This window comes from Cetorhinus maximus, chromosome 24 (genome assembly GCF_964194155.1).
Source record: "Cetorhinus maximus chromosome 24, sCetMax3.hap1.1, whole genome shotgun sequence".
Taxonomy (NCBI): domain Eukaryota; kingdom Metazoa; phylum Chordata; class Chondrichthyes; order Lamniformes; family Cetorhinidae; genus Cetorhinus; species Cetorhinus maximus.
In genome coordinates this window covers 37,633,424-37,777,602 of record NC_135902.1, presented here as the reverse complement: position 1 = coordinate 37,777,602, position 144,179 = coordinate 37,633,424, and the positions used below count along the sequence as shown (strand labels likewise).

The 144,179-nt window shown below is 43.4% G+C and overlaps 2 protein-coding genes across 3 annotated transcripts; one reads left to right on the top strand and one right to left on the bottom strand.

The window, feature by feature from the left end:
• Window positions 1–48,097: 48,097 nt before the first annotated feature.
• fscn2b (fascin actin-bundling protein 2b, retinal) lies at window positions 48,098–118,979 on the bottom strand. Its single transcript, XM_078571022.1, has 10 exons — window positions 118,755–118,979; window positions 112,821–113,062; window positions 109,589–110,473; window positions 103,034–103,485; window positions 92,365–92,842; window positions 90,499–92,255; window positions 58,013–58,169; window positions 55,973–56,094; window positions 54,684–54,851; window positions 48,098–49,806 (listed from the first exon to the last, which is right to left on the bottom strand). Exons 6-10 carry the CDS (start codon window positions 91,319–91,321, stop codon window positions 49,601–49,603), a joined length of 1,476 nt encoding a protein of 491 aa, XP_078427148.1. The 5' UTR covers window positions 91,322–92,255; window positions 92,365–92,842; window positions 103,034–103,485; window positions 109,589–110,473; window positions 112,821–113,062; window positions 118,755–118,979; the 3' UTR covers window positions 48,098–49,600.
• Window positions 118,980–119,140: 161 nt separating this feature from the next.
• LOC144699791 (actin, cytoplasmic type 5) lies at window positions 119,141–123,366 on the top strand. Of its 2 annotated transcripts, XM_078571026.1 has the most exons (6): window positions 119,141–119,244; window positions 120,573–120,703; window positions 120,890–121,129; window positions 121,441–121,879; window positions 122,147–122,328; window positions 122,713–123,366. In XM_078571026.1, the coding sequence occupies exons 2-6, from the start codon at window positions 120,578–120,580 to the stop codon at window positions 122,854–122,856; spliced, it is 1,131 nt and encodes a 376-aa protein (XP_078427152.1). In that variant the 5' UTR covers window positions 119,141–119,244; window positions 120,573–120,577; the 3' UTR covers window positions 122,857–123,366. The 2 variants fall into 2 exon arrangements, with proteins under 2 accessions (XP_078427152.1, XP_078427153.1); XM_078571027.1 differs by lacking the exons at window positions 119,141–119,244; window positions 120,573–120,703 and adding an exon at window positions 121,237–121,278 and having other exon boundaries at window positions 121,052–121,129.
• Window positions 123,367–144,179: the final 20,813 nt, after the last annotated feature.

Sequence of the window (144,179 nt, the reverse complement as noted above, 5' to 3'; positions counted from 1 at the left end):
CAGGATATCTAACATGGTTTTCCTGTGCACCATTAAAGTGCCTCACTCAAATTCCTGTGTTAAAATTTAAAAAAATTGAAACAAAGGAACTCCCCAAGAACTGGAATGCCTACACCTTAATTGACCACCATACCAACTTACCCGGTGTCTACTTACACGCATTTATATTTTGTAGTTTAGTATAGCCACTTTTACGTTAGCAGGAGAATATTAGTGTAATAAACTTGGTGTACCAGACAGGTTTCTTACTTGAAACAGATAACTTTATTTACAGAGCTCTTGTAGAAGTTATGTGCTTGAACCAGGTCCACGACTAGAAAGCTCCACTCCTAAGATTACCTGCGCTTAGGGCTGATTCGTCTGTACAATCACCTGATCCCTAAAAGCAGTAGGAAAGGTTTTACCTACAAACACTACATTTCTCTCCCCTTTAATTTTTTTTACATTTTTTACTTACAGGTATATCTTAATCCACAACATATACAGATATAGACAGGTCATGCGATTATAGATTAAGTCTCTGAGGTGGCTTTCTAATTCGGTTAAGAGCGACATAGCTCTAAGACTTGAGACTCTCCCACCGGATCGACATGATCAGGAACTGCAGCATCAGGGACATCCTTAGATAGCAACAGTTCAGAATTAGGTAATTCAACAGAGACATCAGGTATGTCGATTTTGCACTTCAGGGATTAAAGGTTTGACATCAAATACAGGTGGAATAGCTGGTTGTTGGAGTGTCTCTCTATTCCTTAGATGATCCACATGTTTTTGAACAATGTAGTCTTCCACTTCCACTTGGTATGACAAAGGTCCAGTTTTAGAGACAATCATCCCAGGAACCCAACTAGGACCATTTCCAAAATTTCGCACAAAAATTGTCTGTCCCACAGTAAATCTTCGTGCTTTGCTATGAATATCATGATTCACTTTCTGACTACCCTGGTTCTTCTCTACCTTCCCCTCTAAGTTTAGAAACACCAAACTTAACCTCGTACGAAGGTGATGTTTCATCAGTAATTTAGGCGTTGTTGAACCCGTAGTTGCATGAGGAGTCATAAGATAATTGAGAAGAAAACATGAAACTCAAGTTTCTAACGTCCCTTCGGATAATTTCTTCATTCCTGTTTTAAAAGTTTGTACTGCTCTTTCTGCTTACCCATTGGATGAGGGATGATATGGTGCTGTTTTAATATGTTTAATTCCATTTGAACTCATGAATCACAGGAATTCTGTGCTAGTGAAGGCCTTACTGTTATCTGAAACAATGACTTCTGGTAGGCCATTTAAAAAAAAAATTCATTCATGGGATGTGGGCGTCACTGGCTAGGCCAGCATTTATTGCCCATCATGAATTGCCCTTGCTCAGGGGACATTTAAGAGTCAACCACATCGCTGTGGGTCTGTAGGCCAGACCAGGTAAGGATGGTAGGCAGATTTCCTTCCCTAAAGATGCATTTTTACAACAATCAACAATGGTTTCATGGTCATCATTAGACTTTCAATTAAATTGAAACTAAATTCAACCATCAGCTGTGGCAGGATTTGAACCCAGGTCCCCAAAGCATTACCCTGGGTCTCTGATTCAGTGACCATACCACTACACCATTGCCCCTCCATGTACACCAGAGCATTGGTACAGCTTTTCAATAGTTGCACACAATGTCGGTGATCTAACTTCATCCCATCCACTTAGAATGCACATTGATGATCATTAAAAACATGGTACCTAAAAATGGACCTACATAGTCTAAATGTAGTCTAACTCAAGGTCGACCAGGCCACTCCCACAGATTCAGTGAAGCTGAAATGGGCGACTTCTGTTGTTGCTGATACTGGAGACAGTGCTTAACCATTTTTTCTGTATCACTGTCTATACCTGGCCACCAGACATAGCTTTGCACAAACATCTTCATCTTCGATATGCCTGGATGTGCACTGTGAAGCTCTGTCAAGAGTGGTTCTCTTCCTTGCGAAGGGACGACTCTTGATACCCACAACAAGATTCCATCTTGGCAACTTAACTCAGTTTTACAGGCATAGGATGGTCTTATCTCTTCATGGTGCATTCGACCATCCTTACAATACCTGGTTTCGGACTTCTGACAGAATTGGATCTGGGTTTATCCAATTCCTTATTTGCTTTGCACAGACTAGCGAAGAGTGCAAGAAATTCAACACAAGTACAACTTCTTGTGGCACTGGAGCATGTACAATGCTGCCTGGTAACAGAAGACAACTGGGTGCATCTACATTTGCAATATTCGCATCTGGATAGTGCAAAAAAGTGCACTCATACGCCGGCAAAATCAAAGCCCACCATTGAATTCTGGCTGAGGCTATCGGCAGAATTGCTTTATCTTCATTAAATAAACCAATAAGTGGCTTGTGATCTGACACTATGGTGAAATGTCGACCATGCAAATATTGATGGAATTTCTTTACTCCAAATATTACAGATAAAGCTTCTTTTTCAAGTTGTGAGTAACCCTCCTCAGCAAAGAGGGCTCTGGAGACATACCTTATTGGCCTTTTGGAACCATCTTCCATCTTTTGCGACAATACCGCTCCCACTCTGTAGGGAGATGTAATAGAGGTTAATATCAATTCGTTTGATGGGTCATAATGTTCTAGTAGATATGATGAGTGTTATAGCTTCTTGACTTTTACGAAGGCTTCTTCTTGCTGCACATTCCATAACCAGCGATGGTTCTTTTTCAATAATAGCTGTAAAGAGGTTAACACTGTTGACAAGTTTATCAAGAAATGGCTGTAATAATTTATCATGCCCAAAAAAGATTTGAGTTCAGTGACACTGGGAGGAGAGGACGCCTTTTTGATTGCCCTGGGCACCCACTCGATGACCCAAATAAGTGACTTCAGTCACTTAAAAAGTACACTTCTCTTTCCTCAATCGTACACCAGCTTCCAAAAATCTCCCTAAAACCTCTTCTAGGTTCGCCAAACGTTCAACTTCCGTTGACCCTGTGATCAGGACGTCACCCAGGTACACTCCAACTCAGGGAAGTCCTTGCAATAGGCTTTCCATGGTTCTTTGGAAAATTGCACATGCAGATGATAGACCAAAGGGTAGGTGTGTATATTGGTACAGGCCTTTGTGTGTGTTGATGGTTACATACCCTCTAGATGTGTTTTCCAGCTCTAGCTGTTGGTATACATGGCTCATGTCCAGTTTGGTGTAGGATTTTCCCCCAGCAAGCTTAGCACACAAATCTTCAATCTTCAGAGTTGGATATTTATCTAATTTAGCAGCCAGGTTCACAGTTAATTTGTAGTCTCTGCAAATGCGAATAGTTTGATCTGGTTTCATCACAGGAATTATGGGCGCTGCCTATTCCAAAAATTGGACTGGCTGGATGATGCTGAGCTTCTCTAAGCAGCATAATTGTGCATCCACCTTCTCCTTTAGGGCATAAGGCACAGGTCTGGCCTTAAAGAAGTGGGGAGCTGCCTCCGAATCTATATATATTTTTGCTTGTAGTCCTTTTATCTTTCCCAGTTTGTCACAAAATATGCTTTCGTACTTCCTTAACAGTTCAGGAATTCCTCCTGTCCTCACTTGAAATATTTCTGAGCTTAATTTCTTTTAACCAATCGTAGCCCAGAAGACTAGGTCCTTCACCTGTTACAATGATCACTGGAAGCTGGGCTGTCTGTTGCCTGTAGGACACAGGTACAGTGACGATGCCTTTTACCTGTATTTCCTCTCCAATGTACATCTTCAGCTGAGCCGTGGTTTGTTCCAGATTCAGTGACTGGTTACCTTCACTTACATATTTAAATGTGTGTTCTCCCACCACTGTGAGCGATGCTCCCGTGTCTACCTCCATGACTAGAGGCTTCCCATTCACTTGAAGGGTGATGGTGATTGGTTCAGTTTTCACTGCCTTGACATTGTATAGGGAATAGATATCAGTATCAACAGCTTCTGGTTCAGTTATATTGTGCACTTCAATCATCTTGGTCTGCTGTCTGATTGGCTGTTTCGATTTCACCCTGCATTGCTTTATAACATGCCCTTTTTTGTGACAGTAGAGGCATTCTGCCTCTTTAAATCTGCAGGTTTTTGGTACATGGTTATCCCAACACATCAAACAAATTAATTTCTGAATCACTGGTGAGATGCTTCCAGTAATCCTTTTTGTTTTTCAAGCAGTAGAGACTGTCTCCCACTTCACAGCTGTCTGTCTGGTTTTTGTGCCACACCTGGCAATAGGTTCCCGCCCCAACTGAAGAACAGCGCCATGTTGCACACTCTGCAAAACCCACGAGTTCCTCTCAGGACTCTCCATTGCTAGCGCTATTTCCATGGCGTGCTTCAAATCAATATTAACCTCTGCAATTAAACGGTGCTGAATGGTGTCATTGTGTACACCACAACCAAACGATCTTGCAACATGTCATTGAGTGTATCTCCGAAGTCTCGGTGCTCAGTCAACTGTTTCAACTACATGATATAAGTTACGATTGACTCACCCGGGGTCCTTACTCTGGAGTTGAACTTAAATATCTGCATAATTACCGATGGCTTTGGCTGAAAATGCATCTTCACAAGGCCTACCAGTTGGTTAAAAGATTTAGAATTGGGTGCGTTCGGGGCCATCAGACTACAGATGAGGTTATATGTCCTGCTCCCGCAGACACTTAAAAGAATTGCTTTCTGCTTCTCATCTGCTGTTATTTCCTTCACCACGAAATAAAAACCTATGCGCTCTATGTACTGGCTCCAGTCTTCCATGGATGAGTCCTAAGGGTCGATTCTGCCGAAGAGTGGCATGACTGATAAGTATACTTTTCTTTTTTTCTTAAGAAGTAATGCACTCATTCACGAGGGCGAGGTGCAACATTGGAGCCATTTATCCTTGTCACCAATTGTAATAAACTTGGTGTACTGGACAGGTTTCTTACTTGAAACAGGTAGCTTTATTTACAGAGCTCTTGTAGAAGTTACATGCTTGAACCAGGACCACGACTAGAAAGCTCGGCCCTTAAGATTACCCGCGTTTAGGGCTGATTCATCTGTTCTGTCACATGACCCCAAAATGCAGTAGGAAAGGTTTTACCTACAATCACTACAATTAGGTTGTGTTTAAAACCTCAGAGACCTCAGAGCACCTTCTGAAGCATTGTGAAAATTGCCACAGGGCATGTTCTCGGAAGAAGTGTGCTATGCTAGTGCAGGTTCCTTTCTATCACAGTTCAAGTTTAGCGTTGAATCCTCTGTATCAAAATATAAACTAACAAAGACAGCCATTTGACACAGGAGCTGGTGTGATGTACCCTCTGAGTATCCTTGCTAATCACACTTAGAAAAGGAAAAAGCCAGGGTTCTGATCTGCAGCCTGAACAGCAACCAACCTCACTCAGTGTTTACTCAACAACAATTTGACTTTGCGATTTAAAGAGATCCCAGCTTCTCCTTGGTAACAGAAAAATACATTCCGTATTTTCTTTACGAGAAAGCATATAATCGATATAATTTATACACCACCACAGGAAAACCCTCATATACTACAACGGTGTCTACTGGGCAATTCCTTTCTGCCACACTTTAAATGTCACATTGAACGTTATATGGGAAAGGATGTGAGTTTATGGAAAAAGTGTATAAAGGAGCAAAGGTAGTCACTTGTACTGTGCAGAGAATCTCTTCAAGAACCGAATATTTCAGAATTCAAACGCAGCCTCATTACTGATCTCACCGATGAGACTTAAAAATAAGGCAAGAGTTTTGGAATACTTTATGGCCCTGTACCAATACTCCCACTAAAGGTGGGGGAACTCAGGTGACTTACTAGCCTGATTGCTTCATAGGATGCCAGTCACTGCAAAATGTTATCAGAAATAAAGTTTGAACTTTTCACTGTCGGCCATACAGATATTGGAATTTGCACAAAATCATAAAGCATGCTGCTGAATTGTCTACGCAGCTCTTAACCTCACCTGTGTTTTGCATTAGATTTAAATGATGAATCCTTTTTAAAAGGCCTCACTAGCTCAGCAGGTTTTGCCACTGAGTAATTGAGCTGCACTGACCAAGAAAGCTCGTAGGTCCGATTCCTCATTTATCCTGAATGAACTGATCTCAGCCAAGCCGGCAGTAAAGACACTGCAATTGGCATCAGCAGCTCCATGTTAAAGGGAAGGAACGTGAACAAGAACCTCACTATAGTGTACTATCCAGTGACACCCCCCACGGAAAGTGCGTGTTTGGGCACTACAGGTGCATCTATGATGCGCACCACCATCAAACAGCCTATTGAGGATCAGGTGTGAGCAATGGTCACTTGGGTGAGGTATTGGAAAGGTGACTGATGCTTGTGGAATTACACCCACTGCAAGTGTGAAAGGAGTGGGAGGAAGAAAATGGATGAAAAAGCTGGCTTTAAAACAATGTCATGAGTGTTGTTTCTTTGACTTGTGAGTAACTGCAGATAAGGAACCTTGCAAAGCTGCCATTCTGCTTTTAATTATTTGTATCTCCTCCTAGTACCTCCAGTATCAAGGACGCTTCTGACACAGCCAGGCAGCAAAAGCTTTTCCATATAAGGGGATGCATGGTTTTCATCCAATCAAGAGCCAGCATTGATTATCGGAGGTTAAGTGAGTCATTAGCCTCCAGAACAGAATCATATGGTAAATGAGGAAGAGGTCAGAGATTAGATATTTTCCTTTGTGTTTTTCAAAAAAATGTGCAGCATATTTGGATCAGGAGGGGAACTGCACAAATTGGCTTAAATCAGTAACTAATATTAACCCTAAGTTCTAAACCCCGTGAGAGATTAAACTGACACAAAATCTGACCAGAAAATTTGATGCTTCCATTGTAAACATAGTTAATGTTTCTCTCATGTTGTTGATAGCTGAGGGCTGCAAATGTGGTTGGGTGGGGGCAGTGTTTAGACAATGAACAGTTAGTTTTATACGGGGCTATAAATACCACCATTTACTGCACCAACTGTGTCGAGTTCTGGTTTATTTAGCATGAGTGACTAACTTGTTTCTAGGGGTTTTTTTTGTTAACCAAGCCTTCCCATTTCAAATGACTAAAATCATTCTACAATTAAAAGAGCCAAAGGCAGCTTCCTTCCGTCACATATGCTTTGATTTCGGAATGTTAAAGCTGAATTACATAGCAGTTTCTTTTTTTTTTTAGCTTGTTATTAAAATGAGGCTGTTTGGGAGTTTGGCTTGACTTGGTGCCAACAGAGGTGGGCTGTGAGGAAGTGAATGTGTATTCCAAGAACATGAGAAACCATGATGGAAAATTGCTACATGGAAATGACTTTGATGCCGTTGGCTAAAATTAGTAAAAACATCAGTGATTTGATGGACAAGCCTCGCTTCTTCCTAAAATTTGGAGAGTGAGTGCAATTGGCTGCCCCAGTGACCTGAACTGGCAGGGGCTTTTGGCTGAGCAGCTGGAAAAGAAAACCTGGCAAGAGAAAGAAGCAACTGGTTAATCTGAACAGGAAAAGCCGAGGATTTTTTTTTAAAGCTTATGAATTGGTTTCTGCAAACGTGGGACCAACTTACCCCTTAAACACATATTGTTGCAACTTGGGCATTTTTCCCAAACCTGTGTTCACAGCAAGGAGATAGTTTAGGTAAGCAAATGGCCTGTCCTTTAAACCAAAAGCTGTATGTCGTGAGGGGGGCTGAGAGTGCCTTGGGTCCAAGGATCACTTTGTCCATGGTTTAATTAAAGACTATGAGCAGACCCATTATGCCTATGCAAAAAGGAGATAAACACGTCACTATTAGATGGTGCTGTTGCAGCTAAAACTAACCAACAAATTATATACTAGTATAATGATCACACAGACATAGAAATATACATCAAAATACTGCTGGTACAAACACTTAGAAAACAACGATTTAAAAGCAGTCCCCAGTGGTTTAATTTCCTTCAGGACGACATTCAGCAAGACCTTTGGAAGAAACAATCTTTCAGACTTTGCAATAGCATGTTTGTTAAGCAGCTCATCCTTGATGAGCACATAAAGTTCCAGAGCCAAAGTAACAGAACTAAACTGAGTGAAGAATAAAATATATTGAAGAAAGACTGCAGCACTGGGACCAAATTCATCTGCATAAAATGTTGCCAATGGAACGAGCTCAAACAAAATGGGTAATCAAACCACAGAAATTTGGTAGCATCGATTTTAATCTCCCCATCATTGGTGGTCATGCCCTGTGTTCTGGAATCCCCTTCCTAAACCTCTCTGCCTCTCTACTTCTCTTTTCCCCTTTATAACCTACCTCATTGAGATAGCTGCTTTAATATCGCTGAACGTGCCTCAGTGTCAAATTTTGCTTTGTAACACTCCTGTGATGCACCACAGTTCCTTGGGATCGAGGATGACTTGCTTCCATTCTGGTTCCATTGGTTCTAAAATGGCTGATGAATCCAATATGTGATCTGTAGGCTCTGCCGCATGTGGAGCCGATGGTGCTTGAAGGGTTGGCCGGAAGGGTTGTTTAGAGGTTTGTGCGATCCCTCCAATATCTCAACTTCGCTTGTACACATCCCCGGCGAAGTCTCGCGATGTGTTCCGTGCCTTCTTGAATGAACCTTCTCCATTTTTGTTGGTCACAAGCCAGGGACTCCTATGAGTTGATGGGGATGTTTGATCTCTTCAGGGATGCTTAGAGGACATTCCTAAACCATTTCTGCTGTTTTCCTGGGAGTCTGTTGCAGCGACCAAGTCCCAAGTAGAGCAGTTGCTTTGGGAATCTGATGTCAGGATACAAAGTATATGTCCTGTCCAGTGGAGCTGATTTTGAGTGTCTCGATGCTGGCCAAGTTGGCTTGAGAGATGACGCTGCCGTGGGACCACTTTTCTTGCCATTGGTCTTGGAGAATCTTGTGAAGGTGCCATTGGGGATACTTCTCCAGTGCTTTGAGATGCTATGTTGTCCAAGTCTCCCAAGCATATAGGAGCGCAAAAATCCACTGCTGCACGGCACACCAGGAAGTCTCTGGTTTCAGACCCTGGTCCTCAAATACTCAACCTCATAGCCCACATCTGGGAAGAAGAATGCATGCCAGGAGAATCTCAGGAACGCTGTGATCCTGATTATATTCAAGAAGGGAGATAAGTCCGATTGTGGTAACTACGGAGGAGTCTCCCTGCTGTCTGCCACAGGGAAGGTTATTGCAAAGATCCTCCTCAACTGCCTCTTCCCAGTGGCCCAACAAGAGGCACCTCAGACATGCGGCAGGTGTTTCTGGCCCTGCCAGTGGCGGGCATCGTGATGGGCAGGACGGGAACATTTGAAGAGCGGTCAAAAGTCGATTGACTTTGGCTGCTCTCCAAATTTTCCCATCCTGCCCATGACAATGGCCGTCACTCTCAGGACCGGAAAATCCCTGTGTGGCAATTCAAGAGAAGTGTAAGTAACAGCACCAACCACCGTAATGGCCTTTTATGGCCTCACAAAAGCTTTTGACTCTGTCAACCGTGAAGGTTTATGGAGTATCCTCCTCAAATTTGGCTGCCCACAGAAATTTGTCATCATCCTGCATCAATTCATCCTCACCAATGGCACAAACTCTATATCAGTGAAGACTGGGGCCAAACAAGGCTGTGTCTTTGCACCATGCCTCTTCCACCATTTTCCTCACTGCAATACTGCACCTCACCTCCAGCAAATTACCCTCAGGCATGGAGATAATCTACAGAACAGATGAGAAACTGTTCAACCTATGCCACCTTCAATCTCAAACCAAAACCACTCCAACCTCGGTCATAGAGCTTCAGAATGCAGATGATGCTTGTGTGTGCACGCACTCAGAAACTGAGCTCCATGTTATTGTCAATTCCTTCTCCAAAGCATGTGAGAAAATGGGCCTTTCACTAAACACTCGGAAAACTAAGGTCCTCTTCCAACCAGCTCCCAAAGCACAATTAACACCTCTCCCCGTTGATTAAAATCAATGGCTAAATCCTGGAAAATGTGGACCATTTTCCGTATCTTTTGAGAGCCTCTTCTCGACGAGGGCAGACATAGATGACTAAGTTTATCATCGCCTCCGGTGTACCAGATCAGCCATTGGCCGTCTGAGGAAAAGAGTTGGTGTTGTACAGAAGCAGGCCTTTTGACTCACCACATCTGTGCAGACTTTGTTATCCACTTCCCTTTCAAAAGCTATTATTGATTTGTCTATGCACATAAAGGATTTGATGAGACCTTTTTGCCTCACTCAGCCTTGCGTAGCTATTAAAGATTTGACCAATGTGTATTTTGATGAGCACCACAAACATCTAACAGATCAAAGGACTTGCCTATGTTTTGCAGCCAATGTCTCCATTTTAGCATTTATTAAAGGAAAGACAGTTTCAGCCTTAACATGATTATTTCAAGAACACACTTACACTGTGTATCTACTGACCAGGTCAACATTTGTCCCTCAGGCTAAGTGCCAAAATAAACGTTAGCTGGTCACTCATCTCATTTACTGTTGGTGCAATCTAGCTCTGCACATATTGACAGCCCGATTTGCCTACATGGCTGTCCAGGTTTTCTCTCAGTGGCGCAGTAACAGCTGACTGTTTCCCACAGGTCTCTTGTGGTCTTGTCAGAGGTCTGTCTTAAAGTTCCATTGAATAGAACTATTTGGTTTTCCTGATAGTGGGTAAAAAAAAAGCCATTGTGGTACTGAATCATGAATACAGAAAGCCCCAGATGCACTCCCTGGTCTATGCTAGTTCTTTACTAGAACTAGGGAATACAGTTTTAAAATAAAGGGTCTCCCAATTAAGATGGAGATGAGAAGAAATGTCTTCTCTCAGAGGGTCATGAATCTTTGGAACTCTCTTCCCAGAGAGCGGTGGAGGCAGGGTCAATGAATATTTTTCAAGACAGAGATTGATAGACTCTTGACAAACTATGGAGTCAAAGATTATCAGGGCCAGGCAGAATGTTGAGTTGAGGCAACAATCAGATCAGCCATGATCTTGTTGAATGGTGAAGCAGGCCCTAGGGGCCGAATGGCCTACTTCTGCTACTGATTCGTATGTCCGTATGTACGGGCAGGAATTGGAGTGCTGCGCTCGGTCTCAGTAGCCGGTGGTTCCTTCTGAAAAGTGTCCACGTGTTTAAGGGAAGGACCAAGTTTGGCAGCGATGTTGTCTCAGGTTGACCAGCAAGCCAATACTTAATGCCCCGGCTCACCCCTCACATCACTTGGATGAGGCATAAGAGGGCTGCTGGATCTTGCGAAGGCAAACCCTGGCTATAGGACTTTGAAAAGGAGAGAGAATTGAAATAAAACAGGAAGCTGCCTCATGTGTGTCCCATATTTGCTTTTTATTGGGTGGCGTGAGGTGCAGAGGAACAACAAATGTTAGGAGGAAAATTCATAATCCTAACCAGATTTCTGCTGGAATGTGTTTTTGCCTTGGATTCCAATACAGGCTACCTCATGTCTCACAGGAATGGAAAAGAAAGTCATTGGTTGCTGTTGTGATCACTGATCTGAAGGATGTGCCAACGGCAGTTTTACTTTCCTGAAGTGAAAGCTTTTTCGGCTCGGGGAACTGAATCTGCCTATTTTTTTTTCCCATTCCATTTTTTCATGTCCTCTGACCCTTGTTTTTAGGCCAATGGTCCCGGTTGTAGTTAAATCTATTAAGGAGTCCGCACAATTTACTCTGTGACAACACACCCAAAGGTAACCACAAAATGATTAGCTTTTATTCAGCTTTTATTGCAGTGTTTTTGAAAGCACATACAGCAAGTGTTTTCGCTCATGGTCCAGGGTCATAACTGAAAAATGGCCTCTTGAAAGTGCTACATTTTAGTGTAATGGTTAGGTCACTGGACTTGTGATTTTGCAGCTTGGAGTAATGATGTGGAGATATGAGTTCAAACTCCACTGTAGTATCTGGGGAAGTTAATTTAAATAAATCTGAATGAAATACTTGTATAAGTAATGGTGACCATGAAACTACTGGATGGTTGTAGAACCCATCTGGTTCAGCAGTGCCCTTTAAGGAAGGCAATATCCCTACCTTTTGCTTTTATCCTTACCTGGTTGGACTTATATGTGATTCCAGACAGACAGCAATATGGTTGACTCTTAACTGTGTTCTGAAATAACCTAGCAAACCACCCAGTTGGTGGCTTGCCACCATGTTCTCAAGGGCAATTAGGGATGGTCAATAAATGCCTGGCCTTGTAGTGACTCCCCCCACATCCTGTGAATGAATAAAATAAACAGCCATGCCTCAGTTGGTGGCATTCCTGCCCCTGAGTGAGAAGGCTGTGGGTTCAAGATCCACTTCAGAATTGAGCACAAAAAATCCAGGCTGACACTCCAGAAGGTGAAAATGTTGCCTTTTGTCTGAGAAATTAAATCAAAGCCCCAACTCCTCTCTCAGGTGGACGTAAAAGATCCCACGACACTATTTTGAGGAAGAGCAGGGGAGTTACCCCTGGTAAAAGCAAAAAAACTGCGGATGCTGGAAATCCAAAACAAAAACAAAAATACCTGGAAAAACTCAGCAGGTCTGGCAGCATCTGCGGAGAGGAACACAGTTAACATTTCGAGTCCGAATGACCCTTCAACAGAGTTACTGGTGTTCTGACCAATATTTATCCCTCAGTTAACATCATTAAAACAGATATCCAGTCACTATTGTATATTGCTTTCGAGCTTGTTGTATATAAATTGGTTGCTGTGTTTTCTACATTGCCACAGTGGCAACAATTCCAAAATGACTGCATATGATGTAAAGCACTTTTGGACATGGTCCGCTATGTAAATGCAACCATTTTTTTTCTTGGGGGAGGCAAAGGAGAATATGTCTCACCACAAATTTTCCCCTTGTGCATGGAGGGCAAATAAAAAGATATGCAAATTAAGCCAAAGTTTAACCTAATCTGAGCAAATGGCTTTTCAGGCTAAATAGAGCATATTTATTTTATTTTTATGAGTCATTTAATTATTAGCCTGATTTTCCCATTAGTGTTTGAAAGAAAACTTCTGATCAATTAGCCTCCTTTGTGCAATTTTTGGTCACTTTACTTGAGAAGCTGTCAGCGTGCTTATCTTGTGGTAAGGGAGACATGAAACTATGGCAGTCAAAAAGCAAATACTTACACTTCCACACATCAACATGTCTGAAAGGAGAAACCAAAAGACTTTTGGAGGGCAACCACACTCCCAGTGGGTGGAGACTGGAGAGCTAGCCCTGAACTCTGGCTTGATATCCAGTGAGATCCTCGCATCTTATGGGTGTGGGCGTCCTTACCTTAGCATATGGGCTGTGGAAACCCAGCACTAACTACCCTATTGGCCGATATAAGGATGGCCATAAAAGGAAAGGTCGTGATGCGGCCTATCAGATGAATCAGCCACTGCTTCACACTAAAGTATGTCAATACGGAAACAATAGCAACCACTTATTAAGCCTGCATATTCTCTTTATTCAGATCCACAAACTTTAATGGCTTACTTCGTGCTGTTAAACTATTGTTGAGGCTATTGTCTACTATTCAAAATATATTAAAGCTGGCAGTGCTAAAGACTTCTGATAAAATGATTTTCTGACAATCATTGTGTTGACAAAAGTAAGCATGAGCAACTGAGAATAAAATAAACCCACATCATACCGAAATGAGAAAGCAGAAGAACAAATGTTCATGACTGAGTTGGTTCGTGAGTCAGTAGTCAGCTTTGTGGGACAGTGACACAGATATTGACTCATATTTCAAACAAGTTCCCATTTGACGGTGGGTTTATTTGTGGAGGGGGACGGTGGTAGAAGTTCAGTCCTTTCAGTGTTGTAATGACTTGCAGTCAGATTGCTGATAACTGAAAAGGAGAGGTATTCCCCCGCCCCCCCCCCACCACCACCGTTCTCAGTTTTTCAATCTCATAAAGCAGAACCATGTGCAGATTGTTCAACCCCAGCCTTTGAACTGTCAAGATCTAGCTGTTGATAACCAGCTGCAGGAGGCAAACAAAGGATGAGTGAAGAGCAGTCAGACTCTCGTTGTGAGTTCCATGGAATAAGCTTTCTGGTCAAAAAGAGAAGTGGGAAAAATGTAGTAATGAGAAGGTATAAATTTAGCCTAAATTGATCTCACAAAGATCTGGGAGAACAATTCCACTTGGACCTAAATGTGCCTTCTGCTAGTTTGAAGCTGTATCCTCTTTTCTAGTTGATAAGAATGTTGACTTGAAGGTGCTGCAGACACTTGTAATGCTTCTCAACACTGCTGTTGCTTTGCAAAGACCAAGGGCAAAACCTGGCATTTCTTAAGACTATATGGCTCAGTTCACATCACATATCTATCCAATGAGCTACCAGCTGTGCCACAGCAGGGATATTTCAGTCTCATGTGGACTTCCTGCCCAATAGCTTGTTGACCAGGTAAAGGAAAGGGCCATGGGTTCATGGGCAGTATGTCCATTACATTAAATAAAGTGTAGTACACATAGATGTTTGTTATGGTGGATTGGCAAGGTGACAGAGAGAGGAATCTCGACCCGAAGGTGAGTCCCTTCACTAACTCAGCACGTCTGACCAGTTTAGGAGGGAAATACTTTCAGTGGCGACTCATACCAGGATTATTCCCACCTCCCTCCTTTTCACATCATTGGGCTTCTAAATGTTATTCATATTTAATTACGTTCAATTTTAGATTGATGTGAGTCAAATGTAGATAGCAACTGCACCTAAATCTTGTACGACATGTACAATTATGCAAGCAGGGAAGAGAAAGCTATGTGTTTATGACATGTCATGGTGGAGAGAGCTAACCGTGTTGCTTTCCCATGTGGTTTTGTGTGCCAACATTTACTGCGGAGACCTGCACCCAATCCCTTTTTTCAGCTGGTTTCTAATCATTGCTTTGCAGTGATGCATATTACTGGGTCTCCAGTGTTCTCTGGAGCCTCTTGTGCTAAAAGGTGTTGCCCAAGCATTGTGCAACGCCAGTTTATACCTGTGGTTTGCAAAGTACACAGTGGAAGCTGAAGAATGGTCTGACGGCTTAACTTTGGAATGCAGTGGCCTTGGCATAACTGATCATGTAATACAGAATCAAGTTCTGCCTTTCCCTACTCTTAAATTATGGCCTCACTCCGATGTGTCAGCATTCCTAAGTCACTATTCAGATTCTAAGGGTGCATTATCATGAGCTGATAACTGCTGATAACTCCATCAGGCCACATTGCTCTGACACAGGAGGGGTGGGAACTGAATTACACTGAGAGCCATCAACATTCTTTCACATGTCATGAAAGGAACAGTGTAATTAAGGTAGAGTATATTTTTTATAGTTTGCCTTAATTACACTGTTCCTCTCATGACACTTGGACTTAAAAATTTTGATGACACTCAGGGTAATTCAGTTCCCAACCCTTCTACGTATCTTTTAATAGTTTATTATAGGATTGTAGGGGTAATGTAATTGACAATTAGGATGTAATTCCCTGTGACAAAGTAATTGAGAAGTTACACCTGAAGTTATGCCCAATTTAGCATCTATTTTGTCAATGCCTATTTACGCCCAAATTTCCTGCCAATTGCATTAACATATGCCTAAGCATAAAAATGAACATAAACAATTAGGGTTCAAGGAAAGCACTGCATAGTCCTTTTTATGCCTGAACATTAAACTTTCAAGGCATTTAATTGTCATCTGTGCACATTAGGTACAGTGGGTGAGTTTCCACTGGTTATTTCAGTGCAATTCATCTGAAATTATCCAATCTAGCGCAAAAGGTCAAGGAATTTGAAACGCAAGTTACATCCAGTGCAAATCAAGTCTCAGTGATCTTTTGCACTGGTTTAAAAAGCATCCTGCTGGAAACAGGTTCTGCCCACCAAACTGTCTATTCCCCCAGATCGAATTCATTATGAGTTTTTAATAATGGCACCATCTGTGGCCTGTTGAAGACACTGTCTAAGTTGTTTTTTTGATGTGCTAATAGACAGGATTTAAAAGTTTTTGACTATGAAAAGATATTTAAGTAACTAAGAAAGTGACTAATACATACCGATGAAACTAATAAATGCTCCTGTATAGTTTTTCTCAATGCCATTTTTGGTTATTTAAAAACAGCTTACTCACAGGAGATTTGCAAGAGACTCTTTAAAAATGCTTATATTTTTGTGATAAGCCCACCCACTTTCTGCTGGATTAATAGAACTTTACCAGGTTACCAATCTTTAACAAATAAATGAACATTTTTCAATGTAAGGGAAGAGAAATAAACTATTACGTTCTAAAACATTGGCCCATTGCTGTGCTAGTTGATGGGAATTTTTATGTGTGATTAAGCAAATAAGTTTGAGGAAAATTCGAACCAATAACTTCACATGGAAAACAGGCGCCATTTTGAGTGCAATTTGTGCCCAGATTGCTGATTGCGCCCCAAGTGGAAAACGAGCATGTTCAACAACCTGCAATCGTGGAAAATTTTCTAATTTTAATGTGACTTATACTGGTGCCATAAAAATGCAATTAAAGAAGCAGAAGTTAGAAAGCAGATCTCAGTGAGGATAAATAGGAAAAAATGCTCAAAATATAAACCGGAAAAACGGTTTCGTTTCCTGCTTCTTGTAAAATTCTGCTCTTAATTTTACGCCTGTTTTGAACCAGGATGCGTGCAGGAAATTTTGGTGTACAGCACTTTAGCCTGGGGACAGATCTTTATTATAAGCCAAGTGTAGAATAGTGAGGAAATTGTGCAGTAGCGTAATTACCTATATTTCCTTGATTTGTATGCTGGGTATTTCCTTACGTTGCACGTGCCTTGGAGCCCAAGTACACAGGAAATTCAAATTCATTATATTTGGTGCTACAAACTGACAATTGTAATCTTTCGTTTTAATAATCTTTCACCGTGTTTTTACTCCAACATTCCTAATTCTCAAGCTTGCCGTCATTTGGACTTACGTCATTTATATTTTTAAGCACGCTGAAATATTTTAAACAATTTTTTTTGGCGAACGAAAGAATAATGGGTGAACAGCACCACAATTAATTGAGGTGAATGGAACCTTGACTCAGCGCGCTGTCACAGTGAACATTCTTTCTTTCACAATGCAACATTCAATGCAGCGGATCAGATGACACAGGGTAAGCCAAGTCATATCAATTGACATGGTATTCGCATGTGCTCCTTACACTGCTGTGCTGTAAGAACCAACAACAAAGTAACAAGCAGCAGGCACTGAATTTAGGCTAGCAATAACCGACAATTAAAGTAGGCCAGGCTGTCACTGTAATCCCTATTAGGTTGTGGAACTTGGTAAACAATTGATTGCTCATTTGCAACCTTGTTGAAACATGTTTGGAGATTACTGCCACCGTAGATGAGCCTAACTGCTTTAAGGACACAACATCCCACATTGTAATCTTCTTTGATCTCTCCAGTGCCCCTGGAAGCAGTACTGTAATGACAGCATGGTATTGTCAGTCTGCCAGCCTGCCCATCTGTCTTGGCACCCCAGCAACTTCACAGTACTTTTGAATGTATCGTGGTGTCATCCAACTGTCTGTGAAAGTGGATCAGAAGTTTATTACGTGTTATGTCCCAGTAATGTGTCTACAGCATTAGCTGGTTGTACCACCACTCCTTATTACATGGCACTGAGTTAGTGCTGTTGGATTTTACTGTGTAGGCCAGCGGTAACCTGAAAGTAAACATACCATGTTCAGCCAGTGCAGAAAGGTGATAGCTGGCCTTAGGGAATGCAGTTAGTTTCGCTTGCAGTTGTTGTTGGCTATTTGAGATCCACATGTTGAGATTTGGCTTCATTAGGTCTTGTGCAGTATCAGCTCAGCTCAGCCCTTCTCAAGGGCAATTCGGAATGGGCATCAAAAGCTGGCCTATATTCCACGAAAGAATAAAAATATATTGGGTTTTCTTTTATAGGATGTGGGCATCACTAGCTGGGCCAGCTTTTATTACCTATCCTTAACTGACCTTGGGAACTGAGTGGCTTGCTAGGCCATTTAAGAGTCAACCACATTGCTGTGGGTCTGGAGTCACATGTAGGCCAGACCAGGTAAGGACAGCAGATTTCCTTCCCTAAAAGGCATTAGTGAACCAGATGGGTTTTTGTAACAATCCTTTCATAGTCAACATTTGATTGCAGATTTTTTATTGAATTCAACTTTCACCATCTGCTGTGGTGGGATTCAAACCCTGGTCCCCAGAGCATTAGCCTGGGTATGTGGAGTACTAGTTCAGTGACAATACCACTACACCACCACCTCCCCCAAATTATTCCGTCAAATTTGATAGTTTCGTCAGACAGGTCCTTCTTTTGATTGTCCCTTGTACACAAGGCTCTCCAGGATGCTTTGGTGCTGCATTTCATCTTTTGGCCATGATTTCTATAAGTGCACCATGCCACTTTTTTTTTAGCTGATGTCAGCTGAGGCTCCAGCTGGGTGCAAGAATCAGCCTTGGTATCTTCGGGCTTTAAGAGGGAAAACTTCCCTGGGACCCTGATGATTGCTCTGTAGAGATACTTGCTGGACAATGTGGGTATGAGGAGTGGTGAAGGCAGTGCCATGCTTGGAGTGATGCTTTCAAGAGCTGAATAGGATACTGGGCCTCACCAACTGAGCTCACACATGAAGAGTGGACACCTGTAAGGTACAGGCAGAACCATATCCTGGTAAGTGTCAGTGCCTTCAGTAGGGAAGGTACCAGAGGCTCTGCTGGTGCCCACACATCAGCATGGGCCTGTTTCTTCAAGGGATGCGTGTAAGAAAGTGGAAAAGGGAGGAGGTTTGCAACCTCAAAAACTGCTACAGAAAACGGAAAAGGCAAGAGTTAAACTATTTACACTGTGCTAAAGCAGTGTGCATGTGCAATCAAATTTAGCTCCGCATCTATCTGCAACTGTTTTCTCAAAGTCTCACTGTAAGAAGCTGAAAATGTTTTAATTTAATGAGGCCATCGTCGCTGAGTAACTTCCTTTTTCTGTGATTTTTTTTAAAAGCGCATGCAGCAGCTGTCCCACATGTCACACTGACATATGTATAATCCTGGGTTGCTAAGAGTGGTTTAAATGCTGACAGATATTTCTTGTGATGGCCGTGTTCAGTGCTGAAGTGTGGTCATCTACACAGCAGTCAGCACGGCTTTGGCATTCCCACTGATTTTATTTGGAAAAAAAGAAGTGTACAACAAATCTGATAACGAGGAATGCCCAAATGCCCAAAGGAACAAACCACATGTTCCAGTAAAGAAAAACTCGAGCAAAATATGAATTAAAAAAAAACGTCTGATTTGTGAGGTGCCCTCAGGCTCAAGCTTATGCACTGCTGCACAGGTTCCCAGACTAACCCTTCGGTTTCTGCTTTCCTTCAGGAAACATATTTAGGAGAGTGAAGGAAAATCGTCCTGCCTGTTGGGTTCACTTGGCTGCTAGCTTCCTATGCAACACAGGAAGGGGCCATTTGGCCCATCGCACCAGCCTGCTCCCTGAAAGAACTTTTCACCTAATCTCATTTCCACGTTCTCTTCACATAACCTTTTAAATTTGAATATTTTGAATATTTCTCCATTTTCTTTGAAGCTGTGGTAGATTCTGATTCCACTGTTGTTTCAGGCCTCTCCCTTTATTCGAATTGGTGATGATTTTAAATTTCATGCTCTCCAAGTACTGACTCACTGACCAGTGGGAATAGATTTTCCCAGATTACATCATCAAAAAATCCTGTCGCTTTGAACACCTCTTTTACATTTCTCAATCTTTGTTGAGAAACGAGCCCCAGTTCCTCTAGTCTCTCCTCAGGACTAAAGCCTGGTATAACCTAAAATAATTCTTTTTTCCACCCTCTCAAAGTTTACACCTGATTCTGAATTACACCTGTTCCATATCACACCAGCTTCTCTATTATATCCAGCTTCTATTACATACCTGGCTTTGTTGTTAAGCTTCCTCCTAATTTGTACCAACTTTTGTAACGCACCTGCCTGTGGCTCTGAAGCTGAGCCAAATGCAGAAACGCCGAGATCTGGCACTAAGAAAGCATAAAAGCCGGAAGCTGTCACTTCTGATTGTTCTCCACTTAGTGTACTGTATTTCTCCAATGGCAAGACATTATTGGAGGTAAGCCAGTAAACAAGTATTGCTGGTGCCGTCTGCATACAGTGTGGCAGCAAGACATTTTTCATAATCTCTTTCCCCGCTCACTTGGTGATGCTTTTAAATTGATGACCCCTCATCACTGACTCCCCAACCAAAGACTGTCAATTCACACTTTAACAAACTTATATATTTTCAAAAAAACCCTCTAGGCTTTCGCTGTTTCATAGGAAATAGCCTCAATATCTCTCTTGTAAACTGTAGGTTCTCAGTACTGTCATCATCCTGGTTAATCTATTTTGTATGCTTTTTTAAATTCATTCGTGGGATGTTTGCATCACTGGCTAGGCCAGCATTTATTGCCCATCCCTCATTGTCCTTGTTCAGAGGGCATTTAAGAGTCAACCACATTGCTGTAGATCTGGAGTCACATGTAGGCCAGACCAGGTAAGGATGGCAGATTTCCTTCCCTAAAGGACATTAGTGAACCAGATGGGTTTTTTTACAACAATCAACAATAGTTTCATGGTCATCATTAGACTTTTAATTCCAGATTTTTATTGAACTCAGATTTCACCATCTGCCATGGTGGGATTCAAACACATGTCCCCAGGATCTCTGGAATATTAGTCCAGTGACAATTCCACTATGCCACCACTTCCCCATATGACTTTAATATCCCTTCTGCATGCAAAAATCTAACATAGTCCAACTATTGCTGCATGGGCACAAATTGATCATCGTTCTTCACTCCTGTACACTATGCATCTATTTGTTAAACCCAATGTGCTACTTAACTTTTTTATGGTTTTTCCTACCTGCACTTGCATTCAAGCAATAAACACCCCAGTTCTCTCCATTTCTCTTTCATTGTCTTTCCGGGCAGTTTAAACTGTTTCTTCTTGTTTTACTTCCCAAGTATATTCCCACAAATCTCTCCACATTAATTTGCATTGGCCGCCTGTTTGCCCACTTCTGCCTGTGCCCATTCTGGAGTCATCTGCAGCCATCCTCATTATGCCTTTTGCAGATTTTATTCTCCACATTCTGCAGCATCCCCCTTGGGATGGTAGCGTGTGGCCTGCTGCCAATTTGTGCCATTGTTGCCATATTAGCAAGTTGGGTGGTGTGGGGTGGTTGTTGAACCCTTAGATTCCTGATATTTTAGTTATTTAATGCCAACCCCTGTACCTGCCCCACCCAGTAGTGAAGCATCCGACCATTTGACCTCTGCCTGACACAGTTTTCCAGAGGGCTGAGTAGAAATGCATAGATTTTGTTCAGGGTATTTCAGAAGCTCTTGGTCCACCACAACACCCATCCTGTTTGTTTCTATTGTAAGTAAGTTAAAGAGGAGTCTCACAATGTGAACATTTGATGCAGAAATGCTACAGTTTGTAATAGCTTTATTAATCTTGGTGACCCTTTAACAGATGTATGACATACGAATTGGATTAGTAATTTCCTATGAATGTACAACCCAATTAACTCACTCTGTGATTGTACAAACTACAGAAGCAGTTTTCCTTATTTGGACTTTGCTTGCAGAAGATTTGTTCCTGTTCAATGAATCCAGTTAATCTGAGGGAAAGTATGCAAACAATGTGCCAAATTCAACAACAAGGGACCACAGAGAATTGTTGCATTGCTACATTTGATGTAAACCAGCCAACAAGTGACAACAAATAGTGAATAAGTAAAAGAAAGGCATCTTATAAAGTTGTTCAACCTCCACAAAACATACCAGAAGTACTGATTTCTGGTAAAGTTACTATGAATTATTTGATGCACTATCTACATTGATTGCTGCTGCAGTTTTGTGAGGATTCTGATCGCAGCCAATTTTGAGAGAGATTCGTCTGTATATCTGGCTGGGCTTCATAGATGGGAGTTGAATAACAAACTCATTGGATATGTGTGTGGATAGTATATTAGCATGGGTAGAGGCTTTACTAACAGATAGAAGACAGAGGGTTGGGATAAAGGGGGCATTTTCAGTATGGCAACCTCTAACTAGTGCAGTGCCATGGGGATCTGTGCTGGGGCCACAATTATTTATTGTATATATTATGACTTGGATGAGGGAAGTGAATGTACTATCACCAAGTTTGCAGATGACACAAAAAGAGATGGGAAGACAAGTGGTGAGGATGACACAAGGAGTCTACAGAGGTATATAGACAGGTTAAGTGTGTGAGCAAAAACTTGACAAATGGAATATAATGTGGGAAAATGTGAGGTTATGCACTTTGGCAGGAAGAATAGAGGAGCTGAGTATTATTTAAATGGACAAAGACTGCAGAAAGCTACAGGACAGAGGGATTTGGGAGTCCTTGTGCATGAATCACAAAAAGCTAACATACAAGTTCAGCAGGTGATAGGTAAGGCAAATGGAATGTTGGCATTTATTTCAAAGGGAATGGAGTATAAAAATAGCGAAGCCTTGCTAAAACTATACAAGGAACTAATTAGACCACACCTAGAATACTGTGAACTGTTTTGATTCCCCTTATCTAAGGAAAGCTATACTGGCATTGGAGGCAGTCCATTGGAAGATAGAAGGTTCACTAGGTTGATCCTGGGTATGGAGGGATTTTCTTATGAGGAGAGGTTGAGTAGGTTGGGCCTGTACTCATTGGAGTTTAGGAGAATGACAGGCGACCTTATTGAAACATATAAGATTTTTAGGGGGTTTGACATGGTAGATGCTGAGAGGCTGTTTCCCTTTCTGTGAGAGTCTAGGACCAGAGGGTATAATCACAGAGTAAGGGGTCACCCATTTAAGACAGAGATGAGGAGGAATTTCTTCTCTCATAGGGTGGTGAATCTGTGGAATTCTTTATCACAGAGGGCTGTGGAGGTTGGGTCGTTAACTATATTCAAAGTTGAGATAGGCAGATTTTTAATCAGTAAGGGAATCAAGGGCTATGAAGAAAAGGCAGGAAAGTGGAGTTGAGGATTATTAGATCAGCCATGATCTCATTGAGTGGTGGAACCGTATGGCCTACTTCTGCTCCTACATCTTATGGTCTTATGGTCTGCCCTTGTCCTTCTAGGTGGTAGAGGTCATGGGTTTGGAAGGTGCTGTTGAAGATCCGTCAGTCCATCACTCAGTGATGCAACACAGGTAGCACTGTGGGCTTTTGAATCACTGAAATCAGTGAGAACTTTAACTTTCCTTCTCCCACATCGCTGTTAGAAATCCCTTAAAAAGTTACACCTTGTCCTATCATGTGTAGGAGGGCTTTTAATGGCAATGTGTTTAATAAAGTTTGGTGACCATGGAACTGATCCTTAAAAAAGTAATTTTATAATGGCGGAGTGCCGTTACATGACTGATTAGTTGATTCTTAAGTTAACTTTTAAAAATAATTTTAAATTAATCATTTTTCAGAATACCTTCTACTTAAACCCCACAAGTATCTCCCAACATTCACTTTGCTCCATGTAAAACTTTTCAAAAATGAGTTTATTTATATGCTTTTAGCTTCCTGTTTGCAGGTGCGGGGTCTGTAAAAATCCTTCAATTTGATTGGCTGCTTGGACTGCCTGATCGCATCGCTCCAGCTCCATGCTGAGAATCCCCAGAGCGCTGCAATGAGTTGCTGTACCACTGTACAGTGCTAAAGCTGAAATGCTTGGCTGAGAGATCCAGATACCCAGGGTAATGCTCTGGGGACCAGGGTTCGAAACCCACCACGGCAGATGATGAAATTTGAATTCAATAAAAAATGTGGAATTAAAAGTATAATGATTACCATGAATCGATTGTCATAAAACCCATCTGGTTCACTAATGTCCTTTAGGGAAGGAAGTCTGCCATCCTTACCTGGTCTGGCCTACATGTGACTCCAGACCCACAGCAATGTGGTTGACTCTTAAATGCCCTCTGAAATGGTCTAGCAAGCCACTCAGTTCTCAAGGGCAATTAGGGACGGGCAATAAACGCTGGCCCAGCCAATGACGCCCACGTACCATGAACAAACAAAAAAAGACTTTGGAAGAGATGATCCATTGGAATCATCTTAAGAAGAAACATCTTAAATATTGATCCAAAAGCCAAAGAGAGACTGAGAGCAAAACTGGCAGCAGAGATCTAAGAGAAAAGTAAAATAAAATGTCAGCGCTACTGCAATAAAATCTCTTAAAGATGCAAACAAGCTTGAAATTGGAAGCGAATACAAAAAATAGTAACTATTCTGAATGATTATTTCCTCCATCTCCCCCAAACAGAGATAACCAAAGTAAAATGAATGCCAGTAAAATAAATGAGATGGAAGTCTTAGACAGGCCTTGCAGGTTCAAAACAAATTAACTGCCGGTGATAGATAGTAACTATTCCAGACTGCTGAAATAAGCTTTGAGAGAACATTGGTGAGGTGTTGAAAATCATTGAGGGAATCACTGAATAGTGGGGAGCTACCAACAGATTGGAAACAGGCAGGAATGTAGTTTCCATCTTTAAAAAAGGAAATGGAGTGAGCCCAGGCAAGTGTTACTGTTCTGCATAAAATAATAGCATCAGATGTAATGAGTAAATATGGTGATTGTCAGCAAAATAATCAAGTAAATATTAATCAATGTGATGAATCACTTCAACCTTGTTGGTCAAGTCTCATTGTTATGAGGAGGGGTGAGATGGCTTCTCCTCTCTCCCGACTTCTCATTTGACTGTAACAGTGTTTTTTTTAAAAAGCATATACTTGCCAGTTCAGTAAGTGTTTAACTGTTTACATGCTGTGCTATAAAATACACAAACAGACAAGTTTGCTTCATTTTTTAAAAGAGGATAGTTTTTATTGTACTTAACCTGGTTTAAGAAAAATAATATAAATGCTCCAACTTTCACACACACCCACACTTGAAGTTCACACACACACACACCAATAAGTTACAGAGTAGGAGAGTAGATTAAGTGATGTTTTGAAGTCCAGTAAACATTAAAGTGATACGGTTCTCATAGGGTGATGACTTGAGTGGATCCAGGCTGAGCTTGGTGGTCCTTCCAATTTCAGTGTCGAGGCAGTTTAAAGATGTATCTGTTCTTTTGGAGACAGCAGCTGCTGGGTTGAGTTCTTTAAGATTTCTGTCTGCGGCACATGAATAGGTAAAAACAGCAAACAGGGTTCGAGCTTGTTGAAATAGGTGGAGAGAGAAACCCACACAAGGATTTTCTGTGCTGTTCATTTCCAGACTGGCTTGTCTCTCCCTGGTTCTTGGCATAAGTGGGATTGGTTATCTGAAGTTGGTTTCACATAAATGAGTTGAAGTTAGAAACCATTGCTACATAATGGCGAATAAATGGTGGCTATTCACACCTACTTATGATGAACTGGTTTCCCTACAGATTTCCTTGTTAAATTTCAAGTTCAGAGACAGTGAGTCTGGAAGTACATAGATTTTGTGTTTTGACAAGTCTGTAGACATTAAAAGTTGTAAGTTCTGCAGATGGTGTCATCTCAGCATGTCCATTCAGGGAGGGCTTAAGAACTTTCCGGCAACTTGAGGCAATTCTGAATCTTAAAAGTCACCTGACTCTCAGCGGCCATCTTAGCAACTTGCTGTTTTAGTGCTTTTAAAACTTATTCAGTGATTTTCTGCCAGTAGATACATAGTAATTTTTTAACAAAGCATGGCGTCGTAACAGTCACCCTGGGTGGAGTATTACTTAGTGCACTTAGACTTTCAGAAGGGTTTTAGTTAAAGCTGTGGCAATTCAGGATATACCATGGGGATAGATACGTAATAGGCTGAAGGGTAGAAAATAACTTATTAGAAGATTTATGTCTGAGTGGAAGAGACCACTGTATGGTATCCCTCAAGGTTTGATGTTTGTATAACTAAAGTTTCTAATTTACTTAGATAAGCTCGAATCAGAAACTCAATGTAAAGTGATCAGATTTGCCAAATGATACAAATTCAGGAGGGAATCAGAGGAGGCATCTCAGTAAATACCAAATGAACTGTCTGTGACAGTGGCAATGTATTATCAATGATATTAAAAATATTGTGTAAAAACAATGTTCTAATCAATCAATTTACATCCTCAAATATGAAATGTTCGCTTCTGCTATTATAGTGTTCTTAGATTGTCCAACAGCAGTCTGAATGCACTGATGTACCAATGATTCTTCAGACTGTAGTCTGAGTTTTCTACATTTCAGATGGAATGTTAGGGGAAATGCCAAATGGATATTCATTATCTTGCCTGTGCAAAAAAAGGTAAATTCCACTTGCAAATTGCCCTCAATGATTGCCATGTCCTTTCAATTTCTTATCCAGTCCCAGGGTTTTTACCCTGCATACCCACAGCTTTCAATTTAATCAGTAGCCTTTCAGGGGAAGTTTTGTCAAAAGCTTTTTGAATGCTAAGGTTCACCACGTCATAGAGCTTCCTACAGTCCACTCGGGTTACCGCTTCCTCTAAGAAGTGGAGGATGTTGGTCAGACAGAATCTTCCCTTTCCATGTTGACTGCAGTTAACAAGGATATAGGATAATCATCAAGTTTATTCCTGATAAAACAATTCTATTATTTTGCATGGAATGTAAGTAAGACCGGTGGGTCTCTAATTGCCTGTTTCCATTTTGTCACCCTTTTTAAGTACGGCCACATTAGCCTATTCCGATCTATTGATACCTTCTCAATGAATAATGCCACCTTCATAATGATTGTTAGTGACTCAAAGGGCAGAATCTTTCGTTCTGGGGACTAAGTCCGGCAGTGGGCAGGAAAGTCGACATGATTCCAGCTGGGTGTTGGGATGGTTGAACACGCGCAATCTTCCGCATTTCAGTTCATTCATAATGCATCAGCAAGGAGTTTGCGAATTTCATGGTGGAGCGGGTAGGAAGTCAGCCGCCCCGCTGTTACCTCATGGGGTCGAAGGTCCTGGCACTATATTTAAACAGCACTCAGGCTGCAGGCCTGGTGCCCCAGGTGAAACAAAAGCAACCTTCCTCCCCACGTTTCAGCAAATCCTCCCCAGAGATTCTCCCCCAGGCCATCCAGGAGAGAGAGGAGGCCCTCTTTCCAAGGGGTGGGAGCAGGAGGCCCTCCCCACCTGACCACACTAGCCTGGGAGGAGGTCACCGGGAGGTTAGCACTCGTCAGGCCCAAAATAGGACCGCCCTGCAGTGCAGGAAATGGATGAATGATCTGCAGTGCTCTGCCAGGGTAAGTGCACTGTCTACTCACTGCAAACTCACACTCTTAAGAGGGCATCAGGCAGTCTAAGGGTTAGAGTCCACAGGGATGTCACACACAACCAGCAGATGGGACATCAGCACTGAATGTGTGCCAGGCATTTTAAGGTCACCATCTAATATTAGCTCCTGGACAAACAGCTTCTTAATCTCTGGGGAGGGAGTAGCAGCTACAATGGGCATACATGCTTCTGTAGTGGTCATTCAGCCATTGGGATCACAGTCAACCCTTCTGTCTTTCTGCAGGACAAGATTGCCCATAACAAGAGAGGGTGTGCCAAGACCGGAGGTGGCACCCTGAAACCCGTACCCTCTCAAGTTTCGAAGGACAGGCCGCAGAGCTGGCAGGAGAGAGATTGCGCCCGCACACAAGGCAAGATCATCCTCCCCCAACAAGCCAGTGAGGATCCATCCAGTGTACATGGACAAGATGCAAGCAATGACCACGAGTGATCTTTAATGTATGAGCCTACTTAGTTGATAACTAATTCCCTCTTTTCTCTAGGTACCAGCAAGAAAAGAGGGAGCACGTTATCCTCCAGGTGCTGCCGCCCCAGTCCCCATGCCACCTCTGAGGAGGGAAGCCCCAATATCCTCAGGGGAGGCACCGTACCTGCGTTCACCTGCACCCTCCACCTGTGCAGGTACACCCGCCTCGGTGGGGCCTAGTTCTAGAGTAGGCTTGGGTTCACAATCTGCTGATCGCCTCATAGACACGGGTCCACACCTGGCGGAGGCAGTGACACTTGGAGGACTGCTGGAGACCAGGCCCCTGCTAAGTTTGAATCTGGTGATGAGTCTCTGGATTTGGCCCTAAGGGACCTCTTGAAGATGCAGAGACAGGCAGGGGAACATCAGGCAGAGTTGTCAGGGGCTGTCCGAAGGCTGGAGGGGTCCCTCTATGTTCTACCTGCAGTCATGTCTCCAGCATGTGAGCACATCAAAGTCTCCATAGGAAGGGTGGTGGTCACCTTGGAGACCCAGGTCCAGCAGTTTCTGCCAGCTTTGCACTCGGACATCTCCGCCCATGCTCTAGCCATGGGTGCATTTCAGCAATGGCCAGGCAAGAAGGGGATAGGACAGCTCGCCGACCTTCCAAGCACCCCTCCTCCTAAAAGAATCAGAGGGGGACTATTGGGCACCCAAAGGGAGGATGTGCCCCAGCCAGGCACCCCAGAGTCATCCACCCAGGACACTCCAAGGGTGCCCTGCCTCTCCAACTCCCCTCTGCCAGTGACCCCATCAGCTCCAGCAGGTGAATCCAAGGATGGTGCACCTGCACCTCCGTTGGAGAACCTGAGCAGGCTGGAGCCCTCCAGGCCTTGGGCCACCAGAGGACACCCGCTAACGTCATCTCAGGTAACAGGACAGAGCAGACAGCAGACTTCCTTCACCTCAGCTGCAGATGTCAGGGCTACACTTAGACGTAGTGGTACGGTTAGGAAGATGATACAGTATTGAATGCACACTAGTGGCATGGGTGTTCACTCATTGGGCAGAATCGTCTCAGATTTACACTAAGTGTGGGCAGAGAAATGATGTTTTACCCACCTGCTGCAATGGCGGCTTCTCACACCCTATCGTCCCAAACCTGCCACATTAATTATGCATTCCCGGGAAACATGCTGTTTTGATGGTGGGCAGGCTCTCATTCGCCCGCCACGCCATCATCTCGCCTCGTCATCATGCCAGGCACCATATTTAAAGTTTAGCTGCGTGCGCACCTCTCAGTACTTCCGGCCCAGGACTGTCACACGGAAGACAGGATGGCCCCAAAAGGCAAAAAGACTGCAGCCCCTTGGTCTAGTGATGCATCCCTCGACCCGGTGGAGGCCCATTGTGATGTCCTCTACCCCTGCTCTGGTCGCAGGAGAAGCAGCGGCATCACCAGGCCCGCTTAGGAGGTGATGGTTAGTGGCAATGCCCTGCAAAAGAGGACAGCCACCGAGTGCAGAGAGAGGATGAACCATCTCCTCTGTTCTGCCAGGGTAAGTCACTCTTCTCATCACTCTCAACTCACACACTCATAAACCCATCACACATGTCATCACCCTGCACAACTCTAGCAGTTATGAGGGCCTCCTGAGTGCACCTGCCTCGTCTGGCCAGTGTGAGGGCCTCATCCCCGTCATCGTTGCCTTCGAGGGCCTCCTCGCCCTCATCACCATTGACATCTCCTCATCGGAGGAGACCTCCGGCTCCTGCATCTCCTCCTCCACCAGCTCCTCTCCCCGTTGCAGCGCCAGGTTGTAAAGGGTGCAGCAGGTGATGACAATGCCTGACACCCTCTGTGGACTGTATTGCAGGGCTCCACCAGACCGGCCCAGGCACCGGAACCTCATTTTCAGCATCCCAATGGTTTGCTCCACCAAGGTGCGAGTTGCAGCACGAGCCTCATTGTACCTTCGCTCTGCTGCAGCCTGAGGCCACCACACACGTGTCATCAGCCATGTCCTCTGCGGGTAGCCCTTGTCCCTGAGGAGCCATCCCTGCAGCCTCTGTGGACCCTGGAAGACGCCAGGGATCTGTGATTGGCTGAGAATGCAGGAATTATGCACAGTCCTTGGAAACAGTGCACACACCTGCACAGTGCGTTTCTGGTGATCGCACACACCGCACGGTGCGTTTCTGGTGGTTGCACACCAGCTGCACATTCAGCGAATGGAAGCCCTTGCGGTTGACCGCTTGTTGCGATGAAGATCTGAGCGCCACATGAGTGCAGTCGATCAGACCTTGCACCTGTGGAAGCCCGAGATCTGGGCAAATCCAAACCCTCTTGCTGTCCTGGTCCCGGGCAAACTGCACCAAGTTGTGTGCCCTCACGAAGGTGGCATCCGTGACCTCATTGATGCATTTGTGGGTGCAGGCTTATGATATCCCATAGAGGTCACCTGTGGAGCCCTGAAAGGAGCCACTTGCGTAAAAATTAGCAGTGCAGTCACTTTAACGGCCACTGACAGTGTTTGCCCTCCATGTCTCCATCCTGCAGTAGCTGGCAGATATGACCAACCAGTTCCCTAGATATTTGCAGCCTTTGGCGACACTGGTTCTCGGTCATCTGCAGGAATGAAAGGCAGCGTCTATGGACCCTGGGTCTAGCTAGGCACTGGCCAGCAACGGCTCACTGTGGCTCTTCAGCGGTGTGAGCAGGAGCCACAGCTGCTCCTTCTTCTTCAGGGTGCTGCTCCTCCCCCTGCGCAGCCAGGAACCTCCATCACTCTCTTCCCCTTCATCTCTGCTCTCTGCACACCACGAGGCATACAGCTAGTACACCATGCTCTATGCTCCTGATGTACTCCTCCTGCAGGATGAAAGAGAGAGACACATGGGTTAGCATGGGTGTACTAAGAACCCCTCTTGGTTAAGTCTGTAGGCCCCTTAACGCATTCTGACTGGCTACCACTTGGATGGCCAGAGTTTAGTGCGCTGCATGGCTGCCCGAAACCCCAACCACCTCCACCCCGCTCCACCTGACCGACTGGCAGCAAGCTTGCCCATTGGACTGCATGCTGTGCTCTCAGCTCAGGCACAGGCATTCTCCTAACCCGCACTGCAAGGCTGCGCTGTTGGCTTGAACCATGGGGGAGACTGGTCCAAACCGGGATGATGATATTGCCAGGGGCTGTGAGCGCCTCCACCGGTGACTGCTCCATGGCCGGCTTTAGCAAGGAGATTGTACAACTCGTCCTGCTGTCCAACTGTTCTGTAGCCCCCCTAAAATGCTCATTAATTTTCAATCTGTGCCCAAGGAGTGAAAAGCTCTGGAGCACTTGGTGGCACTTTCATGCCTCTGTGTTGCTTGAGTGGGTAGGTGAGCTAGAGGCCTGACTCCAAGTATGTCAACGTGGCTGCGCCTGAACTGTCTCAGCTGCAGAAGAATGGTCACTTTATACAAGGTTTCCCTAAAGCGTGGCCGCTTCCCTCACCCACACCCTGCACGTCCTTGTGCACCACCTTCAACCGCAGGGCAGCCCTTGCCCCTCCCACAACGCACCTCAAATTGTGAAGTCCAACAGGTGACCCGGGCGAGTGCTGCGCTATGTTACTGTGCACTCACCTCCGAGTTCCACAGCGTTACTGTGCACTCACCTCCGAGTTCCCCTCAAAGTGCAGCCCGCCAAGTGCATGCCTTATATATGCTGTTGTGAAAGAAGTCGGCAAGCAATCACATCGATGTGGGCGGACGATCCAGAGGGGGGGTGTGTGGGGGGGATGATCCCTGTGGGCTGGCCTTCTATTGATATGCAGATGTATTACAGTGTGGTTCCTGACATCCGATGGTGGGAAACGCAGCCCGCCAGAGCAGACGATCAGAAACTGGTTTTGTGAAACTGATTTCTGGCCTTCTTGCCATATTGTCCCCTCACGCCACCGAGCACGCCCGACGCCAATGGACATAGAAAATTCCGCCCATTGTGTGTAGTTTTCACTTTTGTAACTATATGTTGAATCTATCTATCTCCAAGTTTCATGGATTCCATTTTTTTTTATTTGCTTCAACGTATCACGATCATTGAAGGGTCAGAATGTTGCCCCACCCCCACCCCATCAATGTAGTCTCATCAGGATCTTCAGTTGCGTGAATTCTCACACATTTTCCCCACAGTGTGTATAATTTCACATCCACAGCAACAGGCAGTGCACATCGTTTGTGACGCTGCGGTCTGGCTGACCCAGCTGCCAGCCGGCTTTTGCAAGTAACCATGCTTTGGGCTTGAGAGAAGTGCTCATCGAGGTTATTGATTTTAACTGCTGCTGATGCACTGACGTCTGTTGTTTCTGGATGCCATGAGTAGTTGTTGTGACTTACATTAGATTCGAATGTCCAACGTGTTGTTTAGACTGTTTTTTACTGTGGAAGAACCTGTTTTTGTAAAATGTGCTGTGAACCTTCGAACCCCATCGGCCTCCATGCCTCTCTGAAGTAGCATCCGTGTTTAGGGCTGAATGCCCCTCTTTGGCGATTTCTCATTCTCTGCACACAAGACGCTGAGCTAGGCAAGGAAGGATCCAACAGGTGCCTTAGACTTGACTGCAAGAGGGGTTAGAGTGGGTGTTGTAAGAAGTGTGAGTTCCTCTTGATGAAGCCGTCTCCTGACCTCCCGCGATCTTTATTTGGAACTGTTTGGCTGCTTAGCAAGGCTTTAAATGGTCCTTGGGTAAAGGTACAGTACTCATGTTGATGTGGAATTCATTGCATGACAGGGCTCTCATTGAGTTAGGATTAAGAGACAGGAATGGCCATGTGAGCTATAGCGTCTCGAGAACTGTGACGCTCTCAATGCGATCCAAATCCAACTCTCTTTAGGCCTCAGGAGGGTCCATGAAGGAAAGAATTATTCATTGGCTGTCGTGTTGATAATGACAGCTCAAGGTTTCACCCTCTTGGACAGAGACTTGTCAGGCTTCCGACAATTGTAGGGTCCCAAGTGGTTGCACCTCAGCAAAACATTGTCCTGGTGAGGTACTCTCAGTGAGGACCATGCAAACAAGCCTCGAATCTTCACTGCATGATCTAGATATTAATGGTTACTTCTTCATGATATGCGAATGGCGATTGGGGCCATTAGCAAGATGATGCCTCAACTTTCTGCATTGAAGGGAACTGGAGATGGGACATATGGTCTCTCATGACGCTGCTCCCTGCTGAACTATCCAGCCGGTAATGCCTGAAAGAGTGATATGTGTGGTTGTGATGCCTTACTGTGTAGGTGTCAGGCTGACTTGAGAGCATCCCTGTGTCATTTGGAATTCCAGCTGCTTCTAAGCTGCCACGCACACTGATTTGGTGAAGCCATGTGTGAAAGTGCTATGCTGTGTGGAGTTGCTTAAGGACGTGTGAGAGGCGAGTGCTGTTCAGGCTCCACAGAAGCCATATGTTGCCAAGGTTACTCAGTTAGCAGTGGTTTAAGCCTTTCCAAGGATGATCCCCATCATTAGGACACACAGTGAGTATTGATGTTTCCATAATCATTTTGAGAACATTGGACCTTTGGGGGAATTTCTCGCTGAGATTGAAGATGATGGGGCATTCCGTCCATCAAAGGCTGAAGAAAGTTATGATTGTGAGATTTTCTGATTGATGGGCGTCAGTGACTGCTGCCAGGGAGCTCTCAAGGCCACATGTGTGCAGTCGATGGTGCCCCGCACTTGCAGCAAACCACATATCGCAATGAATCCAACAGCCCTAGCAACCTGGCTTCCGGTATCCATGCAAAACTGGACATACTGGTGAGCTTTATTGAAAAGGACATCTGTCACCTCCCTAAAGCATTTGTGTGTCGCCGATGGGGAGATGCTGCAAAGGTCCCAAATGGAGCTCTGGAAGGAGCCTCTGGCAAAAAAGTTCAGTGCGGCATTCACCTTCAAAGCCGCCAGTGTGGGATGCCCTCCAAGTCCATGCGGCATTAGTTCTACATGGGGAAGGTGGCAAATGTGATCTACCACATCCTTAGACAAGTGAAGGTGCTGATCTCCACATATGAGCAGCGTCTTCTACATACCCTTGGTCGTGCCCCTGGTCTTCATTGATTTTGCCCCTCTTTGGGAGCATCTGAGACTTCTTGGGGCCTTGCTTACTCTTGCTGCTCAGGCTGCTGCTCCTCCTGGACCTGCGCCAATCTACTCCCCATTCGAATTACAGCTATAAACAGGGCAGGGTTGCCTGCAGCCTGCATTCTCCACTCTTCTTTGTAGCTGTGAATGAATAGATGTGAGAATTCATTGCAAATTCCCCTTGACTAGTCTCCCTCCATCTTCAAGCCAGGGAGCCAGTATAAAGCCCTTGCCCTGCCCTCCGTCCAGACATGGCATCCCCACGCCACCCCTTGCAGGTGAAGCACATCCTGGAGGTCCACAGTTGGCTGATCCTCCCCTTCAGACATGACTGCGCACTCACAAAGAGGGTCTTGATCAGGGTGAACACAACCATTTTTGATAACTCTCCATCAGTCTGCTTGCCTCCAAGAGCTAAACACTCACAATAGAGGCACTAGCCTTTCACTAAAGTCTTGACTTTAGGGATTGTGCCTTGTAAGTCATGAAATTAAACTAGGATTGAGGCTTGGAGTGGGCATGCTGCTTCTGTCCAGCAGCCGTGGCCCTTGATTGTTTTATCCTCCATCCCTTTTGCATGCATCTATCAGGAACAGATGGACAATCACGTCAACTTAAATGTAGCCCCAAAATTTGATGGATTCTCACATGAATGCGTACCATTAGTCAAGGAGCAATTCCTCTTCAAAGGGCATTTGTCCTTCGAAACCAGTACTCAGCTGAGCCTTGCTCTCCATGGCTTGAGTGTGACCAATAGGATGCCCCTTCACTCGGCCCAAAAGAGTAGGCCTGAACTCCTCTCATACACATTGAGACCCCTCCCATATGGTTTTTGTCAAGCTTGCTTTTCCAGCTGCATCATTACTAAGTGCTGCTAACATCTGTGAGTGTGACCAACACCTTCTAACTGCCCCCTGTCACCCACCAAATTCCTCCCATTGTCCCCCACAGTCACCGCCTCCTAATCCGATCCCTCCTGTTACCTTCCAACCCCCCCCCGTTACCCTTGACCCATTATTGTTCACATGGGTATTCCTGTTCTCCCCCTTATTCCCTTCAATGTTGAAGACCCCATGCCCTTTGTTTATCTGACCTCTCCCCTTCTCAAGGCCATCTGCACCCTTACTTTCAGAGATCCCCCAACCATGAGACCATCCATTGCCACCTGACTTTAGAATTACTGAGTTGCCAAATCCAGATGCCTCCTCTGAATGTAACTGTGCTTCCTTAACTGACTGACCACATCCTACACACAATTCTGTGTATGACTGTCACTGCCCAGAGAAGCCCTCCCCCTCCCAAGACTGGGACCAAGACATGTGTGGCCTGCAGAGCCCTCTAACATGGCCCAGACGGTGTGGCCTTATTCCCCAGACATTCTCTTAAACATGTCCCCAACAGTGTGGCCTTATTTAACAGACATTCTCTTAAACATGCCCCCAGCAGTGTGGCCTCATTACCTGGAAAACCTGTTCAAGTTATCCCCTAGACAGTCTTTCAGCCTTCCGCAGACAGTCTGTTAAACTTACCCCAGGGGAGCCACCTTTGGGAGGGAGGTGCAGGCACAAGGGGCGCAAGGCCAACAGGAAGTCCAAGGTGGAAGGGGCTGCAGAAGATGCCATTATCCTGCTGCTAGGCTATACAGGCAGCAAAGCAGCTACCTCAATATGTTTGAGGTGCAATGCTGAAGAAGGCTTTGCCTGTCAAGGGAGAAAGTCAACACTATCTGTCAGGTGATTGGGCCAGAGGTCTCAGCTAATTGTGCGGGTGGACACCCCATGCCAGTGGCTCTAAAGGTCACAGCTGCCCTCAACTTCTATGCCTCCTGCACTTTCCAGGGCTCGGTGGGTGATCTTTGCGGTGTGTCCCAATCAGCTGCACACATTTATGACAAGCAGGTGACAGACGCTCTGTTCAGGCATGCATTGACCTTCATCCACTACCGTTGGGACGAGGCCAGCCAGACAGAGCGATCCAGAGGCTTTGCAGCCATTGCTGGCTTCCCCCGTGTCCAGGGTGCAATAGACTGTACACATGAGGCCATCAAGGCGCCAGCAGGTGAGCCCGATGCCTTCATCAACAGGAAGGGCTTCCACTCCATGAACGTGCAGATAGTGTGTGATCACAGGATGCTGATTCTACAAGTCTGTACAAGGCACCCAGACAGCTCCCACGACACCTACATCCTCAGACACTCCCAGGTGCCGGGGCTGTTCAGTGCTCCAGCCCGGCTGGATGGTTGGCTGCTGGGTGACAAGGGCTATCCCCTCAGAAGGTGGCTCATGGCGCCTCTCCGCCATCCAAGAACAGAAGCTGAGTAGCGGTACAATAGGAGCCATGGCTCCACAAGGGCTGTGGTGGAGAGAGCCATCGGTCTTCTCAAAATGCACTTCCGATGCCTGGGCCATTCCCGGGGGCGCACTCCAGTACCCCCCAGATCTTGTATCACTGATAGTGGTTGTATGCTGTGCTCACCACAATCTGACACTGTGGATGATGAAGACGTAAACACATTGGCTGCGGATGCACACGATGAGTCCAGCAGTGAGTCCAAGGATAAGCATGCACAGGGAAATGCTGAAGGGGTAGACGCTTACCCGGGCATACTCCAGGGAAGCAGGGACACCTGGGAGGCTTTAATCCACGAACCTTCAGCTAGCTCAACACATATGGACCTCCAACACAAGCTGGGCTGCAGGCTCCATACTGGAGACATTAGCGCCAAATCTGTCAGGATAGGAGCATTGACGATGGGCCCAGTCAATAAATGTCAATGACACACAAATCACTCATAACATCTCAGGAATCCATCCACCTATCCAAGAAAAGAGGCACCCCCAGCCATATTAGACGATCTTAATTTAACGCTTTCACAAAAGTCTCTTAACATAACACAAATAAAATGGTGTCGCATTGCAAACACAATCAGAAGGAACTCATAGGGGGGCCAACAAAAAACCACCAGTGATGAACCCGGGGTGTGCCTAAGGTGCCTTAATTTTACGTCTCTGGGTGCTACGTCTTTGTGGTGCCTCCTCGCTGGCACTGGCATCTGAGACAGCCTGCTCTCTCTGATGTCCTGTTGGCCTAGATGACCTTGGCAGACGTCCTCTGGCCCGTGGAGCCTGTGCTGGCCCTGCCTGGGAGGGAGCTGCCAGTTCCACAGCTGGCATCTCTCCGGTCGCCGCAGTCTCATTGGATGCTGCGGTCACTGGCAGAGGGGTGGAGGAGCTGCTGCCCTCATCTGGAGCGCCCTGAGAGAAGCCCGCAGAGATGACAGGCAGCTGCTCTGCCAACATGAGGTCCGTTTGGCCCTCCCTGCTCACTGTAGATGGATGGGCAGCGAGGTGGGAGACCTGGTGCCCAAATCACCGCCCACATGGGCACTGACCACATGAGGTCAATGCCCCTGTGAGGGATTGCAGGTCCGAGCGCAACCCCAGGAATCCCTGATCCTGTCCCTGGAGCTGCCTCTCCATGAGCTTGGCGCTTATGCATGAGGCTCAATGCATTGGCTACAGTCCGCGTAGACTCCACCACTGACATCAAGCCAAGCACAGCCTCATGTATCTCCACCAGATGGTCGCGCACACCCGGCTGCATCTCATGAGTTGTCTGCATCGCGGACAACTCCAAAGGCACATCATCAGCCACAGACTGAGCATGTGCCTGGGCCCCTGCAATCCTCCGACTGCTGGCGCCATGGGCACTCTCTGTCTCCGCCAGCTCCTCCAGCGACTGTGAAGTGCCCTCACCACTGTGCCTTGGGACACTAGCCGAAGATCTGATGCCCACCGGGGTGCCAGTAACTGTGCTGGTGCCTGCCTGGCAGAGATGATGTGACGCTGGTGATATTGACACTTCACGGCCCTCAGGTGTCAGAGGGGGCCCTGCTGCTCCGGGTCCCGGCCCTGCGCTGCTGATGCTGAAAGGAAGAGTAAGGAAATTCGATCAGTTAGTGTGAGGAAAATGTCAATGTACATGCCTGTCCCCGGATCATCATGCAGCTATCATTCCACACGCAATGGGCAAGCCACGTTGGTAACATCACTCACTCAACAATCAGCACTGCCATGGCTGTTGGGAGACTAGTGGTGATGTGGGTGCTGGCCACACATACCTGCCCGTGGAACCCCAGCCTCTCTGGCTCCAGTGGACCTGGGCGCATGGCGCCTCTCCAGGTTGAGGGCCTCCTGCTCGAAACAGCTAAGCAGCACTGCCTGGGCTGGCCCACCGCCAGTCCTCACACGCTTGGCAGTGTTGTGAGAATTCTTCTCCTGGAAATGAGAAAAGAGCGTTGGTAAGTGATACTTGTACCGTGAATCTCCTCGCGGCTGGCCAGTTGGCCATTGCAGGGGTCCAGTGCATCCTTACCCTGTTGCTGCTGAACACTCACACAAATATGCCAGATGTGTCCTTCCCCCCACCCCCCTCCCCACCTTGGCCACACGCTGCCTTCATCACACTTGGGAGCATACAGTCTAACCTGCCGTATCAAGGATGCACAATGACGTGGAGCGCAGAGGGCAGCAAATCTATCTGTGCCACGCCACCTTGAAGACCCCCTCCCACCATGTCATCACCCTGACTTCTACGTGTCCTGGAGCGCGAGCAGTGCGCCTGGGTGCAGATCCTCCAGGCTGCCCCCACCACAGTCATGTGGGTCTCAGTCCACCACATGCTGCGGGTGCAGAAACCATCTCATCACCACCCCCTCAGGCTGACCATAGGGAATATCTGCTGGGCTGCCCAGCCAAGGACACATGCCATCAATGACTCATTGCACTCAGGCCACTCAGACATGGGTGGGGCGCCAGCAGGGGTGAGAAGCTTACATGATGGGTGAAGTGAACGATGCCAACATGCCACTCACCCTTCCCGTGCGCAGCAGGTTGTTGAAGCGCTTGCGGCACTGGATCCATGTGTGCTGCACCACGTCGTGGGAGCTCACGACCTCCGCTATCTCCTCCCACGCACGTTTGGTCAAGTCGGGGGGGGGGCCTCCTCCTCCCGTCCTGGGGGACGAGCACCTCTCACAGTGCTGATACCTTCTCGAGGAGGGCAGGAAGGCACTCGTCTGAAAACCGGGCCGCACATTGACCACCCGCCCTACCCTCCTGCATGGCCAGCCTGGCTCTGCGTTGGCCCTGACCTCTGGCCACGTACAGCAGCCTTGGAGTGGCTGCAGCTTGGCCTTTAAACAGGCTGCCGGGTCGCCATTGGACCCGGTGGCAATTACCGATCTGTCACCGTCCGCCCACTCCCGCCGTCCCCGGGAGCTGTGAAACACGCTGGGCGGGCCTTAATTGGCCTGCCTGTGTAAAATGGCGGCGCAGACTCGATCACCAGCGGTGATCAGGTCCACACCTGCCCCCACACCAGCTCCCGCTCTGCCCACCACCCCCCCCTCGCTAGATGGAAAATTCTGCCCCAGGAATATATTATTAAGGAAATCTTAACAATGCACTTAGAAAAAGTCCACCTGGCTTTACAAAAGAGAAATCCTCTTGGACAAATTTAATGGACCTTTTTGAGGATGGAGAACCAGTGAATCTGGTAGACCTGGATTTCTGAAAGGCATTTGATGAGATGCCACATAAAAGATTAATAGGCAAGCTGAGGGCTCATGGAGTTGGGGGTAATATATTAGCATGGATGGGGGATTGGTTACTGGATAGAAAGCAAAGAGTAGGCATAAATGGGGCACTCTCAAGTTGGCAGGCTATGCTTAGTGGAATGCCGCAAGGATCAGTGCTGGAGCCTCAGCTATTTACAACCTATAGTAGTGACTCAGACAAAGAGACAGAGAGTAATGTATCTAAGTTTGCTGATGATACAAATCTAGATGGAAATGTAAGTTGTGAGAAGGACACAAGAAGCTGCAAAAGTATAGACAGGTTAAGTGAATAGACAACAGAGATTATAATGTGTGGAAGTGTGAGACTATTCACTTTGGTTATTAGAGTAGAAAAGCAGAATTAAAAGGTGTGAAAGTCTATGTTTTAGGTTTACAAGTTTATGTTCAGAGAGTCTTAGGTGTACTCGCGCAAGGAATTCGGACAGTTAGCATGCAGGAGCAGCAACCAACTAGGAAGGCAAATGGCATGTTGGCCTTTATTGCAAGAGGATTGGAGCACAGAAATAAAGAAGTCTTGCTACAATTGTACAGGGCTTTGGTGAGACCGCACCTGGAGTACTGTGTGTAGTTCTGGTGTCCATATTTAAGGAAGGATATATTTGCACTGGAGGTGGTACAGTGAAGGTTCACTAGATTGGTCCCTGGGATGAGAGGGTTGTCCTAGGATGAGAGGCTGAGTAAATTGGGCCTATATTCACTGGAGTTTAGTAGAATGAGTGGTGATCTCATTGAAACATACACGGTTCTGAAAGTGCTTGACAGAGGAGACATTGAAAGATTGTTTCCCCAGGTTAGGGAGTCTAGAACGCGGGAATACAGTCTCAGGATAAGGAGTCAATCATTTAGGATTGAGATGAGGAGAAATTTCTTCACTCAAGGAGTTGTAAATCTTTGGAATTCTCTACCCTAGAGGATTGCGTATGCTCCAACATTGACTATATTTCAGGCTGAGATAGACAGATTGTTGATCTGTCAGGGAAACAAGGAAAATGGGGACGAGGGAATGAAGTGAAATTAAAGCCCAAGATCAGCCACGATCAAACTGAATGGCAGAGCAGGCACAATGGGTTGTCTGGTGTTAGGAAATAAAGACAGTTTAAGTAAGTTATATTTGTATTTGTGGGTGTTAGGAATGAGTTTTAGTTTTAAATTTTAAGTTTGATTTATATTTCTGTATTGTGTGTTAAGAAAAGGTCAAGTTGAGTTTTAGCTTCATCTTAAAAGGTGAAACCTGGGATTTAGTTTCATTTTTTAGGGAGACAGCAGGTCTAAAGCTGTTTGTATACCTGCATTTCTAATGAGTTTTACAACTCTTGGGGAGAAGTTAAAACAAGAGTAGAAAAAATGGTGCTGTTGCCTGGCAACAGAGTCCAAAGAGACAGGACCTACCGCCCCCCCCACCCCTTGCACCCCCCCACCACACACACACACATACACACACACACAGGAAAAACAGCAGTTTGAGTGCTGTTAGAAGAAAGTGTCAGAACAGGCAGGACATGAAACGGGGCAGATAGCAAGTCCCAAGCTAAAGAAGAAAGGCCCCAAGGCCAAGGAGTAAGACAGAAATAGGAGAATGTCCCAAGAAGACTTTCTAGTCAAAGGGAAGATGGGAACCTGGAAAAGGTCCTGTTCAGTGAAGTTAAAGAGTGAGGAACAGAGGAAGGCTCCAAGCTTAAAGGAAGAAAAGCTGCAGGAAGCAGATTTAAAGCGAGAGGCCAGAAGGTCCAAAGCGATGGTTGAAGGTCTGTAACTCTTTGCTATGGGCATGTGAAGCAGTGGTGTATCGTTGATGGCTGAGTCGGTGAGAAAGAGTGCATGGAAGAAAGTCTGAATGCATGTGGTGACCTAGGGGAGAGGAACATTGGAAGGAGAGTTTGAAACCCTGGAGGTGGACCCTTGCGGAAAGCATCTGAAAGAAAGCGTTGGTTTGAAACAAGATTCCAAAGGGAGTTCTTGGAGAGTGGAGATTGGAAACCTTCGTGTGAAAGACGGAGTTCAGTGAAACTGGTTGGCTCACGGTGTGACAAGTGCCTGGGGAGTTGATGAGAGATTTGCCTTCTTTTAATTGTTACTTCCGCCTAATATTTCCTTTTACTTCTTACTTCTTCCGGGTGTTATTTGATTTGGCTTGTTCTGGGTGGTTTTCCTTATCATCGGCTCCACACGGTTGTTTGGTTCCAGCTTAATTCTCCTCCAGTGCACCATTAAGCTCTTCTTAACCTCTTTAGCTTTTCTTCTTCTAATCTCCTGCCTGTGCACGTCTTTAAGAAGATACCTCGAGTTACTGCTGCATGTAGCCTCCCTGCTCCCGTTACCCTACCCGCTTGATGAAACCTCATCTTTGGGGAGTCAGGGGCTCTGCCAGCATTGGCCTGAAACAGCAGTTCACTTTGTTGCTGATTTAGATGCCGCCTCTGCTCTTTTTGATTCACTTTTGCTGCTGCTGTCCAAGCTGTCTCTGATGTTTACTGATGCTTTTGAAACTTCACAGGAACCCTCAGAGGAGCTTCAGGCAGAGAACCATCAATCAACTAACTCAGCACAGTCCTCAAAGTGAGCCTTGGGCTGCATGGCTCAGTTACATACTGGCTTCCACCACTACGGTCCCTTTCTGGGTTCCTCTCAGATTCAGTCTGGAAGAATTCCTCCGTGATAAATTACATTCCAGTTATTCTGCAAAAGTATTGGCAATAGTCGTAGACATGCAAGCAAGCCTGTGGGCTACATTGCTCCATCCTATTGTGAGAATGGATGTTATTTTAAAAATATTTTTGGCGGAATATTGTGTAATTCTGTAAAGAAGTCTGGGCGTGCGTGTGTGTGGGTGTCTGTGTGTGATTTATTTAAGCTGGGCAAGAGGTTGATGGGAGTCAGGCTGTCTGGGTGTTTGGAAACACGAAAAGATTAAAGGTGTTAAGTTTGAGGTACAAGTAAATAGGTTAGATCTAACATTTGTATTTTTAGATAAGTTGAAAGGTTATTTGAATTTCAAAAGGGATTCAGAGGTAGAAAGGAAAATGTTTGCATCTTGCAGGAGTCCGTAAGTAAATAGTATCAGGGATATTATATTTTTATTGACCCTAAAGCAAAGACAAGATGGAAACATGAAAGATATTATATTTTCAACTATATAGTTTCAAAAGGGGTGCAAGAACAATGGGACTGAGGTGAAAGGGAAGAAAAGGTATATTAGAGTTACTGTGGGTAGCTGTTGAGGTAGAGAGAGCTATTGAGCTAGATAGCTGTCGAGCCATTAAGCTGCAGATGGCTGGAGGTAGCTGGAGCTGTTTGAGCTGTTGAGAAGTCTTGGGCTGCAGCAAGTAGTTTTATTCTGAAGTGAATTCCATAGCAAAATGGAAGAGGGTACAGGTCGCGTGGTACACCTTTACTGAAGCTACAGCAGTTTGCCTTGTGTGATATTACTGGTTTCCCTATTCAAATAACTATTAGGGAGTGTTGCCTGGAAAGTGTTTACTTGCAGGTTTGACCAAGTAGAGAGTTTTTGGAGGAATGTTTTGTAAGACTAGCCTTAATTGTGTAACTGTATTTTTGTGTGCTTAAGTTTTCTTTCTTTTTGTTAATAAAACTTTTACTTTTATTTTTTTTAAAAACCCAAAAGTGTGACTGGGTCTCTTACTGCTGAGATTGGTACAACTTCTTCTCATTGCTAGAATACAAAAAAAAAGGGTGCTGGCCTGTAAGCCAAGTTTCCCTCTGGAATTTGGTTTGTGCAGCAATTAACGCTGACTGTGGTCATAACCCTATAGTGGGCCAGGGAACATCATTAGAGTAAATGGCTCAGATCTATTTTTTTTACTGACATAGTGAACATACACTTGCATTCATACTCAGTTGTTTTCCTGCACCATTAACAGAGCTGCTTTTGAAAACAAGATTTACGTGGAGAAAGTTGCCAGTAAATACTCTTTCACAAGCTGTGCTTTTTAGTGTGCCTGTGATTATGGATGTCATTTTTCTAAACTGTAATGCAGTTAAAGCAGGATGATAGTGTAGCATGAGCAGATAGTGAGAGCTTTCATCTCTCTTCTGCAGCCTTAGGGATGTGGTGCAGTCCTGTATCCAAAGTATAATTTTCAGCAAATATTTGGACATCACCTGTTATTTTGAGGTGCACAAGTGTACTTTAATAACTCGAGTGAATCAACCATCATCTGTGCATAAAAAGTGAATCTTAGTATTTACAAGTCCAGCAGCATCAATATTCTGCAATTTTCTCCCAAATAACCCAGGTGACATGCATAGAGAGTGTGAAGTAAATTTTTCATGTCGGTTAGAGATCAGGATGGGAAGTTATGTTAAAGGATTCCTCACTTACCAGCGAAGCACGCGGCTGACCCTAATGACCCCCAATGTCCAAAAAGGGGAGAGCAGTGCTCTAACTGCAAGAAGCTGAATCACTTTGGCACGCAGGTGTTTCGCTGGAAAAAAGAAAAGCAAGCCATAAAGATGGTTGCTGCAGAGATGTTGGACAATGAACCTGACAAGTCACTCTACATCCCAGAACAGGTTGGCACCCGCAAATCTCAAGGAAAAAATGCTTTGTGATTATTGGAATGCTGATGACAGAAGGAGAGCATCAAGTTTACTATGAAGGGTCAGTTAGACACTGGTGCAATGTACAATATCATGAGCTTCACAGACCTGTGTGAAGTTACTCAAGATGGTGACCCAAAAATGAAACCATTGAAGGTAAAGTTGAGGCCAAAAGAGGGAACAATTCTCGCCCAAGAGGGCAAACTAAGCTGAGAGCCCAATGCAGAAGATTTGCAGTTCTAAATAATAGACACTAAGCAAAATCCACTCATCACAGCTGAAACAAGTCTGAAGCTTGGACTGGTAATCCTCCATGCACCAGAGGAGATTTGCCATTTTTCACAAGACACCAAGCCATTGACTGCTGAACAAATCCTCAAAAATTACAAAGATGTTTTCGTGGGCCTTGGAAGTCTTCCTGGCGAATATTATCTTGAAGTAGATGAGGGTGTGTGACTATCTCAGCAGCTTCTGAGGAGAATTCCCGCTGCCTTCATGTCCAGTCTGAAAGACAAGGTAGAGGAATTTGAAAAGATGAGAGTAATCAAGAAAGGGATAATTCCTACAGGTTGGATTAGCAGCATGTTAAAAAAAACTGAGAGTGTGCATAGATCCAAAGGACCTCAATAAAGCTTTGAAGAGGTCTCACTATGCCATGCCAACCATTGAAGAAATTTTGCCACAACTTTCCGAGGCAAAGGTCTTTATAATCTTTATATGAGAAGAATGGATACTGGAAAGTGAAGTTGGATGAAAGCAGCAGTTTCCTTACTACGTTCTGGATGCCATTTAGGAGGCACAGATGGTTGTGCAGGCCATTTGGCATTTCTACTGCTCTGGAAGAGTATCAACGCCAACAGCATGAGATAGTCAATAATCTTCCAGGAGCGGAAGCGATCATGAATGATCTGCTGGTCAATTGGTGTGGAGATATGATGGACGAAGCCATTGCAGACCACAATCAGAATCTAGTGAGACTGCTGGAGAGAGTGCACCAGATGAACCTGAAGCTGAATAAGAAGAAACTGCAACTGAAGGTGACTGAAGTCAAGTACATAGGTACTGACAGCAAAAGGAGTTCTCCCTGACCCTGATAAGGTGCAAGCTGTAGCAGAGATGCCGCAACCAACAGATGTGAAGGAGGTGCAACAGTTTGTTGAGTTTGTGAACTACCTAGCAAAGTTCTTGCCCAATTTGTCATCAGGGTGTGAACCTCTATGCAAGCTCACTGCAAATGATGTTCAGTGGTATTGGCACACAGTTTCACTTGCATCAAACAACTATGACTCAATGCCAGTGCTGAGGTTCTAAGGTGTCAACAACAAAATCACCCTGCAGTGCGTGATGCCAGCGAAACAGGACTTGGAGCAACCCTCATGCAGCAAGGACAACCAGTTGCATTTGCATCCAGAGTGTTAACACAAACTGAATGACGCTACGCACAGATTGGGAAAGAGCGCTTGGTTTTTATCTTTGCTTGTGAACATTTTAATCAGTACCTGTTGGGGAATGGAAAGGCTGAGGCAGTGATGGAAATTGCCAAAGGGATAATCAAAAAATCAAGTAAATCCAGCAGAGATGTGCGCAAGGCAATCTTAGGGTGAAGAAACACACCTACAGAAGGCATGAAAATAGTCCAGTCCCATTGACTAATGTCCAAGCTAATCTTCCAACCGCAAAAACACTACTGGAGCCAGAGGTAGTAACAGGAGTGGGTGACAAAATCAAAGGGAAACACCAGAAAACCAAATTTCACTTCAGTAAAACAACCAAATCGTTGCCAGAGCTGAGAGTTGGAGAGGCGGTTGGAGCACAAACATTCAACGCACTCAACAAAAGTCAGCCCACTTGGAAACTTGGGACCTGTGTAGAGAAGTTAGCACCTCGATCATAAACGGTAAAGTGAATGACCAAATATATTGCGGTAACTGCAAATATATATATATACAGCTGGAGAAGCTGCTCCCTTATGGCAGACAGCTGATGAGGAAGATGTCAGTTCACCAATTGAACAAGGAACGAAACAACCATCCATTCCAGAGGTCAACCATTCCCCAACAAAGGCAACAAGATCAACAGAAACAATTACCACAGCAGCAAACACTCAACTCGGCACTGAAATTCCCTGGAGAGGCAGCATCACCCCGGGACCAAGCAGACACCAGACAAACAGCCAATAATAACCCTCACACGTACCATCAGAAGACCTGAACATTTTAAGGATTATGTGTGCAATGTGTGCATAGGGACAGATGAAAGTGAGTCAGACTAGAATCACCAGTTTTCTGTACATGCATGGTGATTTTCTTTGTAGACAACGAATGTGCCTTACTTGCAGCTGCAAATGATAGTATCTGCAGATTGGTATTTTTTATGTAAAGGGAGATGTTTGAAGAAGTGCCTTTGTGCAATGTGGCCTTAGGCTTGCCATAATCATGTGACCTCTGATGCCATCCTTGGTGTAAAAAGAAGTCCATGTCCAAATGCAGCAAGGCTTGGACAATATCCAGGCTTGAGCTGACAAGTGTCAGGCAATGACCATCTCCAACAAGAGAGAATCCAACAATCGCCCCTTGACATTCAATTTAAAATCACTGAATCCCCAATGATCAACATCTTCGGGGTTACCATTGACCAGAAAATGAACTGGACTAGCCACATAAATACTGTGGCTACAAGAGCAGGTCAGAGGCTAGGAATCCTGTGGCGAGTAACTCACATCCTGACTCACCAAAGCCTGTCCACCATCTACAAAGCACAGGTCAGGAATGTGATGGAATACTCTCCACTTGCCTGGATGAGTGCAGCTCCAACAACACTCAAGAAGCTTGACGCCATCCAGGATAAAGCAGACCTCTTGACTGGCACCCCATCCCCAAACATTCACTCCCTCCACCACCGACACACAGTGCCAGCACTGTAGGAACTCAGCAAGGCTCCTTCGACAGAACATCCCAAACCTACAACCACTACCATCTAGAAGGACAAGGGCAGCAGACACGTGGGAACATCACCACCTGGAAGTTCCCCTCCAAGCCACACACCCTCCTGACTTGGGAATATATCATTGTTCCTTCACTGTTGCTAGGTCAAAATCCAGGGGACCTGTAACAGCACTCTGGGTGTACCTACACCACGGGGACTGCAGCAGTTCAAGAAGGCAGCTCACCACCACCTTTTCAAAGGCAGTTAGGAATGGGCAATCAATGCTGGCCTAGCCAGCGACACCCACAGCTCATAAATGAATAAAAAAAAAGGCTTGAGAGCAGAAGCCATTTCATCCACCACTTGGAACAATTATGGATAGGCATTTAGGAGGACTTCCCAGGCTTTCAGATGCAGGGGTGGAGGTGCCAATTCATGAGGCGGAGGATAGAAAGTTGTTCCATTTGTCATTTGAGGTTATCCAAGCCCAAAGGGAAGCTGCCAATGTTGGCACAGATTATGGATCTAATATGCTCCCTCAAATGTCAGGAATACAAGAACGCTGCCTTTAAGGTACTAAAACATCCTGAGGTTTCACCTGTTCTATCATAGATGCATTGCGTTTGCTGTATCTGGTTTTCAGCTGGATGACATTAAGCTGCTGCCAGTCTGCATTTCCTAGGGGCCATCCCAGGCACAGGATTGCCTTAAAATAAACTTGACCTGCATAATGAGGTGCAGTTAGGCGCTGTCCACTGGATATTGATGAGTGCAATGTTGTAGTTCATAAAGGCCGTTCCATTATATCTGGAGGTCTAAATGATTACATGGCCATTCATTTTGCCTCAGACTTTGGGGAACCTGCAAGATGCAAGAATTGCCACGTCCTTAAATTCTACTGTTGCATTTCTCAAGAGAAAGGGACCCAGGTGCTTTTCTTAGTGAACAAACCATCAATGACCTTCTTGGTGCATCTATGCACTGCTGATTTCCTGATTTCAAAGATGTCCAGGCAGCCTGGGAGGAGTTGCAGACGTGTGATAGCCTGGGACGACACAAATCACACCAAACCTACCTTTAGGTTTATGTTGTAAATGCGTTAAAATGATCCAGACAGCCCCTTTATTAAAACTTCAGTCACCACATTTGTAACTATTTTATTATAAATATGGTTATAAATTCATCTTTTTTTATGATTTGATTTTTGTGTTCCAAATTACTCCAAAAACTGAAGCAACTCCAAAGTAATAATGGAACATTCCACAGGATGACAGGATGACATTGTACTCATTCACTATTAAGCAGGATAGTGCCTGGATTTCAACAATAGTATGCACTAACTTACATTAAAATTCAGCAGGAAAAAGCTGTTAACCAGATAATACAGATTCAAATTACAATGTTATTTGTAACACAAAGCAAATCAAACTAGGTTCACTATGTGAACAATTCATATATCCAATTACAGATGAAAATATACAAAATCTTCTGTGCACAGATATGTGTATGCGAAGAGCTAAACAGACAAACCTGCTTAGTATAATCAAAGGTTGCTCTGAGCTGTCACAACACTGAGTAATGTCCCCTGGCATTGCTCATTACACTGAGTAATCTCCTGTGGCATTGCTCCTAGTGATTAGAGGATAAGTTATTTCCTAATAATAGGATGTTATCAACTTAATGCAACCAAGTCAGTGTTGTAGGAAGTAAGCAAGAGACAAGCAAGAAATGTGTGCTAGATGCAAGGTATTTCATCAGTTTCTGATTAGATTTTGGTTCATCCCAAGAGATTCTTTATTCACCTCCTGCTAGTTTTCTCCCATTTTGGTCACTGCTTCTCTAATTCTTAACGTGGTATGGTTCTATTTACACTGGCGATCCTCCAGTACCTGACTGAAGTGAGCATTTTAGCCTGTGTGAATATGAGAGATGGACGACTGTGGGCCTGAGATCCACACACATGCAGTCTCCAGCACTCAAGATCAGTATTGGGAATCCTGACTGAATCCCTTGTTGCAAACCTATTCTGCCTCCATAGCTGAATGCAGTAAATGCATGTTGACATGAAAATCACACCTTTGAAATAATTCAGCTCCTATTTGTCTTGGACTTGATCTATTTATATTTATTATTAAATAAAACTGTCTTCTCTGTTGATCACAGTGTATTACCTGTATAGAACCTGTAGTATTCATCACAATATTCCCAGCTTCTGTACAACATTGGTGCAACAACGTAATATCTATTCAGGGGTCAAATAAAAGTATCTCAAATCCTTCTGATAACTACAAAACATCAATTGGCACCTAACTGGTGCTTATCCTGTGTTAAAAAATCAGAAAATAAAGCCCACAAGACATTAAAAATCGTATATACGTTGTTGAATGAGACAGTGGTGTCAAGCATGTAAGCAAATCAATATCTAATCAACAGTCCAAACATTGATATCATAAGGTTTAAAGGGGCACCATATTTCAGATTATGAGTTGAAATGCTGGATTCTTATCACAGGGCATGAATTAACATTTTAATTTTAACCTCTGCAGATAGTCCTCCAATTTTGCTCTATATGTCCTTCAGATTTTTGATAAGGGATACAGCTGAAGTTCATATCATCTCCTGAGGCTCCTTTAATATTCCCATAGTGTTGAACTGTCCACTTCATCTGCATCTGCCCTAAGTGTGCCTGCTTGGTTTCCTCGTAAATACTTTTTGTTCTTCCCTTTGATAGCCAGTCGACCATGATCTCGGAATTCTAGGTAAAAACCTTCAGGGATGACACTGTCAGTACAGATTGTCCCGGTGCTGGATATGTACCAGAACTTTCCATCAGAGCCTATGAAGAAAGAACGTATGCACTCAGGAATATGAGAGTATAAAGCTAGTGTCCATTAATCAAAAATTTAAAAACAACCACACACAGTCATCCCTTAAGTTTGTGACCAGGCTTAATTTCCTAGTTCATTGGACAACATTACTCTTCATCATGATTTCTTTCCTTAGCAAATTTACTGGTATAGGGATAGTGGCCTCCATTTGTAGCTTAACATTTCTCCAGATTTATTTCCTTTAACTCTTCCTTTTTAACAGCTATCATTCATGCAACTGCTTAGTACCACAGATGCCTACAGTTCTCCAGTCCTTTGCCAGCCAAGCCAGTAGAACCCTTAGCTGATTTTAAAAAAATTAACAATTCTCGGGGTATGGGCATTGTTGACAATTAGGACATCTAGTTGTCTTGAGAATGTGATGGCGGCTCATCACCTTCAATTGTTGCTATGGATGATATATACACGGGACTGGGTAAGGACAGCAGGTTTCCTTCTCTGAAGGCATTACTGAGCCACTTGGAGTTTTGATGATGATCCAACAACTTCATGGTCATTTCTTACTGGTATCAGCTATATTCTTTAAACAAAATTCAAATTCTCAAACTGCCATGATGGGATTTGAACTCACGTTTTCTAGACTATACTGGGTCCAGACAGGCCTCTTGAAGTACTAAGGCTTGCTGTAGCACTCCTAACTGGAACTGCAAATTCTTTATTCTTCTGTCAAACTATCTGCCTCAGATTAAAATTGGAATTTTAATCTATATTAAATATATGTCCTGGCCAAACAGGAATGAAAGTATATATATATATATATATATCTACATCATCCTGGCTACTTTATTAACTTACTACTTTTTTAAAAATGGACCAATGCCTGGACTGATAAAATGGCCACGGGCTGACCACATGCTCATAGTTCTGGAAGATTCTAAGCTGTTCCAATGGTCCAAGGCTACCTCATCATCCTCCTGGAACATGACTTGTATTGTCTAAACATTCCAGCCAAGCCAACACAAAGGATTCATAGATGATAGGTTTGCATCAGCCAACTATGGACAAAGGTAGAGCTATTTTTGACTCCTAATCTCCAATATTGTGCTAATGGCCCCACTGTTACTTGCTCCAAAACACAATGGGCTTCAACCAGGGGCTCGTTAGCTGAATAGCTCAACCTGAAACCACCTGTCACATGACTGAGACTTGAGCTGCCTGAATTCCTTTAAGTCTATAACTTTTGAATTTTATCTTCAGTTGTGGGTTTAACCTCCAAAAGGAACCGGACTCCAGGCTGGCAGCATGCCTTTGACCTCAATCTCTCTCCAAGTCTGATTTCCAGAAAGAAACCTGTATTTCACCCACAAAGTGAACTTAAACCCAGGACACAAGAATACTTTGCTGCACCTTCAATGGACTCAACCTGCAACCAAGTTCCTAGGGCCAAGACCAGGAATTCTGCCAGACAAAGCTACCTAAAAGAACGTTCCTTGATTCTGGACTCTGGACTCATGTGAAACCATAACTCTTATTTTTATCATGGCCTTTGCCCTGAACCTCTTTCTTTCCCTTATTCCTCTTTTATTGTATGAATGTAAAAGAGGTGGATGTTGCAAAACCCCTTCCCGTGGTTTGTGAGCGTGTGTGTGAAATAAACTACCCCTCTTATTTCACCTGATCTCAAGTTTGCTGTGGGGTTATTAATAGAGGATTGGATCACTCCAGAACAGAAGGGTTGAGGAAAACACGCAAACATTTTCAAGGGGGAAGTCAGAAATCAAAGACACCTTTCTGTTTACGGATGGATAGTGATTGGAGAAACCAGGGCTGTTTAAATAAATCCTACTCCTTTCCATAACATATATATATATATTTATATATGTAAATCTATATCTCTATTTTAATTTGGTCTATACAGTTCACATTGGGAAGTGAATATATCCATGAGCCATCAATTACATTAACGATTTCACTGCCATAATTAGGCCATATATTGCTGGATAATATTTTGTAGTACTCGTGGCCAGTGACTTTATTAATTGTTTTATGTTCATTTTTTAAAATATTGTGACCTTTCAGGATTTTGAAAGTTATACAGCCATTCTGAATCACAAAGTAACATGAATGATCTCTGTGCACCCTTGTGTTTAGTAAAGGCAGTGCCCTAATTAATCAAGGGTAGAACAATTCATAAATTGGACAATATGTAATGTGGTTTTATATCATTTGCAGCAACTTATTTCAGTTTCTCATCATCCTCCCAGGATTGGGTTTATAACATCTCTTTTGGATGGGAGGCTGGACTAGGCATGAATTCCCCATGGCTTTGCCAGTGTCATTGTGTATTTAAAATGAATGTGCAAAGCTAAATGATGGCAGAAAGCTTTTCAAATTCTGACAAGGAAGGATTCACATTCATATAGAACCTTATCATGTCCTCAAGATGTTTTGAAGTAATTCCTATACAATTAATTTCTTTTTTGTTCCAAAGTGTAGCCGTAATTATTCTGCAGGTAGAAGTGACAGCCAATTTGTACACAGCAAAGTTTGGCAAACCCAATGAGATATGTGAATAATTGGTCTAAGGATTGCGGGTTGACCAGCACACCAGGAAAACTCCTTGTAATTCATTAAATAGTGCAATTGGATTGTTTATGTCCACGTGAAATGATGAACAGATGGGCATTGATTTTAACCCAACTTGCACAGTGGAAACCAGGTGAGTGGGCAGTTAAAACAGGGCGATTTACCTACCCTCTCATGATGCAATTCTTTTGAATTGTAACCTACAAATGGAGGCCTCATGAAATAATGCAAAAACACCCTGATTACAGTTTAAGTGGAGCCTGAGCAGGAAAGCTGCCACATTGAGTGCTCCTCCAGGCCCCACAAGGAAAGTCATGACCTTCTCTGCCCTAGACTCCCCTCTCTCCCTCCCACGAGACTTGCCAAAACCCCCTCCCTGCCACTTTCCCGGAAGTTGGAAGGTGTTCCTGGGCTTGCTCAATATTTTTCTGCTGGCTGTTGCTCTGCACATCTCCCTGTCCGACATTTGAATGAAGCCTTCCAGTTTGAATTGCCCTGTTCTCTGCAATAGGCCGGTGAGAAACCAACTTGCTCCAAGTTAAAATTCACATCAGGGACTCTGCTTAATGTCTGCTCTAAACCAGCATTTTGGACAGTGCAGCACCCCATCAGTATTGCACTGTTGGCCAGATAATGTACTCAAGTCCTGGACAGGGGTTGGAACCATCAACTTTCTGACTCATGGGTGGAAGTGTGATTTTATCTTGTATGGTAAATATGCACCTCTCCTTTTCCAATGACTCATAATTAGTGGCTCAATCCTCCCTGAGTACATAAGAGGAACCTATCCTTGGTGACAGCACTTCACTGAAGTGACTGTCATCTAGCTATGCCACCTCATAGAGGTCAACCTGCAGACATGAAGATCAGCATTAGAAGTTTACACCACTCAATCCTTTCAATCCATTACTAGTATGGTAACAAATCAGTCAGTTAGCTGTCCACAGATGTAGCAAGTAAGTGATGGAGGTTTACAAGGGTTAAGACATTCATCACTTTCCCTGTGGAAAAGAGAGAAGGCTGGAAAAAAGAAAGGCTTGCATTTATTTAGTTTATTTAGCTCTTTTCACAACTATGGGACAACTCAAAGTGCTTTACAGCCAATGAGGCACTTTTAAATTGTAGTCACTGTTATGATATAGGAGACGCAGCAGCCAATTTGTACACAGCAAACTCCCACAAACAGCAACGTGATAATGACCAGATAATCTGTTTTTTTGATGTTGATTGAGGGATAAATATTGGCTAGGACACTGGGGATAACTCCCCTGCTCTTCTTCAAAATAATGCCAAGGGGTCTTTTCCATCCACCCGAGCAGGCAGATGGGGCCTTGATATAACGTCACATCCAAAAGTCGGGAGAATATTAGAAATGTATTTTGAACCTTTTAAATATACATACATGCAAAATCACCTTAACTTAAAAAGTGCTACATCCCTTTAAATTTGAGGTGTTGGACAGATATTCTGCAATAATTAAGTTCGCTGTTGGTGCAAGACCAAAATGGTGGTGGGTGTTTATGCTAGCTATTTAAATTACCTGTACCCATAAAATAACACACAGTCAGCTCATTGCACTTTTGCTTGCACTGACATCCAGCCAATTCTGGCACAGATTTTTGTCAGAATTGCAATATTATGACTCAAACGTAAAAATGGGAAAGCGCTGTAGTAGTAGGGTTTGGTACCTATAGGGTTAATGTGGGACGGGTACAGTACCGCCTGCACAGTCATGTATGAAGGCACATGACCCAGATCCAGGGATTAATCTAGAGATGGACAGAGATGTGTAAAGACCTAGGATGGATTCAGCTCCACACCTGTACCCTCCATTCTATGCATGTATATAGTTATTAGTTGTTAATACAGACTTGTTGTTAATATACTCAAGACTACAAAGCTTACTTCATGGTGTCTGAAGCAGGATTCTTCAAGCACCATTGGGAAGTCGTATTGAAGCAAATCTCTGTATCTTGACTGCACCAAGCCGTAATGCCAAAGGTTCCTTAAGATTCGCAGTAACAGCTTACATAGTGAAATACCAGTAAAATGCCAGTTTATCTTTGTTTAGGTGAGATGCTGCGAGGCAATGGATGTCATACCCAACAACTTACCTGAGGGCTGATGAAATTCCTCCTAACTATGTTAGCACATTGAAGTATACCATAACTATTGCTCTTGAAGCCAGACCAAAGGGTTGAGAGGCTCCTAGAAAAATGAGTTATCTCAATGCTTTAATACTGAAAAATCTGTAAATGTGACGATCTGTGCAAGTGTTACTTAGAGTCCAGGCTCTCACCTTTAATATGATAGGCTCCATTTTCAAAAATGAGTTGAAAGACATCATAAACTGACCGATTGGCATCGAGAGTGCTTGAGCTTTTGTGGTAACTGACGAAACCATGGTCTCCTCGTAGTACCAGGATAGGCCTATTAATGAGCCTCAATGTAAACTCTTCACCTTCACCTGAAGCAACATCAAGATAGAAACTTTACCTTGATTTTGACCACAGCTTCTGCTGCAATGACATACAATCAATCATTCTGGGAGAAATTATCTTACCCTTTGTCTTTTCATCATACACCAATTTCAGAACCTTAGTAGGAATATAAAGGGTGCCAATTTGTGCTGTTTATTATTAACAGTTGTTTGAAATTCTTCAGTTTAGTATTGCAGCAAAGGTGTTAAAATGATCTCATGTCTTTATTAAAATACCAGGCAAGAAATTCAGATGAAAGCACAAACGTATTTATTACTAACATCGCACAGTACAATTTGAAGCCAAAAGTGTCCAAGCACAAGATTTAGAAAGGACCTTTAATAATCAAAATCTCCCTGAATATATTTTTTTAGTTCCCTTGCAGTGTTTATATTGTATACATTTAATGTGAGTAACTTGTATATCAATGTATTGTACAAAGAACCCAGTTACATTTCTTGCTCCTTTGCTTCTGCATGAACAATTCTAGAGTAAAATGGGATGTGATCAAGTATAAGTCACTTCCTAAAACATTTAGGTTAATGGGATTCTTGTCTTCGTTGTCTTGAATAAGAAATTTAAGGTGATGATTTTGAAACTTAATTAATAGTAAACAGTAACTCACACAAATTTGCTAATTGTGACTGTTAGATGAATAGTTAACAAGTATATGTAGGTTGGATGTGGTCAGTGTACCTTGCTCACAAACCAGGAACCTATTTCTTCCAGATTCCAAGATTGTGAATGGTATGCAGCTTTTTGTTCTTATAACAAGGGATGAGTTCGTGAGTTTGAATTTGATTTGTAATCCTTATTGAAACTCCTCATTAAATCTTGTGCTTTTTATCCCCCTTGAAATTGCAATTATCCAAGTGTGTATTTGCATATTCATGATTTCTTGCCTGTCATTTGAATGATGAAATTAACCTGTTACATGTCATAACCTTTCTAACACTGAAAACAATATCCCTGTTAATGTGAATGGTATAATTCCAGTAGGCGAGGCGGGGAGTTGGAATTGATAGATAGTAGTTATTGAAAATAACACGATTAAACCCATCCCTATAACCCATCTTTTTAAAGCTTCTTTCACTCTGGGTTAACTCACCTGCTGAATCACTCACGGATGCAAGCTGCCCATTTTTCTTTGTACAAATGTATTTGCCATTGTTAGCCTTGATTGCTATTCTTTGTTCACGCCATTCGATTTCAAACATACAGTTGGCATCTCTGGATTAGAAAGAGGAAAAATCGGTTCAGAAAACTGGTTATTTTCCCAACTGTCATCTCTCACCAGTTCCCATCCAGGCAATTGCCTTAAACCTGGACACTGAAGCTGCAATATGCTCCACTTCTGTGTACAAACAGATACTTGGTAGTACTGATCTTTAATATTGCTGAGAAGAGAGACATGTCGCCGAATCTGTTCATCTTGCACTCATCAGGACAACTGCAAGATTTCCAAATTTCAAACAATCAGAACAATTTATACTGTAGGAGAGAAGGGTACTGATTGGTTGGCAGTTGACACCGTTTGGCCGAGGCTTTGCCATAGAGAAAACAACCGGGAGCTATAGGCTCCTCAAGCTTCCAGGTAATTCAAAAAAAGGTGCACGGCTTGAACATGTTCCTTTTGTTTACTGAGAACGGGTCCTTATGTGTGTGATGTATGTTACTTCTGTCTATTCGATTTGTGTGTGTGTTGATAGTGTTCAGTACCATTAGATGAGGTATAGGTTACATATTTCACTTTGTTACCAGTTCAGTTTACAGTTGTACATAAGGTTACACATGTCATAAACGTAACACAATCAAAATCGAGTGACATGATCCTGGTGAAGTAATGGGAATGGTAATAGCATGATATTGATGAGCTGTCAGGATTGATTTCTCCAACTCTCTCCATACCAGCCTTGCTTCCTGTGCCCTTCATAAACCAAAGCTACGCCAGGATTCCATGGCCCACATCCTCTACTGTGCAGACTCCTGCATATTATGTGCCCATTTTTTGCTGAGCTCTATCTATATTCCAGTAAAGGCACCTCTAAATCCCCATCCTGACTCCACTGGATCAGAGTTAAGCTTCTTCAGCTATGTGACTCCGCTTGCACTCCCCTCCTGTAACTCTAGATGATTGCTTGTTCCCCTCTTTATCTGCTCCGTCTGTGGAGGTTGATCATTTAATCACTACAGTCCTGCCCTCTTGAAACATCTCCCTCAGCCATTTGGACTTTTGTCCTGATTTCAAACACCTCCTAAAAATGAAGTTCATTGATCATATGGCAGATTAATACAAGCTGTGGTAACAGTAGGGGCAATTTTAATGTTGGTGAGTGCTTGGGATTGGGTGTGAGTGTGGGTGGGGGTGGGGGTGCAGTTTAAATAAAAAGTTCCGAGTGTGTCAGAAAGCCCACTCCAACCTGTTGACTTCCAGGTTTTAGCAAAGTGGGACAAGGGACAGGCAACCTGCTACTAGGAGGTGAGTTGGTATTTTAAATATGTTAATGAAGCAAGGCAAGGGAGGCTTTGCGGAGGAGGTATGTTGGAGCACTGCTTGTGAACCAGGAGGAGCGGGAGTGCCCCCTCCCAGGGTAGACCCCCAGGGTAGGGTTAGCTCTTTCGCCTCAATTGGACCCCTCCCCCAGAGCAGATCACCCAGTGGGAACCTGTCAGGGCCAAAAGTCTCCCAAAAAGGGGTTATTTTAAATATATGGCTGAGGTGACATGTGTTGGCTGTTTTTAGGATGGAAGGTATTTGTTAGGTGTTCAGCATGCTGCATACAGTTTCAGTGTTCTGAAATTTCAATTATTACTAATCGGTCTCTGGTGGCAGTGCTCACTGGGATCAGTTAAAGCTCCAGTGACGACACCGAGTGTTGAAATTCCACAACATGCAAGGGAATTCAGGCTTCCCAGTTACAGAACCGGTTCCAGTAAATATCCCGGCCAGTGTTTCTGAGCAGAAAACTACTGACTTGGCTTTGAGAGTCTGTATTTGGGCTGATAAGTGAATGGCTGGTATGTATGTCGGGACAGATACCATCAACGGGCTTTGTTAGCTAACTTAGCAGTAAAATGGTGACCAGTCCAGCTTTATAATCATTTCCACTATGGAAAAGCTGTGTTTTGAATGATTAGGGTAACTTGCATTTCAGAAGCAGTAGATTGGATCCCCCCATGAGTCACCAATGTCCAGAAGTTCCCTGTATGTGTCCGTAAGATGCATTTCTTAGTTTCTTTGTCAATTTCCATTTGAAATGTTTCCTGATCTGTTTCTTCATCCTGATTGGCTGAGATATTCATACCTGACCAAAAAAAAGAGAACAATGGGATTAAAATAATGATCGGGTCAGAAACTTGCAAAATTTACTTCTGAAAAAATGTCTAACTTTTCTCTGGGCATCAATGCGGTCCCAGCTATTCAGTGTTGTGTGATCATATCTAACAAGAGGCAATTAGTATAGATACATTTAAGGAGAAACTAGGTAGATACATGAGGGAGGAAGGTGTAAAAGAGTATGTTGAAAGGGCAAGTTAAAGTAAGGTGGGAGGAGGCTCATTTGGAGCATAAACACTGGCAAAAGCCTGTAGCTTCAAATAATTTGTTCCTGTGCTATAAAGTTCTACGTAAAAGATCCAATAATTGATTCTCAAAACATTTTTATTTGCATTCTTCGAAGTGACAGTAGCAGTGACAGGCTTGAAAATACAAACCCTAGCTCATGAATTACAAATATATGCTTTCTCTCCTTTTTGTATCCTCCCTTGGTAAGCCGCACCCTCCTTAGCTCTCAGATATCTTCAAACAGCCAGGTGGAAGGGTCAGCCTAGAGGCCAATTTTCACACTAATGGCCGTCAGTGCCATTCAGTGATTGTTCATTGTAGTAATAAAGGGTTAACAGATGGGATGTGCTCATGTATGACGTATATGATGATGTTTGGCTGACATGAGTCATTCATGTGTTGCACTCGAGAGAGAGGGAGGTTGGAACACCTTGCTCAGGAGCAACATGCCTACTCTGTAACCTGTTTAATTTTGCTGAAAATAGAGACATGTTGAAGCTTTTCATCTTGTACTCATCAGGCCAATTCACAAAGATACCAATATAAGGGGACAACAACAATTTATACTGTACGAGAAAAGAGTGCTGATTGGTTGCCAAGCGGAGTCAGATTGATAGAGGCATTGCCATGAAGAATGCACCAGTGATGGTGACAGACAGTTAACTGACAAGCATTATTTGAAATTTAAACATGATAGCTTGACCCTGATTGGTCAAGGCATTGCCCTGAGGAATGACTCAGTGAATGGCTGTCACTTATTTTGTTTAGCTGAAACAGGTGCTATGTGTATACATGTTCTTTCTGTCTGCAAAGAACAGCGCCCTATGTATTAATATCAGTCACTATCACTGGTGCATTCGCCATGGCAATGCCTTTACCAATCAGAGTCCACTTGCCAACCAATCAGCACTCTCTTCTCATCCAGTATAAATTGTTGTTTTCTTCTTACATTGGTATTCTTGTGAAGTGTCCTGATGGGTGCAAGATGAAAAGCTTCGACATGTCCCTTTTTTCAGCAATACTCAAGTTCTGTATTACCAAATGACTATTTGTAACCTGTTTAGATGTAGTACTGTTAAACAAGTGTTAGGCAAGTACCAGAGTATAACTGCAGTCTGTCCAGTAATCAAATACCATCCCTACAGTCCACAGATAAGAAGGGCCATTTCAGAACATTCATTACTAGAAAATAGGCTTCTGAGAGAACTGGGTTCTGACTGTTTCCCTTTGTATCAGATTAACATTAGGAATTCCATGGCATTGTTACAACAAAAGGCCAGGTAAGGAAGACAAATCTGTATCTGAATTCTGAGATTGAGAAATAGTGTGGCACTAACTCCCTTCATCGCCACCCCCCACTGCCCCTGCCACACACATACACAAAAGGGGTTCATTTTAAATCTATGGCTGAGGTGACATTTGTAGGTTGTTTTTATGATGCGAGTTATTTGTTTCAACATGCTGAATGCAGTTTCAGTTTTCCGAAAGAAAAAACAAAAGATTTTCAAATATTAATAATCGATCTCCCTTGACAGTGCTCACTGGGGTCAGGATTCAGAGCAGTTTACAGGGACTGGATTTCATGGGGGAGGGGTGGGCTGTATTGCTCGCCATTGCAAGTAGTGCTAGCAACCGATGCATCTAAGAATGCCCGTCCAAAAGCCATAATGCGCTGCTGGGTGGGCTATGGCAAAGGGTTGGACTTCTGTCCCTCAGTGGGAGGAAGACCCGCCCTTGAGAGCTGCTGGACAATCTGATTGGCCGGCAGCTCTAGCAGTCCCAGTAGTACTGCAACAGAGTAGTAGCCACCGCTGGGACTGCAAGCAGGCCCACGTAGAACTTCCATGGATCCCGGGACAAGGTAAGTTCCATGCTTTTAGGGCTGGGAGGGATCAGACAGTCTAGGGAGATGTTTTTGACGGTGGGGGGGGTGGCAGGTTCAGGGGCCAGGCAGAGAGGAACAAAATGGGGGGTTAATATCTTGGGAGGGATAACCCCAACGCGCACAGGGCACCCCACCTCCCCCCGCTGATGTTCCTCCTCCTTCCTTCACAACTTTTTAACCACGCGTTTTAAAAAACGACCTGCCCAATCTCGCCCGCCTGCCCACGTCAACCATATTATGATGGGTCAGTGAAATATTCGGGCCAATTGGCTTCATAACAAGCTCGATTGACTATTAATTATTTATTTAAAAATGGTGGGTGGGCTGCCAATATCAGCCCCTGCCCAACTACCATATTATGGGGGTACAGCTTGGGGCTGGGCAGAAGGTTTGTCCTTCCAGATGGTAGCGCTTGTGAGTTTCGGAGGTACTGTCGAAGGAGCTTTGGTGAGTTCCTGCAGTGCATTTTGTAGATGGTACACACTGCTGCTACTGTGCGTCGGTGATGGAGGGGGTGAATGTTTGTGGATGGGGTGCCAATCAAGCGATCTGCTTTGACCTGGATGGTGTCAAGTTTCTTGAGTGTTGCTGGAGTTGCACTCATCCAGGCAAGTGGAGAGTATTCCATCACACTCCTGATCTGTTTTGTAGATGGTGGACAGGTTTTGGGGAGTTAGGAGGTGAGTTACTTGCTGCAGGATTCCTAGCCTCTGACCTGTTCTTGTAGCCACAGTATTTATATGGCTGGTCCAGTTCAGTTTCTGTGCCTTATTGAGTGGTTTTGAAGCTGAGGGTCTGGAGACACTTTCCAAGGAGTCCACAAAATAATGTAAATGAGCCCAGATGCTACAATGGTGCAAGTTGGATGCACGCTATTGGCCATTATTTTGATTTCCTTTATCTGTTAACATAGCACAGCTGAGAGTTCACATGTTGGGAAGTTTGGTATCAGCCCTAGGGGCCTGGTGCACTCGTACAGTGAGACACGGGAACAAGGCATCCCTGGGAAAGGACAAGTAACCGGATTAGCAGGGCCTCAAACTAACTAAGAATCCTGAGAGAGATATCGAGAGGCACCCGGGACACCAGGAATGGATTCACAGTGCTGGGGCTGGGTAAGGATAGAAAGGAACCACCATTACAGTTTTGTTCAGGGGTCTGGAGTGGTGATCAGGCCAAGATTCATTCACTGGATACGCTTTTGGGAAAACTTCTGGCCTGCTCCCTCATGACTACATTTTCTGACTCTCCTTCCAATGAAACCCTAGTGATTGTTGATGTTGTCAGCTGTTACATAGTATTGTCCTTGTCCCCACCAAACTGTGCATAGTCTATTGCCCCAACTGTTCCCCCAAGGCACACCCACCTTTGCAGCCCCAAGTCAGAATGTTGTAGATGCAAACCCACCTTGCCATCCAGTGCCGAATATAACCTGATCATCCCAAGCAATATCAATATCTACAATTAAACTTTCCCACTGTTCCACTATCATCCTGGAGGGCAAAGACAATCCCAAACTCCCTTTTTTCAGTGGAAAACTGTCTTCTCCAACTCCTTTCCCTCAATGCCTCCGCTTTCAGCTCCAACATGAAAAATGAGAAACCCTACAGACATTTTCATTTAAAGAATTGAGATTATCAGCATAGCTGAGTTAACCATCCCCTCCCGTCCTCATGTATCCAGCACATCTCTAGCATGGGCATTTCTTCCCACCCTTGTATAGTCACATCTGAAGAATCATTATGGTCCCATTCCTGGGGCCTATGTCATGGATGAGGCAACGCATACACTGATTGAGCATTGGATGACTGAATTCATCGCTTCCGGCCATCACGAAGAACTCTGTCCTTTTAGCAATGATTCTTTCTGCCTCCCCAACTGGTCAATGAGGCTGTACCAGAGAGTGTGTAACTCCATCTTGGTATCTTGCTGGACCAGAGCTCAGCTTCAAATCAACATCTTAGCGTCCCACCAAGAGTGTTTACTTCTACCTCCGTAACAATAACGGTAGAAAATCATAGAGGAGGTATGGCAGGAATTTCTTGATTTCACTCTTGATGGCTGAAGGTCCATGCCAGGAATACATGTCAGGAATATCAAAATTGTTAATATTTATTTTGATACAGAAATATCAACACACGCATCAAAGATTAAATAATGAAATGATTTTTGTTGTACCCTTTGTCACAACAAACTTATCTATTTCTACCTGAAGGTCTGGGTTACAGGCTCAAGAGCAGAGCAATTTGGCCCAACAATGGTTGAGTAGAATACACTTTGGATGAGGTTTCAATCGGTGATATATTGTGACTCCTTCAACCTGTTCAACGTACATTGGGAAAAGTGTTAACCGCAACTCATCTGCTTTTGAAGCTGTGATTTGTTGTACTGCCTGCGCTCATCAGTTCAACACATTACTGAAGGCATCGGGCTGGATTTTCAGCTCAGCGAGCGGGTGCGCGCCCGACACACACAAAGCGTGAAATAGTGTGCGATGACATCAGGCGACCATCCTGACGTCATCACGCACTCGCCCGATATTTCGGTCGGCAGGTGCGCACGGGAGTAGGCAGCGTGCCCACCAACAATTAAGAGGGCTACTAAGCCCATTAATCAATTATTAAAGAGAATTTTTCCCTGCCCGTCCAACCTTATGGTTGGCGGGCGGGCAAAGAGGCCAAGTAGCCTTTGGATTTTTGAGGAAACCTCTTCCATGGGCAGGATGAGGTTTCCAATGTTAATTAAAAATAAAATAAAAATGCTTAAAACTCATTTTGACCATGTCCCTGCTCATGGGGCAGAGTCACATGAGGGGATATGTTTACCTTAATTTTAAAATTTTTACTTTTAATGTTAGAAATCTTCAGCTCCCTGAGGCAGCTCTGTGCCTTCAGGGAGCTTTCACTGCTTGCTTCCCCCGTGCCTGAGCTGACTTCTGCGATCGCCCTCCTCCCACACCCCCCTCCCAAGGCAGCGCTGAGCGTTTCAGCGTGTGATTCACGCTGGCCGGCCATTAATTGGGGCCGTCAGGGCCTGATCGCGGACAGCGGACCTTGGCGCAGCCCTCCCGGGCCTGCCCGACGAGGGGAAAATCCTCCTCATTATCTTAGATTGCGATAACTGGGAGCAAAGAAAATCGTCAAATCTGATGATTTCGGATGTACCGAAAGAGATTGTTAATTCGCGGGAACTGGGTGAAACTTTTTGCAGAGAAATATTTATTTTAAAAAGAAACACAGAGGAGTAGAAAATCACCTTGGATTTTAGCATAAAACAAACAGTATCAGATTGGCCACCCATTATACTGTGCACCAGGGATTTAAATGCATCAACTTCACTGGAACTGAATATTGACCGAAGAGTGTGAGTGGGTGATGTGATACTGCTCCTCTACACCAGCGCTGGCTCAGTTGTAGCACTGTTATCTCTGAGTCAGAAGGTTGTAGGTACAAGTCCTACTCCGCAGACTTCTGTATCAGCAGAATCCAGTTGAGGGGTCGGGGACCTTGGCTGCTGGCTGGAGAGCCGGTGAGAGACCTGTGCTGCCTCTTTTCAGGAAGGCCCGCTTAACCACAAGCCAGTCAGGCAGTGGCGAGGCCAACTGTGGGCCTTCCCCTGGAAACAAGACCTCCAGGGCGGAAGTCTCGCCTACCAAGAGCTGCTGGCCAATCAGAGGCTAGCAGCTCTTGTGCTCATCAGCGCACAGGGGAGGTAGTGGCTGCTGCAGGAAAGACACCTACTCGAGTCCAAGGATCGCGGTGCGACTCCAGGCCACAGGTAAGTAATGTTTTGGCGTGGCGGAGTTGGTTTCATAGGGTGGGGGTTGCTGAGAGTGGGGTATATTTTGGGTCGGCAGAAAGGGCAGGAGCATGCCTCTCAACTGCCCCCAACCCCACCCACCCTACCACTTCCCAATGTTGAGTCCCAATGCTGGGTGCCTTTGATCGAGGGACTCCCCCCACCTCCCCTTGGAGGTGACAGTTTTACCCGTTGTGCACGCCGCATGGTGGCAGGCCCATCTGCAGCTGGCTTAATACCAGCAGTGGTGGAATGTGGCTCTCAAATGGTCATTAATCGGCCACATAAGGGCCTCAATAAGTGGTGGGGCGGGAAAGTTGACCATGTGTCTTCCCACCCAGCACTTAATTCTGGTGGAGGCGGGGAGGAAGCAGGGTTCTGGTACACCACCGTCCCACCAGTACATGCCCTTCCTGCCTCCAAGCTCGCCACCAGCGAGAGCACAAAATTCCACTCATATTCTAGACTGACACAGCAGCACTGAAGGAGTGCCAGCATTGTTGGCGGTGCTGTCTTTGAGATACTGTGCAATGTTAAACCGGAGCCCTCCCATGCGGATATAAAACTTCCCGTTTGAAGAAGAGGCAGTTTCCTGGTCAACATCACGAAAATAGATTCTCTGCTCATTATTTCATTGCTGCCTGTGGAACTTTCCGTTGTACAAATTGACTGGCACATTCCTCTACATCCCAACAGTGGCTACACTTCAAAAGTCCTTCATTAACTGTGAAGTGCTTTGGAAAGTCATGAGGACATGAAAGTATGGTTGCCAGCTGTGACTAAATGTATTCCTGGGGGTTTTATCACATGACTTGACCCCACAATCCAGCCATTCATTGATCAACACATCCAAAGAAGAGTCATACGGACTCGAAATGCTAACTTTGTTTCTCTCTCCGGAGATGCTGCTGTATGTGCTGAGTTTTTCCAGCATTTTCTGTTTTTACATTCTTCCTTCTGATACACTGCCTTCCCACTCCAATTGGAAAGCCAAAAAGACTCATTACCCAATTGGATGATGCTTGACTGTCAGCCAAACAGCCTTTTGTTCTCTATTTTCAATATTTTTATATCTGATAAAGAGAAATGTTCAAAGAAAAACAATCTTTTTCAATGTCCTGATGATTTTTCTCCAAAGGTTGCACATGGCAGTGTCCCGGAGTTTGAGCTTCAATTCCTGGAGAATCTAGGCCAATCTTGGAGGGTTGGCAACCCTACATGAAAGGCACATGATTCCCAATTTATCCCGTGACCTCTGCTGGAAGTAAGTGTGGGTGTTTGTGTGTTTGTGTCTGAGTGTGTGTGTGTGTGTGTGTTTGTGTCTGGGTGTACATGTAGAAGACCACAGCCATTTTCCCTTGTGGTTGAATGCTTTGCATGAGTACTTGCCACCCGGGTGAGGTACTAGATGTCAAGAACTGTCTATGGAGCTGTAACCTGACAGTGAGTCAACACCTTCAGGACTCCAGGGCTGGAATTTTATGGACCCGTCGCGGCAGGGACCGAGCCGTAAAATGCGACTTTGGCAGGACCGTCAAATCCGGCTGGCATAAAATTCCGCCGCGGGTAGGAACGGAAGAGAGTTTGGGGGAGGAAATCAAAGATTGTTTTTAAAACAATGAACGAACTCGGGGCAGACGGCAATCCGGCCAACTCCCACTGCACACATTGTAAATTTCCCTCCAAGGCCTTAACACTATGTCTGCCTAGTTTGGAAAACTCTCTTTTTGCACCCTGCCTTGAACCTTCTTCCTAACCAATCCCAAAAGAACACTTATTGTCGGTGCAGGTATCTGCGGCCCCTTCACTGTACCATCCCAACTCAGTATAACGTGCAAGGGCGAAAACAAGTGATTTGTTGTGTATTTAAGAAGAACGGTGGCAAAAGGAAATGGAGCCCAGTGTAAAAAAGGAGCGCCACATTCTGATTTTGGTTCTAATCTATCTCAGTGGAGATTAAATTCAGAGTTCCAGCAATTTACAATTCAAAATCATTTAAGAAAATATATATCATTGTGCATTGTATCATTATATTTTTAGTAAACTGGTACCTTAAAGCACAATAAAGTATTGTGAAAATGGCAGGCCAGTGCTAATAATAATTACTAATGGTTTCCTTGCTCTTTCCTCAAATGTAGTTTGTTGGAAATTGAATCATGGAAAACAATGAAAGGAACCAGTCTGATAAACAGTTGTTCCGGGGGAAGATTAATTGTTGTTGCTCCGATCGTTCCTTTACGTAATTCATAAAGCAGTGAAACAACTGACTGAATAGAGCTGGGCCATAACTAACTGAAAATATCAGCTTTCAGCTGGTTGTCGAGTTCATGATAAGGAAACTTTGTGGTGATAATTTTATGAGATTGCATTGCCTCTGGGAGGTTTTGCTTGGTGGTAGTGCTAACTCAAGATTGGTGCATGATTATTCAATTTACTGTTTGCAGTGCATGCTTGAATTGCCCGCCTATGACAGCAGTGCAGACTTGTAAAATTGCCCCCTAGATTTGATTGCGATGCACATACAAAACCGTATGAAATTTGTTGTTCCGTGCCATTTCCCTGAGATTTATTTTAATCAGAGGACTTGTGCACTCTTTAATGTTAGCTATTCTGTCCCCACCCCACCACAGTGATTGTCCTACTGCAGTATCATTGCAATTTTCTTCTGTTCAGTGACAGCCTCCCTCTGCTGAGCATGGATGCTGCTGGAACCCACCTTGCCTTTTTACTAAGGCCTGACCCAGTAAAATTGGTCAGAATCGGGATCTGGGCGGTGGAGAAATCACGCATTGATCTTCTCCCAGAGGGGGACTGGACTGGAGAAAAATCCAACCTACCTTCTCTTTAATTCAGCTGTGGCTCAGTTGGTATCACACATACCTTATGAATCAGAAGGTTGTGGGTTCAAGTCCCATTACTTGAGCATAGCAAACTAGGCTGACGCTCCAGTGCAGTATTGAAGGGAGTGCTGCACTGTCAGAAGTGTTGTCATTTGGATGAAATGTCAAAGCAAGGCCCTGTCTGCTCTTGCAAGTGGTTGTAAAAAATTCCACAGCACTACCTTGAAGAAGAGCAGGAGCATTATCCCCGGTGTCCTGGCCAACGTTTATCACTCAGTCAACATCACAAAAACAGATTATCTGGTCATTATCACGTTGCTGTTTGTGGGAGTTTACTGCATGCAAATTGGCTGTCACTTTTCCAGCATTGACATTTCAAAATCACTTCACTGACTCTAAAGCACTTTGGGTTGGCTAGAGGTTGTGAAAGGCATTATATAAGTGCAAATCTTTTCTCAATTTGGGACCTGACAGAATTGTAAGCAAACCCATTTTTTAATTTTGCTTGGTAGATTCCAAGCACTTCTCACCATTAAATATCTGCTTCAAATTCACTGCTCAGTACTTTCCATTTAAATTCTCTGGTGTCTTATTTTAGAGTAATAACCTGAATTTATTTTATTCACACAAGTCTTTGAGTATAGTACAATAATGACGGTTGGTTCTGATAGATTCAGCGGTCATTTTTCTTTTGCCAATCTTTTAAGGGTTAAGCAGAGATGGGGTGAATAGTTTATGAGGTAAAGAGTTGTTAATCCTTGCATTAATACTATTAGCAGGGAGTCGTCTCATTCTTTTAACATATGCGTGCTAATGTTTATAAGCCCATTACCTTCAGACAGAATCTGATGTGCAATGCAAAAATTATAATCATCTTCGTCATGGGAATAGATTATCCACTTTCTTAAAGGAGGCACAATGGAAATAGTTGGCCTATAAATCAGTGTATCGCTGGAAAGCCTTTTAGGCTGGAAATCTCACAAATAATCACAGACTAGCTAATCTGAAAGCTAATTTCCTCATCTGCCACACACCGGGAAAACCCACTGCACACTTGCGATGAGAATAGAACATAGGCACTGCACAGCCAAAACTGCAGAGGATGCAGGAATAGAAAGAATGGTTGCAGGGAAAATAAACTTGATAATCTACAGGTGAACAGGTACAAGGTGCAGGTCATGAAGCAATTATTTTTGGAGGAGGGGAGAGGGAAGACATGCTGATTGCGCGGAAGATTGAGAACAGTGGGATGCTAAGTGCGTCCTAATGGGGGAGTAACAAATGATTTACTGTAAAACCCACAGCGAGCTTGCTTGTTGCTTTGAAGCAAGGGGGAGAATGTAAACTGTTACTCAAGATACTCTGATTCAGAAAGACATTGAGCAATTAGGGCTGGACAAGCTACTGCAGCGATTAACTTGATCTGCTCCCCATGTTCTCCTCCCATCCTTAACTAAATCCTGGCTTTATCCCTGGTTGAGTGTCGACAGAACTCACCATGTGTGTGGTTGGCCGCTTTGCCTGTAGTCAAACTTACAAATTCAGCAATTTGCAAATACAGTTCTAAGCCCCTTAAACAGCAGAAGCAATCGGCCTTGACTATGCAACAACACCTCTCTGTTTCTGTTTCAAGAATCATAACAGTTACTTTTGTAACTATTGTGGTTAAGGATAAGAACTAAACTGAATGAAAAGAGAAAAGCAGTCTTTCACCCAAACCGATGCATTGTGAAGCTGAAGTAATATGCAGCTTTGGGTCAACGATTTGTAATTTGGTCAGCCGGCAAGAATGCTCCTCTGTGTTATCAGCTATCAAGAGACGTTCTTTTTTCTGATTCCGCAAAAAAGTTTTCTTTTAACATTTTGCTTTAAAAAGCTTATTTTTTTGTTGGCGGCAGCTGCTAGTTCCACAGCGGTTGCTGAAGAATTCTGAGCAGGTTAGGCCAGATGCCTGCGCTGCTCATCACAATCCAACTCCTGTGTGGAGACCTAAAACAGACATTAGGGCCCTCATTTACATATGAAAGGAACTTAACATCAGCTTTAGGTGGCTGCCAGGAACATCTGGAAATTAGCCCAATTTATCTTCGGGTGGTATGTTTTTCAATTGCCCTTGAGGTGTAGGATGTTGGCCCCTGAAATTGGGCCTCATCACATTGGTTTTACCCCCCTTGAATTCGGCACAGTGAACTCCATCTTCCCCCACTGGTTGTGATCTACCTGGACTTCTAGAAGGCATTTGCTAAAGTTCTGCGTAAGAGATTATTAGCAAAAATGAAAACTCATGGAATCAGAGCTAACCTTGTGATACGGATTGCTAGTTAATTTGGAGGTAGGAGACAGATAGTGGAGATAAAGGAACGAGATACGGGGAGTGGTGTTCCACAAGATCTGTACTGGTACCTCAGCTTTTCACCGTATATGTTAGTGATAGTCGTTTGGCAGTACAGAACTTGAGTATTGCTGAAAAAAGGATTTTTTTGTTGAAGCTTTTCGTCTTGCACTCATCAAGATAATTCGCAAGAATACCAAATGTTAAGGGAGCAACAATTTATACAGTATAAGAAGAGAGTGCTGATTGGTTGGCAACTGAACTCTATTGGTAGAAGCGTTGCCATGGAGAATGCACCACATAATGGTAACTGACAGTTAACTGCCAAGCATTATTTGAAACTTAAACCCATTGCGAACATTGGAAGGCACTCGCAAAACTCGCAACAGGCAAGGTACAGACCATACCAAACCAGCTCGTGCTTGCCAAACTCAAAATACAGTGTCCAACGTTAGGTGTGTTTCTGTGATTGGACAACATTTGCTAAACAATCCTCAGTTTGCGAAGAATTACGCTGACAACCAATTTAAGATTGTCAGTCAGGCTTGCAATGTATAATGTACAGGACTGACAGTTAATTGCCAAGCATTGTTTGAAATTTAAACCAGGCAACTTGCCTTTGATTGGTCAAGGCATTGCCCTGAGGAATGAGTCAGCGGATGGCTGTCATTTATTTTGTTTAGCTGAAACTGGCGCAATATATGTGCATGTTCTTTCTGTTTGCAAAGAATAGCGCCCTGTGTATTAATAAATGTAGCTTCCAGTACATGCAAAAGCACAACATTGCGAACCTGACTGACAATCTTAAATTGGTTGTCAGTGTAATTCAGCATAATTACAGTGTGGAACTATAAGAATCCCAAAGCATATATTGACCAGTGAAGGTAGGCTTGTGGCAGACCGTGGTAGAGAATCCCCTGGTAGATTTCTCAACCAACATGTCAAAGAAAGGGAGTTATTTTGACTGCTCCATTTCAAAGGTGAATTTGAGCGCAGGTTGGAGCCCATTAAGACATGTGAGGAAATTGTTACATGCAGCTGCAGATTTAAATATAGCAATGTAGTATACGAATTTCAGTGCCAGTGTGATGCTAGGTATGTAGACCGTATGTCCCAAAGGCTGGCGCATCGTAACAAACAGCAAGTCCCTTCCACTGTTCGCAACGGGCAAAGTACAGATCGTACCCAACCAACCCGTGCTTGTAAAACTCAAAACACAGTGTCCAACATTAGATATGATTCTCCGATTGGACAAATGTTGCTAAGTAATCCTCAGTGTGCTAAGGATTACACTGACAACCAATTTAAGATTGTCATTCGGGCTCACAGTGTGGTGCTTTTGTGTGTACTGGAAGCTACATATACTAATACACAGGGCGCTGTGCTTTATAGACAGAAATACCATGTACACACATTGCGCCTGTTTCAGCTAAACAAAGTAATTGACAGGCATTCGCTGGTTCATTGTTCAGGGCAATGCCTTGACCAATCAGATTGATTTAAATTTCAGACAATGCTTGGCAGTTAACTGTCAGTCACCATCAACATGGCGACACCTCTACCAATTAGAGTCCACTTGCCAACCAATCAGTACTCTCTTCTCATACAGTATAAATTGTTGTTCCCTTTGCATTTGGTATTCTTATGAATTGTCCTGATGAGTGCAAGATGAAAAGCTTTGACAAAAATTGTCTCTTCTTTCAGCAATATATTAATGACTTGGATGAAGGATTAGAGGATTGTTTATACGAGTTGGCAGATGATACTAAATGAGGAGGCAAGCTGTATAGGTGGGAGCCGTAGGTTACAAAGAGACATGCCTTAATTAGCATAAATCATAAGCGAATGGATGCAACTATGACAGTTGGAGTTCTGTGTGAGATCACCCACTTTGGATGTGAGAAAGACAAATTGAAATATTTTCTAACTGGTGAGGGACTAGGGGCAAAGGAATTTGGGTGTCTACATGTACATATGAACACAGGTTCACAAAGTTATCAAAAATGTGAAACAAATGTTGGTCTTTGTTTCAAGGAAGTGATGCTTCAATTGTACAGAACTTTGGGCAGGCTCCATCTAGAATACTTTGTTCAGTTTCGGGCATTGAACCTCTGGAAATATACATTAGCACTGGAGGCGGCAGAGTATAGTCAACAGAGTTATACCAGGATTTAAAAGGTTAAATTAAGAGGAAAGATTGCATCAGCTTAGTTTATATTGAATTTAAATGGTTGAGGGGTGATATAATCAAGACTTTTTAAATTATAAAGGGATTTGACAGGATAAATGCAGAGCAATTATTTCTTCTTATGGGGTAGTCAAAAAGAAAGATTTTGATCCTAAAATTAGAGCTAGACAATTTAAGGAGCAAAATCAGGCCACACATTGTCACACAATAGGCAATGGAAATATGGAATTTTATCCTTAAAAAGCTGTGGATGCTAGATCATTGTAATGTTGGTAGAGTTTTGTAAGGAAAAGATAAAAAAGGATGTGGTGCAAAGGCAGATAAATGGAGATCAGCCAAGATCTAATTGAATAGTAGAACAGATTAAGGGGCTGAGTGGCCTACTCCTGTTCCTGTGTTGCACAGCCAATTCTCTATGGGTATAAGAGAGAGAGCTTTGGGAATGTGAACAGTTTTCATCAAGTAGTTATACTGCTAAATTATTCAATGTAAGGTGACGCAGAGGATTTTGATGCGTTTTATAAAGGATTGCTCTTGCTCAGAAGCTCTTCCAGCTTACTTTACAATGCTTTCTCAGAGTAACTGTTTCCGGACTCTTATAGGGAGGGATTTTTATCACGTTAAAGTGAAAGTGGTTTGTTTTTGTCATGCTTCACTGCCTTACAGACAATCTTGCAATGTTTAAAGGAAAATTGAAACCACATTCTAACATATTAGGGTAGAGATTAATATGAGGTGCTCTATATTTATATTACAGACTTTTACTGGACTGTAAACCAAATTTCTGTCCCTGGTATTTGAACAGGGGCATTAGCAGGTTAAAATACTGGAGCGAGGAAGCTCGAGTGAGCACATTAAACATTTGTACAATGAACATCACTGACAGCAATTTGTACTTGATTATCTTCCTTCTTCAATAAGTAAAGGCAATGGAATTTTAAACTTATTTTTTATTATCTGTGGAGATTAGACAGAGTTATTGCCATCCTGTGGTGAAGAAGCAGGTGAAGAAGCTCTGCAACTATCACACAGTAGTACATGTGGGTATTGCTGTCTTTTTAAAAACTGTTTCTCTGTGCATCAGATCAAGGCTCGGCCATTAGCCAGAAGCATCGTGATGAATTACAGTGTGTGACATGAGTAGGAGGATGCTGTAAAGTCTAGTGGTGATTTCTAAAGAAGCAAAAAGAAACCACTCTATAAATTTCTAAAAAGGCAATGCTTTTTTAATCATCAGTTTTTGTGATTTAATCAGCATAGCCCTAAAAGCTATCAGGCAGAATATGGAAGATCAGCAACACGGAGTGCCATTTACTTAAAAAGCACTCAGCGACACTGGACTGCAGAATCCATGTTCTCGAAAGGCAGTAGATGATCACAAAATGGCTCCGTGCTCATCGTAACTTACCTGCTGTGGCTCAGTGCGCAGTGCTCTCATCTCTGAGGCATAAAGTTATGGGATCAAGTCCCACCCCAGAGGTCTTGAACACAAAAGTCAAGGCTGATACTCCAGTGCAGTATGGAAGGAGTGTTGTACTTTTGGAGATGTTAAACTCTCAGGTTCCCTTTTGCTTTACATCTCAGGTGGATGTAAAAAATCCATGATGTTATTTCGAAGGAGAGCAGGGGAACTATCCCAGTGTCCTGGCCAATATTTACCTCTCAATCAACATCACAAAAAAACAGGTTATGTGGTCATTATCATATTGCCATTTGTGGGAGCTTGCTGTGCCAACTGGCTGCTGCATTTCCTACATTACAACAGTGACTGCACTTCAAAATAGTACTTTAGTGGCTGCAAAGCACACTTTAACATCCACTAGTCACGGAAGTGCTATATATATATTGCAAGCATTTATTTTATCCTTTATCTTCCATGAGCCAACAGTGCACATTTTAGTAAACCATTAATTTGTTCTACCAGCGTCCATTGGGACAAATTAAAGTCTTCTGGCCCTGCCACTTGGGTGGACGACTGCTGTTACCATGGAATCCAATGGTTAGTCCCTATTCTCTGGCATAATTCACAAAACATGGCTTTAAAAGTAAAATTTGAAAGTCCCTTGGAGACAGCTATAACCCAAATTAGGTTGGAACAACTCTGCAAGTACAGACTAATAATAACTTTGTATTTTTCACACTAAAACAGAAAAATATATTAGAAATCTAGAGCCATTAATGGGACTGATTGAATGTTGCATAAGATGCAAATGGATTTCTAATCTTTCAAGGTCATGTGAATTTTCACTCTTCAAATCTGTTTTTAGGCAAATTACACAGTATAATGAAGGACTCTGTTTTTGTGCTAACATGCATGAAATGGAATAATTTTAAATATTAGTTAAGCAACACACTTTTGTATACGTTGACAATAACACTCTTGTTGGATTTTATTTTTTACATTTCTCAGTATAATGTAAGGTCTCCATTGGGGAATCCAGAAACATTAATTGCTCGGAATCTTTTTGAACAGACCCAAGCAACTCTCAGCGTCATTTTCGTACAGTACTTTAGGAGTGGAAACATGGACAATGGAGTATTTGGAGAACTAAAACAATTTTTATTACTACTTTATAATGTTTTACCAAAAGGTCTTGTAGCGCTGTGGTAGCGTCCCTGCCTCTGAGCCAGAAACTCTGGGTTCGAGTCCCAATCCAGGATCAACATCTTGGGTGCTACCATTGACCAGAAACTGAACTGGTCCAGCCATATAAATATTGTGGCTACAAGAGTGGGTCAGAGGCTAGGAATCCTGTCGTGAGTAACTCACCTCCTGACTCCCCAGAGCCTGTCCACCATCTACAAGTCTGGAGTGTGATGGTCTAGGACAAGGCAGCCTGCTTGATTGGCACCCCATCCACAAACATTCACTCCCTCTACCACTGATGCACAGTGGCAGCAGTATGTACCATCTACAAGATGCACTGCAGAAACTCACCAAGCCTCCTTAGATAGCACCTTCCAAACCCATGACCACTACCATCTAGAAGGACAAGGGCAGCAGACATACAGGAACACCACACTGAGGAGCTCCCCTCCAAGCCACTCACCATCCTGACTTGGAAATATATCACTGTTGCTGGGTCAAAAGTCTGGAACTCCCTCCCTTACACCACATGGACTGTAGTGGTTCAAGAAGGCAGTTCACCACAGCCTTCTGAAGGACAATTAGGGATGGGCAATAAATGTTGGCCTAGCCAGTGACACCCACATCACATGAATTAATAAAAAAAAACATGATGGCCAAGGAAGGTGAATTCATTAATGTGGCCAGATAGCTTGATTATCAATTTGTAAATCCTTCCAATACTGTCATGCCCAGTAGAGGCATATCTTCTTCATAACTTTAAACACAAACATGGTGGCATGGTCACTGAACTAGTAATCCAGGAACATAGACTAATGCTTGGGGACATGGGTTCAAATCTGACCATGGCAGCTGGCAGAATTTAAATTTAATCAATAAATCTGGAATATAAAGCTAGTCTCAGTGATGGTGACCATGACAACTATCTTCGATTGTTGTAAAAAAGGCCATTTGGTTCATTAATGTCCTTTAGGGAAGGAAATCTGCCATCCTTACCTAGTCTGACCTACATGTGACCCCAGGCCCACAGCAATGTGGCTGACTCTTAACTACCCAATTGCTTAGCAAGCTACTCAATTCAAGTGCAATTAGGGATGGGCAACAAATGCTGGCCTTGCTTATGCTGCCCACATCCAATGAAAGAATAAAGAAAAAATAATTGTGTATAATTTTCTGGAGCTGTGTTTTATGTAAAAATGGACATTAACAGGTGGCTAAGGTGCCTGCGAAAAAGTCAGGTGACTTTTGCCATCTCTGCCTCAAGTTTCTGGAAAGTTCCTGATTGAATAACCATGGATGGGACCTCCCCTTTGAATGGACATAACAAGACAAAACTCATCTGTGAGATTTCACCTGCTATTGTTTGTGGTTTACCTAAAACTCAAAATAAAAGACTCCTAGATTCACTGTCTCCAAGCTTGATATTTAACAAAGGAGAGCTGCAGAAAACAGTTAATCACAAGTGTGAATGGCTATTATCTATCGCCCATTGTGTAGCAATGGCTTCGGACTTCCAAACTGTCCTTCGTGGGCAATAGCAGTTAATCATGTGACTGAAACTGACTTCAGATCACATATTTTTTTAATCCCAAGAACTAGAGAGAAACTGGTCAGTCTACACAGAACACCAACTGTAGAACATCAGCAGCAGAAAAAGGCAGTAGACCCAAGCCTTTTTTATACCCGGAGACTGCTACATCTTAAAAGTCTCCCAGCCTGGTTCCTATTCCAAGTCTATCGGTACAGAAATTTAACCCCAGTAACCAATTTCAAGACCTTCTGGAAAAGTCCATCTCCTTAAGGGAATCCTACAATAATTCTGATGTGCAATTCCAGCTATTGAAATTACCTAGACTACCCTACAGGAGTAGAAACATCTTCTTCAATGGGCCTGCAACAAATGCTTTCCCTACATGAAACAAACATGTGAACTATGAACTATTCTTTTGTTTACAACTTGTAAATGTGCACTATCATCTTGAAACATATCTTTCTCAAGTGTGTGTGTGAGTGACTGATGTAGCATTTAGACTTTTGGGTTGAATGCGTGAATAAATAATCCTCTTTATTTAAACCCACAAAAGCTCGCTGATAATTATTGAAAAATTGACCATCCACTCCGGGGTTGAAAAACATACACACCTTCCTTTCCAAACTACACACTGATTATAGACGGTAAGGGAAAAGGTCCAAGGGTTTCAGTTCTCTCCTGACCCTGTCCATAACAAATACACCTGTGGCAGGTGGAAAGAGTGGGAGAGTCTCCTGGTTGGCCATGCTTGATGTGGAATGGCGCCATTTAGGCTATAGCCTCTGCTGACAGGCTAGTTACCTGTTCCAGGAAAAACTAGCTGTGGAAATGGATGTAAGCATATGCTTTGTCTGCATCATGCAACACTAGGTGTGGGAAGAAGAAGAATGTTTTATCAATATTTTATGCCTCAGGTAAATACTTATACTAATGGTGTTTTCCTGTTCACCCACTTGTGGTTAGGCATTCTAACGTCGGTCTATAATCCAGAAAATTCCAAAACCCAGAAGTGACTTGATCCCAAGCATTCCGGACTGGAGAGGTTACAGCTGGTATAAAGATGGTTACAGCACTGATAGGAATGTTTCTCACATGGCCTGGCAGACTGTTAATCAGCCTGTAAACCTTTCCATTGCCTCACTCTATTCCCCAAGGAAACAGTGTGAAGACACAAAAGCAAGAACCAACAGGAATAATCCCTGTGTCATGCCTTCACATGAATCTTTCAAAACAAAATGGCAAAAAGATGCAGAAGTCCATAAAAATATACACAAACCTAAACCACACTCACAAGGATTGGGAGACAGGGTTATAACACTGTAGGACTGATTCTCTGATACAGGACCCCTATCAAATGAACTCCACGCTGGGAGTGAAGGATTAGGGAACCACATCTAATATTCTGACTTCAGTCCCCAAATGCCATTAGCTTTCCCAGTTAAACAATTGGAATATGAAGAATAGAGGCATCGTAGGGAAAGTTGGTAAGAGGAAGTGAGGAAATAGAAGGGACCTGTTGAGAATTACAAACGGTATTTGATAAATCCTTTCCAGATTTTTGTACAAACATGCATCACAGCAGGGTGAATAGTTAGACTTACTTTGTACTGTATATTAAATATGTACAGTTTTATAGTTTGCACAGTTTAAAAGCATTATAATGACAAGGCAGTTGTGACCCCATGCTGTACAAATCTTGCCGGATGTGTGAGTTCCTGGATCATGTTGGCATTCGCTGCATTCGCTCAAGCTTAAAGTGACTGTATATTAGGAGCAGTGGGAGGCACACACAAGGGAGGTGGACAGCTTTCCAGGAGGTGGTCTTCCCACTTATTACATATTTCCTGTCATTTGCACCTCAGTAACATTGGGTAGAATAAATGCCAATGCATTTGGTGTCAAGCATTGCTGTGAATCCTAATGGGGGAGGGTTCATAAGATCATAAGAAATAGAGCAGGTGTAGACCATTCGGCCCATCGAGCCTGCTCCATCATTCACTAAGATCATGGCTGATCTGATTGTGGCCTTAACTCCACTTTCTTGCCTGCCCCTTATAAGCCTCGACTTCCTTATAGATCAAAAACCTGTTACCTTTTAAAAGGATGCTTTGCATGACACAATGGGCGGAATTGTTCCAGATTTGTACTAAGTGCAGTAGCGGGTGGGAAAAAGGATGGTTTACGTGTCGGCCGCAATGGCTGCTTTTTGCGCCGTACTGTCCCATTCCCGGCACATCCTGCCTCATCAATAGTGCACGCCCGGGAAACACACTGGGTCACTGGCGGGGAGGCCTCTGACTGGCCCACCCCACCATCATCTCAAGCCTTCAGTAATCGGGGTACCATAGCTAAAGGGTGCCCCTGCACAGAGCTAGCTTTTTCTAAGGCATTGGAAGCTGCTGAAAAGTCATGGCTGCCAAGGGAAGGAAACGTGCTGCCCCCACATTTGGCGACGCCTCCCTCAAGCACGTCCTGGACGCAATGGAGGCCCACCGCAATGTCCTCCAACCTCGGTCTGGGCGAAGACCAGCAAGCAAGGTCACCAAGCCAGAATGGGAGGCGGTGGCAGCGGTGGTCAGCACCAACGCCCTGCAAAAGAGGACAGACACCCAGTGCTGAAAGAGGATGAATGATCTCTGTTCCGCCAGGGTAAGTCATTCTTCTCATCACTCTCAACTCAAACACTCAATAACCCATCACACATCCACAGGGATCTCACTCACTGCCCGTTCAAGCGACATCACCATTCACTCTCTCACACACACCTTCATCTGACCTGTGGATTATGTCCTCATCCCGTCCATGGCACCAGTCACCACTCACACGTGCCAGGCTTACTTACCATCTGGCCTGGCAGGTGTCCTGCTTACACTCTCTCCATCTGTATTCATGCAGGACAAGCTGGCTCACAACAACAGGGAAAGGTCGCAGACTGGTGGAGAATGCCCAACATCAAGGTCCTCACAGACTTTGGAAACAGCCATCCAGCAGGCCGGTGACAATCTGGACCGTTCCTGTGCTGACGGTGAGGTCAGCGGTGCTCAACCAAGTGAGGATCCAGCAGTGCAACACCCATCAGACCACCATGCTGCGAGTGAGTTCCCCTGTTCCGCAGTCCCCGGCCATGCACTAATTATCTCTCCTTGCTTTTGCAGGCAAATCTGGGAAGCAGCCGAGAGGGTCAATAAGACAGGTTCTCAACTCAAGTCCCGAAAACACCTCGGAAGAAGAATCTGATGACACCCTCATTGAAGACCCGTCACAGTGTTCACCCACACCCTCCACCAGCCCAGAGACATACACTTCGGTGGGACCTAGCTCTAGAGTAGCCTCAGGGTCACAATCTGGTGAGCACATCGCACTGTCTGATTCACAGCAGGCGGCAGCAGGAACTTCCCAGGTTTCCGGCACTCGGAGGGCTGCTGGAGACCTGAAATCTGCTGAGTCCCAGTTGGATGACAAGACTCTGGACTTGGTCATATTTCAGTTGCTGGAGCTGCAAAGGCAAGCTCGGGAACATCAGGAAGGGATGTCCGCTGCACTCCTCAGATTGCAAGGCACAATGGAAGAGTCCATCTGCCCTCAGTCTGAGGTGATGGCACCAGCATGCCAACACACCAAGGTCAACACTGGTAGGATGGCAGTTGCCATGGAGACCTTGGTCTAGGACATTGGTCCTGCACTGTTGCGCAGGCTCAACTCCATCACTGACGCAATAGTTGGCTTCCAACAGTGTGTATGCGAGAGGGGTGCAGGGCAGCTTGATCTCACTCCAGCTTCCCCATCTCCTCAAGGAGTCAGCCAGGGGCCCTTCAACACCCATAGGGAAGAGGATCAGCAGGTGCACACCCCAGAGCCGTCCACCCAGGTGACTCCGAGAGTGTCTGGGCCAGGCAAATCCCCTCTTCCTGTGACATTAGCAGCTCCAGCGCCACAGGCCGAGGAGGGTGCCACTGCTGTACAGCAGGACTCCTAAAGCAGGCTGTGGCCCTCTATGTCTTGGCCCTGCAGAGGACGTCCACCAAGGTCACCACGGACAGGGCGTAGCAGTCAGCAGGATGCCTCCACCTCTGCTGTGGATGTCGGGGGAGCACCAAGATGTAACAGCAGGGTTTAAGAAGGTTAAGAAAATGTAGCTTCACCGTGTAGGCATTAGTCACTTGTACGTAATGTTGACTGTTATCAATAAACTCCCAACAATGTCACCCTGTCTATGGCTCCTTGTTATGATGAGCAATGTTTGTGTAGGTATGAAGTGGAAGCTTGGTTTCTGCACAAGATAAAGGCAGGTGTCTCAGTCCAGGACCTTCTCCCTGTGCTTTGTGCATCTTTCCCAGCACACTGATGGTGCACCTGCACAGTCACCGGACACATCAGTCATGCCTGCACCTCGATGGGGCTTTTCATTACTACCAGAATGTCCTGGGCGGCACAGAGCTCTGTCATTTCCTCTGTGTGCTTTCAGCATCTTTGAGTTGCTGCTGGGCCTTCATCTCATCAGCGTCTGTGTCCGGTGACAGTGTGGCCCTGAAGGGTTCAGCTCATGAAGGATGCCCTAGGATCAGGAGAAGTTAAAGTTTCCCCACTGCATCTCCAAGATATGACTTTGTTCACAGAGCACAAACAATCTGTCATCAGCCAGACAGGAGTCAGACACTCACATGAGCTATTTGAGGGTCCATGGAGTGTCCCCACTGTATGTCGTCATCATCCTCCTGGAATGTAGGGACTGTGGGCACCTGCTGTGTCTCCGTGACAGGAGCCTTATCACAGAGGGTGTGTGTGCTGCCATCAGCCAGACACATGCAATATGAAGATCTATGGAGTCCCCTCAATGCATGTCATCATCATCATCCTCCAAGAATCTAGCTACTATGAGGGCCTCTTGAGCACGCCTGCCTCGTCTGGACAATGTAATGGCCTCATCACTGTCATCCTCACCTTCGAGGACCTCATCACCTTCATCCCCGTCGATGCCATCCTCATCGGAGGAGATGTGCACTTCCTCCATCTCTTCCTCAGCCAGCTCCTCCCCGTGTTGCAACACCAGGTTGTAAAGGGTGCAGCAGGTGATGACAATGTGTGACACCCTCTATGGACTGTATTGCACGGTTCTACCAGACGGGTCCAGGTACTGGATACTCATTTTCAACATCCCAACGGTTTGCTCCACCAAGGTGCGAGTTGCAGCACGAGCCTCATTGTACCTTCACTCTGCTGCAGTCTGAGTCATCAGCCACGTGCTCTGTGGATAGTCCTTGTCCCAGAGGAGTCAACCCTGCATCCACTGTGGACCCCGGAAGATGTCAGGGATCTGAAACCTACTGAGAATGTAGGAGTCACGGACGCTCCCTGGGAATCAGGCGCAGACCTGTAGGATGTGTTTGTGGTGGTCACAGACCAGCTGAACATTCAGTGAGTGGAAGCCCTTGAAGTTGGCATAGTTGGACTGCTTGCTGCCAAGGAACTCTAAGCACGATGTGAGTGCAGTCGATGGCACTCTGCACCTGTGGGAAACCTGAGATCTGGGAAAAGCCCAGCACTCTTGCTTCCTGGCTTTCCTGATCCCGGGCGAAATGTACAAAATTGTGTGCCTTCGCGAAGATGGTGTCCATGACCTCCTGGATGCACTTGTGTGTGGAGACTTGCAAGATCCCGCAGAGGTCACCTGTGGAGCCCTGGAAGGGGCCACTGGCATAAAAAATTGAGCGCCATGGTCTATTTCACAGCCACTGACAGCGGATGCCCTCCAAGTCCTCGTGGCGCCAAATCCTGCAGCAGGTGACATATGTGACCGTCCAGTTCTCTGAACATGAGCACAGTCTTCAGCGACACTGGTTGTCAGTTGTCTGCAGGAACGACAGGCACCATCTGAAGACCCTGAGTCTAGCCAGGCGCCGACCCATGATGGTTCGCTGTGGCTCTTCAGCGGTGTGCGTGGGAGCCCCAGTCGCCCCTTCTTCTTGAAGTTGCTGCTCCTCCCTCTGCCCATCTATGTGCCTCTGTCGCCCTCTTCTCCTTTGTCTCCACTCTGCGTAAGCCACGAGGCACACAACTAGGTCACCAGGCTCCATGCTCCTGATGTACTCCTCCTGCAGGATGAAAGAGAGAGACACGTGAGTTAGCATTGGTCTCCTAGGGACCTCTCGTGGTTACGTGTGCGGCTTCAGCTCTGTCTCAAGGCACCTTATCGCATGCCAACGAGTGCTGGCCACCACTTAGATGGCCAGAGTTTAGTGCACTGCATGGCTGCCCAAAACCTCACCCACCTCCGCCCCATTCCGCTGACTGATTGGCAGCTTTGCCCACTGGACTGCAGCTCAGGCGCAGGCATTCTCCTAAACGCACTGCAAGGCTGCGCAGTCAGCTTGAACCATGGGGGAAACGGGTCCAAACCTGAATAAAGAATTTGCAAGGGGCTGTGAGCGCCTCCACCAGTGACTGCTCCATGACCAGCTTTGGCAAGGAGATTGTACAAAATGCCCAGTCGTCCAATTGTTGTGCAGCCCCCTAAAATGCTCATTAATTTGCAGTCTGTGGCCGAGGGGTGAAAGCTCAGGAATGTTTGGTGGCACTTTCATGCCTCTGCATCGCTTCAGTCGGCAGATAAGCCTGACTCCAAGTGTGTCAATGTAGCTGCACCTGAACTGTATCAGCTGTGGAAGAATGCTCATTTTATACAAAGTTTCCCCAATGATTGGCTGCTTTCCTTCCCCGCCCCCGGTGTGTGCTTGTGCACTACCATCAGACTGTGCTGCCTTGCCCCCCCTCCCATCCCCACCTCGCGCCAACTGCAGTGCAGCCCTTGCATCAGTACCGCACTGTCAGCCAGCCGGGAAAAAGCCACTTGCCTGTGCCTCGCCCGAATGCGCAGCGCCTCTTCCTTGAAGCCGAACGAGTGACCCTCCCGAAGCTGCGCTATGTACGTGTGCACTCACCTCCGAGCTTGCCTCAGAGTTCAGCTCACCAGGTGCACGCCTTTTAATTGCTGTTGTGAATCACATCGTTCTGAAGTCACGCTGACATGGGAGGTAAATTCGACGTGGGGGGATGATTCTGGCGGGCAGGCAGGATGATGAAATGCAAATACATCGAAATTAGGCTCCCGATGTTGGACAGCGGGAAAGGCGGCCCACCAATAACGGGCGGAGCGGGCGACCGCAAACTAGTTTCACCACGGCATAAAACCCATTTTTGGTCTTCTTGTCATATTGTCCGCTCACACCCGACGCCAACAGGGGCGGAAAATTCCGGCCAATCAATTGCACAAAGCAGAAAGAATTTTTTTTAAAAATGTATCAAATTATTATTCGGCAGACACACAGGCCATGATATTCTGCAAATTTCCCTCTGCATAGCAAGTTCAAATGATCTGCCCCTTCTTCCTCTTCTTAAAGCCCCGGTAACTGACACAGGTAGGCACATGGCAGAGACAAATTAGTCCCATTATCATGAGAGTGGAAGGATTCAGATAGAAAAGGAATCCATACAAAATCCCTTTAGAATGAGCTGAGGAACTGCAGAGGCTTGGGTACATTGCTGAGAGTACGTCACAGATTGTCAAAGGCTGGAATGGGAATCAAGGACAAGATTTGTGGGACTCATTGAAAGCAGTGTATTGACGATAAGTCATTAATTGCAGAAAATTTTAATCATACAAAATTTGCTTGGAGGAATTGTTTGTGACGAAAAGGAAGATTTTTGTTGCATTGTTCAGAAATGTTTTCTCAGTCAGAGGGGCAAATTTTAATCTCAATACCATCATCTTTATGTCTGTAAGCAGGGTAGTAGCATGATGAATATCGACAGTAGTGTGTGTATGTGTGTGGGGAGGGGGGAAGAGGGGGGTTCGTGGCAATTTACCACTAGGGGGTTGCCTCCATTTTCAGAAAGATCGATTTAGATAGCCAGTGCTCTCACCAGAAGCAGGTGGTGGCCTAATTAATTCTTTAATTAGAATATTAAAATAGGAGTCAACTTCATGTTGTTAGGACTTACAATGCAATTTGTATGTCAATTAATGCTGCCACTGCTATTTACTCAAACCATCACGGACTATAAGGGTACAGGTTGGGAGGTAACCATTTACACCTCTATTTAAAAGGAACATTAGTCATAGTAAGGAAAAACTGGAAGTACCATTCATCTACTCGCCTCCACGGAGCCCCGACCCCGCCAATATTTCCTGCCCCACCCTGCTGCTGGCCCATGATCAGCATCTGTCCAGTTGATTTCTGGCCTACCTACTGTGTATGTAACATATTGTCTTCATGTTACAATTGAAAGTAAGGAAGTCAATTGACCTGAAACAAAAATGAAAGTGCTGGAAATAAACCACAGTGCGGTCAGCATCTGTTAGGAGAGAAGACATCTGAATGTTTTGGATGTAAGACTCTTGCTCTGTTCTTGCCTGCCTTTTCTTTTTACAGATGCTTTCTTAACTACTCGGTATTCCAGCATTTTCTGGTTTTGGTTCAGATTTCCGTTTTTCTTCATTTGTACTTATTTTGGTGGATCTTTTCAAAAAAATATCATTTGTCAAGATAATTGTGTCAGAACTTTAAGCAAAGACCCATTCCTTTATGTGCTAGTTATTCCTAACGTTAGTTATAACTAGTTGCTAACAGTAGTTAGTGACATAATATATTACAGATAGATCTGTCATAGCTCAATGCCTGTTCCATATTTTTACAAAATTGGATTACTGGTCAACCATTTTAAAAGATGTTAATAGAGGGCCATAGGTGTGGCTAGATATAGTTATGAGTAATGAAACAGATTAGGTAGATGAGCTGAACGTGGGTGAGCACCTCAAGAGTAGTGATCTTAATTTTACACGGCTTAAGACTTAACCTAAAAAGGGAAAAGGTCAGTGCAACAGCTGGAACATCAGATCGGATTAGGGCAGATTTTAACAAGATGACAGGCGGTATTTTCTGCACCTGCCTGCCACCAGGTCTGGAAAATCCCGGCTGAAGAGTGAGCTAGCCACAGTAAAGTTAGAGAGCTGAGCACACAGATCTGTACAGCAACAATGGGAATTTTTATGAGTTAGGATGAGCCATTAAAAGTTATGGAAACCACTAATAGTTTTAATATGCCATGGATAAATAAATAGGTTAGAAACCTTTTAAAACTGAAGAGCATCTATGAGGTCTACATGAATAGTAGTAACAAAAAAAATTAAAGGGGAAACTGAGAAAAGTAAAAAAAAAAATAGATTAACAGTAGGATCCTTAAGGAAGGTTGTAAGAGAATGAGAATTATTTTTCAAAAGACATCAAAAGAAACAGTAAGGCATCTTTTAGGTAAAAAGAGAATTTTTAAAAAGTAAAATGGACCCCCTGAGAGAAGAGGATTGCGTATTTAATAACTACTTTGGGCTTTGCAAAAGAGTATTAGAGAGGAAGTCACTCCTGAGGTGGTTGAAATGGGATGGCAGATATTGTGGTAAATAGAAGGAAAATTTTAGATGAGATAGTTGAGCTGGTAGAAGACAAGTTCTAGGACCTTGCAGGAAACATCTTAGGATTCTGAGAGGGATGAAGGAGTAAATTGGTGAGACCTAGAAATTATTTCAGGGCTCTATTGAGCACAGATATTTATAGAAGGACTGGACAGCAGTCAAGTTTTTAGAAATGTTAAGAAAAGATAGAGCTAATTACAGGCCACTTAGCTTAACATCTGTGGTAGAGAAACTTTTAGTCTTTAATTAAAGATGAAATTTTCGTGTATCTAGATAAAGAGAAACTAATTAAATATAGTCAGCCTGCATTTCAAAAGAGATGATTGTGCTTGACAAACCTGAATTCTTTGAGGAGGAACATTTATAGCAGATGAGGGAAATGAGGTAGATATAGTATATATGGACTTTAATAAAGTCCTTGAAAAGGTAGCACTTGGAAAATTATTAGAGAAGATTAAGGAAAACTAGGGAAGAAGAGCAAACTGGATTAAAAAATAATTACAAGCGAGAAACAGAGTAGCAATTACCTTGATTTTAACACCAGGCCAATTTTTGAGTTAGAAACTCACCTGCTGCTGCAAAGGTGAGTCCCAGGCACTGCAACTTTTGGGCCTCATTTAAATCTCCTTGGCCAACTTCCCAGTTGCTCTGAGTGGGAGGCACTGGAAAATCACATGGCCCTGGCTCAGAGTCTGTCTGAAGAAACCAGGTAAAAGGCGGGATCATTTGCCAGAGCCATCCCATGGGGTCTCTCAGTTGGTCAGTGAGTGGGGTGCAGAGAAGTCCATGGAAGAGGTGTCCTAATCTTTCCTTGTGGGGCCCCAGAGGAGCATTTGTGAAACAGCAGCCTGACGCCATTTCCCTGTCTTTTGAAGCAATCAGCTCATTCCTCTTTAAACATATTGTTCATTCATAGAGAAGGTTTTTTGATCTCCCTAAGTGTGGAATCATCAACTAACATTAAATTAAAAGTGTCAATTTGTGCAGATTGTAGCATATGCAGCTCTAACTAGAAGGTGGTGGGTTCAAGCTTCACTTGTAGAATGACACACCATTTGGCCCATCATACCTATACCAGGACTTTAGCATCATAATATAGGCAGACACCTCAGCGCAGTGCTGAAGGAGTGTTGCATTGTTGGAGGTGCCATCTTTCGGCCGAGATGGTAAACCCCCATGAGATTACTTGAGGAAGAAGAACAGTGGGCCTTTCTGATAGCTAAGTCAACATTCTTTCCTGAAGTGACGCTATGAAAAACAGATTAATGGGTCTTTCATCTTATTGCTGCTCATGGCGACTTTCTGTCCATAAAATGGCTACTGGGTCCCAAGTACTAGTGGTGCTGGAAAATAATTAATCATATGTAAAGCAATTTGGGATGTGTCAGAGCTTTGGCGAGATTCTATATAAGTACAGTCTCTTTCTAAAGCTAACAACAATAATAAAATTGCAAAACAGAAAGGTGAGATGTGACAATGAATGGGTAAATGTGATAATGAAAGGATAGATTTTGCTTGCAGGCAAGATCTAATCTTTCCCAACTGTTGGCTGACACTTCTAACTGCTGCAAAAGCTGTATCTCTTGAAAGAAAAGGACAGAATGTCTGATCTACGAGGAAGTCAAATTTTACGTATTTGCAAGTGTTGATGAGATGTGGCAATGGATTCTTGTAACAACTTCATTGTGAGCTTGACATATTTTCCAAAGTCAGAAGTCAACCAAGAATAGGTGCACTCATTGCTTGAGCTCCGATTTATTTGCCAATGATGAAAAATCACGGAAAATCTTAATAAGTAACATTGCCACATCGAAAGGTACAGAGGCAAATGAATCAAAGCTGACTTTATATTAAAAATGGTTTCTAAAAAAAATTCTGGCTTCTTCACTCTCTCATTACAGAATGCCAATCCTACTTTTCAATAAACAAAAAGCAGGCTTGGAAAAGTAAAGTTAAAACAGCGCAGAAGCAGTAAGTAGCTTGTGTTCAATATAAATCTTTTTTTCCCAATTTAACTTTAGCTTAAGTTTTCAAATTTCTAGCAGAATTATTTTGCTAATCTTTTTCACTGAAGGCTGTGCACCACAAATCTGATTCGCAGGGACAGTGGGTTAACCCATGACCCTGTTCTGAACACCAGCTTACTGAGTGGAGAGTTTATTATTAATACCTTTTGTTGCTCTCATCTCCACAAATCTGCTCTCTGGTACAATCCACCAATGCTACATTGTAGACAACTACCTCCTCCTTGCCCCTACACTTTACTGATGGATACACACAAAAAGCAGGTTTACTATGCAGAGTGGCTCCATTAGGATGGCAGTACGAATGCTACACTTGGCCTTCCTCTCTTGTGATTCCTACTGTAAATGGCTATGAACTTGGGCAGCAGTGGGTTTGACTGTGATTATGCTCTCAGGACAGCTTGCAACTTGAAATGCAAATGGTTAGCAAAATTAGTCCACCAATATGTTTAATTCACTTTCCACATGCAAAACAATTAGATAAACATGCCCATGAAGTTGAGGGGTGTCATTGTTTGGAACATACAACCTTTTTATTATGAGCAACTAGTGCCAACATCAAGCAATCCCAGGTTAAGTGCAATATGGTTTGATCCCTAGTAAAGCTCTCCTTTCTTCTCTGAACAATCTGCTTCAACTCCAAACTCAGCAGAGAACTTTCTACTGCAACAGAGTGGGAACCCTGACAGAATTTCCCCTTTCTTGTGCAGAATCACTGGAATCAATTGTAGAATCCCCATTCCTATCCTGGCTGAGATCATCGTGTTCAACCATTACAGTTGCCTTGGACACGCTGGGGGAAATTTTAATCTGCAAGATGGGAGTGGGTGTGGTGCCTGTAGGGGATTTAAAAAAGGGAAAAATGTCAAGATGTATGGAACTCGACATGAACCCGCTGACTTCCGCATTTAACTGGTGCGTGATTCATGGTGCGTGGGAAACCCCTATGCAATGGGTCAATAATTTAAATATACAGCCTCCTCATTATACTGAACGTCTGGAATTTGCATCCTAGATTATTCCTGTTATGCCTTTCTCTTGGCTGTAACTTTAATCTGAAAGCTGCTCCTTCATGTAACAACCTTGAAAATGTCCAAAACAATGGGGCTATCAAAAAATACCTTTGCAATTGTAAAAGCGTTTCATATTTCAGGCATTAAAAATTTCAGCAATAATGATTGAAAAATAACTGGAGAAGATATCACTAAGCATTTTTAGGAAATGTTTTCAGCATCTCATTCTAACTTAACAGAAAATTTATTTGTGCGTGCACACCTTCCAGGACTGTATCAGATGATCTGGGCAGCCTCTGTCAACAAATTTACTCATGAAGGCCTACAGCACTGCACTGTCCCTAATGTAGCACTGATTGACAGTGTCACTTGGAAGATATGTCACTACTAGTGCTGTAGGGATGCTCTTCTAAGTTGGAACTGAAGCACATTGTTGAGCCAAAGTAGAAGGAGCTTCATTTTGTATTTAGTTGTGTTATGCCTAGTATGCAAAGTGTTAAACCTGTAAGTGTGCAGTCCTCCTATAGCCCAAAGTCAAAACTACGCAGGTCAAAGGTGGAATATCATGCTTACACTGAAAAGTCACTAGAATACACCCAGTTGGAGCTCAAAGGCATGGGAATAGAAAAGGATCAGAATTTCTACCAATGTGACAACAGTATGGGTGATAAATACCACAAGGTTCATTCCAGAGATGAATCCACATTATTTCCACTGCCTAAAGAGGACAGAAATCTGTAGCCCTGCCAGTCAGGAATGTGCAGGGAGGACTGGAAATTAGGCTGACACCCAGATAAGGAGAGCTGTAGCTCTGCATAGCCATTTCCAGGGTATTGTGGAAGAAGTGGAGACTCTGTGGCCAACATACAAGGCCATTAGCATAATAGAAGATTAGGCACAACCTATGTCAGGAATCGTCACATTCCCATCTCAGAACAATTCAGCTTAGGGTTGATGGAGATGCACTTGGTGAGACCATCATCCGAATGGCAGAAATGGAGTTCATCTAGGGGACCAAGTAGGATTGTGGCCTGAAGGAAAGGCTGGGATTTTTTCAAATGGTTAGCATAATGAGGTTTTTCAGAGGTCCCCAGCAACCCTTGTCCGGTCACTCCTCCATTGTGCTTTCTGGTCTCTCTTCTATGGTGAAGGTTCTAGGTGGGTTCCTAATGGTATTGGTGCCTGCCATTGCTGTAATAATGAAGAGGCCTCCCCCTGAGCCCAGGAAATTTGGCAGGATCAAGGACAGAGCTCCCAGTCAGTCACATTTCAGCACTTATGCTGATCTTATATATTTTCAGCCTAAAATTTTGTCATGTTAAAGTTGGTTCAGAAGAGTAACCTGCAGCTAGGGCTCAGAGAAAAGCTATCCAAACTGCTGAGCTTTGACTTTCAATGACTATTTTCATTGCAGAAGTCTTTATTAAATTATGGACAATGTTAATTTCCTTAAACAAATGGTACAATCAGATGTCTATGAAGGTGTTGATGCTGTGGTATATCTCCCCCACACCCGCCACCGAAACCTTGCCTCAGTCGCTATTTCTTGTGAATATTAGAAAGGGGGATATATGCTGGTGGCTGCACATCTTCCCCACTTCATTGGAGGACTGGGCATTCACCGCCCATGATTCTCCAGGATGCAGGCATCCTAGCTATCCCATCATGCACTTGTTACAACACCACAGTATCTAATGTATTTTAATGAATGGATCAAGATCTACAAAATCGGTAAAATAAAGAAATAATCTCATGCTGGAAAACACGCAAAGTAAGTGTTCCAATCATTTCTATGCTGTCACAATGCAGTGTTCTCTTAAAACTTCGCTGTCATTGGAATATTCTCTTCAATAAAACCAGTTGCAATATACAAAAACTGTTCACGATGGTACAGATAAGAACAATTCCCGAGACCACTTACTGGTCTACCTCAGGACAGATTGCGCAGACATTCCTTGAAGTTCCTAAGCAAGTAAGTTCTAGCAAATTGAGAAGAAAAGTGAGATGAACAGTCCTGCTACAAAAGCAAAATAGCAATTTTTAAGCAATATAAAAGTATTGGTTTCTATGAACAAAAGTTTATTCCAAAATTGTTGATTTTTTTGTTTGCTTGCATTTAATGTAGCAAAGTATGTTGCATCATTTTAAAAAAATATTTAATTGAAATTGAATGACTCCACCTTCTTGAGGTGTTAGCAGAAGCTTTTTTGTTGCCTCCCAGAAGGAGGAATTTATTACTTTTCTCCTCTTACACTGCAATGAGTACTTAGTAAGCCCTAACTTTCACAGTAAAAGTCTCAATATATTCATAACAAGAACAATGTGCCCTTTTAAAGGTGCAATCTAAATTTTAGTGATTGTAGTTTTTAACAATAGTTTAAGTAAACCTGCATAAAGTACCTCACCTTGTCTGATGGACACCAGGCGGCCATTAGAAGCCCTTAAAACCACTTGAGGATGACTCTGCTCCAAATCAAAGAGGTCATCTTTGCCAGGCTTGGAGTTTCGTCCAGATCTTAGAGTACCGGTTGGCCCCATTGCACTCAGGTATTTTCCCTCATGATCTTTGAAAGCGATCTTCCCAGCTTTAAATTCCAAAGTGTAGCCAGTGCCCTGATCACGCTTCTGAATCAGTTTTCCATCATTTCTGAGAAACCTGTTGTCACAAGTCTGGATGCTGTACTTCTTATCTTGATAAATCAAGGTGATGAGGGCATCCACGCCCCAGGGAATGTTGCTGTCAGCCGACAGCTCACCTTCTTGGACTGAGAGATGGGCGTATCTTTTTCGACTGACGCTTAGAAGATTGGCTTGAGGGTGGCTGGCCAGGTGGATGGACCAAAGTTCTGACTCGGTAATGGTCTGTGCAAAACATGAGAGTCGGTCTTCAGATCCGCCAAAGTACCGCTTGTGGGGTTCAGACTGTAAAGTCCATCTGCCATCGGCATGTGCAATGACCATGAACCTGCAGTCAACGTCAGGTTTCTCTGCCTCACATGACACATTGCCATCGTTACTAGCCGACAGGTAGCGCCCAAGGTGGCTCTTGAAAAAGACAACAGAGTTGTTGCCTTCATCTTGTTCCAGCACCCAGATTTGTTTCTTCTTCAGGCTGACACCAGATGCATTGACTTTAAAACCGAATGCCTCTGCTGTTAGGTACTTATTGCTACAATTGATTAAGCCAAATTGGATCTTTAAAGCTTGATGGGTTCCGTTAGTGGGCATTTCTTTCCTTTCAGGTTGGTTTCCTTCTTGCTGTGGAATTTTCAAATGGCTTTTTTTGTGAGAGCTCAGAGCCAGAAGCAATACAGGCACTTTTTGATTTGCTCCTGAGAGATTTAAAGTGCACCAAATAGCTAAAACACCTAAATCCTAGAGAAGCAGTCAATGACGTCAGCTTAAATGCCCAGTTCCCTAACCTCTTTGCTCATTTACAATGCTTTATAAAGCCCTTAATTGAAATTATCCGAAGGGTACCTCAGAAAATGATTTTCACGTTATGAAGACTTCGTACTTCAGATTGGCTTTCGTACACGACAACTTTTTGCGAAAAAAAATAAGTGCTTGTCTCGGATGCTGCAGTCTGCTCTAATTGTTCATGCCGAGGATTATAGGCTCACAGATTTTAATAAACTGCCAGTGCTTTGTAATTAATAGCAGAGCTTGGCGCAACAAAGGGTGTTTTATGTGAAACAGTGGTCCTTTTGTGTGTTTCCTTCCTTCGCGTTCCAGTGGATACGTTTCTTCAGACTTACTTTGTTGGCTGTAAAGTCCTTTCTTCTTTTTTCAGTTCACCTTTGTACACCAGCGTGCCCAGCCTCTCAAATACATCCCTCTGCTTTGCTCACCAGCTACCTGTCCCTCTGAATTCTTGAACGGTATTTCAGGTGAAAAACCAGGTGACATATGATAGCCTTCCCTGCAGTTGGGTTGTCGAGGTGTCCTCTTTCTTTTTACAGAAGTGTAGAGTTACTCTGTTCTCTGATTCCTTCTCCCCCGGTCACCTACAGCCTTCTCCAGTTTTACTGTTTAATCCTCTTTGCCATTATCCCCGGGTCTCTGTTTCTCGGTTTTAATCCTTTGATCCTGTCTTATTCCAAAATACCTTCCTCCATCTGCACTATCTCTACCTTCAGTTGTGCATTTCCCTGGTGAAAGACTCATTACAAAAAAAAAGCACAAGATTAACTCATAAAGAGATACATGATAGATATTCAATTAAAGAATTTGGCAGAATTTGCTCTGTGTTTCTGCATTTTACTACATACCCTGCTAAATTATGAAATTTTCATTTCCATGCACATCAAAGCAAGCTGAAGGCCATCAAAATTCTGCATACCTTCAAAGGATGACAAACACCAAACAATTTTTTGTGCAAAACCAATTGCATATTTATAGCAAGTTGTGAATGTTATATAGACACCAACTCTGCCTGTTCTCTGCTTTCAGCTCCAAACTATTAATAAACTTTGAAGAGGATTTGAACTCTAAAAAAATCTTGCTATGTTTTGTTCCAAGAATAGTAGGAATCAAGAGTGGATATTTTATACATTCATAAAATTCAATGTTAGTGGAGAAGTCATTTTTGTTCAGGCTTATGGTAGTAAGTATGGTGATATTTTGAGTTGCAAAGGATACTCTATATATTTCGTTTTCTTTCAGCTTGATTGCAATTGAGTCATTCTACTGTCATTCTTAGATCATCAACATGCACCATTGAACAGCCTTGTGAGATCACCTATTGATCTGAAAACAAAGGGAAAGACGGACTTTTTAAAGAGAGCCACAAACGATAGACAGTAATGGAGAAATACAAGTCCACTCTCCAGATTAGAAAGAGGGAGGAAGACTATTTATTGCATTAGTCACAGACAAACGGCCCATCACACACTGAATATCACTGTTCTCCATCAATCCACAGATTTTCAATTTACTTGTCTTCTGATCTTGTGACATAAATAGTAAAAATGCTCATTTTCCATCTCTGTAGTTCCAGGTTCTAACCTCTATCATAACTAATGCTTTAGTCTGCCAGGTTGAATAAAGATGGATTTTATCAGTCCTGGCTTGTGATTGGGATGCTGCATGATAATGGAGTATTCCATTTCTGAAGGGGAGGGGCGGGGGGAATATAAAGTGGTGTTCTATTCCAAGGAGAGGATTGAACTGTTACTGCTGCTTAGGAATGCTGGCGATTTCATTTTGAGTTGAACATTCCCTTTCCTTCAGTGAGCCGTCTTAAAATTTCCTAAAGCTCAATTTTTTTAAAACACATCCTTTATTTTTCCATTACAGTTACTTCTGTGTCTTATGATGTGGAAGTTTAAGTGCCGTGGACTCTGGATCTATATGCTGTACCTGTATTTTGATTCTCATCTAAAATGGCATTCCCATCATGCATGCACATTTCTGGTGCGGGCTGTGCCAGGCTCCATTTTGGGTTGGTCAGTAGTGCCAGCACCAGGAGTCTGTGATGGACATATGCAGAGTTAGCTGATCGTGATGCCAGTCAGCATATAGTGCTGATTTGACTATAGCAGTGTCAGTTTCAAACTCAATGTTTCAGCTAATACCCTCTTTTAACTGTACGCATCTGAACATGCATTCAACAGCAGGAAGACAACAATGTAGTCATTAAAGAGTACTTAGGCCAGTTTTAAACTGTGACATGTTTAGGATCATGAAAGATGTTATATAAATGCAAGTTCTATCAGCTAATTCAGCACAGTCCATGGGTTAAAGGAGGGACCTTCAGTAACTGTGGAATATATCAAGTTAAAATTCATATTACCAACATTGGCAAATGACAAGATCATTAATGAAGATAAGATTTAAGCCTACTCACTCATCCCGTGACAAGGGCACTAAGGGGATCATTTTCAACTTCATTGCCTGGGTGGTAATCTGGAGGAGCGGATCACCCACATATTGCAGAACCTGCCTAATTTTCAACCCATTGATTCATCCCAATTTTTTTTTTTGCATCACTCTTTTAAGTTGTGCTAAATATGTTTGCTGTACAGCCAGAAGTGTTTTTCCTCTTGTACAACTGTACATGATCCAACTGAGTAATGATTTACCAGAATTATTTCAGAAAAGCATAGGATGCCTTTTGGTTCATTTGAATAAACACTCAAATCCAAAATGAATAAGAATATGAAAGCTTCCTCTGGGACCTTGAGTTGAACCACGTATGCTGTTCATTGTTTTTATTTTCAAACTTCTTTCTCTTCTCTACCCTCCGCTTCCCTGGTCATGGTGCTGACACATACTGGGCCACAGTAACAAAAGTGCCGCAGCCTGGTGCTGAGGAAGAGCTACCTCGTGCTAATAGAGAGGTAATGAATGGCTTTAGATTGGGTCTATGTGCTGTATATTTGTTATCGCTAATACACAAAATGATTTGCAACCATTTATTCTCAAGGTTATTTCAAATATTTAATCAGTCATTTGTCGGATGTTTGCAGGATAAAGAACCATTAGAGTTGAGTGCTGATGTACAAGAATAGTCTCTTAATGGAATAGCTGTAGTAAAATCAGCTATGACATACATACACTAATCCATAAATACATTACAGTAATGAACATGAACACACATTAAATTCCAGACAGCAGAGCCAGGATAAAATTCTAAAAGCTACACTGAAAATTTATCTGATTATCATTAAAGATCACTTGCAGTGAACCTAAACAATTCAAGTTGATAAACAAGAATAATGGAAACTTGGAACGCTGTCCCTCAAAAAGCTATTGAGGCTAGATGAATGCAAAATTTCAAATCTGATATCGATAGATTTTTGTTACCCCAGGATATTAAGGGATAGTGAATGAGTGTCCAACCCACATCCTCCTCGTCACCAAGACAGCCTATTTCCACTTCCATAACATCAGTTATCTCGGCCTCTGCCTCAGCTTAGTCGTTGCAAAAATCCTCATTCATGCCATTGTTACCTCTAGATTCAACTGTTCTGACACTCTTCTGGCTGGCCTTCTCATCTTGTATCCTCCGTAAGCTTGAGTTCATGCAGAATTCTGATGCCCATATTCTAACCTGCACTAAGACCCGTTGACCATTCACCCCTGCACTCGGTGACCTACACTGGCTCCTGAGCAAGTTTTAAAATTCTCACCCTTGTTTTCAAGTCCCTCCGTGACCTCCCTATTTCTGCAATCTCTTCCAGCCCCAAACCCACCCAGATATCTGCAGTCTACCAATTCTGGCATCTTGAGCATCCCAGATTTTAATTTTTTTTATGATTCGTTCATGGGGTGTGGGCATTGCTGGCTATGCCAGCATTTATTGCCCATCCCGAATTGCCTTTGAGAAGGTGGTGCCTCACTATTGGTGGCCATACTTCAGCTGCATAGGGCCTTAGCTCTGGAATTCCCTCCCTAAAGGTGCAGTAATCCCTGTTTAAGTTTCCTATTTTAAGTTGTTCTGCTTTAATATCTGTCAGCTAATAGGGCTGGTATTAGTGTTCCGGTCGGGAGTTTCATTTTAATGTTGTTTTGTATTAGGCCTGATGTAGGGTTGCGTGACCTAAGCAGTGTCATTTTGGAGCAGCCTTTCCTGCTCAATGGCCCTGCTGGTCTCTGCTGACTTTCCCTCGCCAACCCGCCTGATTGTTGCCAACCCTCCCTCTCACCGACCCTCCTGGTCGCTCCCGATCCTCCCTCTCACCGACCCTCCTGGTCATTGCCAATCCTTCCTCTCACCGACCCTCCTGGTCGCTGCCGATCCTCCCTCTCACCGACCCTCCTGGTCATTGCTGATCCTCCCTCTCACCGACCCTCCTGGTCGCTGCCGATCCTCCCTCTCACCGACCCTCCTGGTCATTGCTGATCCTCCCTCTCACCGACCCTCCTGGTCGCTGCCGATCCTCCCTCTCACCGACCCTCCTGGTCATTGCTGATCCTCCCTCTCACTGACCCTCCAGGTCATTGCTGATCCTCCCTCTCACTGACCCTCCTGGTCGTTGCCGATCCTCCCTCTCACCGACCCTCCTGGTCATTGCCGATCCTCCCTCTCACTGACCCTCCTGGTCATTGCCGATCCTCCCTCTCACCGACCCTCTTGGTCATTGCCGATCCTCCCTCTCACTGACCTTCCTGGTCATTGCCGATCCTCCCTCTCACTGACCCTCCTGGTCGCTGCTGATCCTCCCTCTCACCGACCCTCCTGGTCATTGCCGATCCTCCCTCTCACCGACCCTCCTGGTCATTGCCGATCCTCCCTCTCACTGACCCTCCTGGTCATTGCCGATCCTCCCTCTCACTGACCCTCCTGGTCATTGCTGATCCTCCCTCTCACTGACCCTCCTGGTCGCTGCCGATCCTCCCTCTCACCAACCCTCCTGGTCGCTGCCGATCCTCCCCCTCACCGACCCTCCTGGTCACTGCTGATCGTCCCCCTTACCGACCCTCCTGGTCATTGCCAATCCTCCCCCTCACCGACCATCCTGGTCATTGCCAATCCTCCCTCTCACCGACCCTCTTGGTCATTGCCAACCCTCCCTCTCACCGACCCTCCTGGTCATTGCCGATCCTCCCTCTCACTGACCCTCCTGGTCATTGCCAATCCTCCCTCTCACTGACCCTCCTGGTCGCTGCCGATCGTCCCCCTCACCGACCCTCCTGGTCATTGCTAATCCTCCCTCTCACCAACCCTCCTGGTCATTGCCAATTCTCCCTCTCACCGACCCTCCTGGTCATTGCCGATCCTCCCTCTCACCAACCCTCCTGGTCATTGCTGATCCTCCCCCTCACCAACCCTCCTGGTCATTGCCGATCGTCCCCCTCACCGACCCTCCTGGTCATTGCTGATCCTCCCTCTCACTGACCCTCCTGGTCATTGCTGATCCTCCCTCTCACCGACCCTCCTGGTCATTGCCAATCCTCCCTCTCACCGACCCTCCCGGTCGCTGCCGATCCTCCCTCTCACCGACCCTCCTGGTCATTGCCAATCCTCCCTCTCACCGACCCTCTTGGTCATTGCCAACCCTCCCTCTCACCGACCCTCCTGGTCATTGCCAATCCTCCCCCTTACCGACCCTCCTGGTCATTTCCAATCCTCCCCCTCACCGACCCTCCTGGTCATTGCCAATCCTCCCTCTCACCGACCCTCCTGGTCGCTGCCGATCCTCCCTCTCACCGAGCCTCCTGGTCGCTGCTGATCCTCCCTCTCACCGACCCTCCTGGTCACTGCCAATCCTCCCTCTCACCATCCCTCCTGGTCATTGCCGATCCTCCCTCTCACTGACCCTCCTGGTCGCTGCTGATCCTCCCTCTCACCAAGCCTCCTGGTCATTGCCAATCCACCCTCTCACCGAGCCTCCTGGTTGTTGCCAATCCTCCCTCTCACCAACCCTCCTGGTCGCTGCTGATCCTCCCTCTCACTGACTCTCCAGCTTACAGCTTACCTCTGCAACTCCGCAAGTCAAAGCCACTCTTCCTGCCTTTTGCCACCCATTTCACAAGCCCACGCTCACAGTGAGGGTTGGGAGGTGTAATTGGTGAGTGGGTGGTTTGGCCTGAGGGTTGGCGAGAGAGAGGGTCAGCAAGAGGGAGAGTTGATGATCACGATTGATGGTGACCAGGAAGGTCGGTGAGTGGGAGAGACGGTGAGCCGGAGGGTCAAAGAGTCGGAGAGACAGTGAGCCGGAGAGCAGGAAAGGGAGCAGGCCAGAAAGTAGGAGAGGCAGTGAGCTGGAGAGCAGGAGAGGCAGCTAGCCGGAGGGTTGGACAGTGGGAGAGGCAGTGAGGTGGAGGGTAGGGGAGGGGGAGTGAGCCAGAGGGTAGGGGAGGGGGAGTGAGCCAGAGGGTAGGGGAGGGGGAGAGGCAGTGAGCCGGAGGGTAGGGGAGGGGGAGTGAGCCAGAGGGTAGGGGAGGGGGAGAGGCAGTGAGCTGGAGGGTCAGAGAGTGGGAGAGGCAGTGAGCCAGAGGGTAGGGGAGGGGGAGAGGCAGTGAGCCGGAGGGTCAGAGAGTGGGAGAGGCGGCGAGCGGGAGAGTGGGAGAGGCGGCGAGCTGGAGAGTGGGAGAGGCGGCGAGCTGGAGAGTGGGTGGGGCGGCAAGCTGGAGAGTGGGAGAGGCAATGAGCTGGAGAGTGGGAGAGGCAGTGAGCTGGAGGGTCAGAGAGTGGGAAGAGGTAGTGAGCTGGAGGGTAGGGGAGGGGGAGTGAGCTGGAGGGTAGGGGAGGGGGAGAGGCAGTGAGCCGGAGGGGAGTAGAGCAGGAGAGCAGCAAATCTGAGGTAAGGAGAGTAAGCTTTTATATTTCTTTTATACTTAAAAATTTATTTCATTTTAAAAATTATTCCATTAACAGATATAGGAATTTAACAATGTGAAATATTTTAACTTACAGGGTATAATGTTTTAACATCTTTTCTCTGATGAGGAAGGTCCTACAGAACATAACTACAGCTTTTACATTGGTTTGAATGAGAAAATGTGATTCATTTAAGGTAATTTCACTTAAAGTTGCACTTTTCTGGAATGCAACTACCACGTTAAGCAAGTACTTACTGTATCAGCCTCTCTACCTCTCTTTCCTCCTTTAAGATGTTCCTTAAAATCTACCTTTATGACCAAGCTTTTGGCCATCTGCCCTAATATCACCTTATATGGCCTGGTGCCAAATTTTGATGAATAATACTACTGTAAAGTGCCTTTGGATAGTTTATTATATTCAATATGCTAATGTTATTACCAGTTGTTGCTGTTTTGTATAGCAAGAATTTCTATTTGCTAGAGTGAATGATCTGGAATGAGAGAGAGTAGGGAGATTACTACAATCAACGAATGTGTAAATAAACAACTTACAACATAATTACATGAGAATTTTCAACATCAATGCTATTTGAAGGATTGATCAACTTTTGTACATACCACCTCCGTGTATCAGAAAAGTGGCACAAAAATGTTAAAATATCAGTAAGCACAATGGATATCAAAAGGATTGGAATGAGATAACCAAAAATAAATGTAGAGATGGCAACTTTTACAAAGTGCCGATGTTTAGCATGCATACATATAGACTCTGTGGTGAGAAATGCTGATCATGAAAAAACATATAGAATCAGATGGAAGGCATAGTAAACAGATAGACATTATCTCTGGGAGAATAAAGAGTCAAAGAGCTAACTAGAAAGAGAAGACAATTTGTGCCATTACTACAGATTTAGCTAAGATAAGGCAAAGTACTGAGAAATCTAAGAAGCTTGCAGTCAATTTTAAGCATGTTTTCCACAACAATGGTGACTACACATCAAAAGTACTTCACAGGCTGTTGAGCACTTTGGGATGTCTTGAGGTTGTGAAAGGCACTATATAAATGTGGCTTTCTTTCAGCTTCAACTACAATGAATATAAACATATTCTGATAGTTGTGTTACCATCCCTGCAGAAATCAATAACTTTAAATAAGAGATTTGAATTCCCAGTGACTAACTTAAAGGAATTGCATGATAAGATTTCAAGTTTTAAGACTTCTACTGTAACAAATGAACCAAAATCAACATTGTCTAAACACTATTTAGTAGGCAACTAATACTGTACACTAAACTACAGAAAAGATAATCCCACCACCTTTAACTTCAGCATGACCAAAACTCCATGCCACGGTTATGCTTCACAGCCTGCTCTCTGCCAAACTGAAAGTTTACAGGAACCAGTCCAATATCATTCCCAGCTTCAAATGGGTTCACTGCTCCCTGTTGTGTTGGGTCTTAATGTCTAGTGACCATCAAAAGGCGCTTTTCTCAATTTCCAGAGAAGTCACGAACTGAATACCAGCAGCAAGGCCAACTCCAGCAATTATTCCCACCTTCCCCTGCCCTCCCCCCGCCCCCACACCGCCCACCCCCCCACCCACCACCACCCCCCCCAAAACCCACCCACCTGGCCGTGCTAGGATCAATCTTCCAGGTTCATTAGAATGCCACAGGATGCATCTCCTCGACCAGAGGCTCTCTTCCCTCCCACATTCTGCCTGGTTGTCCACAGGAAGGCCACACTCTCCTTTCTACTGACCACATTAGCTGCAGTCCTCTATGAGATCTCCACCTCTCTCTCTCTCTCTCTCTCACTTTCTGTCCCGGAGACAGAAAGTCTGCCTATAGTCTGCTCAAGCTGCTCTTGCCTTTGTTTCAGCTGTGAACATTTTGTGCCTTGCTCTTAAATCACTCTTGACCTGGGCATCCCTGTCCCTATGATAACCAAACCAACCAAGCCATGCAGGCTTGTTGTCGGGCTAAATTCGGAGCAGATCACATGACTCTCTTCACCACTCTATTTTACCTTGAATTCAAGAGACAGTCCCAACACACTCACGTTTATAACAGTTGTTTGTCAATTTTTAGATCATGTACTTCCTAAATTTTAATAAATGTATGGAAATTCAGGCATTGCAATTTTCTAGCCAGTATTCCCTAAATTGGTTTAATAATCCATAAGAGTTAAGTTTCCACCACATTATAAGAAAACTTTCCAATATAATAGTTATTTTGTAATTTTCCATTGCATATTAAAATTATTGGTGGTAATATTTTAAAAATTGATTAGATTGACTTTAATAAGATCCAAAATGCAGACATGAGAGTCTTGCACTCAGCTCTGAGTTTAATTATTCACCACATGTATGAGTTAGGCAGGTTTTAAAAGCTCAGTGCAGCTTGTCCACAGCTAGAGGGGCTGGTATTTTGAGCCATGAACACTTGGGATAGTTTGGTCAGTTATACATAAAATGTACTTCCCTCTGTATATGACATTTCCTTATTTTATAATTCAGTGTCTGTGCTAAAATCTTATGTTGTCAATAACGAACAATGAACTCAGGCACAGTGCATGCAGAGATGCAATTGTTTCTTACTTCCAATTTTCATCTTCTATACACTTCAATGGAATAAATCCAACAGGGTTTTACAAAACTCAAAGCAGATACAGACCACTTGTACATCAAAAAGTATTTAGGGTTTGTAATTGTTTTGTAATGTTTATATATTTCTAAAAGAGAATCAAATCATAAGATAAAAAGTAATGTCAATCCATGTTACATTATAAAGTGCATAGAATTCCCAGTGGCAGAAATTGATTGCCGTTGCATCAAATGGAAAATGGGAGAACCAATTATCAATTTCGCAGGTCCATGCCTTAAGGATGCCTGAAATACGCCTGATGCCATATTGGCATTGAATGACTTAAGGCATTTGGGGCGGCCACTTTCAACAGGCATTAGGCCCCTTGTATATGCTAATGAGCAGCCTTACATCTATTTAAGGACCTCTTAGCAACATTGGTTAGCATCGCGTGGTAGGCTTTTCAGTCTGCTCGGCTCATGTTTTGGTGAGATTGCTGTAGCCTAAGGAGCATCTGCCACCAAAAAGGGAGATTTTTTTAAGCTAACCTTATTACCGAACTGGGAGGAGCCCGGGTGCCCATCCCAGGCACAAAGCACTACTGAAGGCTAATGTCAGCATGCAATTGCCCTTCTCCTATTTTCCTTCTCCATAGAACTTAACAGAAGGGCTGCTGTCAGCAATGCAAATGCCATCACTGACTTAGGAGACCTGCATTTGGAGGGGTGACAATTGCTGGTAGCTGAAATATTACTGAAATGAGGCCTGAGGCCAAGTATCGTGCATGCCTCGGGCTGCCAGCTTCTGGCATGCACTTGCAATGTGTTGTCCATTATAGGCCCAGAAACAGGCCAAAACCAATTTCACCTGCCAAACTTCTGGACTTTTACTTCCAATTCACCCATTTTTATCATGAGCGTTATTTTGAGATTTCTTTTATGGCAGAAATATGTTGTTGCAAATAAAAGTTATGTTAATTGCAGTGGCAGCAATGTTTTTCTGTGTGTTTCAGGTTTTTCTATTGACTACCTTCATGGGAGAAAAATGCCATTGAACTGCTGTGGAGAAAGTGCTGGCAACTAGTGAAGGAATTTAAGCCAGATGGTTCTGCTTTTGAAAACAGCCACAGGATCCTTTTACAAGAGCTGTTAAATCAGGGGTTTGGGGGTCGGGAAGAGGTTGTAATACAATTAATTTAACTAAAATTAAGCAACATTATCCAATTAAAATGATTAAAAACACTCTTGGGTACTATCTCTTTAGGAAAGAGAAACTGTTTCAATTGTACCGCGGGTAAGATATTAGCTAACTGCATGGGTTAGGGTATAGCTCTTATCTTTAAAGTTTCTACCCCCTCATGAGGGAGTCAGATTCCATCTGTTAGCTTCCACCTTAGTCACTGCCTAAGGCTGATTTGCATGATGCAATTCAGTCAATGGACAAGTGTGTTGTCTAAATATATTCAAACATCTGGTATCCAATAGAAGGAAAAACTCTGAAGGACTGAACTGTAGCCCAGTTCAGAAAGGGAGGGTTTCCGATTGATTCCAGTTTATCCTCTGACCTAGAGTTCTGTCAGGTTCTGCACTCAACTACAAGGAACGTTGAAATAACATTCTCAAACGTCTCAGATTCACTGCTGAATCTGCATGCATATTGTGTCAGTACTCTACATGATGGATGAAGATGCATACTTTTCAACAAAGTTGGTTAGTCATTTGGTAGTACAAAACTTGGGTATTGCTGAAAAAAAGACATTTTGTTGAAGCTATTCGTCTTACACTCATTCTTCCATGGTATTCTTGCGATTGCCCTGATGAGCGCAGGTCAAAAATCTTCGACAAAATGTCTTTTTTTTTAGTAATACTAAAGTTGATTAGAGCAGTGCTTACCAAATCTTCTTCCAATATGAGCCCATTTTAACACTTGAAAATTAACATGACCCCATGCGCCAATAAAAACAAAACAGCAATAAAGCAGCACAGTATATAATTATTAAGGTTTATATATTATAGATCATCATATAAATATGAAAATTGGTGTTTTTAAAATACTTTGTAAAAACATTCTTATTTTATGCACTCACCAGTCCATTACTTCATCTGAGGCACTCCAGCTCATGGACCTTCTCCAGGAAGCAGCAGAAGCACAGGTTGAGGGTCTTGAGGTGGCTGATGTTGAATCGTTCCACAGCACCAGGGTGAAGGCGTTGGGCTTAACAGGCTGCAGTTCAGCAGTGGAAGCATCGCCATCAAGTTCAGGGTCGGGCTTGAAGACTCAGGCAGGTGCCCATGGCCTGGAGAGAGAGACTGAGAGATGAAGAGGGCAAGGGCAGGGCCAGACACTGCCAGGGTCTTGATGTCAATGTGGGGCAGGGTCTCAGAGGAAGGGTGCTTGTGATGCCATTCGCTGTTTTTGTGACCTCCAATTGGGGTCGCAGCCCACAATTTGGGAACCACTGGCTTAAAAACTGTTAGCCAAAGGAGAGTTGCCAGTGTAATAGTTGATCTTGTAAAATATTGAAAACGGTGACAGAATCTGCAGAGAACGGGGAATTTGGGTTCATATACATAAATTCAATTCAATTAGTTCATGATCTTAGTTGTATCACTGTGTGGATGAAATTATTCTCGTCAATAATTTTACTAAATAAATTGGCATTAATACACAACTTTCTTTCTGCTGAAATTATTCAATAGGTGGAATTTCATTTCTTGCTTCACTAAAAAGAGATCCCTAAGTTTTTTCACTTAGAGAGAGGGAGTAGGAAAATTGAGAGTAAATCACCATGGACCCTCCCTAACTCGTCACCAATCAGCTGACAGAAACTTCTAAATGGGGTATTTCCTGTCCTTGACTGAATAAAACCTGGAAAAAAATACCAAAAACCTGTAAATGTCTTACTTCCATTGTTTTAAAATAAAACTCATTTTTAATGGCATCATAGTTCTGATTCAAGTCTTTCTTCAGTTAAGACATGGTATAATTTTAATGGAACTCCTATGGCCCAATGAGCATTATGTCTGCTTAAGGATCTGTGAATTTTATGCGTTTAATCCATTTAAAGCAGCAGTGATCAGGCTCTGATTTCCAAGTAGCATTCCTATTTTCCTAACAGCCCAGATTAAGTTTCAACTATGCTGGAATGAATGCTATAGTGCTCAGCCTTGGTAGATTGGTTTCTAATGATTATTTCATACCTAGTCTCATGTCATTAGTTTTGCTTACACACTGCGCTCTTCTTTACTTGGTTTTCCTACTACAGTCAGGCATCTATTACCTAATCAATTCGAGAGATAGTTCATTCAAAAACGTACTGGACATGAAAACAAATCTTAGCAACATAAACGATCTTGTCTTTCGATATCCTGGTAATTAGAAACTCTTTTAACTCTCTGACAGAAGCATCTACAATCAGAAGGACAAGTAATTGTTTTCCCTTCTCTCCTGAAGGCACTGGCTTATCTTGGAGAAGGGCACCAAACACCCTCTCGAAAGAATGGGAGGAATTGAGAAAGGCAATCTGGCAGTCCTATTTAGATTATAGGAGTGAAACGTCATAGGAGTACTAATTCCTTCCCTGAAGCACAGCACTTCTGCCTCTTTTGGACTTAATAGTGTTCTGCATTAAGATCCTTAATTCTTCCCTAGGTTCCTCAAAAAACCTAAGTCGATGGCCAGCTTCCATTGAAAAAGTCCATCGTGATTCATAGGAACATAGGAATAGGGGTAGGCCATTCAGCCCCTCAAGTCTGCTCCACCATGCAACTAGATCATGACTGGTCATTTACCTTTACGCCACTTTACCACGCTATCCCCATATCCTTATGTGCGTTAGTATTTAAAAATCTATCGATTTCTGTCTTGAACATACTCAGTGACTGAGCTTCCATAGCCCTTTGGGGCAAAGAATTCCGAAGATTCACTACTCTTTGAGTGAAGAAATTCCTCCTCATCTCAGTACTAAATGGCTTGCCCCTTATTCTGAGACTGCTCCCTGGTTCTATAACCCCCAGCCAGGGAAAACATCCTATCTACATCTACCATGTCACGCCCTGTAAGAATTTTGCAAGTTTCAATAGACCACCTCTCATTCTCCTAAACTCTAGACAGTATAGGCTCAGTCTCCTCAATCTCTCCTCTTAGGGCAGTCTCACCATCCCAGGAGTTAGTCTGGTGAACCTCCGTTGCATTTCCTCTGTGGCATTCATTAGTTACAACTCTACCTCCAGGGATTCATTTCAATTGATTAGCTTTTATATGAAATTAAGCAAAATGCCCAATTCATAATTCAACCATCCTATGTTAGTTACAATTTAAATCAATTGTTTGATAATAGTAGCACTAAACAATCTGCTACCGTTAACCTACAATCTGCATGCTGTACTCAAAAATATTTCCATCTGCATTATTTAAAATCACATGATTCAGGCCTATATAAATCATTATTTGAACTTTAAATGAAGATTACTTCTCTTGAATATTACCGAATATGATGCTTCCAAGATTCCAATCCTTTATTTTTCTCAGTGTCACGTTTTGCTTTTTTGTCCTTTGGTCAGTTTTTAGAGCATGAGGGGGACATGTTCATAATTTACATAATAACTTTTTAAAACCCTACATGAAACCTCATCCTGCCGGTGGATGAGGTTTCATGTTTTATCTATTTGCCGCTGGGGCTCCTGGCTTGCCCACCAACCTTAAGGTCCTTTAATTGTATAATTGATCCTGTCAATGGCCTCAATTGGCCATTGACAGGTCGGCGGGCACGCAGCTGATTTTCCTGCGGGCCCGCCTTCCTGAAAATTTAAATGGGGTGGGATGACATCAGAGGTTCCGCCCAACGTCATCCTGCGTCATTTTACACGTTGGCGAGAGGGCCCCGCCCCCTGCTCGCCGATGGCAAAATTCTGCCCTATGTTTCTTTACTGCTGTGTTTCTTTTTACTAAAGTTAAAGTTTGCAAAAAGAATGTGCATTCACTTGATTTCATGTGTCTCCTGTTAATTGAATTAAGGCAGATTTATTTTTCTCCAAAAACTGGCAAGATCTGAAATCCAGCATAGACTTGGTCTGGAGGTTGCTGGTTTTGAGACAGTGTGCCTGTACAGTAATTGAAGCTGTAAAGTTTTGATTGGGCCCACACAGAACCAAAGCTGTGTGTCAGATAACCGTCTGCATTTGTAAAACATACTAGCCACTGCTGCAAAACAATTCATTGGGGCAGATTATCAGTTCTGCTAATGGGTGAGAACATGGTAATAGCGCTCCAGAAAATGTGACACTGAATCACTGTCCCATTTCTGCTCCTGATATGCCAACTGTCACTTCCAGCTGGTTCTGGAAATGAGTGACAGACCACCAACCTGTTTCAGGTAGGGAGCCTCATTAAGGCATGCTTAGCGGAGCCAATGACATCCTTAGGACCCATAATGCAACTTTTAAATTTGAACGTTATCAAGCAAGATTTGACACAGAGACACGTAAGGCAACAGTAGGATTGGTGACCAAATGCTTGGTTAAAGAGGCAGGCTTTAGGAAGTATCTTAAAGAAGGAGTCAGATGTAGATAGATGGCCTGGTTTAGGGATGGAATTTCAGAACTTAGGCCTTGACAAGCGAAGGTATAGCTGCCAGTGGTGGAGTGAATAAATTGGGGAGGTGCATGAGGTCAGAATTGGAGGAGTGTCGAGATCATGGAGGGTTGTAACTGGAAGAGATTACAGAGGTAGGGAGGGGCGTGGTCATGGAGTGACTTGAAAACAAGGATACGTATTTTAAAATCATGTTTGAGTGGGAGTCAATGTAGGTCAGCGAGCACAGATGAGCTGGCTGAACAGGACCTGGTGCAAGTTAGGAAACAGGCAGAACCATTTTAGATGAGCTCAAGTTTATGGAGGGTGGAAGATGAGAGGTCATCCAGGGGAGCATTGGAATAGTCAGTCAAGTTTAGAGGTAACAAAGGCATGGATGAGGAGTGTTTTACTTCAATGTATGAAGTACATTCAATGCAAATGCATACTGCAAAGAAGTAAAGACTGCCAACTTATATGGTCTTGTGTCAAGATATCCTAATAGTACGAATAATACAATCCCATTTTTCAAATGTGTATAGAGCCTTTCCCTATTTTTCAGGATGATTCACAGCCCTGCAAGGGGAAGCGGAGGCATAGTGCTATTGTTACTGGACCGGTAATCTGGAAACCTAGGGGTAATGCTCTGGGGACTGGGGTTCGAATCCCAACATGGCAGATGATGGAATTTGAATCCAATAAAAAAAAATCTGGAATTAAAAAACTAATGATGACAATGAAACCATTGCCGATTGTCATTAAAAATCCATCTGGTTCACTAATGCCCATTAGGGAAGGAAATCTGCCGTCCTTACCTGGCCTGGCCTACATGTGACTCCAGACCCACAGCAATGTGGGTGACTCTTAAATACCTTCTGAACAAGGGCAATTGGGGATGGGTAATAAATGCTGGTCAAGCCAGCGATGCCCACATCCCATGAATGAATTTAAAAAAAACAATTTGCACAAATGACATCCCAAACAACTGGCTGATCTACCATTTTAAGATGATATTTAAACGTTCATGTGAAAAGATTGAGCTTGATGGTGTATTTATCATATTTACATAGCATGTTACTCCATCACTTATATTAATCATGTCACAATAATTGCCATAATACAAATACATTTTGACAATTCATCAACTTGACTTATTTCTTCATTTATTTCAACCATCCCATATTTGAGTTATTTTACACGTTGTTTATGCCCCACTATACACTCCTTCCTTGACTCTCTCCCCCTCTGTAAAACGGGGATTATGGGTTCAAACATGACAATGTTCTGAAACCAATGATCTGTAGTTCTGTACTAGGCTGCCTCATAAAATATATGCTTTAAGACAACATTTTACATATTATTCAAATTCAATCAACCATACCGAAAATATTTGAAATACTGCAGTATTTGTATCAGTGTGAATAACTCCAATGTAAATAATCCTTTTAATAGAATGTTGTACTAAATAAAAAGAACTTGCTTCAATGCTGCACCTTATCATAAACATTGCAAAGCAAGTACATACAATGAATTAATTTGAAGTGTAGGCACTGTTGTTCGAATATGAAAGCCATTTTGCACACAGCAGAGTCCAACTGACAACAATGAGATAAATAACCAGTTACTCTGCTGTTGGACACAGAGAGCTGACCATTAACATATCATTTTTTAAGATCTGTTAAAACAAGACTTTTGTCTCTTTGGAGAATGAGCTAACATTTTAAGTCAACTGGCAAAAGTTAGAAATGCTGCCTGATTTGCTGAATATTTAGGCATTCTCTGTTTTAATTTCAGACGTTCGGCATCTGCAGTATTTTGCTTTTGATTTGTGTCTTCGTTAAGCTGAATATTTAAACTAGACTACTGCTTTGTTTCACAGATTCTAAACATGGCTCATGCTGCCTGCTCATTGAAATAGTAGTAACATGCAGCCCAGTGCTAAACTAGATGTTATCACGGATAACCAGGCTGGGAAGGGGTTGTGTTGGTTGCCTTCTCCCTCCCTCTTGATCCTCATCTTCCTCCAACTCCGGAGCTGCTCGCCATGTTTTTGGTGGCGAGGGCTGTGCCCTCAAGATTCACGAGAATGGTTTCCAGGTTTAGAGGCTTCAATTATGTGGATAGATTGGTAAAGCTGGAACTTTTCTCTTTAGTGAAGGGAAAGTTGAGAGGAAATTTGATAGAGGTGTTCAGAATTATGAGGGGCCTGGACAGAATAACTGTTCCTATTCGAGGAAGGGTCGAAAATTAGATGGCACTAATAAAAGAACAAGAGGCGACATGAGGTAAAACTTTTGTTTTACGCAGTAAGTAATTAGGATCTGGAATGCACTGTGACTGGAATGCACTGAGAGTGGTGGAGGTAGATTCAATCGTGGCTTTCAAAATGGAATTGGATAATTATCGGAAGAGAAAATATTTGCAGTGCTACGGGAAAAAGGCAGGAGAGTGGGATTAGCTGAGCTCTTGTAGAGGCCCGGTCAGGCTGAATACCTTCTTCTGTGCCGTAATCATTCTATGATTCAGTGGCTGATGCACTTCGTGGCTCTGCTGGGACTGAAGAGCTCCTGGTCCCTTTAATTGGCCACTTAAGGGCATCAATTGGCCCCTGGGCAGGAAGGTCGTCCTTGACTCTCCCTGTTCCGACATAATTGGCTGGAGTCAGGAAGGTGATGCTAGGCTCCACCTAGCACCTTTCCGCCCAATTATACGTCCCCCCATGCCTCCAAGCCCACTCCTAGGATAATTAAATTGCACTCTTCAGGTGCACACCCCTAACGAATTACCTCCCTAAAATGGCATCTGAGGCAGGTCATGCCAGAAGTGCGCACACATGGTACAGAGGCCAGATTGGAACCAAAGGGGCACCTGTAGAATTAAACTACAGCAGTACAGAGCCTAATTTTACAGCCCTTAATCTTAAGAAAGAATTCCATTGCCTCCTAAAGCTGCCCTGTGGTAGCACCAAGATAAGGTAATGTGTTCAAAGATTATCCTGATAGAGAGCTAATTTCTCAGTGCTGTCTAGTGGTTGCTTATTGGAACTGCAGTATCCTGTCTTCAAACTTACCTGCTCATCTCAAGAAACAGCTCCATCCTATCCAAACAGGTTTTCATTTCCAGGACAATTTAGTGGCACACTTTGGTTGGTGGTTGTCTCAATCTTTCCCTTCATCTCATGTCACCTCGATTTAAATACTGTGACTCAAAATTTTGCCCTGTAACCATTTATCTCATAGTACAAATACCAAAACTGCAGCACATGAAGAATATGCGCCTAGAAATTATCGTTGTCAATATTAGCATCCAATTTCTAGGCCAATGTTCCTTGAAAAAACACAGAAAGATTGAATATATTTTAAACAATTTTAAATGACAATAGAATGCAATTTTGTAAAAATGTAATTCATATTTTATTAGGAGTTAACAAAACTGCAGTTATTTGACTAAGAGGCAAATATTTGGATTCTAATTCCTTCAGGCAGCCTCTGATTATCCTAGTCCACCTGATGGATTTTCTCATCGCTTCGATGCATGGAGATCAATTGTTCACTTTCTAGGTTGGTGTTGTCTCATGTGTGATTTTTAGCAAAATCTTGATTTGCTGATCTGATTGCAATTATTATATATGAAGTCACTTTTGAAGTGGTGGGTGAAGGCACTGGTTTTGCAGCACACTCGCTTGTCTTGTAGGGACCTAACTCTGTTCTCCTCAAATATTGAGATTGCTTAATGACAAACTCTTTTCCATTTGGATCTGTCCAGGGTTGATGTAGTCAGGTCCAACTTACAGGCTCTGAGGTTGACTTTCAGAATGTCTTTGTATCTATTCCACCAACGCAGCACTAATCCATTATCAGCATGTGGGCACAATCTCCACCCAGAGAAAATGCCAGGCCATCAGGTTTCACGCCAAATTGCTACTTGTCTAATCCTTTGTGCTTCAGTCACAAAACTGTAATTTTAATAAAAAGAAACAGAAGTGAGCAAACAAAGTATGGGAAGATTGTGTGCAGTGTGACCTCTTCCTCCTTGGCGAAACCACCAGGGAAAGCCCACATTTTAGTAATTAGAAATAATAAAGAGGGGTTTCCAGTTTGGGTATTTAGGTTAGGTTTTCCCTCTCATGGGACTTCTTAGTTTTTGTTCCACATGTTTACAATCTTCCACTGCATCACAGGGATTCTACTTTCTGCTCCAGTCTGTTGTTGACTTGAAAAAAGATATATTATACATGTGGAAGGGTGATGTTTATAAATTCATAGGTGAGGTAACATCTAACGTTTGACAAGGACCCATGCAACATTGTAAAATTAACCTGAAGAATTCTTGATTCCTCCAGGGCATCTTGACAGATCCATGGAATTGTGTAAAACTATCGTAGGACTACATAACAGTCTCTGTATTTCATGGTGCAGAGTACTGAGACACATTTTGACAACGTGTCAAGGCTCTACATATAGTTCTTAACAGACAGAAACCATTACTCCATTCTTTCTCACTTTCCTGTTTTTCAGCATCTCCAGAATTAGTAGTATATATGACAAATCCATTGGAAACCCATTTAGTGCCAGCAATATCATTCAGGAGCAGGATGCTGTTTTTCCCCTCCATAATTCAGAAAAACTGAAGCCCACCACCTCTATCATTAGTGTCAAAAACAAAAACAGAATTACCTGGAAAAACTCAGCAGGTCTGGCAGCATCGGCGGAGAAGAAAAGAGTCGACGTTTTGAGTCCTCATGACCCTTCAACAGAACTGAGTATAATTAGGAGAGGGGTGAAATATAAGCTGGTTTAAGGTGGGGGGCGGGGGGGGTGGTGTAGAGAAGTTGAGGGTGGGGTGGTTGTAAGGACAAGCAAGCAGTGATAGGAGCAGTTAATCAAAAGATGTCACAGACAAAAGGATCAAAGAGGTGTTGAAGGTGGTGATATTATCTAAGAAAATGTGCTAATTAAGAATGGGGCAGGACACTCAAGGTACAGCTCTAGTGGGGGTGGGGTGGAAAGACTGACAAGGTATTAGTTGTAGATTTTAAAATAATGGAAATAGGTGGGAAAAGAAAAATCTATATAAATTATTGAAAAAAACAAAAGGGAGGGGGAAGAAACGGGGTGGGGATGGGGGGAGGGAGTTTAAGATCTAAAGTTGTTGAATTCAATATTCAGCCCGGAAGGCTGTAAAGTGTCTAGTCGGAAGATGAGGTGCTGTTCCTCCAGTTTGCGTTGGGCTTCACTGGAACAATGTAGCAAGCCAAGGACAGACATGTGGGCAAGAGAGCAGGGTGGAGTGTTAAAATGGCAAGCGACAGGGAGGTTTGGGTCTTTCTTGTGGACAGACCGCAGGTGTTCTGCAAAGCGGTCGCCCAGTTTGCGTTTGGTCTCTCCAATGTAGAGGAGACCGCATTGGGAGCAACGAATGCAGTAGACTAAGTTAGGGGAAATGCAAGTGAAATGCTGCTTCACTTGAAAGGAGTGTTTGGGCCCTTGGACGGTGAGGAGAGAGGAAGTGAAGGGGCAGGTGTTGCATCTTCTGCGTGGGCATGGGGAGGTGCCATAGGTGGGGGTTGAGGAGTAGGGGGTGATGGAGTCATTAGTGTTCCTGCTGGGATGAGCTAAAAGGAAAGGGAAGGAGGCAAGGTTGAGTGACTGAGCACCAGATTAAGTGGTTGATTTATTCACTCAGTCAATGATTGAGTTGTGTTTTAAGAATTTATTAATGTTGCCCTACACAAGGTATAGGTAAAGTACTAGACAGCACAGATTTTAAATTGTGGATGCATGACGGTTGCCTTTAATGCTCTTGGACTAGACAGGAAGGAAAATTAGTCCGCGTGCCAGTTACTAATTGCTAACTACTGACCTATGTAGGAAGTGCTTATGAATGAGGACAGGACAATGTTCATCTCATGATCAAATCCCCCACTGTAACTCAATGCCAAAAAGAATAGCCACTCTGACAAGGTACTGGGGAGCTGCTGGTATCCATGTAGGCAAACACCAGCAAAAAAATCAGGAGAGGTAAAAAAAAATTAATCTATGCAATATGGTGGCCTTCTGACGCAAATTGACGTTAGACCCGACTGATCTTGCCAGCAACTCTCCTTGGTGGACCCCACCAAAGTGTAATGGTGTTCCCCTGCTTTCCAAGATTGGTGATTTTTTTTTGTTGCTGTCCTGAATCACAGATAAAGTGTGAAATGAAAACAGAAAAAGCTGGAAGCGCACAACCGGTCAGATCTGATGAAAGGTCTTTGACCTGAAACACTCACACTCTTTCTCTCTTCACAGATGCTGTCTGACCTGCTGAGGATTTCCAACAGTTTAATTTGAGGTTTTGCGCATCCCTTGTGAGGTTTATAACTCTGATAGTACATCACAGCTGAATGGAAGAAGAGGTTTTTTTTCACAAGCAGAAGGATGGTAAATAATTTTCCACTGTTTAAATATGAACTTCAACCAGACCTCCTGGCAAGTTTTTTTCCCTTCATTAATAAGTTCTGCTTTCATGCCATTTTTATAATCATCAAACCTGAGGTACATTCCTATATAAAAAAAAATAATGCCTTTAGATTCAGCAATGGTAGGTTCGGTATCTCAACCGGATATTTTACACCATAATTGAAATTCAAAGAAATCTTGTAGAAATATAAGGTAGAAATCGGGGAGAAGGCAGGGGTGTGGCGCTAGATGAATTGCTCCTTCAGAGACCTAGCACAGAAATGATGGGCCGAATGGCCTCCTGTGCTGTAACCATGCTGAGATTCTGTAAGTGCAGAGGCAAGCAATGGAGATTATTATAGCTATCAGGAATTTAAATTACACAGAAAAGGTTAAGGGAGCTGGATATCAAGATTGGTCCTGAATCCTGGAAATCAAGTACTGATCAAGTGAGAAATAAAATCAATCAAAATGGAGTGATTGGTGGTGTCCACAAATGTTAGGAAGTACTGAAGGTTGGAGATTGGGCAAAGGAAGTCATCTTGTGTGCCACCCTAGTACACGTTTTATGGCACTTTAGGCACAAATATGGGCATGTTCTGTCTTTCTCAGTTTAAAGACACTCCTGAAAAAGGAATGTAGAATGATTTTTATTTTCTTTCTTCACGCCCTCAAGTAGCTGACTCTGGCAAGAGCTCATGGGCTCCAGCAGGCCTCTGGTATTTTCCTTAAATTGCAACCTACATTTGCTTAACCCAGTCAGTGAGAGCTGGAAGATGTTGCAAATGTATGGATTTACTTGAGGCAGCTTAAAGTACAGTTCACATGCTATCCTCTAGTTTTTAACTGCCAACAGCCACCTAAGTGTGAAGAACAGATTGCTTCTGTACGTTGAAAGAAGTAATGATTTATCCTTTATGTTTGTCTGCTGACGCGCGGCTGATATTCTATTTAAGCCCCTGCAAGATTCTGGCCCTGAGAATCTGTGGCTGTTCCAGCACACTTTCACTGTAACTTCACCCGGAACCTGATACCCTGGATTACAGCCTTGTATCAAAATTTCCTCAACAGCCTGCTGAGGGCAGTGCATTTGTTTTACAAAAACAGTCATCAGGATTGGGAGTGGCGGGGGAGAGAGAAAAGAGTCGGGGAGAACGCAGTTGTCTCTGAATGTCTGAGTTCCCACATCCCAAGCTGTATGGTCAGCAGAGGTTGAGTCTGGTAGGCCAGGCAAACTTTACCAACAGGAACAGATGTGGGACGAGGACTGGAGTAGGAATAGACTGAGATTAAGGCCTGCAGCCCCCAGAAGGACGATTTTTTAAAAGGAAACGTTTAAATTGGGTGGTCACCACTGATGCATCCACAATGGTACAGTCGCCTTCTTCGATATTCATACAAAATAGGAAACCACACCCTTAATCCTGGAAAGTCTGCCATGCTCAGCAAGGGGTTCTGGGTGGCACTTGTGCTGGGATATGTTCATGCCCAGTGAATTTTCAGGCCCATTGTGTCTAACTGAATGCTGCTGGAACTACAATATTAAGCAATGTCTGTTATTTCAAGACCTGCTTACAAAATTCCAATGGCAATCCCATATTTGCAAATAAGCCAATACTTACCTTTGTGGGAAGATTTTCTGATCTCCAACAAGTTTAACTCCGCAAAGGGCTCCATTTCAGAAATTCATTTCTGAGTTCAGAGAGAGAACTCTGTAATGTGAGCTTGTATTACATACATGGAGAATCTATTCCCGCTGATGTCATCAGTCCAGGAAATGTGGTTTATGGGGGCATTGAAGCAGGAAGCCTGGCAAGGAAAGAATCAAAAAACTTCAGCTTTGAAGTGCAAAAGGTGAGGATTAGGGTTTTCACGGCAATGGGGCAAGAGGGGGCAGAGGAAGTCATGGTGATAGATTGGAAGTGCAGAAGAAAGGAGAGTTTAAGAACAAAGCAGGACATAATAAGTCACAGTCCTGAGCTTGGCCCAATATGGAAGTCAGGGTTGGTTAATAGAGTTGAGCTTGAAAGTATGTCGGTGTTATAAGAGTTGAAGAGGATGTCTTTGATTTTGCCTACATTTATCAGAAGGAAATTTTGGCTCATCCAAGTCTTAATGTTTCAAAGGCAGTGGAGTGTTTGCAGGGGATGATAAAGGACAGTGGGTTGTCATCATAGTTCCACAGCTTGCCGTGGTAGCTTTAACCAGTGCCAGCTCTTTGCTGTGAGTAGCGATTGAAAGCTGACTAGAGGGCTATAAACAGGGAGACGTGGGAGTGTAAATGCAAGGCAATTACTTTGTTCCAGGACCTCAGGTAGAAATGAAGGTTGGAGATGGCTTAGAATTTGGACAGAATGAAGTGGTTGAAAGTGGGGGCCATGTCAGAGGATAGAGACAGATTGATGAATTTGATAAGCATAGACTGAGAAGGAAAACTGGTTAATCAGGATCTGTGAGAGGAGAGGGTTGAGGGAGAACATGGTGGGTTTTATGAGATAAATTTACTGGGGGAGGCAGGTGGAGGAAAAACAAATAGGAAGAGGTGGGGGCTTTGATTGACAGAGCAGGGAAAACAGGAGGGTCCAGCGAAGATGGAGTCAGAACATCAGGTCCCAATGGTTTTGTACACAAGATAAGGATGGAGAGTGCAGCTAAGGGTGTTGATCGAGAGTAGGCAGAATTGGCAGAGACTGACATGTGAGAGGGCATGATCGAGGAAGTTAGGGAATAGTTTTATCTGACGCAGTAAGAGATAGTGCTTAGATCTGGGGCATGTATAAAGGAAAGAAGTAGTGGAGGTAATTGCAGAGACCTTGTTTGGGATTGAGACATTAGAGATCATGGAATTACATGGTCAAACAGGGTTGTCCATGAATAGGTGGCTGGCAAAGTCAGTTTGGACAGTGGTGCTGAGGAAGGCAGTTGTGCTGGAAGTTACTGAGTAGATGGAGGTTGAAATCACCAAAGAAAAGAATTCTTTCAATTCAGAGTTTGAGGGCTGATAGCCGGATGATGAATTCAGTGACAAGGCAGTGGCTCAGCGAGGGGGGAGGTGAAGATTCTGAGGTGTTCAGAATATGGCGAAGAAACAAGGGAAATCAGGATGGTACTGCAGTCTTATTCCTTATAGTTACGAAAAGTTGAAAATCATGTACAATAAAACAATAAATGTTAAAATAAAATCCCACACTATGAATCACAGATAAGTAATATCTTATTTTATCAGTCTGGGTTTCACTGTTGACCCTTCGATTTATTCTGGCCAGGCTGAATGCGGTAGTACAGCTGACGGAAATTTGTAACAAGAAGTCACGTATGTGAACAAATGGACTAGAATGACACAGGGCGAGCTTTTGATCTTTCATCTCTGAAACAAAAGGGATGCTGCTGTGGTGACACTTATCTCAACACAACCAAATGGCACAGCCTCTTAATTAGCTGGATTAACAGTTCGTTGGAGCAGTGGTGTGAACACTATGGGCATGGTAAGCACTCTGGATCTCACCTCCACATAACCTGAAAAAAGACTAAAGAATGGGGTGTAAAAACAGTGCTAGCCGGCCTTCTATAGAATGAGCAATTTCTTTTAAAATTATATTTAGATATTTTTACATTTTTTCTGCCCTCTGCCCCTCCTCATCTTCTGAAAGACAGTCTCTTCTGGATTATAATTGCACAGGTTCTGGTAACTGGCTGGCAACTCAGTTATACTGAACGTAAGAATGTTGACAAGCTATTTGGTTATGGATAACATAAGAGTAAAGCTCAATCCTAGGCAGCAATCATAACCATACAAAATTAGTGAATTCAGCTCAAACCTGGAATTAAGCATGGGCCTTCTATGGTTTACTGCTGATTGTAATACTATCATTATCCACTTGGCTATGGGGAAAGTTAATATTTATATTGTACCAATGGGTAGTTTGTTTGGTTCTAGTCTCTTTAATTGTGTATATTGGTGATGAAATAGTAAGTCAAAGTGATAGGATGTGAGGGTAATGACTGTGAGCAAGGTATTGAGGCAGGAAAGGGGGAAAATTATAGCAGAAATTGAGAAAGACATAAAGAACCAAGAGCGTAAAGTAACAGATAACAGGAAGGAGGGCAGATGTAAGCAAAAAGAGGCACCAAATAGGTAATGGTGCACAAGAGGAGCTAAGAAAGTCTGCATGCATCAAAAGCATGTGAGCAAATGTGAATGTCAAAATGAAAATAAATTGTGAAAAATATTCTGGGGTCTTATGTCTGGAATACAAAATTCTTGTGGACACCCATTAAACATCAGTTTTTCATATTGTTTTCATTGTGTTCACATTTGTCCTCATGCAAATCTATTTTAGACCAGCACGACTAAACAAATTCAGTTGCTGTAAACACATTTAGGAAGATATGAATCCCACAGGACAGTACATTGTTACAGAGTGAGACCTGGATTGGTGAAATGCAGGCAGTGTAATAGCAGTGTAATGCATGTGTGCATGGCTGATGGCTGGGGTGTAATGCTAGCAGTCTTATTAAAGAAAATGGGAGTTTAGAGAGTGGGATCTAGTTGTATGCATATTTTAAAAAATACAGTATTAGTTGAGCCTTGGGATCAGGGTCCAGGGTGTAGATTATACTGCTGAATACTCATTGCTGGTTCCTATAACCCAAGTGTGCCTGGAGACTGGTCTCGTCCAGGATTCACTTGAAAACGCCATGCAGTATATTACCCAAAACTCCAGCAAAGATTTATTTTACGAGGCAAAAATTCTCTTATATATGGACTTCCTTTTCTTTCTTTTGATTTTATTGCATCACACCAATCCCTGTCTACAAGGGCATATAAGTGATTTGTCTCCATGCCTTTATTAATTAGTCATGGTATTCCATGTTTGGACTTCCCTACATCTTTGTGGGGTTGTCCTGAAGCTCTAAGCAATGGGTGACATGTGTAACCTATATCCTACCGTGCTGTGACCAAAGCACATCTGAACATGAACACAATGTGCCATTGTGCTTTGTCCCAGTTTTCCGCATTCAAGTTTGATGTGTTATTTTAAAAAAGACTCAGCCTTCAATGTAGCTCAGAGTTACAATTAGGTGAGATAATACTGTGTGTACACAGGAGACAGAGGTCAGTTTTCAATTTGATTGTAATTATTGGATGTTTTTCAAAACACATTTTGTTTTCTGCTTTTACTGTGTGCTGCATTTAACATCTACACTCAACATTATCAATGTTCATCCGAGGCTATTAAATTATATGATATACATCTTAGATAAGTTTCAATGGCATGCCCTGGCTGTTTTAAAGGTTAGGTGTGTGTATTGGGCTGAAATTCATTTTGTTGACACTCCCATCTGATAGTCTGGAAAAGTCCAAATATGGTCACAAAAGCTGCTGCTCAGCCTCACCACACTATGGATATTTTCACTCATTTTTCAGGCAAGTATATGTGTGTGCATTGTCCCTGCGATGGTAAATTACTGCTCCTCACTTGCCACAATATGCCAAAGGGATAAAAGCAGATTGTGACCGCTCTCCCTTCTTCTGCTGTTATCTACCCGGCCAATACAGGGAGTCAGAACCATCTTACTAATTGAACCAGGGCACAATAATTGGCATCGTCTGATTCCTGCTCTTAAAGATTTTCCAATATTTCATTTTTCTAGGATTTATATCTTTTGAAAAAGCAATGCTATGAAACATTCTCACTTTAGGAGCCACAAAAAAAATGCCAGGATCCCCAGAGGCTGCATACCACATAACATAACGTTAACAAACGTATTACAATTATTTCATAATCAGATTACCGGGCCGAGTCCAATTGCGGAGCCCCGGACCGTGTTTATGAAAGCACGTTCAGCGTTGGCGTTTGGCGGACTGTGTGGCATATTCAGGTGCCGGGGCGGGGCCGGCAGCTCGCTGGTTTCGACCGTTAAAAATCCTACCACCCGTTCTCTGGGTATTCGCACTGCAGGGCCTGAACGTCGTGTGACGCACGCGCCAGCGCCGCCGACTGACCAATGAGGGGCGGCGAGCGGCTGAGTGATGAAGCCGGCGGGGCGCGACGGCACTCTGCTGGCAGGGCGCGTGCATCGGCGTCTCGGCCAATGGCAGCACGAGCTGGTGAAAGATACCCAAATATGGGTATGTCTGTGCAATGTGCGCGCGGCCGTGGGGGCGGGGGCGGGGTCTCGTTCCATTAGAGAGTGGGGCGAGGGTGAGGACGGTCACAGTCACTCCGGCAGCTCCAGGGAGAGGACGTGTTTAGCAGTGGTCGACCTGAGAACAACCTAACAGGTAAAAAGGAATGCTGTAAGCTATTAAGAAGGGGAAACTGAAACGCTAAATAAGTTATTTATGCAGAGTGGGAGGGTTTTCTCTTAAATATTTGAGTCTTATTTGAATAATTTGGCTTTTTTCTTTAGATATTTTAAAATTTTGAATTCTACACCTATCTAATTGTATCTAGTGTGATTTGATGTTTAATTTAAAATATGTAAGTTTAAGTTGTTGCAAGTAGCCTGGGAAATTAATTTAATGATGAATGAATAAATTTTTTTTCCAAATTTTGCATGTTGTGACTTTTTTTTAAAAAGAAAGGTAGCTGGTGTTGTAAGAGGATCTTTTTAAAATGGGAATTTGGGAAGGGGGAGAGAATTTAAAATGGTGGCTGTGTGAGAAACTAGGCTAAAATGGTGAAGATCAGTGGAAGGAGCTATTGTCATGGGAGAATAGTGCTTAAAATTTATAACTGGAGGCTGAATTTTTAATATTGAAATGGTAATGTTCTTGGGCTATGGATCCTGCAGCCAGATTCCCTTTGTGGTAACTTGTGAGCATCTCTCTTTAGAATTCTGCTCCTGAATTAAAATCTATTAGCTGCCAAATATGTGCATGTTAGGTTGTTCCCTTTGTGTGTGCTCATGTACTGAGCCTATTGATTGCAAATGTTGAAAAAGCCTCTCCAAAAAGATGGATAATTTGATTTTTTTTTTAGCTGGGGTGAAATTCTTCATGTTTTAACCAGTGGTGTGGTGGCTTGGGTGGGGCTGGTACTTGGGCTTTATTCTTGAAAATGGAAAGTGGCAATGAGAGTGGGAAGGTGTGGCATATAAGCAAGAAGAAAAGGACACTTGCCCATGCACAGCAATTATTTGAATCTAGTCTGAAAGTGCTGCAGTGGAACAAAGAACAGGTACTGGGATCTCTTCAGTGAATGGGAGGGGTTTGGAATTGGGATGTGTTAACTGACACTTAGTAAAGTTGAGGCTGCTTGAGGGGGTGGGGTCAATCCTTACTAGACTCAAACCATATCCTTTTATGGAAGTGTTCAGTCTGATTAGCTGAGCCATGTATGACATTGTTCTCTATCTAGCAGACCATGGCACAGAATTGGATGAGGAAAATTTGTCCACTAATGAGCTTTGCAGAAATTAATTGTGCTGTACTCAGGATAAAAGTAAATTTTAAGCAACTATTTTAGTCTTTTTTGCACACTTTTTTTCCCCTCAAGACCTCTTAGTGAGTTGAACTTGTGGGAAGAGGTCTGTAGAATCCAGTTTGCCTGCTGTACATATTCCATCTCAGTGAGACTAAACACAATTATTTTTCTCTTTTTATTATAGTCAAAATGGCAGATGATGAGATTGCAGCACTTGTCATAGACAATGGCTCTGGTATGTGCAAGGCTGGGTTTGCTGGTGATGATGCTCCCCGTGCTGTGTTCCCCTCCATTGTTGGACGCCCAAGACATCAGGTAGGCTTTACAAAGGCACATTCGATGCATTAAATGCACTGATATAGAAATGTGCAAACTAGATTCTGCTTTTAACTTGCATGTCCTACTATTTAGGCTGAATTGCCTTCAGCAATTAAATAGTCTGGCTATGCAGCTCCTAGATTTGATATTCTCTTGCTGATAACTGGTTGTTCCTGCTTCTAGGGTGTCATGGTTGGCATGGGGCAGAAAGACAGCTATGTAGGTGATGAGGCTCAGAGCAAGAGAGGTATCCTTACCTTGAAATACCCCATTGAACATGGTATTGTCACCAACTGGGATGACATGGAGAAGATTTGGCATCACACATTCTACAATGAACTCCGTGTTGCTCCAGAAGAACACCCTGTCCTGCTCACAGAAGCTCCCCTGAACCCCAAAGCCAACAGAGAAAAGATGACACAGGTAATTTAAATAATAAACCCTTGTGTATATATTTCATAAACCTTTCCATGTATTTTTTCTTTCTTTTTAAATTCTCCTGAACCTAATAATTGTTTCAATATTTCCAGGATGCTCCTCTGCTTCTGGAATTTCTCCCCTGAAGTCTCCAGGTTTCTTTTCTGCTTCATCTTTGTGTTTGGTTTCTGTCTGCCACCTTCTAAGTTGCATTTTTTCCATTCTTATTCTGCATGTTGGCATGCTAACAAATTCAGAGTGTGCAAGAGTTGATTACTTTTTATATCAATGAAATTCACTTTTTCTCTTTTTTTTAGATCATGTTTGAGACCTTCAACACCCCAGCCATGTATGTTGCCATTCAGGCTGTGCTGTCCCTGTATGCCTCTGGTCGTACCACAGGTATTGTTATGGACTCTGGTGATGGTGTCACCCACACTGTGCCCATTTATGAGGGGTATGCACTTCCCCATGCTATTCTGCGTCTGGATCTGGCTGGTCGTGACCTGACAGACTACCTCATGAAGATTCTGACAGAGCGAGGGTACTCTTTCACCACCACAGCAGAAAGGGAAATTGTCCGTGACATCAAAGAAAAACTGTGCTATGTAGCCCTGGACTTCGAACAAGAAATGGCCACTGCTGCTTCCTCCTCTTCCCTGGAGAAGAGCTACGAGCTGCCTGATGGTCAGGTCATCACCATTGGCAACGAGAGATTCAGATGTCCTGAGGCCCTGTTCCAGCCATCCTTCTTGGGTAGGTATTAAAAGGCCAAACTTAATGTTCTGAAAAAATTGGGTAATGTAACCACTTAGCTATCAGAACCCAGGCCTCTGGACTACCATTTAACCCTAGTGAGGTGCCATCTATGGGGACTTGTTACACTCCTGACATGTTGTAATAAATTAGCAAGCTGACATGAGTTTAATTGAATTTTGATATAACATTGTATAAGCAGAATCCCTGAGTCAGATCCCAACTCTTACATGATTTCAACTAGAATTTATTTTTCTTGCCTTCCAGGTATGGAATCTTGTGGCATCCATGAAACTACTTTCAACTCCATCATGAAGTGTGACGTTGATATCCGTAAAGACCTGTATGCTAACACAGTATTGTCTGGTGGTACCACCATGTACCCTGGCATTGCTGACAGAATGCAGAAAGAAATCACAGCCCTTGCACCCAGCACCATGAAAATCAAGGTGGGTTTTCTACATGTTCCTCTTAGCAGTTAGTGTTACTAACTTAGAACTGCAGTCCCAAACAATGGCTTGTTTTTAAGGGTCATTCATCATCATTAAATATACTACACCAGTGCAAATGTCTGAAGGTTTTTCTGCCTGCTGTGTTCAACCAATTTTATCTTTTGCTTTGGATGGGAGAGGAAGCGATGAACAGTATACCTCTGATTGCAATTCCATGCAAATTTAGGATGTGCAAACCATTCCGGAGACATGGAGAGCAAATTAAAAGCTTACTTCTCCCATTTAATTCATGCAATTTTATATGGTTGGGGTAGGGATCTGTGCACCTAATACTTGGGAGTTTTCACTTACTTGATCTTCAATTGTTTCCTTTTTTATTAGATCATTGCTCCACCCGAACGTAAATACTCTGTCTGGATTGGAGGTTCCATCTTGGCTTCCCTGTCCACCTTCCAGCAGATGTGGATCAGCAAGCAGGAATACGATGAGTCCGGCCCATCCATTGTGCACCGCAAATGCTTCTAAATGGACTGCAAGCAGATGCATAGCGTTTGCTGCATAACTCTGAAAAGGAAGAATAATTTTTTTTTTTTTTTGCCCAGGCAATTACACCTCATGCTAGCCTCAGAAACTGGAAGAAAGAGCCTACTTGTAAAGAAATTACCACCCCTTCAGAAAGCTAGTGTGAAGTGTTTTGAAAGGAGCACTGTTGGATTGTCGAATAATCACTTTGTCTTGCTGCCATTCTTGCAGGGTTTGAAACATATTGCATTTCAGGCCTTACGACCCTGCTGTTCTATTGTTTCTCAGCAGTTCATGAGGCTGAAACTTGAGTTGCAAAAAAAAGTTGCATTTACACCTGTAAATTTATGCATCTGAGTTAATTTATGTAAAATTTCTTTTTGTACGTTGCCTTAATGTTCATTTCCACATAGTTGAAAACCAAAATTTGTAAGTCATCTGGATGTTGACAATTGTAATGCCCAACTGACATTTCATTTGAGGGAAAACGAAGTAAAGTACTATAGAAACCTACTTAGTGTCTTGTCTTTCTTGTTGCCTGTATACATTCTTCAACCAAACAACTGCTAGTTAACATAACGGAGTAGGCTATTCAGTTTTACAATTGTAGATAGGTAATTCCTACATGGGGTATTTTACAAGTAATGGCTGGAAGTGGACAAAGAATAGTGGCTAATGCAAAATTAATTTTCTAAAGTTATAAGATTGGTAACCTATTGCTTGTTAGTCAAAACACTCAAGGTGCTTCATAAATGTAATCAGAATCAACATTTGAGCCAATTAAATGGGATGACTAACACTTTGGTAAAACTGGGTTTTAAGACTGCCCTTTTAAAGAAGGGGTGGTGGGGAAGTAGGTTGCTAAAGATAATGATTTGAAAGGCATGGCTGTCAAGGGTAGAGTAAGGAGAGTGAGATGAGGCCAAAGTTTGGGGAGCAGGAGTAAGCTGAAGGAAAGTTTAGACACAGGAAGAGGAATCTAATCTGCTGAGTGCAGAATTTGTGCCAGGGAAGAAAATAACCAATGTTTTGAATGGCGGGTAAGGAGGCAGAGCCCAGGCACTGGTGGGAAGTAACAGAGTGGGGCCATCCACCTGTCTGTGATTCTTAGCATAATTACATCCTCTGCTGTGGAGCAACTGCAAGAGACCCTTGCTAGGATGCTGTGGGTATGATTGGATAGGTAAGCATAGAACCAGTGCACTCCATTGCATAATTGAGAATGACAAAGATTGCAACCAAGTCAAAAAGGATATGCTTCAGTTGTAGGTTGATACTGGGGGGCAGTTTCAGTGATGGGGCAAAAGCACAATTAGGATTTTAACCTGGATTTTTGGAAAAGATGGCTGTAAGTTCGGTTAGAAACAGGAAAAGGGAGGTTGGAGATGGGGTGGAATAAGGCCAAGGTGGGTTTTTTCCCCTAAAGGTATAATGGTGGTCGTCATAGATATAATCCCACACTCATAAGACCAGGAACCATTTGGGTTGGCTTGTAAAGTCTGGAAAGGAAAGTTTAGTGGGAATTGGGTTAACAGGCCAAGAGACTAATAAATAGGATGTGAACTCATGGCATAAGGGATAATAACCAAGCTCGTGAAAAGGCTAGGCTAGGGGGAGTGATACAACCTCTTAAGTGGCATGAATCTTGGTGACAAGTTGGAAAGTTTTTTGCCCTTGAGGGCTGGGCTTTGAGAAGGATATTGGCAGTAGAGGAAAGTCCCCAAAAATTCTATTTGTTTCCCAGAATGATCCTGGAGTAGTGAATGGTTTTAGTACAGGGTGCTTAATGTGGTCTAGCCACTTGAAAGACAAACCAGTTGTGCTCTAAATGTATTCAAGTATGTGCCATTTGGACTTATAGCTGGGGGGCCATACTAACAGCAAAGACAAGCGCAAGGAAGGCTTCTTTTGGAGGTAACTCAAAAGGCAGAAGTGACAATGGTTTGACAGCAGTAAAATTATGCTGAACGGCAGGGCCAAAGGCTAAACAGCTGAAAGCACTAAGATAAAAGCAAAAAACTGCGGATGCTGGAAATCCAAAACAAAACTAAAAATACCTGGAAAAACTCAGCAGGTCTGGCAGCATCTGCGGAGAGGAGCACAGTTAACGTTTCGAGTACGTTTGACCGTTCTGTTGAAGAGTCGTATGGACTCGAAACGTTAAATGTGTTCCTCTCCGCAGATGCTGCCAGACCTGCTGAGTTTTTTCAGGTTATTTTTATTTTAGTTTGAAAGGACTGTTGTGTCAACTTTTTAAGGAGTGACAGCAGGAAATGGACTTGGAGCATTGGGAGGATGAGTGGTGAGAGATTAAACCTTAGTGATCAGAAATGGCTTTGAGGTATTCATAGTAGAGCCAAGTGAGATGGCAAGAGCATGGGGCGATTGTAAATCTGATTCTGATTTACAGACTCAAGTGTTTGATGTTGGAAGCTTGAAGTTGTCTAATTTTTTGGATCCACGGTAATCTAAATGTGACTGCCTTGTTGCTGTTAACTAAATGGCATTTTTGTTTAATCTCTCTGCCAAAGCCCCATACTTTCTCAGAGGTAAATTATATTTAGAATCATCACTAGCTAGGCTACTCCTTCATTAAAACAAATTGCATTTCCTGATTTGATTAGATTTATAGTGACTCATTGATTATATGATTTTCACAGATGTTTTACAAATAATTAAATAATTTTGTCCAGCTTCACAGTGGAGCTTCTTGATAATTAAATCTGGTTTCATCATTGCCCTCCTCTAATCTCTGATTTGCTTTTCCTCTTAAAGGTAGCAAAGAGACTTACCAAATGAATTTCTGTGGAGGGATACTTTACAATTTTCCCTTTTTGTGCTCTTGACAGTGCTTCCTGGGATGTTAATAATTGCTCTCAATTTTCGTATATGCTGCAGCTGACAAATGCTGAGATACAGGGCTTTTGTAGGACCCTTCATTTTCCAGTTAGATGTGCACTCGTATTTTACGCAATGTGTTTTTAACAGCAATAATTGGGTGCTACATTAACAGGATTGCTTGAGGAGGCCGATTTTAACTGCAGGTAGAGGGCAAGGGGCAAGTGCTGTCGAAAATTTCAAACCCTGGTTGTTTTTCTCCCAAGCCTCATTTAAATCAGACACTTGGTTTTCGCGTCCAATTTGAGACCGAATGGAAAACCTGTCCACTTTTTAAGCACAATTTGCAGCAGACCATCTGGGGCCTACATAAAGGGAGGTTGCAATCCCTTCTAGCAACATAGGAGCACGAGTAAGCCATTTGACCCCTCGAGCCTGTTCCGTCATTTACCTAGATGATGGCTGATCTACCTCAACACCATCTTCCTGCACTATCCCTGTATGTCATTGGTATCTAGAAATCTATCGACCTCTTCTTTGGACATTCTGGATGGCTGAACCTGCACAGCCTTCTGGGTTAGAGAAGTCCAAAGGTTTATCACCCGCTGACTGAAGAAATTCTGTCTGGAAACTGGAAGGAGTGGAAATAGGTTCTCAGAGAGGCTGTTGGAAAACGTGGGGGCGAGGAGGGAAGTCCTACACCCTAAAAGAAGGACTGTTCACAATCGTGATGTGCATCAGGAGTGTAACCCAGGACCCAAATCGACTGCTAGAAGCACAGCAATGACTCCCGCCACCTCCCCCACCCCCCCCAAAATGACAAGGGTGAGTAAAGCTCTTCAGTTCTCCATCTTTCTCAGTGACATTTGCAAAGTCCTTCACCACCCTGGCCCAGCATGCTGATCTATTCCCTCCCCTCCATTACTTCAATATCCATTATAGGACTTCCCATTTCAAATATAGTCACCTCTTCCTTGCTCCCTTCACAGCAACAGCTAACAACATTCTGGTTGCATTTGCACAACTTCTGTGAATACGCTTCCCTCACTTCACACTCCCAACTACTTATTTTCCATTCAACATCTCCCCAATACAAGCAGAAGCCCCACACATGCCTTTTGTAGGAGACACTTATTCTGGCTCTCACGTTTTGTAGGAGGAAACTGTCAATGACATCAGCAAGAGGAGGAGGACCAGCCAATCTTTTACTGGAGTAACAAGCTATTGAAATAAGTGGCATTGAAAGACCTATGTTTTCTGGGCATTTTAAAGCCAGCGGCCTATTTGAACAGGATTTCTGACTATTACTTGTACCTCTTGATGAAGCACAAAAAAAATCATATTCAGCCAGCTTAATCATAACTATTTGCAATCTCAGAGAGCTGAATTTTCAACCTCAAATGCGCTCATTCACCAAGACCATCTAATTGCATCTCTGTAATATTACCTGATTTTGCCTGTGCATTAGTCTGTCTGCTGCCGAAACCCTCATCCATGCTCTTCTTATCTCCATAGTCCACGATTCCTCTTCTGGTTGGCCTCCCATCTTCCACTCTAATTTTGAGCACATCTGAAACTCCGTTGCCCCTATATCCTAAATTGCACCAAGTTCCATTCACCCATCACCCCTGTGCTCACTGCAACAACATGGACTCACCATCCAGGAACACCTCGATTTTAAAATTGTCACCTTTGTGTTCAAATTACTTCCCAGCTTTGCCCCCTCCCCTATCTCTGAATCGTTCTCCAGCTATAGAACCCTCCAAGAAATCTCTGAAAGCTTGCTCTTTCATGCGTCCCCGATTTCCTTCACCCTATCACTGGCAACTGTGCCTTCAACTGTATTGACACTAAGCTCTGGAACTCAAGATCTCTCCCTCTCCGCCTTGCCTCTTTTAAGATGCTTCTATGCTTCTTAAAACCTACCTCTTTCAACAAGCGTTTGGTCACCTGCCTTAATGTCTCCTTACATGGCTCAGTGTCAAATATTGCCTGATAAAACTCCTGATAACAGACCTGACAAGGAGTTTCAGTACAATGGCTGGACACAGGGATGAGTGATTTCTGCCTTTTGGTGTAAACTGTAGATGGACATTATCGGGTTCAATGTTGATGCTCTTTCAGTTCAATAAACTTCTGATAATATCATAACACATATAAAGAATGGACCTGTGGGAGAGGAATGGGATTGTGGAGCTTTATTCCAGCAGAATTAGCACGTTCAGGTGTGAAGACAGAATAAATGCCAAATGCTAGAAGTTATAAAGTAAAAAGCTAATAAACTTTTTATTTTATTATTATAGTGTGACACCACTTTCCCTAATTCTAGACAGACTAAAAAAGGAAACGTAGTCTATTTTAGCCTATTGTGACATCACCAGTTAAGCAGCAAATTTCACTGCATTGGAATGAAACCAACTTCTTTTAAATTATTTGTCTGTCAAACAAAGGGGTGTATGTTCATCGGCTAATTCTAAAAAGGGAAGACTGTGTTTTTCAGAGTCAGGTTTTGGACCGCATTAAATGCCATCTTTGACTGCACATACCTGAAAATAAGCTGGCTGCTAAACTATATCCCCTTTGCCATTTCCATCACCCAACTATTAGTCAGAATATAACCTGATGACTGTACCTGTGTAGAGATGTAATTGGTTGGATGTTGACATTTAGCATACATTTCTGAAGCATTGAGCTGTTAATTCCTGAAACATCCCCCACCCCCACACCTGAATTCATCAGTATGTAAGATCAGGCACAAAGCGTCAGGAAACAATGCCTCCTCTCATTCGTCATTTGCAAGTCAAAGAACCTTGTATTTCTGCTACATTCTGTTTTACAAATGCTAGTATGAACTCCTTGGACCTCTAGTTGTCTGCTGTTTGCTATGGATCTCTAATAAATCTGGTCACCTTGAAACTGGTAATTTTCCCAAACTGATTTGCAGCTTGATTGGAACAAAAATCACCGGCAAAGAAACCCCTGATTTCTCTTTCATAATGGATATAATTGAGGAACTATACCCATATGTGTCAAAGAGTGGTTTGCAACAAATAAGCAAAAAGATTTTTTTGGAGTATCAAAACAACTCTTGGGTCACCAAGGTACAACCAATTTCACCTTAAATCACATGGGATTGGAATACATAAACAATATTAGGCCATTCAGCCCCACAAACCTGTTATGTAATTTGTTCAGATCATGGCTCATCCGTATCTCAACACCAATTACCTGCCATTGATCCATATCCCTTAATACACTGAACTAACAAATATCTATCAATCTCAGTCCTGAAAATTTCAATTGACTCAGAGCCTTTTGTTAGAGTGAGTTCGAGATTTCCACCTTGCTTTGTGTGAAAAAGTCCTTCCTGATTTCATTTCCAAATGGTCTAGCTCTAATTTTAAGATGGTGCTCCCAGTTCTGGATTCCCATGCCAGAGGGAATTGTTTCTCTGTATCTATTATATCAAGTACCTTTATTTTAAACACCTCAATTAGATGATCTCTTAATCTTCTCAACTCAAGGGAATACAAGCCAAGTTTATGCAATCTGGTTTCATAATTAAATCCTTTTAAGGCCCAATATCCTGTCCAGGTCTAATATAGCCTTCCACAGGTGCAGTGCCTAAAGTTGAAGGGAGTGATCCAGATGTGCATCTGACTGAGGATCGAAACAATTGAAGCATCATTTCCTCCACTTTGTATTCCAGCTGCCCAGACTTCACACGGACTTTATTAAGCTTGTCTGGACAGATGGCCAACATTGCATTAGCCTTTTTGTACCTGTTAGTGATAGCTTCTAGTGATTTGTGTACATGGACATCCAATCCTTTAATTCCTCCACAATCTCTTGCCAGATAGAAAATGTTCCTGCATCCAAAGTAAATGACCTCAAAGGAACTCTCATCTACCACTCACTTGATCTGTCTATATTCTTTCACAACTTCCTGCACCCAACTGCACAATTTACTGTGCCTCATAGCATAGTGCTATCTTCAAACTTGGATGAACATATCTTCATTCTTTCATTCAAGCAATTGATATATTTAGTGAAAACCTGAGGTCCCAGACTCCCAGTTCAGATTCCTGGAGGACACCACTTGTCATATCTTGCTAATTAGGGAACATTCCCTTTATTGCTTCCTACCTCCAAACAAATCAGAAGCCCATGTCACAAGTTTAGCTGCAATTCTGTGCGCTTTATTTTTGCTAATAATCCCTTGACGGACCCTTACCAAATGCCTTCTGGAAGTCCAGATAGGAAACATCCATAAACCTCCACTTTCATTATGTTAGTGACCTGCTCCTCAGATATTCATGTTCATCCACTCTGTTCTTTATGATAGATTCCAGTAACATCCTCCAGAGTATCTTATACTGACAGGTCTGTAGTTTCCTGGTTTCTCCCTCCCTCCCTTCTTAACAACAATGAAACAACATTTGTCATTTTCCAATCATGAAGCACATTTCCTGACTCTACAGAGCTTAGGGAACTTCTGACTACCACATCTGCAATTTATTCACCTATATCGTTTAATACATTGGTGCAAACCATCAGGTCCTGGAAATTCATCTGTGTTAAGTCCCATAATTTTCTTCAATGCAACTTCAAAAAAATTATACCTGTTAAGTCCTCCCCCTTGACATAATATTCGGTTCCCTTACTTTTTCCTCCCACCTACTGGGAAAACAGATATAAACTATTCATTTCCCAAGTCTGCAATTCTCTTATTGTCCTTTACACTTTCACCATACCTGTCTTCAATTTCCCTGTTACTATACATTCTCATCATCTGTATAAAAACTTCTCCTTTTTGCTGTGATATTGCACGCAAGCTTCTTTTCATACTCCATTTTTTGCACGTCTCATTACTTTCTTTTATAGCTCTTTATATCAACTGGATGTCCATTCTACTTGCATTTGTGAAAACCCTTTCTCTTGGCTGGTTACTGTCTCTTACCTCATTTGTTGACCATGGTGCACAAATTGATTTTTTGTCTTTCAGGGTACTGGTACTAGTTTTGCATTGTGCCAAATGTTTCATTGAATACTTCCCAGTGTTTGTCTGCTGGTTTACCCATTACCAGTTCAGCCATATTTAATTTATTTCTCACACCCTCGAAGCATGCCTTACTTCTCAAACGGAGTCTTTCTAATGTAGAGCATCCTGCATAGCTGTCCATCAGGTGCAGACCATTTCCCTTTACACCCTTTCATATTGTTGCTATGTGGCAACACTGCTGCACCTCCGTTTTTGTTTCCCAGACTCCGCAAGAACGTTATTAAGCTTGTCAGGACTACCCTATTGCTATTGATGCCTTGCAATCAGCATCGGTAAACACCAAGTATCTTTCACCATATTCTTTCCCTCCTAGACGGTCATTCAACTTTAAGAGTCACATTGGCTGCGGTTCCTACGTCAGAGCAGTGAGTAAATTCAAAAGTACTTCATTGGCAGTAAAGCACTTCAAGATGTCCATTAGTTGTGAAAGGCGTTGTTTAAATGCAAGTCTTTCTCTCCTTTGTTGTTCACAACCAGAATGCCAGACAATGATGGCCAAGTACCGGGGACCACAAACATCCCGAGGGGTTTATCAATTACCAATGTAATCTAACAAATTGTATCTAAAATAAAAGTAAGATGCCGTGGATGCTGAAAATCTGAACTCTTTTCAAATAGGCTTCCTCTGTAGAAGAGTCAGACGGACTCGAAACGTTGACTTATCTTTCTCCTCAGGTGCTGTGAGGCCTGCTGAGTTTTTCCAGCATTTTCTGTTTTTATTTATAACAAATTGCATATTATTTTCATTCGTTGGAGAATGACTAGGTTGTTAACAGTGCTTTTTAAAACTTGTTTGATTACACTTTGCTCCAAAAAATCCAATTCTAAAAATCTTTAAATTACATTTGAATATAACTCCTCTCCCAAACCTTCCCGATGAATAACTCCTTAACTATGTCCTGAAGGCACGCATCATAAAATGAATTACTTTGAAATGCACTGATTGGTCATGTCAGCAATGAAATTAACAACCAGTTAATTGTGTTTGGTTGAGGAGAGAAAGGAACCACAACAATTTGCTGCTTTTCAAATAGTGCCATGGGGTTTCTAACATTCCTTCTTGATCACCAGAACAAGTTGTTAATTTAAAATTTCATCCAAAGGACAGTTTCTGCTGCAAACCTACAACGTTTCCTCAGTACTGTAGATTATGTGCTCAAATCCTGGGGTGAAGATTTAACCCATAGCTGCCCAACCTATCCCAGAAGTACAGAATCACGGAATGACAGAACGGTTACAGCACAGATGGAGGCCATCAGCCTGTCGTGTCTGTGCTAGCTCCCCGGAGGAGCGGTTCACCTGGTGGTGACTCCTCCACCTTCTCCCCTGGGCCCTGCACATTCTTCCTTTTCAGATAACAATCCAATTCCCTCTTGAATGCCTCGATTGAACCTGTCCCCTCCACACTCTCAGGCACTGCATTCCAGATCCCAATCACTCGCTGCCTGACAAAACTATCCTTCATGGTGCCATTGCTTCATTTGCCAATTACCTTAAATCTGTTTCCTCTTGCTCTCGATCCAACCACCAATAGGAACAGTGTCTCCCTATTTACTCTGATCAGACCCGTCATGATTTTGAATACCTCTAATCAAATCTCTTCTCAGTCTTCTCTTCTCCAAGGAAAGATTTCCAGCCAGATTAATACTCTGGTCAGGAAAAATGCTTTCATTTCTCCCAGAGCGTTTAACATAGAATAGATTAATTTTTAAGAGTGCAGCTATATCTGAAATGATTCGATACTTCAAGACATCCGCGAGTAGGGTTGTCAGTCTCTATTGAAGGTTGAAGACATATTGCAGTCACTTGTGAAGGGTGTTTTTGCAGGGCTTAAGACAGTCTTTAAGCCTAACCTTGGCTGAATGGACAGCAACAATGAGCAGCTATCAGTATGCAATTGTGTGAAACCAAAGCACGTGGTAAGCATATTGCAATTCAGATCTGACTGCAATTGTTGACACTTCACAAAGTGAGCTAGGTACAAGAGGGTTGATGATCCCTCTGCAATTCTACTCTCAGTGCCTTCAGGAACGGAGGGGAAGACATTAGAAAGATAAAACATCTTGGGGCAGGCACGCAGATGCCAGTTTTAATAGGCTTGGCAGATGTTCTATAATTTTAGGATTGCCATGAATTTAATGAGAGGTTTCCTTGTGGGTTGTTTGAGTTAATATTCGGAAACTGGGCCGGTTGGAGTGCATACCAATGAGAGAACTTAGTTGATTTACCCCAGGCAAACTAATGAGGATGGGCGCTGGCCCAGAAAATCTCCCCTTAAGTGTCTTGTTGCTATACTGACAGTGGAGTCTCAGATCTTTTGTTCCTACATTCCTAACACAAAGGTACAATGCATTTATGCTACAGCTGTTGCTGCCTGAGGATAGGTGCCAGAAAAGTTGGCAGCCCCCGCTTCTGGCAAAAGAGCCAGGTGGAAAGCTGACACCAGGTCAAAGGAGAGGTCAGGAAGGATAATCAAAAGCTTGGTCAACGAGCCAAGCACTACAGAGGCTGGAACTCTGAAACGAAAACAGGAAAACTGAATTATTTTGTTTTATAGCGCTCCTGTAAGTTGCCCTGCGACATTTATTACCTTAAAGGTGCTACATAAATATAAGCTGTTGGTAGAGATGTTCATTAGGCCAGGTCCTAGCAGATAAGAAAATATGAGTCACACGAAATTTCGGCTATGAATCCTTCCTGTTAAAATATCTTTCAAAAATTAAAATGACATGTTATCAATTATCTAATGGAGATTGACAGCAACCAATATGGTAGGATTTTGTATTTAACCAGAGTTTAAGTCAGATCATAACATGCTAATCACACAGCAAAAACATACGACCGTGGTTCAGGTCAGGCAGAGTGGCTGGCATGTGCGAACAGCTCTTTCTCTTCTATTTCCTCTTCTCTGCTTGGTGCCTCATGTCTTCACGACTTCTCAAACTACCCAAGAATGTCAGCATGGCTCTTCCCTTATTAGTTCCTCTTCACCTCCTACTTCACTGAGGTCTCCCAAAGTCTCTTATTCTATAGCCTTTTTCAGAGGTTGGCCTGGATAGATTATTGACAAGGTCTTTTCATCCTGTGAAGATTTACTTTATTATGAAATACACTAAAAGGTGATGAGCTCTTAGTCCAAACTTTGGGTAGAAAAGGTCTCCTTTCATGTCATTCATCTGCCATTAGCTTCTTGAGCCTTTGCATCGTCCTTGATCAATCAGTCTTACCTCGTCCTTTCCTTATCGCATCTCAAACTGTTCTCCCATGACCAGTTTCATCCTCCCAAGAGGCATTCCAAAAAGTCTCATTAATTTATCTGTTCCACCATCAGTTTTTATGTCAATGGCTGTTGATAAGGCCTGTTAATGAACTAAATATAATGGCTATCTGGTCAATGTATGCTAATTCCTTATCAGACTATTGTTCTGCAAGGTAATTTCTATTCCACTTAGGTATTTTAGCAAGCACCTCAATTAAGCAAGGTTAAACAAAAAGCCCAACCCAATTTTGTAATATGCTTGTTTTTAAGTATCTTTCCAGTTGCACTCCCAGTATGGCAGAGGCCTAATCTGACCATGGCCCCTTTCTGAACTAGATATAGCTGTCATCACCCATAAATAATCATCCCACTGATTTCTTGCCAGAGAAATTAAACCTTGAGCAGTTTCCAGTAAAATGAAACCCACAGCACTAGCCTATTTCTTTACCTGTTTCAAGCTGACTACTAAATACATGATTGCTCTCAGCATATTTCTCATTCCTAACATTCCTCAAAACTGTCTTGACTACAGTTTGTTTCTGAAACAACTGACTTCCCTTTTCTTGATGGATGCTGCCTGGCTTGTTGAATTTCTCTAGGGTATGCCTGTTCTGATTTCAGCTCGGTCAGAAGGACAGGTCAGTCATAAGGACGGGTCTTCAAAGAGGAGAGAGAAAAGTGGAGAGGCGGAGGGAGGAAAATTCAGACAGTCGGATCTAGGCGGAGGAAGAGTAATCTTGCAGTTCTTTGTGTCGTCAGCGCTCAAAAAACTGTTCACAATGCAAATAGTCAATTCCAGAACCCCAGCAACTTTGCACATTTCAAAGCTGCTTCCACTCGATATTAGTTTTCCACATGCAGAGTCTCCCAATTCGGAGTGACATCATTAAGATTATCTGTGAATTCAATTGAAACCTTGCAATACAAAAGCCTTGTGTGCTATTTTATTAAAATTGCTTCATTTCCACAGCCAACAGCTGACGATAATTGTAAAGTGGTCATTGTGAGGTAACAGAGCTTATAAGAAATTCAGATTTGCAGCTGTAATAACAGAGTTTTTAATTTTGAATTGAAGGTTTGTTTATACTTGTGCGACAAATGGTCAAAAGCCAGGTAGCTAATTGAAGTCATAATTAGCATGGTGATTGCAAAGGCTTAAATGATTTTGAACCAGATTCTGGTACTTAGGGGAGGCATGAGAGGCTTTCCTCATATCAGAACCTTGAATGGAGCTGGGGGTAAATGGGCTGAAATCTGTTCACCAACATTAGTGATTAGGTCAGTTGGTTGCACCCTTGTCTCTGAGTCTGAAGGTTGTGGGTGCAAGACTGCATTTCCTACCTGATGAAGTCTGAACACAAAATGAACACTTCAGTGTAATACTGTGAGAGTGCTGCATTGTTGGAGTAATCACCTTTCAGATGAGATATTAAACCAAGGCCCTCTTAGGTAGATGTGAAAGATCCCATGAGGCTATTTTGAAGACCAGGGTAGCTATCTCTGGTGTCCTGGCCAATATTTATAACTCAATCAACATCACAAAAATAGTTAGATAAAAGCAAAATACTGTGGATATAAAAACAGAAAATGCTGGTAAAACTCAGCAGGTCTGTCAGCATCTGTGGAGAGAGAAACGGAGTTAATGTTTCGAGTCTGTATGAGTCTTCTTCAGAGCTAAAGAAATGTAGAAATCTGAGGTGATGGATTTTAAATTGTTTAAGAGGGGATGGAGCAGGTGGAGCAAAATAGAAGGTCAGGGATAAGTGACAGCTAAGAACACATTGACAGAGATGTCATGGACACCAGACAAAGGGAGTGTTAATGGTAGTAGTAAAGAGTAAAGAAAGTGCTGATGGTGGCATAAAGGTAAGATAGCAGCAAGTGTTAATAGCATAATAAGGGTCAGTGCTCTGTGAAAGCACAGTATAGAAGCAAGTGACAGATGGCCCTGTGGGGGAGGGGGGTTGGGGAAAAAGGGTTTTTAAAAACGGACAAATAAATAAAAGAATAAAATTTAAAAAAATAAATAAATAAAAATTGGATTCAAAAAGGAGTCAAGATGGAGGAACTCTGTCCTCCATCTTGACCCCTTTCTAAATCCGCTTTCTATTTTTTTTTATTCTGCTGATGATGGCTTGTTGTTTGAGCTTTTTTCTGGCCTCTGGCAGGCCTTCTGGAGTCAACGTTCCTAGGCAATTTTTGACTCAGAACAAAAAAGGGAATATCCTGCAAGAGGACTCTGCAGCTAGACATCATTTAATACAACTCATGGCCTATTTATCTGCTGCATTTATATTACAAAGCTGCGTCTCATGGAAATGATACCTAATGATACCTGCTTCTTTTATACAACAGGGATCATGCAGCACTAGTAACACCAGAGAAACTGAGCATGTGCAATTGTTTTAAAATGATTGCTCAAGATTTAAGTTGCTTTCATATTGGTTTCACACAGTGCTGTTACTGTTGGTGTCAACTTTTCTTTTCAAAGTGGATGTTACAGCTAGATGGCTTTAATGAATGTCACAGGTTTAATTACTCAAGAGTAGTCAATGAACAGCATCATTGGTCAACTTGAGAAAAACTAGCTTCACTAAACAACAGACAAGAGACTAAACATCACTGAACGATGGAAGAGAGACCAACATCATTGACCAAGGGCTAACATCAATATCGCTCTGGCTTCCAGCAAGACAGAGTCAGCGAATGGGGAAGAGATCCGGGCCAGTGAAGTGCTTTGATGTATCACTGAGAAACATGAGAAAACAATATATAAATTCAAGTAACTGCTAATATATTTTTTATTGATGTGACAATGCAATGGTTTTTGAAGCTGCCATTCAGCAAGTCCCAATCAACAAACACATTAGCACATCATTTAAATGCAATTGGAGAATACATTTAACACTCCCACAGCCAGACTACGAACAGTGCTGTTATTTTTCATTCTCAGTGGCAGGAGCATGAAAACTGGCTTAAATGCAAAAAAATCATGCTGGTCATTGATTTTAACAGAGGTTTACTGTTACAACAGTCCCTGGGCGAGGTCCCCAATTTGTTAACTTCCCAAATGGGACCCCGATTTTGTTTTTCTCCCCATGAGGAGGAATGAGCCGGCTCCCTTTCATAACTGAACCCCTTTTGTTGGTCACAACAAGGTTAATTTAAAATGGATCCCTCCTCCCCTTGGATACCTTTCCACAGCCCAAATGTATTTATTTGTTTAAAAGAAGCCAATTTAACCAGGCTTTCTGCAATCAAAGAAATACTAAGTTTATTAGTTACTAAAACCTGAGAAAAATATAATAAAAACGCAACACACATACACACAGATCAGAAACAAGAAGTTAAGAGTCCAAATAAAAGTTTAAAAATATATATGAATCAGTCTTTGGCTTGTCGATGAGGGGTATGTTGCGGCTGTTAAGTTGAGTGATTCCGGTAGAGCTGACTTTGGCAGTTTCGCAGTTGGTTTGGAGACGCTTGGTTCTGCAGGGTAGCTGAAGAAGCTGTCCTATTTCCTTTTTGATTGTGGCTTCTGCTGAGCCTTGACTCCAGTGACAGGGAGAGCGAGAGAGAGAAAGAGAGAGTTCACCTGCAACTGCAGGGTGAGTATTTGGTCTTCCTGTGCTGTCACTCTCACAGCACACCGGCACACAGTGCACTTCTCTGCAGCTATCTTTTTAGCCCATTTTCCCTGTGTATTCCATAAGGGAAAATAGTCACCTTGTATCCATCTCAGAACTATTTACACATTTTGAGATATAAATCAACAGGGGATGGATTTTTGGGTGACTTCAGAGATGTGCAAATCAGTCTTTTGTCTTCACAACCACAGGAGATCAAAGTTCAGTCTTTTTCTATCTTTCCTATCTCCCCATCAAGTGTCTCTGCTTGAAGAATGCCATGACACCTTTTCAGGTATGACATTCTATGTTCTCTCAGGGCGGGTCTGTCAGTATAATCCACATAGGAATTTTCCAGAAAGTGGTCACTTTACATTATCAGCCATATTTTGCTCAATGTCCTTGCTTGTATGCCTTTAAAAACACACCCGTCTTCCTTAAAAAGTTCAATATGCCATAAGTAATTTGTGGCGGTAATCAGCTTTTCATGACTACCTATGATAATGACCCTCTTTACACTGGTGGCAGTCTTCCATCTCTGTGTTAAGCATCGCCTGGTGGGGCTCAGGGTCCACACTCTAGCATGACAGTCTCTGCCACATTTGCTGCAGAGGGAGAAGGTGGGCTGAGAAGGTGCACGTGTCGCTGGCCCCTGTTTCTCTGGTCTTCCCTTCTCGGCCAGCTGGGCTTATCGTTTCTGTTCATGTGTTCCGATGCCCTTCCAAACAGTCAGCCTCCAGAGGTCATGGCTGTCAGCAATGGTCTCCCAGTTGCCAGTGTTAACCCTGTGTGATGTGATGGCCGAGTGTGGAGGCATCCGTCTTGTAAACCAGAAGTTGCAGGTACGATCCCTGCCTGGGGCTAGAAGCAATTATAAACCACTAAATCCTCACCTTCTAACTTTGACAAGGGTCGTGATGGAGTGGCTGAAAGGTTCTGGGAAGATATGGGGTCACTTACTCCATAATTCCTATTTTCGTGCGCATTGTGTGTGCTGTAGATGCACATTTCAGAGGAGCAACCCCCCAGCAAAATCTGGGTCATTCACTGTAATCCTTCCCTTACTGTATAATTAGTTTGCTTTCTCTTTCATATAGTGGAAACCACCATCTAGTGGTCTGGCTGAGAACTGAAAAAATGACAATTTTTACCCATGATATAGGAGCGTATACAAATGACTTGAATGTAAAACAGTTTATGGGAATAATATAAATGCATATCCCATACAGGTGACATACTGGAGTGAATTTCACTTAGTGGCCCCTCTGCTATTGTCATGTCTTGCTTGAATTTTTCAACATTTTTCTTCTTCATGTGCCGTGTTTTAAACATCGGCAATCATGGCTCTCCGACTTTCATGTTCCTTGGGCTGTAATTTTACGGCTCTGTCATGGTGGCCATTCCAAACTCTGCTGACCTCAACGGGAATGTAAAATCCCGCTGTGTAAAATTCTGGCCTTGATAGTAGCCAACATCTCGGTGTTGTTCTCAAATCCTGTTCTGCTTCTTTAGCTTTCAGTGAATTCCCTCCTTTCTCTCCCTCTTGCTCTGCTACCCTCAATTTCACCAGTCCCTGCTATGTATTCTAGTTTCTCTCTCCTAAGTGCATTCCCAAAGAATTGTAGTTGTCTCCTGGTGATCATCTGCCAAAGTTCTTGTGTGCCTGTTTCCCTCAAAGCGGCCTCATTAGTTGTGTGTGTTGTCCAACTAATCATTATACGTCTCAGAAACCACGGGCTGGATTTTATGTGCCCATGCTGAGCGTATTTTCAGCGGGGGGCACATAAAATAGGGCCGGTGCCCACCCTACCAGTTTCTTGCCCATCCCCGAGCTCACCCCCACAACACAGTAGGTGGGAGGGCACCGAAATCAGCAGCCCACCTGCCATATTTAAATTAATAATCAAGGGTGAATTGAGCTTGTTAACAAGTGAATTGACCCTGATAATACACTGCCCACGCCATTATAGAGTTGGCATGGGCATTCAGGCGGGAGTGGGCAGGCCATTTCTGTTAAAAGGTTTTTAAAAGAAGGGGAAGGAAGGGGAGTACTATCTTCGGGGGGGGGGCGGGGTGCTCTTTGTGCATCGGGGGGTGGCCCCCCTCTAAGATAATACCCCCACATTCTTCCTACCTGCCTGTTCTCCAAAACCCACAACCCCTCCCACCTCCCTAAGGTGGCCAAACCCTCCCCTTCTCATACTCCAGGTTTACCTCACTCTGGGATCCATTTGGCCTTCTTCTTGGAACTGGTTGCAGTCCCGGCAGTGCATCGCTGATGAGATCTTGGCACTGCTGGAGCTGCCGGCCAATCCAATTGGCTGACAACTCCTGGGGGCGGTTCTTTCTCCCCAGTGAGGGGCGGAAGTCCCACTGTAAGGCAATGTAGCCCACCCGCAATGCGTATGGCTGTAGAGTGAGCTGGCGTGAAGAGATTCATCTTCCAGCTGTTCCCGCACCCCTGTAATATGCAGCCTCACATCTCTGTTGTCCTTAATTTAACTCCCATTATCTCGCTTATATTCCATATTTCATATCCATAGAGTAATGTTGACCAGATGTAGGATTTTAGTAATCTCATTCTGCTTTCCATAGAGATGTTCTTATTTCTAAAGAGGTCTGACATTTTTGTGAAGGTTTGTTTTGCAAGTGTTATGCAATTTCTGATGTCTTGATTAATTTTCCCATCATTAGGCCACCCAGATACGAAAATGATTCTGCTTGTTTTATTTCTTTCTATTCCATTGTTATTTGGCATCTAGGTGTAATCATGCATACTGTATACCATGCATACTCAACACCGCGCATATATGTATATCATATTGATAAAGGAGAACCAGTGGATGTGGTGCATTTGGATTTTCAGAAGCTTTTTCAAAGATCCCACACAGGAGGTTTGTAAATAAAATTAGAGCTCGTGGGATTGGGGTAATGTACTAGTATAGATTGAGAATTGGTTAACAGACAGAAAGCAGAGAGTAGGAATAAGCAGATCATTCTCAGGATGCATTGGAGGCAGTTAGAGGAGGTTTACTAGATTGGTACCTGGAATGAGCGGGTTGTCTTATGAGGAAAGGTTGGACAGACTGGGCTTGTTTCCACTGGAGTTTAGAAGAGTGAGGGTGATTTGATGGAAGTTTACAAGACCCTGAGTGGTCTTGACAAGGTGGATGTCGAAAGGATGTTTCCTCTTGTGGGTGAGTCCAGAACCAGGGGGCACTGTTTTAAAATCAGGGATCGCCCTTTTAGGACAGAGATGAGGAGGATTTTTTTCTCTCAGAGGGTTGTGCGACTTTGGAACTCTCTGCCTCAGGAGGCGGTGGAGGTGGGGGCATTGAATATTTTTAAGCCGGAGGCAGATAGATTCTCGTTAGGCAAGAGAATCAAAGATTATCGGGAGGGTAGATGGGAATGTGGAATTCGAAACACAAACAGATCAGCCATGATCTTACTGAATAACGGAGCAGGCTTGAGGGGCTGCAGTTGTCAGTTAGCACTGATTAATGAAGGAAAGTTCCTTTGGATATTTTAAATTAATTGCTAAGTTTTATAGTTTGTACTTTTAGAGCACCATCTGCTGGTAAAAAAAATAATTGGAACCAAACACCCAAATTCATAAATAAGTTCAAAGGTCATTCTTCTCAAACCATTTAATAGACACCTATCCCTTGTACCACGTGCTACCTTGATGAAGGAGAAGATGTCTAACAGCGATATAGGCAGTCGGCAATAGGAAACAGAAAATGTTGGGAACCGCTTAGCAGATCCCAGGGCTGTTCGATCACCATCCCCCAGCCCTGGTCCACTTCATCCCCCGGGCATCAGGAGGGGGAAGAGATGTCCGAGGAGGCAGATTCACATTTGACTAGCCCATTCTCCAACAACACAGAGATGTGGTGTGCGTTTAGGGTCAGTGGCACATGGTGAAGAAGGAGGAGGTGCCTGAGTCAGAGTCACTCGTACAGCCTGCCTCCACTTCTTCTGAGGCAACATGAGGGGAACTACGTAGCAGCACCCATCAGCACAAGGTGCCCTGCTGCCTCAATCACTGATGGGTTCACCGTGATTTCATTTCATATTGCTTTGTATACATCATAATTAAGCATAAATCACTTTGGAAAAAAAAGATGACTGGTCCAGATATGTGCATTATGTGGTAAGCAACTGATCATCACATTCACTCAAAACCATATAATACAAACTTATGAATTCAATTCATGCAGTATTCAGATCTAGAGCAGGAGGCAGTGTGGTAATAATAAGATACAAGAGGACAATTATCCATACAAAATTTCTGAGACAAACAATGGGATAAAGAAAAAAAATCACTGATTGGATGTTACTCTTTGCCTCTGATTACTTAATATATTTAACTAGCTCTGGATTTCTTTACTTTTCATTGCACCCTTGGCAATCCTCCATTTTCTCAAATTTCGTCGCAGCACCACACATTTTCCTGTGAGCCATTTCGTCCCTGTTACCATCTACTCATCATAATATCACGCAGAAACCTCCCATTTTACCTCCGCAACATATTATCGATATGTCAACATTCCATTTGGTTTTAAAAGCTACTGCTCTCCTGTCGGTATTGATGCACTTCTTCACACAGATGGGAGGAAAAACCTGGAACAGCTCCCAAAAAGAACGTTGAGGCTAGGTCAATTCACAGCTTCAAAACCGAGATTGATTGATTTTTAGGCAAACAATTCAAAGGTTATTGAGCCAAGGTAGGCTTAGGGAGTTAGGATACAGATCAGCCATGATCCGGCTGAATGCTAGAACAGACCAGAGGGGCTGAATGGCTTCCTCCTGTTCCTATGTCTTTAATATGTGTGTTCCCTTTGAAGGCTGTTGTAGAATGGCCCTGATAATGGATTAGAAGTTTAACCAGTCTGGTTGCTTTGTTGCAATGGCAGGTGTGACAGGTACTATTGCTGTCTGTACCTGCCTGCTAGTGGATACAGGAAAGACCTCCAGAGCTAGAAGATGTGAAATGAAGTTCTAAGTCAGCAATGTGGCTGAAATCAAGGAAATTTTGCAACATTATTTAAAATAACAGCGGACATTGTGGTATGATAATATGGATGTGACATTTTTTCACCATATGCTTAATTAACCTTTTATTTAATGCTGTGGGAGAGCTAACGTATCAGCAATTTGCTGAAAATTGCACATATCGAGCAGATTAACATCATTTTACTTCATTTCCCAAAGAAACCACTTGTTTGATGTATATTTAAAAAGATGAAATGTTCACAGTAATAATAAACTGAAGCAAGTTTTACCATTTAAATATTTTTGGCATTAGTTGCATAAAAGGACTTTTATTTTAACTTTAGTTTAGAATTTTGTATATATTGCAAGTGGCCATTAAGACTGTGATTTGCTGTATTATTTGTACTGAAGCATTAACAAGTGATTTAAACTGGCTGATAATCTAGCATTTTGATAAATTGGACAGGTAGCCTTACATCGAAAAGTTAAGGACTGAAAATGTTGCATAGCTGAAATGAAAATGGAGAATGTTGGAAAAACACACAGTATCTGGGAACGTGTCAGACCTGGAACCTGCTTAAAAGTAAACAGAACAGCACTCCTTGCATTCAAAATAAGGGGGTGAGTTTCTGCCCAGGGTCAGAGGAGGAGTCTCCCCTGTTTGACAAATTTTTCTTGAGTTCTTTGAGGATGTAATGTGCAAGGTGAATAAAGGGGAACCATTAGATGTAGTGTATTTGGATTTCCAAAGCCATTTGATAAAGTGATGAGTAAAAGGTTACGACACAAGAACTCATATGAGAGTAACATATTAGCATGAATGGAGGATTCACTAACCAACAAGATGCAGAGAGTCGGGATAAATGGGTCATTTTCAGGTTAGCAAACTAACTAGTGGAGTGCCACAAGGATCAGTGCTGGGGCCTTACCTATTTATGATCTATACTAATGATTAGGTTGAAGGAACTGACTGTAGCGTAGCCAATTTGATGATACAAAGATAGGAAAGCAAGTTGTGAGGAGGATACAAAGTGTCTGCAAAAGGATATAGATAGGTTAAATGAATGGGCAAAAATTTAGCAAATGGAGTATAATGCGGGAAAATGTGAAGTTGCCTACTTTGATGGGAAGAATAGAAAAACAGAATATTATTTAAATGGAAAGAGAGAGACAGTGGAATGCTGTGGTACAGAGGGATCTGGGTATACTTATGAATCACAAAAATTTAGCATGCAATTACAGCAAGTAATTAGGAAGTGAAATGGAGTGTTGGTCTTTATTGCAAGGAGGTGGAGTATAAAAGTAGGGAAGACTTGCTACAACTGTACAGGACATTGGTGTGACCTCAACTAGAGTACTGTGCAGTTTTGGTCTCCCTACTTAAGGAAGGATATATTTGCATTGGAAGCAGTTTGGAGAATGTTCAGAAGACTGATTCCTGGGCTGAAGGGGTGGTCTTACAAGGAAAGGCTTGGCAAGTTGGGCCTATACTCATTGGAGTTTAGAAGACTGAGAGGCGATCTTATTGAAATGTATAAGATTC

Excerpts from the sequence above, each read along its gene's own strand:
- fscn2b (XM_078571022.1), bottom strand. The coding sequence starts at position 91,321 with ATGCCCACTAACGGAACCCATCAAGCTTTAAAGATCCAATTTGGCTTA. Across the intron at positions 58,170-90,498 it reads CCTGGTGTCCATCAGACAAG|GTATGAATATCTCAGCCAAT; the intron begins GTGAGGTACTTT and ends TTTTTTGGTCAG. Across the intron at positions 56,095-58,012 it reads CAATCTACTGCTTCTGAAAT|AGATGCCAACTGTATGTTTG; the intron begins GCAAGTTACCCT and ends TTTCTAATCCAG.
- LOC144699791 (XM_078571026.1), top strand. The coding sequence starts at position 120,578 with ATGGCAGATGATGAGATTGCAGCACTTGTCATAGACAATGGCTCTGGT. Across the intron at positions 120,704-120,889 it reads TTGGACGCCCAAGACATCAG|GGTGTCATGGTTGGCATGGG; the intron begins GTAGGCTTTACA and ends TCCTGCTTCTAG. Across the intron at positions 121,130-121,440 it reads ACAGAGAAAAGATGACACAG|ATCATGTTTGAGACCTTCAA; the intron begins GTAATTTAAATA and ends TCTTTTTTTTAG.